Raw genomic sequence first — 144,179 nt, 5'->3', positions numbered from 1 at the left:
AATTTGATAATTAAGTTCATTTCATGGTATCATAACTCAACATTTATCAATATATCATTAACAAAATATGCTCATGTCAAATTTACTCCCAATCACATCTCAAAATTCAGCAAGCTTAGAACTCATTTAATAATTAAATTCGGTAGCTTAACCACTTTGCTAACTACTTATGCATATAATTCAATGATTTTTACATCATCTTACAATCACCATTATTCAAGACTTTGAGATTTCCACAAATGTTCTTCTAATGCCTCTAGGCCGAATGTAATATTGCATCCAAATTCACATAGTTTTTTTTTTTGTTATATCTAATTCTAATGTACATAATCATAATTCAATTCAACATTATAAACCATTATCACCCATTTAGCCGAATATACCACATTAATTTTTTTTTAACATTACCCATGTAATTACCTATAGGTTCTTATACCTTAAATTCACACACTTAACCTTTTAATGCCTATTGATCATTCCCCCATTGTTCCATGCAACATGAAAATAACCCCTAATTCCAACACTTAATCATCGGCATATTGCTCAAATCACCATAAGAAATCTCAACTTTCTTGACATTACCAAGAGTGCATCCACAATTTAACTTAGCATATTATAAAGCCAAATCAACAAATTCAAAGCTTACCTCCTAATAGCTAAAGATGAATGCCGAATTGCTCTAGGTAAGTTTTCCCTTCCTTTTCATCTTTGTTTCGGCTAGAGAGTGGTATGAGAAGAAGATGAACACCATCCTCCTTTTTCTCTTTTCAATTCGGCCAAGGAGAATCGATTCCCTCTTTTTTTTCATCCCACTTTCATTCTTCTTTTTCTTTTTATTATACTTAGTATTTCTTTTATTTTATTTCCTTTCTTTTGCATAAAATAATGGCCATTTCATGGAGATTTACCACATATTCTAATATATGCTCCATCATGGCCGGCCACCATGTATAAAAAGGAGTATTTGACATGCAAAACCATTGTTTTCACTAAATGCTTTAATAGGTCCTTATAGATTAACCTGTCACCTTTCAAAGTGTCACACATAAGTCCTATTAACTAAATTCACATGCAATCAACTAAATCAACGCCTAAAACTTTCACACATTCTTATTCACATACTTTAGACAATAAATATCATATTCAAATACTTCGGTGACTCGGTTTAGCGGTCCCGAAATCGCTTTCCGACTAGGGTCAATTTAGGGGTGTCACATGCCGAATGTGGACATGAATTGGGAGGTTGATAATTGGTTGTTATTGAGTTATAAATATACATTTATATTCGATCATGGAGGACTTGAGATGAAATTAATTATTGTTTTAGTTAAATAATAAGATTGACATGGACAAACTCAATTAGGTAAATTTTAAAGTCTTAGATTTAATTGGGAGAATTGAAATATTCTAGGGAGTATTCGGTTAAGGTATGGAAATGGAATGTGGAGGTAGGTCTGTTTGTGTCATTGCTGAATGCACTTGATATTAAAACATTATTTAGTTAAATGTAATTGACATGAAAGGAAATTGAGTTGCCATGTATGTGATAGTGGTAAGAGAAAGTAAATTTTGCTTTACTAAAATTAGATGAATGTTCCATTGTTAATATGAAAATGTTATGATAAACTAGTTGAATTTAAGAACTAGGTGCAGTCAGTCATGTTATGTGTATAATTCACCAATGATGAAAGTGTCGTATGATATATGTGTTTAAAATAAATAGAATTTGAGTTATGATGAATTGATAAGAAAATTTAAAATAGTTTAATTGTTTAAATTAAGCTCAAAATCAAAGAGGACCAAGTACGGATAAGGAGAAAGCGAAAGTCGTTGAGTAGCCGATCGGAGCTGTTCGTTCGACAATAAGGTAAGTTCTAGGCAATTATGATTTAGATTACTATGATGCCTAGAGTACACATAGCTTATGAAATGAAATTTTTTTTATATGTGAAGAAAGGTTGAATTGATAATGTAGTATTGAGCTGATGGCATTGAATAAATGTACTTTGGGTACGTATATGTACGAATAAAAAAAAGGGGGCACTATGTGTGCGAATGGGGCAGCATTGTATGTGGGTGTGAAAAAGCTAGTATTGTGTGTGAATGAATATATGCACTATGTGTGCGAAATTATTAACCGAACACTATGTGTGCTAGATCGGGTGTAAGGCACTATGTGTGCGAAATTATTAACCGAGCACTATGTGTGTGAGATCGGGTGTAAGGCACTGTGTGTGTTCGAAATTATTTAGGGAATATGATCATAGCATGGTGTGAAATAGAATACTGGTTTCTATCATAGGTAATTAAGAAGATGAAATGTGTATGGAATATATATATATATATGTATGTATATTTGTCTAAAGATTATGATATAAGTCTTAGAAAAAGAAATAAGAGTATGGGGTTATATGGTAATCATGAATGAACAAGGTAGACAAATTAGATTTAAACGAAGTTCGATTGTTAATTATTTATTAAATTGCTTATGTTTTACTGAGTATTATCTCATTTGAAATTGTTGTTCATTTTTATTTAGATTTTGGATCCGTTGTGCGCTCAGAACTACTAGTAAAGTCATCACACTTATCATCATCTTTTTGGTATCTTTAAAGAAGCTTTAAGTTTTAAATGTGGCATGTATAGGATAGACAAAACTAATAAAATGAGTTTTGTATTTTTGAGTAATGTAATTATCTTTTTGATGAGCCATACGAAAATGGCACACAATCTAGTTTTGTGATCTTGTAATGTTAAACATTTTGATAACTAGCATGCGTAATATGAATGAATAATATCTACTTTTTATATAAGCATTGTGTTTAAATTATTGTGTATTTAGATTTGGTTTCATATGACTTATTGACGAGATAGAAGGAAAATTTAGGTATAATTATAATAGTCATGAAATGTTTATGTATTGATGCTTGAAAATGGTTTAAATAGATGCGGTTATATGCGTATACTTTGATATGAGAAAAGATGTTTATTTTTGGCCTTGTTTAATGCATGTTTAGGTGTATATAAATATATATATCTCTATTATGCCGTATGGTTGTTTTAGCTTAGAGTAATATGCATAACATGTAAATTTATCAAATCATGAAATGGTATGTTTTATCACATGCATAAGTTTTTGTTAATTGCTAATACATGTTTGATTATGTCTAAGTTTTAAAAGATAAATTTTGTTATGGGATTGAGTTTATCAAGAATACGCAAGAAAAGCACTTCGAATTATTGATTCATTGCCAGAGATGGCTTAGAACCAATAGTTCATTATCTAATGGATTTTTCCATTCTAATACGAAGTATGAAATGTAAGGAATATTATTTTGAGTTGTGTTATGTTAGGAAATGCCTTGTAACCCCATTCCGGCGACGGATACGGGTTAGGGGTGTTACATTTGATTGGTATCAGAGCTACGGTTTAGTTGATTCTAAGACTACCGTAACGTGTGTGACTCTAGCTATACATGCCCTAATTCTAGTATATGATAGTGTGATGACTTCTGACGGTTGAAATTGTGGTTTGATTTAGTAAATGGAATCCCCTCCGGAGAGAGCATTAGTGGATGACGTTGAGAGTGTAGCGCCTACTCCCGCGCAAGGGACAGCGCCTGTTGAACCTCAATCCTATGCGAGTAATCAAGATAATAGGGCTAAACAAGCCTTCTTTACCATGATGAATGAGTAGGTTGCACAATATGCCTGAACAAATCTGGCTACTCAACCATTTCCGAATTTAAATAATCCTCCTCCGGTGCCTATAATACCAGCAACTACTGATCCCTTGAGGCTGAGTAAACCTCCTGTTGATTTGATAAGGAAGCGCAGGGCCGAGGAATTTCGAGCCACAGTTGTTGATGACGCTGAAAGGGCTGAGTTTTGGCTTGATAATACCATCCGCGTTTTCGATGAGCTGTCTTGCACACCTGATGAGTGTCTAAAGTGTGCAATATCCTTATTACGAGATTCAGCCTACTATTGGTGGAGAACCCTGATTTCGATTGTTCCAAAGGAACGAGTTACTTGGGACTTCTTTCAGACGGAGTTTCGTAAGAAGTATATTAGTCAAAGGTTCATCGATCAAAAGCGCAAAGAATTTTTGGAGCTTAAACAAGGCCAGTTGACGATATCCGAATATGAATGTGAGTTTGTAAGACTCAGTCGTTATGCTCGGGAGTGTGTAGCTAATGAAATTGCTATGTGTAAAAGACTCAGTCGCACCTTGTGCTGGTGCTCTCTGACCCCGATTATCATTCCCATTTTGATTTTGATTACGGCCCCTCTGATCACTCTGATTACCTCTCCCATTTTGAGCCCCAGCTGGGCCTTGATTCTGAGCGAGAGCTTACACCTGATACTGACAACAAGGACAATCCCTAATCTTATGCTCTAACCACATACCAAACAAGCACCCATCCTCCTCCAACACTAGCCCGAATGGCGCCTCTAACAATATTGGCAAACTTGAATCTGCCATTCTCTAAGGTCCATTACTTCCCTATTCTGCAGTGGCCTAGCCTCTTTGGCCCGCTTAATAGGCCACAGATTTGGGCCAGTAGGGCCCATTTCTCTTCTGGGATGATCCCTTTGTTTCCCTTTCCTCTAGCACTCCACGCGTTTAATCTCCTCAATAATTTTGATCTTCTTAACCAAAGCCTCAAACGCACACTCTTAGTGTGGAGCTACCTATATCTTGAGGTCATACCTTAGACCTTCTTGAAAAAGGAAACTCTTTTCTTGCTCAGACGGCACCATACTAAGTGCATAATGGCTCAACCTTAGAAATTCTGCCTCATACTCAGAAACTGTCTTGTCTCCCTATTTAAGTTCAATAAATTCCAACCGTTGGGCCTCCACATAACGATGGCCCACATACTTACCCTGAAAAGCCCCCTGAAAATAAGCCCAATCAATGCGCTCTGGCAGTGTTCCTCTAACGATTGATTGCCATCACTGATATGCCTCATCCTTTATCAGATACACGTCACCCTTAAGTTTCTACTCTAGAGTGCATTCCAAATCCTCCAAAATTCAGTCAGTTGTTTCCATCTAGTACTCAGCCACAGTAGGAATACTTCCAGCAATACCCCTAAACACTTCTGCCCTACTAGAGGGGAGCCTTTCTACATTCATCCCACAACTAACATCTCCTATTGGAGACCCAACAACCCTATTTAAAGCCCTCAATAAAGCCTGAGTTACTGGTTCATTCCCAACATGGTCATCATTCATATTCCCATTTTTCATATTTCCACCTTCAGTGGTGGGTTCACTGTTAACCTCAATCTGTTCATTACCCAATTCTGCCCCTAATAATGTAGCTGACTGAACCGGAGCCCTCAAAGGTCGCCCCCTACGGCCACTCCTACCATAAGTTATCGTGCATTCATTTTGGTGTTTTATGGATCTACAATTTTACAAGTAAGAGCTTTTAGTACCTAGTTTTAGTCTTTTACGCACTTACATTTTATAATTCTTTTATAAAAGTTTTATGCAATAGTCTCTATAGTCTTAATAGATTTTCAGTACTGTTTCTATGGACTTGGCATCGGACCTTCAGACTTCATCGTTTCCTGTATAAAACATTTTTCAAATCCATTATGGTTTGTTTTTCCCCAAAATTTTCCCTTTTCATGTACGCATGCATGTAGACAAACTTAAGTAGATTTAAAATCTCAGTCTAAGGTTTTAAACCTAGGCTCTGATACTACTAAATGTAATTTCCCAAACCTGATTTATATATTTTGGTCAAATCGAGAAGGCCACATTCGACACCTTAGTGTCGAACTTACCATAATGATAGCTAAAAACCTTTAAGTACTTCTTTTTATAAAACCATGGTCTTTATTGTTAGCTTTGGAAAATGTCCATTTCCTTAGTCCAACCATGCTTAGGTCAAATTAGTGAATTAGGTGAGTTTTTGTACAACCTTGACGGCGTTGCCTTTGAAAAATCATTTTGTTATTTTCTTAGCATTAGAAATGTACCATTACTAGTCAAATTATTAACTTAGTCATATATTATGCATAGTCCATTTCAACATATTATAAAAACCATGTATCTATACCAAATATGTGTCATGCATGCATGAAAAATGTAACGCCCCATACCCGAGACCGTTGCCGGAGTCGAACACGAGGTGTTAACGGACTTAATTCGTTTTAAAATTTCCAAACAAGCTGGCGAACTGCATCACAGTCGCTTTAAAAATCATATCTTGAGTTCCAAAACTCGAAATCTAGTTCTGAAAATTTTTCCTGAAACTGGATCATACATCTATCTACTAATTTTTTTCCATAATTTTTGGTTGGGCCAATTAGTACAGTTTATTGGTTAAAGTCTCCCCTGTTTCAGGGTTCGACTACTCGACCTCTGTATTACTTAATTAGATATCTCCTGTCATGAGCTTCAATGACTATGCCATTTGTCTCTAATAAAACTAGACTCAATACTGAATCTGTACATATAAATAATGACTTATAATTATCTTTTTAAAATTTATGGTGAATTTCCAAAGTCATAACAGGGGATCTAGAAATCGCTCTGGCCCTGTTTCACAAAAATTTACACATCTCATAAAATATAGCTCATATACCTATTTTGCTTCTTCCATATGAAAATAGACTCATCAAGCTTCGATTCTATAACTTATTCATTATTTAATTCCATTTCTAATATTTTAGTGATTTTTCAAATTCACGTCACTACTGCTGCCTGAATCTATTTTGTGGTAAATTTTTACCTATTTCATGGTTTCCATGGATTACCTAGCAATTTGACATACATAGCACCAAATATGATCATGATTAGCCATTCCAATGGCTAATCATTACCAAGAATTTCCATACCACTCAATAACCATATCATAAGACCATATATATATAACGATTATAATGCTATACTCAAAATATACAAGCCATTTTCGCATGGCTATACGAATATACATTACTAAAAGATACTTAATTAACAACAAAGGTCAGTCCTATACATGCCATTATCAAAGTTCAACTAAAAGAGTACCAAAAAGGGGCTTAGATAGTGTGGATGACTTCGACTTTGACACTTTCGAGTTCGATAGCTGACGAACAAAATCTATAATACAGAGAATTTAAACAACAGAGTAAGCGTTTCGATGCTTAGTAAGCTTATAAGTAAGGAAATCATTTGAAACAGAAACACAAAAGAAATAGCATTCATAAGGATAAATAAATGTCTATGCACAAGATCACATATTCATTTTAATTTACACTTCTATCAATATGTTTACACATTCGAAGTCAAACTTAACTAAATTTCATTTGAATCAATTTCATGTAACTCGAGTGAGCTATAGACTTCATATAACCCTAAGGAATGGCCGGGAGAGTATTATTCGATTACATAATCACAACTTATACTATACAAAATTTTTCCAATGTATATACGATCCATACCTGGTCATATTAGGGATTATGAGCACATTAATCAGAATTATTACGACAGAATCGCACCTTTCCAAACATAAATACTTTCGGAATTTGGCTCGGATGTAACAACCAGCACAAATGCCTTCGGGACTTAACCCGGTTATAAGAACACACACGAATGCCTTCGGGACATAACCCGGTTATAATAACCCGCACAAATGCCTTCAGGACTTAACCCAGTTATAATAACCCACACGAATGCCTTTGGGGCTTAACCCGGTTATAATAACCTGCACGAATGCCTTCAGGACTTAACCCGGTTATAATAACCCGCACGAATGCTATGCACATATATATATCATAACCCATTAGCATTACTAGAAAACAAGTTCAACATGCTTATCAACCCTTACTCTTACGGCTCAATAGCTACATACACGTAATACAATTTCATTTCGTTATTCCACATGAATTCTTTAACCATTCAGCTCCAAGTCATATAAAATAAAAATCATTTGTTTCACTATGTAATTTATACAGAACCATAAGATCACAACTTATCTACTATGCTTTTATATGATACCTATAAAATCATAAACTAAGTTCCATTACTCAAAGACTTACCTCGGTATATTGGAATGGTTGTGGATTGATTACTCTATTGCTTTCTCTTTTCCCCGATCCAACTTTGATCCCCCTTGCCCTTGAGCTTAATGAATACAAGTAGAAGTATTCAATATTTTTACCAATAATGCTTACTTGTTAATCACATTCGACAATCACATATCAAACTCATTTTATTATAATTTATCATTTCCACAATTTATTTTAAACTTACAAATTTCATAAATAATACAATTTTATACACCATGGCTACTTTTGCCGAATGTTCATATAATTTAAATAACAATTCATCATTCAACTTTCAACCCAAAACGCCATTATATGACCACATCTACATACATCCATATACTTAAGCTCAATAATTATAAAATAACATCAAGTACTCATTTTACTCATGTGGCCGATTATACTTGGTCATACATACACATAATCAAAATAAATTCCAAAATTTTCACATCATTTATGTACTAAGCGAATACGATTTGCCAAGTTCACATACATTCTTCAACAATTCCTTCTTTAAACAAACACATATTCGGCTAAAACAATGAAAATTTTAGCACTTTTAATTTAACAACTAATCAATTATAACACATTTAAGCATTCTTTTCATATTATCAACTCCAACCACATACATTACTCAAGTATAACATTTTCATATTCGCAATAGTATCAAACATAATAGCCGATTCTTCTCACTTTGTATCTATGCATCTATTTGATCATTAGTTTAGTTCAAACACCCATACACCAAGATTCATCCAATTTAACATGAAACAAAAACCTTAATCCTCAATAACTACTATGGCCGAAAGTTCTAGTCATCCCAAAATCAAAATTTCTAACATGGGTTACCTAAAGAACTTGGTAACTAGTTCAAATTTATCTAAAATTTCAAGAATTCACATGAATTTCTCACCTTATTTTTGGCTTAGAATCACCGAATGGTTGCTCCCTTTTCCCCTTAGAATCACCAAGAAGAAACAAGAATAAAGACTTTGTTTCTTTCACCCATTTCCTTCCTTTAACTATTATTATTCTATATTTTAAAGCCATTTAATAATGGAAAATGCTAAAATAAAATTCATAAATTTTATACTAACTTACAACATGGCCGGCCACTAATAACAAAATGGTTAATTTGACATGCAAAACCCTTCCTTTTAATACTTTCATTATATACCATCTTAAAAATTTGCCTACCACTTTTCATTTTTCTCACACAAGTCCTATTTAATAATTTCATATATAATTGACAAAATTAAAGTATGAAATTTTCACATAAGTATGTTCATGCACAATAAACATAGAAAATAATAGTTAATTATTTTTATGACTCGGTTTTGTGGTCCCGAAACCACTTTCCGACTAGGGTCACATTAGGGCTGTCACAAAAAACCCTAAAATCTCGAACAGTCCCAAACCACATTTTAAAGAAACTTTACAATCCAAAACCAAATAATAATAAAATAACCTAAAAATATAATTAAATTAAAATAATATGACGAAATAAAGTCTAAAGTCCGCCATAAGTCTACATGCCAATTCCAATCCTAAGTTCCATCATTACTTGAGAAGTTTAGATAATGGGGTGAGCTTAACAAGCTTAGTGTGAGACTAAATGACTATTAAGCATTCATTTAGGCAATTTTATAGAGGTACCAATAGCACAATCAAACATTAACTATAACAGCCCGATTTAGGGCCTATTCGAAATAATTGTTTCGGGACCATAAATCTGAAGTTGAATAAAGTATTTTATTATTACTATTTTGGAGTCATTGCTTGTTTATATAAGTGTATGAAAAATTTGGTGAGTTAATTTTGACGTTTGCAAATCCAATTGCGAGAAAGGACTAAATCGCATAAAATGCAAAAGTCCTAAATTGATAGCTAAAAGTGTCAAATAGCTAGAGAATAAAAATTGGAGGTATTTAAGGAGAATAATAATGCCCTAAGCCTAGCTATCATCTTTTTCTTTCATTCTTTCTTCTTTACCACCGATTTTTCAGTGATTGTTAGGGGTTTGAGCTTCAAAAATTTCAGCAACTCTGTAACATCCCAAAATAGGGGCTTAATGGAATAGTGGTTGCAAAACCATGAATCTGAGATAGAAAAGTTTATTCCAATTAATTTTTATAATTTACTGACTGATTAGATGCATGTGTTAGAGTATCGATGGAAAATTTTATAGCTAGGATGCTTAATTTGCCTACTAGGGCTTAATTGCAAAAGTTGATAAATATGAGTTTTAGATGCTAAAGGATTAAATTGAAGAGTATAATTGAAGTAGAGGCCCTTAAATGGTAATTATACCATTAGGTTTTCATGGACAAAAATGGACATACATAGATAAAAATAACTTAAGTTTTAATGAAGGGTATTTTAGTCATTTGGTAATTAAACTCATAGACAATTCATATATAAAAAAAATTCCAAATATGCCATATAGTTCATACGGACTTTTAAATGTTGTAACTCAGTCGAATTAAGCTCAAATACATTATTCTCATACTTAATCATTTTCGGCTAACTCTACTTTAAATCCATAAATTCCAAATCATCATATTAAACCATTTTACATTCAAAATAGACGATGTTTAATTGCTTAAAGACTTACCTTGGACAATGAAAAATCGGTTCGGATCGGCTAGTCGACAACTTTAGTTTTCCCCCGATCTAAATTCGATTTTCTCTTTTCTTAATATAATTTAATAGAAATTAAACTTATTAATTTAAATCTTCAACCAAATTCATCCAAAAACACAAAAATGGGTAAATTTCACTTTTACCCCTGATATTTCACATTTTTCATAATTTAGTCCTATTGCATAAAACACAAAATATGAAAAATCTCATAACAACATAATTAGGCCGAATCTTCCTTATACTCATACTAATCCATATATTTCATTTATTTCACATTTTAGTTCCTCAATTTATTATATTTACATTTAGTCTTAATTACTCAAAATCATCAAAACTTCAATACAAAATATGTTAATCTAAAACATATCTTTAATATTTCATCATCAAACATCACAAAAAACAAATTTTCATCAACGATATAACTCAAAACATTCATCAAAATAATAAATTCTAGCATGGGTCAGATAGTATTCGAAGCAACAATCTTAAAAACGTAAAAATTATCAAAAATCGAAACCAAACTAACCTTGAATTTGGATCAACAATGGCTGAATATCATGTGCTTTCGCTTTTTCTTTTCTTTTACTAGTTTCGGTCAAATAATATGAACAATGCATGTTTTCTTTTTATGTTTTATTAAATTATAACTTATAATGTTTTATTAAGTTACCTAAATAACCTTTATAAACAAATATTTTACCACTATAAAACATGGCCACTACCGTCCATCTAATTAAATATGGTCAAATTGCCACTTAAATACTCCATACCAAAAGGACATATTCAATCGGCCATTTTCTATTAAACCAACAAATTTTAATTTTACGCGATTAAGCCCTTTCTTTAAATCGGGCATCCAAATGATAAAATTTTAAAACGAAAATTTAGCACACAAATTCACACATTATAAACACAAAAAAAATTTTTAAAAATATTTTTCTAACTCAAATTCGTGTTCTCGAAACCACCATTCCGATTAGGGTCTAAATCAGACTGTTACAACTCTCCCCCCTTAGAGGTTTTCATCCCCGAAAATCTTACCGGTGAATAGGTTGGGATAACGTTCTTTCATTGCAACTTTTGGCTCCCACGTTGCTTTCTCAACTCCGTCTTTATGCCATAGTACTTTAACCAATGGAATTTTCTTATTTCGTAACTCTTTAATTTCACGAGCTAGAATGCAAATTGGTTCTTCTTTGTACGTCATATTGGGCTTAATCTCAACTTCAGTTGAACTAATCACATGTGAGAGATCAGATTGATATCTACGAAGCATCGAAACATGAAATACATTGTGAATCTTTTGTAGTTCAGGTGGTAACAATAGTCTATAAGCAACCAGCCCCATTCCCTAATAATCTCATTTGGCCTAATGAATCTCAGACTCAATTTGCCTTTACAACTAAATCTGAGTATTTTCTTCCATGGTAAGACTTTCAAAAACACTCTAGCCCCGATCTGAAACTCTATATCTTTAGGTTTCAAGCCTGCATATGATTTCTGACGATCTGATGTTGCTTTTAGATTTTCATGAATTACTTTCACTTTCTTTTCAGTTTCTCTGACCAAATCAACCCCGTGTATCTTGTTTTCACCGAGTTCAGTCCAATGCAATGGTGCACGGCATTTACGGTCGTATAAAACCTCGTAAGGTGCCATTTTGATACTCGATTGAAAGCTATTATTGTATGCAAATTCAATCAGAGGTAGGTATCGTTCCCACGCACCTTCAAACTCGAGAATGCAACATCTCAACATATCCTCAAGTATCTGAATGATTCGCTAGGACTAACCATCTGTATGGGGATGAAAAGCAGTGCTAAAATGCAGTTTAGTACCTAATGCATCTTGCAGTTTCTTCCAAAATCGCGATGTAAACCTCGGATCTCTATCCGACACAATAGAAATAGGTACTTCGTTGTAACACCCCGTACCCGAGTCCGTTACCGGAGTCAAACACAAGGTGCACACAGACTTAACTTAATTGTTTTCACAGTCCAAAAAAAAATTTTCCGGACTAGTCGGTTATCGTGTCACCGTCGCCTTAAAAATCATATCTTGAGTTTTAAAGCTCGAAAATCAGTTTTGTAAATTTTCCTGAAACTAGACTCATAAGTCCATCAAAATAATTTTTCTAGAAAATTAGTACGCTTTATTAGTTAAAGTCTCCCTAATCCGTGTTTTGACTACACCGACCTTCACGCATTACGAATTGGATATCTCCTTGTACAGGGCTTCAATACTGATACCGTTTGTTTCCATAGAAACTAGACTCAGAGATGAATCTATACATATATGGCATGACTCCTAGTTATCTCTGTTTAATTTAAAATGAATTTCCAAAGTCGAACAGGTGATCCAGAAACCGTTCTGGCCCTGCTTCACGAGAACTTTAATATCTCTTAACATATAACTCATATGACCGCTTTCGTTTCTTCCATATGAAAGTAGATTCATCAAGGTTCATTTACATAATTTATTCACTATTTAATACCTTTCCTACTATTTTTAGTGATTTTCACATCCATATCACTCTGCTGTCAAGATTCGCCTTTAAGGTAGGCTTTACCTATTTCATGGTTTCCATGATTCCATTGGCCCTTTTTGCATACATAGCACAAAGTGTGATCATGATTAACCATTCCAATGGCTAATTGTTTCAAAACAATTCCATACCTCATAATGATCAACATACAAACGATTATAGTACTATGCTAGAAACGTATATAAGCCATTTTCGCATGGCTATCCAAGTTTACACAAAACCGAAAGGTACATGACCTACAACAAAAGGGTAGTCCTATACATACCATTTCAAAGTTCAACCAAAATTGTACCAAAATGGGGGCTTTGATAGTGTGGATGACTTCGACTTCGATGATCCCGAATCCGATAGCTAACGAGCAAAATCTATAAAACAGAGAGCCAAAGCAACGGGGTAAGCATTTTAATGCTTAGTAAGTCTCAAGTAATGAAATCAGCTTTGACTAAAGTATTACATTTACATAACTAAATGATTCACTTTATTAATACACATTCTCATAATCATACTTACTTCACATTACCGACCCTTATGTTTATACACAAAAGAACAACTTAGCCAAAGGCCGGTAGCTCGTTTATCAACTGAGCGAATACTTACTTGTAAGGACTCAACTAATTCAAGCACATACGAACATACCTCATTGCTGGAATTTTCACAAGTGTATAAGCTGAAATTCTTACAGCAAGATTGCTCATTGCCGAATCACGTACCTTCGGGATTTAACCGGATATAACCACAAGCACAATTGCCTTCGGGTCTTAACCCGGATTTGGTAACTTGCACAATTGCCTTCGGGTCTTAGCCCGGATATAACAACTCGCACGAATGCCTTCGGGTCTTAGCCCAGATATAATCACTAGCATAAATGCCTTCGGGACTTAGCCCGGGTATCATTCAAATGCTCATGTACACATATATCAATAATCACGACAATCCATATTTCATTTTCGTTACTAAGGCTCAAACACAAAATATTTATCAAACCTTTACAATTTCGGCTCAATAGCCACACACACAAAGAGCATGATTTCAATTGACTTTACAACGTAGTCCCCACGCACATTCGGCTATCCGCCATAATACGACAAATCATTTCAATATAATTGAAGTAGGGTCATTACTCGAAGACTTACCTCGGACGTGGTCGAACGATTTCGACGGCTATTCGACTACTTTTTCCTTCCCTTTATCGGATTTAGCTCCCCTTTGCTCTTTAGCTTAATTTAACAAATAAATTGATTTAATCATTTGAGCATCGAAAGAGGAATTCAAGGTACTCAACCCACATATTTTCATTAGACATTAAAGTCACATATGTACGGAAATCATGAATCAACTCAACACATTAGCTAGTACTCTCCTTAGCCGAATTTTCTAAGCCAAGAATAGGCATCAATATGCTTGCCTCTAACCGAATGCATGCACACCAATTCCCCTCATGTGGCCGAATATGCATGTCCATGTTGAGGCCAATTATACACTTAATACCACACAAAAACAGCATACATTTTACTAACTAACGCATTCCATATTGTAACTTAATACACATCTATCATTTCCTTCATAACCGAAACATCATCATAAGTAAATATATACCTTGAGATAGTATATATGTCATACCAATGCATCATGTGCAAACATATATACATATATATATGCTAGAGCCGAATCTCAAGTTGATTGTAACTAAACATGAACATAAATCCAAAACACAAATCTTACTTTCCATGAAATGAGCATAAATCATACTTATGGATGTACCATGGCTGAATACATCACAACACCATAATTTTTGGTCATCATTAAGCAAAGAACTTAATGTCTTACTCAAAAATACTAAAAAGAAAGTCCAAGAGCCATCAATCGACCATCACATGTATCATTAACAAGCCTCATATTTAACATGCAATGGCATTAACACAAAATCCACCTTGGCCAAATACCATCCCCATGATATAACAAAGATTTGAACCATGGGCTAATAAGAACATCAAGTTAGCAACCAAAAACATGCATGAATCTTATGGCACAACATCAAACATACCTTAATCTAGGCACTAGTATGGCCAAACCTCCTCCTAAACCTCTTCTAAACCAACATGAAACAAGAATTCCTTCCTTCTTCCTTAGAATTTTCAGCCCAAAGGAAATGAAAATGATGAACAAAATTCTTCTTTCTTTCTCCTCAACTCACTAAGAATGGGCATGCATGAGACCATTTTTTTCTCTTTTTTTTTCATTCTTTATTACCCATACTCATTAATTTATTTTTTTCACCCATGATGCACCAACAAAACATGTCTAAGACATGTTTTGCCCATAACTCCTTGTCATGGCAGGCCACTAGCACTTGGGGGGGAAATTTGACATGCAAGTCCTCCCTTTTGACTACATGCACTATTAGGTCCTTATAGATTAGCCTATCACTTTTCAAAAGTGTCACACAAGTCCTACTAACTGAATTCACATGCAATCGGCTAAATCGAAGCTTGAAATTTTCACTCATTCATAATTACATATTCTAGACAATAAATATTACGTTCAAACATTTCGGTGACTCGGTTTAGCGGTCTCGAAACCACTTCCCGACTAGGGTCAATTTTGGGCTGTCACAACTCTCCCCCACTTAAGAAATTTTCATCCCCGAAAATCTTACCGGTAAATAGGTTTGGGTAACGCTCTTTCATAGAGTTCTCGGGTTCCCAAGTAGCTTCTTCCATCCCGTGTTTGAGCCATAACACTTTTACTAATGGAACCCTTTTGTTTCGCAACTCCTTCACTTCACGAGCTAGGATACGAATCGGTTCTTCTTCATAACTCATATCGGCTTGAATTTCAACCTCTGATGGACTAATTACGTGCGACGGATCGATCTATAGCGTCAAGCATTGAAACATGGAAGACGTTGAATCTTTTCGAGTTCGGGGCAAAATCAAACGATACGCAATCGGGCCAACTCGTTCGGAGATTTCAGACGGCCCAATGAATCTGGCTCAACTTGCCCTTACGGCCAAATCGAGTATCTTTTCCAAGGCGAAACTTTAAGAAACACTTTATCTCCCACCGATACTCAATGTCCTTTCGTTTCAAATCACGTGACGATTTACGACGATCGGAGGCTATCTTGATTTTCACGGATTACTTTTACTTTCTGCTCAGCATTTTTAATCAAATCCACTCCAAAATTTTGCTTTCACCGAGCTCGGTCCAAAACAATGGTGTACGGCATTTACGCCGTACAAGACCTCGTAAGGCGCCATCTTAATACTTGATTGAAAACTATTGTTGTGGCGAATTCAATCAAAGGTAAATACCGCTTCCCATGAACCATCGAACTCGAGGATGCAACATCTCAACATATCCTCAAGTATCTCGAATTATCCGCTCAGATTGACCATCGGTTTGGGGTGAAAGCGGTCTTGAAATGCAACTTGGTACCCAAAGCTTCTTGCAATTTCCTCCGAATCGCGGGGTGAACCTCGGATCTCTATCCGACACAATGTAAATCGGTACCCGTAATCTCACAACTGAGAAACGTACAATTCAGCTAGTTTATCCAATGAAAAATCCGACGCACGAGGATAAAGTGAGCCGACTTAGTCGGTCTATCAACAACAACCCAAATCGCATCCTTCTTACTTGCGACAATGGCGGTCCGGATACAAAGTCCATTGTGACTCGATCCCATTTCCACTCGTGTATCGTAATCGGCTGAAGTAATCCTGAAGGCACTTGATGTTCCGCTTTCACTTGTTGACATATTAAACATCTCAAAACAAAGTCGGAGATGTCTCGTTTCATACCATGCCACCAAAACCGACGTTTCAAATCATTGTACATCTTCGTACTCCCCGGGTGGATTGCCATTCGGCTACAATGGGCTTCATTCAGAATTATCAAAATTAGTTCCGAATTCCTTGGAACACACAGACGACTTCTGAACCTCAAACAATCGTCATCATCAATTTGAAACTCCGATTCCTTGTTCGAACACACTCACTTTGCTTTTGCAACCAACTCATCGTCAACTTTCTGAGCTTCACGAATTTGATGAGTCAATAATGGTTTGGCCTTTAATTCGGCTACTAACACATTGTCGGGTAGAATAGACAAGTGTACATTCATCACTCGTAAAGCAAACAGTGATTTCCGGCTTAAGGCGTCCGCAACCACATTAGCCTTTCCCGGGTGATAATCAATGACAAGCTCATAATCTTTTAACAACTCGAGCCAACGTCTTTGTCGCAGATTTAAGTCTCTTTGAGTCATCAAATATTTGAGACTTTTGTGATCCGAATACACATGGCACTTCTCACCAAATAAGTAATGTCACCATATCTTCAAGGCGAATACGATGGCAGCCAATTCGAGATCATGGGTCGGATAATTTTTCTCATGTGGCTTTAATTGTCTCGACGCATAGGCCACAACTCGACCTTCTTGCATCAATACGCAACCTAACCCAAGTAGGGAGGCGTCACTATAGATGACAAACTCTTTGCCAGATTCGGGCTGCACTAATACTGGAGCTTCCGTCAAATGAGTTTTCAATTGATCGAAACTTTTCTGACACTTTTCCGTCCATTCAAACTTGACATATTTCTGAAGCAGTTTCGTCATAGGTGTGGCTATCATTGAGAATCCTTTTACAAACCGTCGGTAGTAACCGCAAGTCCCAAAAAGCTTGAACCTCGAAATATTTCTCGAGGCTTCCAGCTAAGTATGGCTGAAATTTTACTCGCCGACTCGAATACCCGATGCAGATACCACATGACCCAAGAAGCTAACCTCTCTAACCGAATTCACACTTCTTGAACTTAGCGTATAACCGCTTATCCCGTAAAATTTGCAACACTAATCTCGGTGCTCGCATGTTCGGTCTCATCTCTTGAATAGACCAAGATGTCGTCAATGAACACAACTATGAACCGATCCAAATACGGTCCAAGATCCGATTCATCAAATCCATAAATACCGCAGATGGCATTAGTGAGCCCAAACGGCATCAAGAAGAACTCGTAGTGACCATATCTCGCTCAAGGCGCTTTGGGTATATCCGATCTCGGATTCATGAATCGATAATAGCCCAATCTCAAATCTATTTTGAGAACACCGAGGTTCTTCAGCTTGATCGAACAAATCGTCGACTGTGCTGTAACAGATATTTGTTCTTTATTGTCACTTTATTGTCGACGATAGTCGATGCACAATCTCATGGTTCCGTCCTTCTTTTCACAAACAACACCGGTGCCCCCAAGGTGAAAAACTCAAGCGAGCAAAACCTCTATCCACCAACTCTTGCAACTGAGCTTTCAACTCCTTTAATTCCGTTGGTGCCATACGATACGGACCTATCGAAATCGGTGTGGTCCTGGTACAAGCTCAATACCAAACTCTATCTCCGAACAGTGGCAAACCCGGTAATTCTTCGAAAAACATCCGGTATTCACAAACCACCCAAGCAGATTCGGTTTTACTTAACTCCTTATCATCAAGTACATACGCAAGGTATGCTTCGCACCCCTTTCTTACATACTTCTGGGCCAACATTGATGATATTACAGCTGGCAACCCCTTTAAGTCCGTAGATTCAACTCAGATCATCTCATTATTTGCGCACCTCAAATCAATAGTCTTGCTTTTGCAATTCACAACCGCATCATGCACGGTCAACCAATTCAACCCAAGAATAACATCAAATTCATCGAACGGAAAAAGCATCAAGTCCGCCGGAAAACAGGAACCTCGAATTACTAGGGGGCATTTCTTACACACTTTGTCGACAAGCACGTAACGACCCAAGAGATTTGACACCCGAATTACGAACTCAGTAGACTTAATAGGTAAAGTCTTACTGGATGCTAACGTTTCGCATATATAAGAATGAGTAGAACCAGGGTCAATCAAAGCAATCACATTAGTATCAAAGAGAGTGAAAGTACCAGTAATAACATCCGGCGAGGAAGCATCCTCGCGCGCGTGATTGCATAAGCCCTAGCAGGAGCGCGAGCCTCGGATCTGGTCGTAGCGTCTCTAGATCCTCTCTGACCACCACTAGCATTGCCCGTATTTCTTGATGGTCTACCTCGAGCAGTGATAGCACCTGGTTTCCCACTCTGATCTACATTCTGTTCAGACAACCTCGGGAAATCTTTAATGAAGTGGTCGACTGATCCGCACTTGTAACAGGAGCGGTCACGGAATTTACAACTCCTAGAATGCCATTTGCCACAATATTGGCACTCCGTTCTATCTCGACGATCATTGCCAACACTGGCGACCTAAGTGACTCGCGTGCCCATAGAGGGTCGATCACGGTCTCGTTTAGAAAAGCCCGAAGTGTCTCTAGACCGGCCCAAGCCATCTCTAAATTTCTTTGATGACTGTGGGAAGGGCTTCCCCGAAGACCTCTTACGAAACTCCCTTGCTCCCACTTCAGCTTTTCTTTTCTCCATACTGAGCTCCTCGGCTTTGCAAGCTCGCTCGACAAGAGCCACAAACTCTCGGATTTCCAAAATGCCAACATACAGACTTTATATCATCATTCACCCATCTTCGCGTTTACACATCACACCTTCAAGAAATGCATTCTCGTCATGCACTGGCTAAGCCTCACAAATTTTCGCTCATAGTCAGAATCGACATGGAACCTTGTTTGAGTTCAAGAAATTCCTTCCGTTTTTGGTCTATGAGTCTTTGATCGATATACTTCTTCCAAACTCGGTTTGGAAGAACTCCCAAGTCACTTGCTCTCGGGCACAAATGTAAGTCGAGTACTCCACCAATAGTAGGCGTAATCGCGTAGCAAGGAGATAGTACACTTTAGGCATTCATCGTGTACAAGATAGCTCATCGAAAATCGGATAGTGTTGTCCAACCAAAATTCAGCTTGCTCGGCATCGTCACTATCCGTAGCTTTAAATTCAAGAGCCCGTGTTTTCGATTCTCATCAACTGGGGCTTACTTGACCTTATTTTGTCGCCATCGGGCATTGTAGGTGCGGGGTTGTATCGATGGGGAATGGAGGTTGTGCAACAATAGTGTTAGTTCGAATGTATTGGTTGAACCAATCATTCATCACGCTATAAAAGGCTTGCCTAGCCTCATCATTCGGATTGCTAGCAATAGGTTGAGAGTCCGCGCCATTGTCCCTTGTGCGGAGCAGCGCCACACTCTCCACATCATCGCTATCGCTTCGGTTGGGATCGGGATCCATTACTATAAATAAACACAAATTCAAACGTCGAAATCACCACACTATCAATTAATCACATAATGGCATGTATAGCTAGACCCAAACGTATTACGGTAGTCCTAGAATAGACTAAACCGTAGCTCTGATACCAATAAAATTGTAACACCCGCACTCGAGTCCGTTCGGAGTCAAACACAAGGTGCACAGACTTAACTTAATTGTTTTCACAATCAAAAAAAAAATTTTCCGGACTAGTCAAGTTATCGTGTCACTGTCGCCTTAAAAATCATATCTTGAGTTTTAAAGCTCGAAAATCAGTTTTGTAAATTTTCCCTGAAACTAGACTCATAAGTCCATCAAAATAATTTTTTCTAGAAAATTAGTACAGTTTATTAGTTAAAGTCTCCCCTAATCCAGGTTTTGACTACACTGACCTTCACGCATTACGAATTGGATATCTCCTTGTACAGGGCTTCAATACTGATACCGTTTGTTTCCATAGAAACTAGACTCAGAGATGAATCTATACATATATGGCATGACTCCTAATTATCTCTGTTTAATTTAAAATGAATTTCCAAAGTCGGAACAGGTGATCCAGAAACCGTTCTGGCCCTGTTTCACGAGAACTTTAATATCTCTTAACATATAACTCATATGACCGTTTCGTTTCTTCCATATGAAAGTAGATTCATCAAGGTTCATTTACATAATTTATTCACTATTTAATACCTTTTCTACTATTTTTAGTGATTTTTCACATCCACATCACTCTTCTTTGTCAAGATTCCGCCTTTAAGGTAGGCTTTACCTATTTCATGATTTCCATGATTCCATTGGCCCTTTTGCATACATAGCACAAAGTGTGATCATGATTAACCATTCCATTGGCTAATCGTTTCAAAACAATTCCATACCTCATAATGATCAACATACAAACGATTATAGTACTATGCTAGAAACGATATAAGCCATTTTCGCATGGCTATCCAAGTTTACACAAAACCGAAAGGTACATGACCTACAACAAAAGGGTAGTCCTATACATGCCATTTCAAAGTTCAACCAAAATTGTACCAAAATGGGGCTTTGATAGTGTGGATGACTTCGACTTCGATGATCCCGAATCCGATAGCTAACGAGCAAAATCTATAAAACAGAGAGCCAAAGCAACGGGGTAAGCATTTTAATGCTTAGTAAGTCTCAAGTAATGAAATCAGCTTTGACTAAAGTATTACATTTACATAACTAAATGATTCACTTTATTAATACACATTCTCATAATCATACTTACTTCACATTACCGACCCTTATGTTTATACACAAAAGAACAACTTAGCCAAAGGCCGGTAGCTCGTTTATCAACTGAGCGAATACTTACTTGTAAGGACTCAACTAATTCAAGCACATACAAACATACCTCATTGCTGGAATTTTCACAAGTGTATAAGCTGAAATTCTTACAGCGAGATTGCTCATTTCCGAATCACGTACCTTCGGGATTTCACCGGATATAACCACAAGCACAATTGCCTTCGGGTCTTAACCCGGATTTGGTAACTTGCACAATTGCCTTCGGGTCTTAGCCCGGATATAACAACTCGCATACGAATGCCTTGGTCTTAGCCAGAGATATAATCACTAGCATAAATGCCTTCGGACTTAGCCCGGTATCATTCAAATGCTCATGTACACATATATCAATAATCACGACACATCCATATTTCATTTTCGTTACTAAGGCTCAAACACAAAATATTTATCAAACCTTTACAATTTCGGCTCAATAGCCACACACACAAAGAGCATGATTTCAATTGACTTTACAACGTAGTCCCTACGCACATTCGGCTATCCATCATAATACGACAAATCATTTCAATATAATTCAAGTAGGGTCATTACTCGAAGACTTACCTCGGACGTGGTTGAACGATTTCGACGGCTATTCGACTACTTTTTCCTTCCCTTTATCGGATTTAGCTCCCCTTTGCTCTTGAGCTTAATTTAACAAATAAATTGATTTAATCATTTGAGCATCGAAAGAGGAATTCAAGGTACTTAGCCCACATATTTTCATTAGACATTAAAGTCACATATGTACGGAAATCATGAATCAACTCAACACATTAGCTAGTACTCTCCTTAGCCGAATTTTCTAAGCCAAGAATAGGCATCAATATGCTTGCCTCTAACCGAATGCATGCACACCAATTCCCCTCATGTGGCGAATATGCATGTCCATGTTGAGGCCAATTATACACTTAATACCACACAAAACAAGATACATTTTACTAACTAACGATTCCATATTGTAACTTAATACACATCTATCATTTCCTTCATAACCGAAACATCATCATAAGTAAATATATACCTTGAGATAGTATATATGTCATACCAATGCATCATGTGCAAACATATATACATATATATATGCTAGAGCCGAATCTCAAGTTGATTGTAACTAAACATGAGCAAAAATCCAAAACACAAATCTTACTTTCCATGCAATGAGCATAAATCATACTTATGGATGTACCATGGCCGAATACATCACAACACCATAATTTTTGGTCATCATTAAGCAAAGAACTTAATGTCTTACTCAAAAATACTAAAAAGAAAGTCCAAGAGCCATCAATCCACCATCACATGTATCATTAACAAGCCTCATATTTAACATGCAATGGCATTAACACAAAATCCACCTTGGCCAAATACCATCCCCATGATATAACAAAGATTTGAACCATGGGCTAATAAGAACATCAAGTTAGCAACCAAAAACATGCATGAATCTCATGGCACAACATCAAACATACCTTAATCTAGGCACTAGTATGGCCAAACCTCCTCCTAAACCTCTTCCAAACCAACATGAAACAAGAATTCCTTCCTTCTTCCTTAGAATTTTCAGCCCAAAGGAAATGAAAAATGATGAACAAAAATTCTTCTTTCTTTCTCCTCAACTCACGGCAATGGGCATGCATGAGACCATTTTTTTCTCTTTTTTTTTTCATTCTTTATTACCCATACTCATTAATTTATTTTTTTCACCCATGATGCACCAACAAAACATGTCTAGGACATGTTTTGCCCATAACTCCTTGTCATGGCCGGCCACTAGCACTTGGGGGGGAATTTGACATGCAAGTCCTCCCTTTTGACTACATGCACTATTAGGTCCTTATAGATTAGCCTATCACTTTTCAAAAGTGTCACACAAGTCCTACTAACTGAATTCACATGCAATCGGCTAAATCGAAGCTTGAAATTTTCACACATTTATAATTACATATTCTAGACAATAAATATTACGTTCAAACATTTCGGTGACTCAGTTTAGCGGTCTCGAAACCACTTCCCGACTAGGGTCAATTTTGGGCTGTCACATTCGTGTAGTCTCACAATCTGAGAAACATATAACTAAGCAAGTTTATCCAGTGAATAATCTGTATGGACCGGAACAAAGTGAGCTGATTTAGTCAATCTATCCACAATAACCCAGATTGCATCTTTCTTCCTCGGTGTCATCGGTAAATCGAATACAAAATCCATTGTAACTCTGTCCCATTTCCATTCAGGTATCATGATCGGCTGTAGCAATCCAGAAGGTGCCTGATGCTCAGCTTTTACTTGCGACAGACTAAACATTTCGATACAAAGTAAGAAATGTCTCGTTTCATACCTTGCCACCAATAGTGTTGTTTAGATCATTATACATCTTCGTACTACCCGGGCAAATAGATAGCCGACTGTTATGAGCTTTATTCAAAATCATCTGAATCAACTCTGTATTTCTAGGAACGCATATTTGGTTTTTGAACCGCAAACATCCCTCAACATCGATCTAAAATTCTGAATCAACATTCGATTCACATAGAGCCCGTTTTACTATCAAATCATTATCGACCTTCTGAGCTTTACAAATCTGCTGAATAAATAACGGTCTTGCTTTTAACTCGGCTATTATTGCACCATCATCTCACATAACCATATGTGCATTCATTGCACGTAAAGCAAACAAGGATTTTCGACTTAGAGCATCAACAACAATGTTAGCCTTTCCCGAATGATAATCAATTACTAGCTCGTAATCTTTTAACAACTCTAACCATCGACTCTGTCTCAAATTCAGATATTTCTAAGTCATCAAGTACTTTAAACATTTATGATTGGAATAAACATGACCTTTCTCACCAAACAGATAGTGACGCCAAATTTTTAATGCAAACACAGTAGCTGTCAACTCTAAATCATGCGTCGGATAGTTCTTTTCAAGCAATTTTAACTGTCTCGAGGCATAAGCTATAACTTTACCTTCCTGTATCAAAACACAACCCAAACCATTTAAAGATGCATCACTATAGATAACAAATTTTTTACTCGATTCTAGTTGAACTAACACTGGAGCTTCAGTCAAAAGGGCTTTTAACTAATCAAAACTTTTCTGGCACTTTTTTGACTGCTCAAACTTAACATCTTTCTGTAGTAGCTTTGTCATCAGGGTTGCAATCATAGAGAAACCTTTCATGAACCGTCTATAGTAACAAACAAGTCCTAGAAAACTTTGAACAACTTCGAACTTTAGAAACGTTTCTCGGAGGTTTCCAATTAAGTATTGCTGAAATCTTACTCGGATCAACCCGAATACCTAATGCTGAAATAAAATGTCCCAGGAAGCTAACTTTGTGTAACCAGAACTCAGAATTACAAAACTTCATATACAACTATTTTTCTCATAAAGTCTATAACACAAATCTCAAATGATTGGTATGTTCGGTTTCATTACGGGAGTAGATCAATAAATCATTAATAAACACAACCACAAACTAATCCAAATACTGTTTGAAGATCCGATTCATCAAATCCATAAAAATAGCAGGTGCATTTGTAAGTCCAGAAGGCATAACCAAAAACTCATAATGTCTGTATCTCGTTTGAAAAGCAGTTTTTGGCACATCGGAGTCTCTGACTCGCAACTGATAATAACCCGATCTCAAATCTATCTTCGAAAACATTGAAGCCCCTTTAAACTGATCGAACAAGTCATCAATCTGTGGCAACAAATATTTATTCGTTATAGTCACCTTATTTAGCTAGCGATAATCAATACACATTCTCATAGTTCCGTATTTCTTTTTCACAAATAGAATTGGCGCACCCTAGGGAGAGAAACTCGATCGCATGAAACCTCTATTTTTCAACTCTTGCAACTGAGCTTTCAATTCTTTTAATTCAGTAGGTGTCATCCGATATGTAGCTATTGAAATCGGAGTCGTCCCCAGTACTAACTCAATACCAAACTCAACCTATCAGAAGTGGCAAACCCGGCAATTCTTCAAGAAACACATCCAGAAACTCGAACACAACTGGTACATATTCGATCTTCTTTTCAGTCACTTTACTATCAAGCACATAAGCAAAGTAAGCTTCACAACCTTTTCTCACATACTTCTGAACTAACACTGAAGATATTACTGCTGGTAAACCACTCAGATAATTAGATTCAATCTGAATAATCTCGTCATTTTGACATCTCAAATCAATGGTCTTTCTTTTGCAATTAACAATGGCATCGTGCAAAGTCAGCCAATCCATACCCAAAATCATATCGAACTCGTCAAAGGGTAACAACATCAAATCAACAGGAAAGCATGAATCTCAAATCATCAATGGGCAATTTTTACACACTTTATCAACCAGAACACACCGGCCCAGGGGGTTCGATACTCGAATCACAAACTTAGTAGACTCAATAGGCAAAGTCTTACTGGATACTAATGTTTCACACACATAAGAATGAGTCGAAGCAAGATCAATCAATGTAATAACACTAGTATCATAAAGAGTGAAAGTATCGGTAATACTATATAGGGAAGAAGCATCCTCGAGAGTGCGTATAGCATATACTCTGACAGGTGCACGAGCCTGAGATTGAACTATTGTATCTTTCGTCCCTCTCTGACTGCCACTTACATTACTCGAATGCCTGTCCTCGCGCTGACATATTACTCGGTCTTGTGTTCTGAATAGTGTTTTGTTCTGCTAACATTGGGCAATCTCAGATAATGATCCATCAATCCACATTTAAAACAAGACTGATCATGCAATCTGCAATCTCCAGAATGCCATTTACCACAATGCTTGCGCTCAACTCTGTTCTGTTGAACATTACCAACACTAGCTATCGAAGTAGCTCGTGAACTCACAGGGGGTCGGTCTCAGTCTCATTTAGAAAAGCCGCAGTATCTTTAGATCGACTAGAATCATCTCTGAACTTCTTCGATGTTGAGTGAAAATTCTTACCCGATAATCTTTTACGGGAATCTCTGGCTTCAAAATTAGCTTTTTTATATCTTTCCCGAGCTCTTCGGCTTTGCAAGCTCGCTCAACAAGTACCACGAACTCTTTGATTTCAAGTATACCAACCAACAAATTAATGTCTTCATTCAAACCGTCTTCAAATCTTTTACACATGATAGATTCAGTTGAAACACACTCACAGGCATATCGACTAAGTTTCACAAATTTCTGTACATATTCTGTCACAGTCATACTACCCTGTTTTAATTCGAGAAATTCCTTGCGCTTCTGATCAATGAATCTCTAGCTGATATATTTCTTACGGAATTCAGTCTGAAAGAATTTCCAGGTCACTCGCTATTTCGGAACCACCGATACTAGTGTATTCTACCAATGATATGCGATGTCTAATAGCAAGTATATGGCACATTTTAAGCACTCATCCGGGGTACAAGATAACTCATCAAACACGTGGATAGTATTATCAAGCCAGAATTCAGCTTGCTCAGCATCATCCTCATCAGTAGCTCTGAATTCTTTAGCCCCATGTTTTCTAATTTTATCAGCAGGAGGCTTGTTAAATCTCATCGGATCAATCATCAGAGGTGCCACATGTATCAGAGATGGATTATTCGGGGGTGGAGGTTGTTGTGTAGCCTAATTAGTTCGGATATATTAAGTAAACCAATCATTCATCATTTGATAGAAGGCTTGTTTAGCCTCCCCCTCATGGCTACTCGAGATCGGCCGAGATTCAACTAGCGTTGTCCCATGCGCAGGAGCAGGCGCTACACTCTTAACATCATTAGCTACAGCTCTGTCGGAATCCATTTACTATACAAAAACATATTTTTAAATGTCAAAAGTCATCACACTATCGCAGTATATATTATGGCATGTATAGCTAGACTCACACGCGCTACGTTAGTCCTAGAATTGACTAAACCATAGCTCTGATACCAATAAAATGTAACACCTCTAACCCTTATTTGTCGCCGTAATGGGGTTACGAGGCATTACCCATAGACATAGTTTTCTAACATTCACTGATTTATACAAGTCATGTTCACATTACAAAAATCATATGACCAATTAAATATTAAACTTATCTTAACATAGATACACAAAACTCATATCTATTTAACAAATTCATATATAAGCATTTTAATATTAATTAGCAAAAGATACTATTCATTTGGTCAATTCTTATCTCATTTGCCAAATGTACACATGCTTAATACCATTTTCATTCCATTTTCATCCAATTTTACTCCATTACTAAACAAATATACAATCACACATGAAAGCATATATATATATATATATATATATTATAATTTGCATTTTACAACGCATGAATTCATATGTATATATAAATATATCTTTTACCTTAATAAAATAACCAATACAACATGTTTATAAAATAGTCATGAAATCAAGCCAATTCATCTCCTTACATAAATACAAATAATAAATCATATCATATCTATTTCACATATTATAATATCGTTCCTAGAACCTCACATTGTTTGAAGCATATAAACCAAAACCATCATTTATACTTACATCATGTAAACTAAATCTGATCATTTCTTTATTTATAATACCTCAAACATCTTACTTAATTATTCAATTCACAATTCAAGATCACAACATCAAACATAACTCAAACATGTCATATATATATATAATATGCTCATTACTTTCGAAACATGCTTAGACCACAACCAAGTTCACTCAACCATTATCAATTCATATCACACTTAAAAACCATAACCTAAAACATACACTTAGGTAACTTATTTATAATTATTCAAAGCATATAGCATATTGGCCAAAATGAATTTAAACCATATCCAAACCAAAACTAAATTCATGATTGAACACGAATATTCAAAGTACTTACTTACCTTATCTCACATAGGTAACAAGTTAATTCAAACTTGGCCATTTAGCTCGATTTACTTACTCAAATGCCACATCAGCATGAAGTCTTTTAGGCATAAACTTATAATAAATCAAAGGCATAAAGCCTACTAGGCCTAAGCCTTTATCACACACCGGCACAAGGCCTGCTAAACTCAAAGTTTGATTTTTATACACCGGCAATAAGCTAAGCCTAATTTAATTCACCAGCATGAGGCTTGCTAGGCTCAAGGCCCAACTATCACTATTATAAAGTTTTCTTGTAGACAATTCATATATAAAAAATTCCAAATATGCCATATAGTTCATACGAACTTTCAAATGTTATAAGTCAGTCGAATTAAGCTCAAATACATTATTCTCATACTTAATCATATTCGTCTAACTGTACTTTAAATCCAAAAATTGTAAATCATCATATTAAAAAATTTTACATTCAAAATAGACGATGTTTAATTGCTTAAAGACTTACCTTAGACAATGAAAAACCGGTACGGATCGACCAGTCGACAACTTTAGTTTTCCCTTGATCTAAATCTGATTTTCTCTTTTCTTAATCTAATTTAATATAAATTGAACTTATTAATTTAAATATTCAACCAAATTCATCCAAAAACACACAAATGAGCAAATTTCACTTTTATCCCTGATATTTCACATTTTTCATAATTTAGTCCCTATTGCATAAAACACAAAATATGCAAAATCTCACAACAACATAGTTAGGCCAAATCTTCCTTATACTCATACTAATCCATATATTTCATTTATTTCACATTTTAGTCCCTCAATTTATTATTTTTACAATTTAGTCCTAATTACTCAAAATCATCAAAAACTTTAATACAAAACATGCTAATCTAAAACATATCTTTAATATTTCATCATCAAACATCACAAAACACAAATATTCATTAATGGCATAACTCAAAACATTCATCAAAATTAGAAATTCTAGCATGGGTCGGATAGTATTCGAAGCAATGATCTCAAAAACGTAAAAATTATCAAAAATCGAAACCAAACTAACCTTGAATTTGGATCAACAATGGTCGAATATCATGTGCTTTCTCTTTTTCTTTTCTTTTACTAGTTTTGGTCAAATAATATGAACAATGCATGTTTTCTTTTTATGTTTTATTAAATTATAACATATAATGTTTTATTAAATTACCTAAATAACCTTTATAAACAAATATTTAACCATTATAATACATGGCCACTACCGTCCATATAATTATTGCCACTTAAATATTCCATATCAAAAAGACATATTCAATTCGGCCATTTTCTATTAAACCATCAAATTTTCATTTTACGCGATTAAGCCCTTTCTTTAAATTGGGCATCCAAATGATAAAATTTTAAAACAAAAATTTAGCACACACAAATTCACACATTATAAACACCAAAAATAATTTTAAAAATATTTTTCTAACTCGGATTCATGGTCCCAAAACCACCGTTTCGATTAGGGTCTAAATCAGAGTGTTACACCTTTGCCCTATACTTATGAATTTTATCCGCCGGAAGCTTTCCGATTCTAACATGTTCAGTACATTCTGGCATCTCTAGAACCGATTGAGGAGCAGGTGGGGGAGGTTGTTGTACAGCAGGATCTATTCTCAAGTATTCAGTGAACCACTCATTCATCATTTGAAAGAAGGCCTCTTTTGCCTCCTCTCCTCGGCCTTTAGATAGAATCCTTCTACTACTACTAGATACAGCTCGTTGAAAAAAAGCTAGAACAGTGCTCTCAGTTTCCTCAGATTCAACTCTAGCTTGGTTGGATGACATGACTATATGAAAAACACATTTAAAATGGTCAGGAGATATCACACTACCATAATTTATATAATGGCATGTATAGCTAAATTCATGCTCGCTACATTAGTTTAAGAATTGACTAAACCTTAGCTCTGATACCAATAAATGTAACACCCCTAACCCGTATCTGTCGTCGGAATAAGGTTACGAAGCATTACCAAGGTTTACAAAATAATTTCATGTAATTCATATCATTTACTGATCATATTTGAAACTAATCATGTTGCCTCTTGAATAGACCATTGAGGGGCAATTTAAAATTTTGAATCGAGTCGTGATTGAATCGGGAAGTCAGAAAATTTTTCGTAAAATTTCAAAATTTTTCTTTAATACAAACGTCACACACTCGTGTGAGTAGGTCGTGTGTCTCACACGGCCAAGTGACATGCCCATGTCTCAGGCTGTGTAGGCATTCAATGTGAGGCGCAACAGATCTCAGAATAACACCCAAACCCGCCTAGATGTTATGACCGGATCTGATGCACCACATCGAAGCGTTCAAAACATGCCGACATTACTAGTTTGGAAAAACTTAGTTGGTGTTGTAAAAGACACTTTTAAAAGTAGGTTAAAGTGAATGGAAGTCAGGCACCGTAGGAAACCAGAAAGAGAGGAGGTGAGTCCGCTTGACCGTCAAGTACCAAGCTCCCTTCGGATCCAATCCTAGACATGCACACCGCCATTGCCACACTCTAACATCTCGTATAATTTTGAGAAAACCGTTTGGTTATGTCCATCTTAAGAAAAGGTTGAAAACGTTTGCTTAGCGGAAGTCTTACTTGTATTCGTGTTATTTTGAAATCACTTAGTGTTTTTGAAAACGCGTCCTAGAGCTAATCTATTTCGTTAGTTATCATAGATCAGTTTTATCATAATAGAATTAAATAATAAAGAAACAACCCAAACCATAAAAATAATTAAGCGGCCTTATTTCAAAAAAAACCCAAAACCATAAACAAAAATATGGAAAATCTAGTTCACCAGAAGAAAACAAATTTGTAGAAAACGTGTGGCCACTCCGAATCCTGCCCAGCTCCAAGTCCACCAACTAGGGCTCACCTGCAAGGATGGAAGAAAAAGGGGTGAGTTTGGGAAAACTCAGTGTATACAGAAACCCATCCAAAGCCCCAAATTAGCTCGAGCCCATTGGGCCTAAGCCCTATTCAGATAATAAAGGCACAATGGACCAAGCCTTTTTCGTATCACAAGAGCAAGGCCTTAGCCCTTTTTTACATAACAGTGTGGCCCATAGGCCCAGTTCAGTAACATAGGTAACAATAGTAGTAATACATGCAAACCTATCTGGGGAGACTACTCAACCCACCAACTGCTACATCGCACCTGCATTCACCCTACACTCCATGTGGGAATATCTCAACCCACCCACCTTACACTCCACAGCTCTTGAAGAACGCCGCTCAAATATCGATAAGTTGAGGCAAAGCATTCAAGACGTGGATGAACCACTTTCAATACTTCCTCCATCAATACCCCAATCCCATGCAATGAGATATTAATAAAAGCATATCATGTAAAATACAGTATTAATCAATCATGCAGTTTAGCCAATTTAAACCCTAGGGGTATATCGGTAATTTTGCTCTTTAGGGGTAATTTTTGTAACTTAGCAACTACACAAGCTACTTCAGAAATTTTCAACAGTTTTATGCAGTTTGGTTCCACCATCTAACTAACAGGCTAATTTGCCCATCTCTTACCCATATTGGTCCGTAAACCCACTGGGCCCAGTTTTGGCCCATCGAGACCCTTTTTCTGAAGTACGTTAAAACGTCACACGAACTTACTTACCACCTTGCGGTGCTAGATCTAACAATTACTCTATGTCTCGAGAGCATTCACATACTCACAAGCCCATGAAATGCCGAAATTTCAGCTTTTGCCGAATTGAACTAAGAAAGGGTGTTCAGTACACACCTGATTCGCGACGACTGCTACTGAGATCTCTTCCGATGTCCTACAATTGATTAGCACAGTTCTTATTTACAAACCATAATCACTAAAGCCACAACCTACTTATCCATGATCAAACCAGGTCCCTAAAAGCCTTCGAAACCTTACCTTTTTGCCAAAATCGATAGCTAGCTCTGAATCCGATTGCTCCAACAACCCACGCCTTCAATCCAACACTTAAGAAGACACTAATCATTGATGAAAACGCCGCTTAAAAACCCTTAGAGCCACATGCCCAAATCGACAGCCTCCCTAGATTTTAGGGACTTCGGCTTTTCCTAACTTTGTAAAATAGAACCAGATCTGAGATGATGAACACTTACCCCTTACTCCTTTTTGATCTCCACGCAATCTGGTGCAGATTTATCTTTCAAATGACGGTATAACTCGACTCTCGGAGTTTTGAAGTTTCGGCTATAATCCCCCAAATCTATGGTTTTTCGACTTTTGGGTGATGAAGGAGATGACAATATGAAACTATAACTTAGATGTAGAATTGCCGACAGGTCTCTAGAGTTTAGAAAGAATAATCGTTGATTAATGGAAACACAATGTTAAAGGGTTTGGCTTTGAAGAAATCGGTACCAGTAATGTGTGTTCAAGATTTTGGCTTTTATCGATTCGGCAAAAGTATTGATGAACAGCAGAATTGATGAATGGTTTTGAAGAAGAAAAATAGAAAAAGAAGAATAGGAGAAGTGGTAGTTTCGACTAGAAAGGAAAAAGAGAGAAAAGAAAAACCTTGTGATGTCAGAGCAGAAGAGAACGGCACCACCCAATACCCTAGGTGCCGAAATACTAACCTCAAACCCCCTGCCGATTTTTCCCTTTTCAATTCCCAAAATTCGGCCAACTCCTAGCCTCTCTCCCAATCCCTTAAATCTCTCCCCTTATCCCTCCTTAATCCGAGCGTTTGAACTGATTCAAACTCTCCTCTAGCAGAATCCACCTGGACTCCAACACTTACCCCTCCAGCACTTAAAAATAAATGCATCTATTTGTCAACACAGGGAATCGATCCCATGCTTTCCCCAATGCTCCACACGCCACCTTTTAAGGAGCCTAGTGGCGTTGTAACACCCCGAACCCGAGACCATTGTCGGTGTCGGACACGAGGGGTTAACAAGCCAAGTTCACATGGTTTGCCCACCAATTTGACATTTCCAGTCAGGCTGGAAGACTGCATCACCGTCGCCTTAAAAATCATATCTCGAGTTTCAAAACTCGAAAACTGGTTTCGTAAATTTTCCCTGAATTTAGACTCATATATCCATCCATGGATTTATTTCTAGAATTTTTGGATGGGCCAATTGGTACAGTTTATTAGTTAAAGTCACCCATGTTACAGGGATCGACTGCTCTGACCTTCGCGCGGTATAACTTGAATATCTCTCTGTACAGGGCTTTAATGCTGGTGTCGTTTGTTTCTAATGAAACTAGACTCAAAATGGAATCTGTACATATAAGGTATGTTGCCTAATTCTTTCTGGATAATTTATAGTAAATTTTAAAGTTGCGACAGGGAACCCAGAAACCGTTCTGGCCCTGTCTCACAATAGCATTAATATCTCTTAACATGTAACTCCTATGACCATTTCGTTTCTTCCATATGAAAATAGACTCATCAAGGTTAATTTAAATAGCTTATTCACTATTTAATTCCATTTCTACAAATTTTGGTGATTTTTCACATTCATGTCACTGCAGCTGGCAGCATCTGTTTTTAAGGTAGGTCTTACCTATTTGGTAGTCTCCATGAACCAACTAGTCTTTGCCATACATAGGTTCATATATGATCATTTTAACCATGCCAATGGCTGATCATATGACCAACATTCCCATTTCCAAGCCATAGCCACATCATGACACCAAATATATACATACAAACCACAATTATTCTAAGTTCATGTTCCCTTTTCGAGCCATTTTCGCAAGGCCGTACATACTTACATCACCACATATTTAACAAACAAGGGGTAGTCCTATACATGCCATTTCAAGTTCAACCAAGAATTTATACCAAAATGGGGGCTTGATAGTGTGGATGACTTCGACTTCAACGATCCCGAATCCGATTGCTATCGAGCGAAATCTAGAAAACTGAGAGCCAAAGCAATGAGTAAGCATTTTTATGCTTAGTAAGTCTCAAGGAATATAATCAACTCTAATTACAGCAATACATTCACATAGTTAAATGCATCATTTCATTAATGCGCATTCACATAATCATACTTACTTTACCATCCCAACTCTTATGTTCATACACAAATAACGGCTTCATTAAGGCCGATAACTCGCTCCATCATAGGAGCGGATATTCATACGCTCTACTCCTAGCGCAAAAAGCACACACCGCACTTACCTTATCATTGGGAAATTTCACAAGTGCATTAGCTGAAATTTTCCAGCAAGCTCATAATTTTCAAATCACATACCTTCGGAGTTTATCCGGATGTCGGTACTCGCTCAATCGCCGGGACATAGCCCGGTTATGGTAACTGCACCAAGGCCAACGGACTTTACCCGGATATCACGATTTGCACAAATGCCTTGGTCTTAGCCCGGATTTAACAACTTGCACGAATGCCTTCGGTCTTAGCCCGATATAGCTACTAGCACAATTGCCTTCGGTCTTAACCGGATATAAATTTCAGCATAATTGTCTTCGGCTTAGCCCGGATATCATTCAATTTCTCATGCACACATACATCAATAATCATTGGACATACATATTTCATTTTCGTTACTAAGGCTCAAACACAATTATAATCATTAGCATATTCGCCTTCGGGACTTAGCCCGGTGGAATTCAAATACTCATACACACATGATCAATAATCATACACATCCATGTTTCATCTTACATAATTCAAGTAAGATCACTTCTTGAGGACTTACCTCGGATGTTGTCGAACGGCTTTTTCTGCTATTCGATCACCTTTTCCTTCCCTTGTCCAATTGTGGCCCTCTTAGCTCTTGAGCTAATTCAAACAAATTCAATTTATTAAAACCTCATTGTGCTTGCTTATGGCCGAATATGACAAGGATTTTAAATGGTCATATGGCCACTCTTTAGCTTGAATACACAATGGTCATGCACATTTTATACTACATCAAGCAATTCAATACAATTTATTTGAGCATCAAGGAAATGCTAAGGCCTTCAATAGGCTACCCAAGGCCGAATATTCATGTACATGTTGAGGCCAATTATGCACTTAATACCTCACAAAAACAGCATGCATTTTACTAGTTAATGCTTTGCATATTGTGGCTCAAAACTTATAATATAGCATCAAGCACTTATATGTGTGCTAGGCGAATTGTGCTTGAAATTTCACAATTATTCTTCAACATCTTCTTCTTTAAACCAACTTATTCATCACTTACTTCATAGCCAAAACATCATGTGCAAACATATATATACAATATGAGCATGGCCGAATTTTCAAGGTGTCCATAGCCATCCAAAATACAAATTTTAACTAACATGCAAGAAGCATGAACCATGCTCATGAATGGCCGAATATGACAATCATGCTCCTTTTCAACTTCAATCATGATAAATCAAAAGAAGGCTCAAAATCTTGCTCAAGAGTAGACAATCCATCATTGCATGCATCATCATCAAGCTTCACACTTAGCATGCAATGGCTTTATCACCATAACAACTTTGGCCAAATACCATTTCCATGGCTTAACAAAGATTTGAGCCATGGCTAACATGCACATCAAGTTAGCAACCAAAACATGCATGAAACTCCTAACACAACCTCATACATACCTTAATCTTGATGCAAACTTGGCCAAATCTCCTTCTAGATCTCTTCCAAACCAAGCATGAAGCAAAATCCTCCTTCTTCCTTAGTTTTGGCTCAAAGAAAGGATGAACAAAATTTTTTCTTTCCTTCTCTACAACTCACGGCAATGGGGGATTACCACACTCACACACATTTTTTTTTTCATTTTTTATCACCCATACACCTTTGTTTATTATTTCACCCTAATGCACCAACAAAACATGTTTCATGACATGTTTAGCCCATCCTCCTTGTCATGGCCGGCCACCACCTATAAAGGGGGAATTTGACATGCAAGTCCATTATTTTGCATGCATGCTTTAATTAGTCATCACACATTTCCTATCATACTTTCAAAGTTCATTACTAAGTCCTTTCTTGTGGAATTCACCCTTATAACACTAAATCAATCATCATAAAATGTCATACATGAGCACACATATTATAGGCATCAAAATAAATTTTAATTATTTTTATGTTCTCGGTTTTGTGGTCCCGAGACCACCTTCCGACTAGGGTCAATTTTGGGCTGTCACAACTCTCCCCACTTAAGAAATTTTCGTCCCAAAATCTTACCGTAAATAGGTTTGGATATCGCTCTTTCATAGAGTTCTCGGTCTCCCAAGTAGCTTCTTCTATCCCGTGCTTGAGCCATAACACTTTTACTAGCGGAACCCGCTTGTTTCACAACTCTTTCACTTCTCGTGATAGGATATGAATCGGTTCTTCCTCATAACTCATATTAGCTTGAATTTCAATTTCGATGGACTAATCACGTGTGATGGATCGGATCTATAGCGTCAAGCATCGAAACATGAAAGACATCGTGAACCTTTTCGAGTTCGGGGGCAAAGTCAAACGATATGCCACCGGATCGACTCGCCGGATATCTCATATGGCCCAACGAACCTCGGCTCAACTTGCCCTTACGGTACGAATCTGAGTATCTTTTTCCAAGGCGATACCTTGAGGAACACTTTATCACCCACGATACTCGATATCCTTACGCTTCAGATCCGTACGACTTCGACGATCGGAGGTTATCTTCAGACTTTCACGGATTACTTTCACTTCTGCTCAGATCCCTAATCAAATCCACCCGAAAATCTTGCTTTCACCGAGCTCACCAAAACAATGGTGTACGGCATTTACGAATCGCATAAGGCCTCGTAGGGTGCCATTTTAATACTTGATTGAAAGTCGTTGTTGTAAGCGAATTCAATCAACGGCAAATACCGCTCCCATGAACCACTAAACTCGAGGACGCAACATCTTAACATATCCTCAAGTATCTCAATTATCCGCCGGATTGACCATCGGTTTGGGGTGAAAGGCGGTCTGAAATGCAACTTGGTACCCAAAGCTTCTTGCAACTTTTTCCAAAATCGCGAGGTAAATCTCGGATCTCTATCCGACACGATGGAAATAGGCACCCCATGTAATCTCACAATCGAGAAACGTACAATTCCGCTAATTTGTCCATTGAAAATCCGTACGACGGGGACAAAGTGGGCCGACTTAGTCAATCGATCTACCACGACCCAAACCGCATCCTTCTTACTTGTCGACAATGGCGGTCCGGATACAAAGTCCATTGTGACTCGATCCCCTTCCACTCGGGTATCGTGATTGGTCAAGTAATCCTCAAGGCACCGATGTTCCGCTTTCACTTGTTGACATATCAAACATCTTGAAACAAAGTCGAGATGTCTCGCTTCATACCATGCCACCAAAATCGACGCTTCAACTCATTGTACATCTTCGTACTCCCCGGGTGGATTGCCATTCGGCTACAATGGGCTTCCTTCAGAATTATCGAAATGAGTTCTGAATTCTTTGGGACACACCGACGACTTTTGAACCTCAAACAATCGTCATCGTCGATTTGAAACTCCGAGTCCTTGTTCGGAACACACGCAGCCGCTTTTGCAACCAACTCGTCGTCGACTTTCTGAGCTTCTCGAATTTGGTGTGTCAATAATGGTTTGGCTTTCAATTCAGCCACTAACACACTGTCGGATCGGACAGACAAGTGCACATTCATCGCTCGTAAAGTGAATAACGATTTACGACTCAAGGCATCCGCAACCATATTCGCCTTTCCCGGTGATAGTCAATGATCACTCATAATCCTTTAACAGCTCGAGCCAACGTCTTTGTCGCAGATTTAAGTCTCTTTGGGTCATCAAATATTTGAGACTTTTGTGATCCGAGTATACATGGCACCTTTCACCAAATAAGTAATGTCGCCAAATCTTTAAGGCGAATACGATGGCGGCCACTCGAGATCATGAGTCGGATAATTTTTCTCATGTGGCTTTAATTGCCTCGACGCATAGGCCACAACTCGACCTTCTTGCATTAATACGCAACCTAACCCAAGTAGAGAGGCGTCGCTATAGATGACAAACTCCTTGCTTGACTCGGGTTGCACTAGAATTGGGGCTTCATCAAATAAGTTTTCATTGATCGAAACTTTTTGGCATTTCTCCGTCCATTCAACTTAACGTCCTTTTGGAGTAGCCGTCATCGGCGTGGCTATCGTTGAGAAGCCTTTACAAATCGTCGGTAATAACCGGCAAGCCCCAAAAAGCTCGAACCTCAAGAATATTTCTGAGGCTTCCAATTAAGTATGGCTGAAATTTTATTCGGTCGACTCGAATACTCGATGCAGATACCACATGACCCAATAAGCTAACCTCTCTTAACCGTAACTCACACTTGCTGAACTTAGCATATAATTGCTTGTCCCGTAAAATTTGCAAAGACTAACCGCAGTGTTCAAGATGTTCGGTCTCATTTCTTGAATAGACCAAGATGTCATCAATGAACACGACTACAAATCGATCCAAATATGGTCTAAAGATCCGATTCATTAAATCCATAAATACCGTAGGGCATTAGTGAGCCCAAACGGCATCACTAGGAACTCATAGTGACCATATCTCGCTCAAGGCGGTCTTCGCACGTCCAATCTCGGATTCGCAATTGATAGTAGCCCGATCTCAAATCTATTTTCGAGAACACCGAGGCTCCTTTCAGTTGGTCGAACAAGTCGTCAATACGTGGCAACGGATATTTGTTCTTTATCGTCGCTTTATTAAGCTGACGATAGTCGATGCACACCGCATGGTTCCATCCTTCTTTTCACGAACAACACCGGCGCACCCTAAGGCGAAAAACTCAAGCGAGCAAAACCTCTATCCACCAATTCTTGCAATCGAGCTTCCAACTCCTTTAATTCCGTTGGTGCCATACGATACGGAGCTATCGAAATTGGAGTGGTACCAGTACCAATTCGATGCCAAATTCTATTTCCCGAACAGGTGGTAAACCCGGCAATTCTTCAGGGAAAACATCCGGGTATTCGCAAACCACGGGCACAGATTCGGGTTTCTTTTCGATTCCTTGTCATCGAGCACGTCGCGCGAGTGTACGCTTCGCGACTCTTTTCTTACATACTTTCGGGCCAACATTGCCGATATTACGGTGGCAACCCTTTAAGTCCGTAGACTTAACCCGAATTATCTCGTTATTCACAAGACCTCAAATCGATAGTCTTGCTTTTGCAATTTACGACCGCATCGTGCATGGTCAACCCATCCAAACCAAGAATAACGTCGAATTCATCGAACGGCAAAAGCATCAAGTCCGCCGGAAACAAGAACCTCGAACACTAGGAGACTTTTCTTGCACACTTTGTTGACAAGCACGTAATGACCCAAGGGTTTGACACCGGATTACAAACTCATGAGACTCAATAGGCAAAGTCTTCTTCGATGCTAAGGTTTCACATATATAAGATTGAGTAGAACCAGGTCAATCAACGCAATCACTTTAGTATTGAAAAGGGTGAAAGCACCGTAATGACATCCGGAGAGGCAAGATCCTCGCGTGCGGCGTATGGCATAAGTCCTCGCAGAGCACGAGCCTCAGATCCGATGGTAGCATCTCTAGATCCTCTCGACCGCCAACCGACATTGCCCATATTTCTAGGTGGCCTACCTCGAGCAAAGGGTAGCACCCGAGTTTCCACTCGACTCACATTCTGCTCAAGCTTCCTCGGGCAATCCTTCCTAAAGTGGTCGGCCGATCCACACTTATAGCAGGAGTGATCACGAAACCAACAGCTCCCGAATGCCATTTGCCACAATGTTGACACTCGCCCTCTCTACGATCATTTCCACCATCATGCGATCAAGTGACTCGTGTGGTCACAGGGTCGATCGCGTCCTCGCCTAAAAAGCCCAAAGCGCCTCTAGACCGGTTCACATCATCTCGAAATCTCTTCGTTGCTGTTGAAGAGACTTTCCGAGGACCTCTTCGAATTCTCCAGCCCCACATCGCTTTTTGTTTCTCCTTTCTAAGCTCTTCGACTTTACAAGCTCGCTCAACAAGTACTACGATCTCTCGTATTTCGAGAATGCCAACGAACATCCTTATATCATCATTCAGCCCATCCTCAAGCATTTACACATAATAGCTTCGGACGAAATGCATTCTCGCGTGTATCGGCTAAGCCTCACAAATTTTCGTTCATAGTCGGTAACCGACATAGAACCTTGCTTAAGATCAAGAAATTCCCAAGTCACTTGCTCTCTAGGTACCACGAAGTCGAGTACTCCACCAATAGTAGGTGGAATCACGTAGCAAGGAGATGGTACACTTTAAGCATTCATCGGGTGTACAAGATAGCTCATCGAGCACCCGGATAGTGTTGTCCAACCGAAATTCAGCTCGTTCGGCATCATCATCATCCGTAGCTTTAAATTCAGTGGCCCCATGTTTTCGAATCCTATCGACTGGGGGCTTACTTGACCTTATTTGGTCAGATTCGGAGGTATTGTAGGTGCGGGGTTGCATTTGTCGGGAATGGAGGTCGGGACGGTAGTGTTAGTTCGAATGTATTGATTAAACCATTCGCTCATCACACTATAAAAGGCTTGCCTAGCCTCATCATTCGGATTGCTGGCCATAGGTTGAGAGTCCGCCGGCGCTGTCCCTTGTGCGGGAGCAGGCGCCACTCTCTCCACATCATCAGCTATTGCTCGGTTGGGATCGGGACCCATTGCTATAAACAAACTCAAAGTCAAATTGTCAGAAATCACCACACTATCGATTCATCATTTAATGGCATGTATAGCTAGACCCCAAACACCTCACGGTAGTCCTAGAATCGACTAAACCGTGGCTCTGATACCATAAAATTGTAACACCCCGAACCCGAGACCATTGTCGGTGTCGGACACGAGGGGTTAACAAGCCAAGTTCACATGGTTTGCCCACCAATTTGACATTTCCAGTCAGGCTGGAAGACTGCATCACCGTCGCCTTAAAATCATATCTCGAGTTTCAAAACTCGAAAACTGGTTTCGTAAATTTTCCTGAATTTAGACTCATATATCCATCCATGGATTTATTTCTAGAATTTTGGATGGGCCAATTGGTACAGTTTATTAGTTAAAGTCACCCATGTTACAGGGATCGACTGCTCTGACCTTCGCGCGGTATAACTTGAATATCTCTCTGTACAGGGCTTTAATGCTGGTGTCGTTTGTTTCTAATGAAACTAGACTCAAAATGGAATCTGTACATATAAGGTATGTTGCCTAATTCTTTCTGGATAATTTATAGTAAATTTTAAAGTTGCGACAGGGAACCCAGAAACCGTTCTGGCCCTGTCTCACAATAGCATTAATATCTCTTAACATGTAACTCCTATGACCATTTCGTTTCTTCCATATGAAAATAGACTCATCAAGGTTCATTTAAATAGCTTATTCACTATTTAATTCCATTTCTACGAATTTTGGTGATTTTTCACATTCATGTCACTGCAGCTGGCAGCATCTGTTTTTAAGGTAGGTCTTACCTATTTGGTAGTCTCCATGAACCAACTAGTCTTTGCCATACATAGGTTCATATATGATCATTTTAACCATGCCAATGGCTGATCATATGACCAACATTCCCATTTCCAAGCCATAGCCACATCATGACACCAAATATATACATACAAACCACAATTATTCTAAGTTCATGTTCCTTTTCGAGCCATTTTCGCAAGGCCGTATATACTTACATCACCACATATTTAACAAACAAGGGTAGTCCTATACATGCCATTTCAAGTTCAACCAAGAATTTATACCAAAATGGGGGCTTGATAGTGTGGATGACTTCGACTTCAACGATCCCGAATCCGATTGCTATCGAGCGAAATCTAGAAAACGAGAGCCAAAGCAATGAGTAAGCATTTTTATGCTTAGTAAGTCTCAAGGAATATAATCAACTCTAATTACAGCAATACATTCACATAGTTAAATGCATCATTTCATTAATGCGCATTCACATAATCATACTTACTTTACCATCCCAACTCTTATGTTCATACACAAATAACGGCTTCATTAAGGCCGATAACTCGCTCCATCATAGGAGCGGATATTCATACGCTCTACTCCTAGCGCAGCAAAGCACACACCGCACTTACCTTATCATTGGGAAATTTCACAAGTGCATTAGCTGAAATTTTCCAGCAAGCTCATAATTTTCAAATCACATACCTTCGAGTTTATCCGGATGTCGGTACTGCTCAATCGCCTTCGGGACATAGCCCGTTATGGTAACTGCACCAAGGCCAACGGACTTTACCCGGATATCACGATTTGCACAAATGCCTTCGGGTCTTAGCCCGGATTTAACAACTTGCACGAATGCCTTCGGGTCTTAGCCCGGATATAGCTACTAGCACAATTGCCTTCGGGTCTTAACCCGGATATAAATTTCAGCATAATTGTCTTCGGGGCTTAGCCCGGATATCATTCAATTTCTCATGCACACATACATCAATAATCATTGGACATACATATTTCATTTTCGTTACTAAGGCTCAAACACAATTATAATCATTAGCATATTCGCCTTCGGACTTAGCCCGGTGGAATTCAAATACTCATACACACATGATCAATAATCATACACATCCATGTTTCATCTTACATAATTCAAGTAAGATCACTTCTTGAGGACTTACCTCGGATGTTGTCGAACGGCTTTTTCGGCTATTCGATCACCTTTTCCTTCCCCTTGTCCAATTGTGGCCCTCTTAGCTCTTGAGCTAATTCAAACAAATTCAATTTATTAAAACCTCATTGTGCTTGCTTATGGCGAATATGACAAGGATTTTAAATGGTCATATGGCCACTCTTTAGCTTGAATACACAATGGTCATGCACATTTTATACTACATCAAGCAATTCAATACAATTTATTTGAGCATCAAGGAAATGCTAAGGCCTTCAATAGGCTACCCAAGGCCGAATATTCATGTACATGTTGAGGCCAATTATGCACTTAATACCTCACAAAAACAGCATGCATTTTACTAGTTAATGCTTTGCATATTGTGGCTCAAAACTTATAATATAGCATCAAGCACTTATATGTGTGCTAGGCCAATTGTGCTTGAAATTTCACAATTATTCTTCAACATCTTCTTCTTTAAACCAACTTATTCATCACTTACTTCATAGCCAAAACATCATGTGCAAACATATATATACAATATGAGCATGGCGAATTTTCAAGGTGTCCATAGCCATCCAAAATACAAATTTTAACTAACATGCAAGAAGCATGAACCATGCTCATGAATGGTCGAATATGACAATCATGCTCCTTTTCAACTTCAATCATGATAAATCAAAAGAAGGCTCAAAATCTTGCTCAAGAGTAGACAATCCATCATTGCATGCATCATCATCAAGCTTCACACTTAGCATGCAATGGCTTTATCACCATAACAACTTTGGCCAAATACCATTTCCATGGCTTAACAAAGATTTGAGCCATGGCTAACATGCACATCAAGTTAGCAACCAAAACATGCATGAAACTCCTAACACAACCTCATACATACCTTAATCTTGATGCAAACTTGGCCAAATCTCCTTCTAGATCTCTTCCAAACCAAGCATGAAGCCAAAATCCTCCTTCTTCCTTAGTTTTGGCTCAAAGAAAGGATGAACAAAATTTTTTCTTTCCTTCTCTACAACTCACGGCAATGGGGGATTACCACACTCACACACATTTTTTTTTTTCATTTTTTATCACCCATACACCTTTGTTTATTATTTCACCCTAATGCACCAACAAAACATGTTTCATGACATGTTTAGCCCATCCTCCTTGTCATGGCCGCCACCACCTATAAAGGGGGAATTTGACATGCAAGTCCATTATTTTGCATGCATGCTTTAATTAGTCATCACACATTTCCCTATCATACTTTCAAAGTTCATTACTAAGTCCTTTCTTGTGGAATTCACCCTTATAACACTAAATCAATCATCATAAAATGTCATACATGAGCACACACATATTATAGGCATCAAAATAAATTTTTAATTATTTTTATGCCTCGGTTTTGTGGTCCCGAGACCACCTTCCGACTAGGGTCAATTTTGGGCTGTCACAGGCGTCACCCTTGCCACTTTACTAAGGCTCTTTTTGTGACACAATTTACCCATAACTCTATACAAGGGCCACCTAGCCAGAACCCCTAACTCCTAAGTCCAAAATTCAAAAATTCAACCGGGTTTTGGCCAACACATGGGCCTTCTATAAGCCCATTTACCTACTCAAAATATTAATTTCACATCCAAATACAAAATTTTTAAAATCTTTACAAAATATTGAAAACCGCGAATAAATCCGAAAATCAAGATGTTACAGTATCCCAGCCCATATCCTTACCCACGTAACTCCCTAACTTGTGCCACATGGCCAGCCACACGGTCGTTGTAATAACCAATTTTTTAGTGTAATCAGAATGGTGGTTTTGAGACCACAAATATGACCCAAAATATAATTTATTTTTATTTTATTATATGGTCCGTAATATGATAGACGTGACATGTGAAAATTTTGACATGAAAATTTTATCAATTTAGTGCCTAAGTATGAGAAGGACTAAATCGCATAAAATGCGAAAGTTGAATTCTAGTAGCTATAAGGATCAAATAGCTATGGTATTCAAAAATACAGGTCCTTATATGGTAATTAGGCCATTAAAAAAAGTATGTAGATTTTTCATGGTGACTCATCCATGGAAATATAGAAAAAGGTCAAAGACTAAATTGAAATTTGAAATAATTAAATGAATTAAAAGATGATAAAAGAAAATATCATCTTATTATTGTCATCTTCAACCTTAAAAATACATGGAAAGCTTAGGTGAGAGAAAAGAAACTGTCAAGGCCTAATTGGATCCGAAAAACACAAACTCAAGGCTAGATCGCGGAAAAGAAAATATTTCAGATTAGTAGATTATTACGCGAACAAGTGTCGAGGTAAGTTCGTGTAACTTAATCGAACATGTACTTAGGTTAGTTGAATGATGTGTTTATATGTAATGTGACTTATGTTAATGTCTTTTACTTGTATGCATTGATGGAAAATTGCTACATGATTGAAACAGTCAAATTGGGGTTAACAATGAAAAAGGGGTTAAGTCTTGATTGAATATTGAATTTTGATGATTGTACGCACTTTCCTGAAACAAATATGTCCTGCATTTGTTGTGGACGAGATTTAGCTTGGACGAGTAATCCCAATGAGTAACACCCTAGCCTGTATCTGTTGCCAGACTAGGGTTAAGAGGCATTATCGGACATGACAAAACATTTAACATTCATTTCACAATCATCATAGCATCATAGGTCATACATTAATACAAAGTCCCTTACATAGGTCAACGAGACCTTAAACATGCTTTAAAAAGGGTCGGGACTAAATCGAACACATACAAAATTTTTCAAAACTTAAACATTTTTAAAAGTTATAAAGGTCACATGCCTGTGTGAACAGGCCATGTGCCTCACACGGTAATAGACACGCCCGTGTGTCTAAGTCGAGGCAAAACAGGGCATACATACTGACTTACCCACACGACCACAAGACATGTACGTGTGCCTTGTCCGTGGTCGATACTGACTTGGGTCACACGGCCGACCACACGCCCATGTGTCTAGCTTGTGTACCCTTCAAAATGGCCACACATGCCTATGTGCCAAGGCTGTGTGCCTCACATGGCTACCAGGCACGCCCATGTGTCTAGGCCCTGCTCAAGACTAACTTGTAAAATGAAGTTACAACAGGCAAATGGTCGAGACATACACCCGTGTGCTCAACCGTGTGGGGTGAAATTGGGATTGGTTTAAGCCACATTTCCCACCTATCTCAAGCATACCAAAACTACAACATTTTTTCATCATTTATAGACAACCAAATCAACCATTTCATACATATTCCATAACATCCAAATACCATCTAATTCACTACTCAATTCCACAACCTAAATACACCAAAATCATTAAAACTCACATAAGTTTCAAAAGTATAATCTCATCATCTTATCACCTATTTCATACCACAAAATTTACCATTACAACATTTCACGATTAGACCATTACATAAGCAATATATACATCATATAACTTACTTAGCAACACACTATTTAAGCCAACTTAAGAAACCATACATATCAACATCTACAAGCCAAAACTCATGGCTAATATTCACAACACAAAACATACAAAAATGACACTAGTTTATGCATGCCATATACTATATATACAACTCTGAAAAATGGTACCAAAATAGATGTTCGATAGTGTGAATGAGTCACTGACGATCCCCAGATCTGAGCTAGCTTTATAACACTATAAAATAAAGAATATTTCACATAGTAAGCTTTGAAGCTTAGTAAGTTCGTACTAAATATAATCAACAATTTATATAATACAAAACATCAACTAATAAACACTTAGTAGTTCTCAAATCATCTATCAATTCTATTCCGTCACAATTAATATGTTCATACTAATTCATCAAGCTTTATACACATAGTATCATCTACCACATAGATTTCGTACATACTTGAACTTTCTCGTATTTATTCATTTTCATTCTAACCTCTCGTTCGAATACATTAATTCATTCAAAAGTCTTTCCATGCTTTAAGAATTCACACACTTAGTGCTTCAATGGTTAGTCGAAGTTGGAACGATCCCGTACACTTAGTGCCATCTCAAATAAACAAAGCTATCTTGGTATCGCACACTTAGTGCCTCATATAGCCGAAGCTATTCCATTTCGTACACTTAGTGTTATTTATAACTGAAGCTATTTCAAATCGCACACTTAGTGCCGAACATAGTCGATTTATCATCTTACTCAAACCATAGTCAAATATATATACAATTTATGCATTATCAAAGCATTAAAACATACTTGTACCATCATTTATCACGTACGAACTTACCTCATAAACGTAATTAACTATTCAGATCGTTTACTTTATAACCTTCAATTTCCCCCGATCTAAATTTGAATTCCTCTTTTCTTGATCTATATGTATTCGAAATTAACCCTTTTATTCAAAAAATCATTCAATTCAATCCATATACACATATTTAGGGCATTTTACAAATTAGCCCTCACATTTTCACATTTTAAAACATTAGTCCCTATTTCATAAAAACTTAAATTAGACCAAATTTCCATACACACTTGCTTAGCCGAATATACATGGTGTTCATGTACGCCCAAACATTTCATTTAATTTCACATTTTAGTCCCTTAAAATCTCATTTTTACAATTTAGCCCAAATTACTCAAATTCATCAAAAATTTCAAAACAAAACATGTTAACGCAACATCAAACTCCCATATACTATCATCAAACTTCATAAAACTTATAATATCAACAGTGGCACAACTCAAAATCATCAACAAAGTTAAAAATTGAGACATGGGCTCGATAGGTTACTAAGAAACAGTCATAAAAACGTAGAAATTATCAAAAACTGAGCAAAACTCATACCTTAATCAAAATGAACAAGGGCCGAATATAAAAACCTAGCTTTGGCTTCTTCTTCTTTTAAATTTTCGGCATGGATGAACACCAAAGTGACTAATTTCATGCTTCTGTTTCATTAAAACCATAATAATTCATCATTTACTAATTTGACCTTTATTGATTAACATACAATTCATGTTAATTAAGGCTATTAATGTCCATTAACCATTGTAAATAGCATATTAACCACATAAGGACCTTTCAATTAAAGAGACATAGTAATTAAGAACTTTAACAAATAGCAGACAACTTTCACATTTTACGTGATTAGGTCTTTTTTATCAAATTAATCACACAATTGATAAAATTAACACACGAAGCTTTCACACATACTTAAACACATACTGTAAACACAAAAAATAATATTAAAATATTTTTTTGACTCAAATTTGTAGTCTTGAAACCGCTATTTTGACTATGTTTTAAACCAAACTGTTACAACTCTCCCCCTTGCAGATTTTCCTCCCCGAAATCCAGTGAATAGGTTTGGATATTATTTTCTCATAGCATCTTCGGGTTCCCTCGTGGCTTCTTCAACCCCGTGCTGATGCCACAACACTTTCACTAATGTAATTTTCTTATTTCTCAACTCTTTGATCTCACGAGCTAAAATCTGTATCGATTGTTCATCATAAGACATATCAAAATAAATTTCAACCTTAGTCGGAGAAATGACATGCGAAGGATCTGATCTATATCTTCGCAACATCGATACATGAAATACATTATGTTTCTTTTCTAACTCAGATGGCAATGCTAGCCGGTAAGCTACAGGTCCAATTCACTCGATAATCTCATGCGGTTGATGAACCTTGGACTCAAATTTCCTTTTCTGCCGAATCGAAGTACTTTCTTCCATGGGGATAGTTTCAGAAGAACTTTTTCTCTGATCTGAAACTCAATATCTTTTCTTTTTAAATCTGCATACGATTTCTGACGATCCGCAGTTGTAGCACCCCTTACCCGAGTTTGAGGCCGGGACTAAATATGAGGCATTACTAAACTGAAACACATGCATTCCAACATTTACAAATCATAGAAAGCTTGATCAAATTTAAAACTTTTCAAACCTTGTCTAGAATTCCTTATTATGGGCCTACAAGCCCAAAACAAGCTTTAAGGACGATTCAGAACCAAACTGGGTCTCTAGAAAATGACTCTTGGAATAGGGGCACACGTCTATATGGAAGGGGCGACACTCCCGTATGGCCTTCTTGACATGGCCGTGTTGAAGGCTCGTATAGTTCACACGGCCTAAACACATCGGGACACGCTTGTGTCCCTAACCCGTGTGGAATTAATTCCTAATTAGAACCTACAGAGGTTTTCACACGGCCATGACATGCTCGTGTCTCAGCTCGTGTCCAAAAACCTTAACATTCTGTTTCTGACGTTAGCAACCATTTAGGGGCACACAGCCAAGGGGCACTCCCATGTGTTAGGCCGTGTGGTAAATTTAATTCTACATTTAATTTGAAAACTTCACACAGCCGTGTCTCTGCCCGTGTGTTTAGTACCACGCATACTGACTTGAAATTTTAAGGTGTAGGGGACACAGGGCCGAACAACACACTCATGGGGCTGACCGTGTGTCTACCCGTGTGTACAAAACAAGGCTATCTACCAAGCCTTTTTACCACATTTACTTGCACCAACCTGCACAACAACAAATAACCTAATTCACATAGCAATATAAGGTTAAATCAACCACAACATGACATTTAAAGGCAAACCTCATAACACTCTAACAACCAAACATGCATTTGATCATTCATACATTTTGTTCATCTAGGGAAGCATCATCATTTGAAATTATCAATAATGAATATTAACCATTAACCATGGCCTTATACAAAAAAAAAAAAAAAGAAGAAGGTTTTCGTCCTAAGCCAACACAATTGGTTAGCTTAACAATATGACACATAACAAAAAGACTCAATCCCTATACATGCCATACTCAAGATAATAAAATTAACTATACCAAAAGCTTCGAGTGATAGTGTGAGCGATGCCTTCGACGTCCTTTGATCCACGGGCTAATTTTGGCGGCACTACAAGAAAATGAAAAGGAAAAAGGTAAGCACAAAGCTTAGTAAGTTGCATGTAAATATCGAAATAACAACCATGTTACCACATGTAATCATACTCCCAATATATCAAAACTCACACAAAGAGTAAATGTTCATAACACAACTTACTCATGTTCATTCCTCGCTATTCATACAACAAGAATAGAGTTCACATATCACCAATTTCATATAGGTGCCTCTACCACTCACAACATGGTCATAAGTACTATCATTTTGACATAAATTATAAACTTCCCATTGAACCATTTGGAATACTACAGGATAATCACTAAGTCTCAAACATAGGGTATGACGCTGATTCCATGTTCTAAACATGGTCTTACACTGGCTCTCACATCTAAGTCGATGCCATGTCCTAGACAGGTCTTACACTGACTTTCATACATCGAGGATAGTGCCATGTCCCAGACAGCTCTTACACTAGCTCTCACTTATCTATGTCGATGCCATGTCCCAGATAGGTCTTACACTGGCACACCTCAAGCCGATGCCATGTCCCAGATAGGCCTTACACTGGCACACACATTACCTAGATATCATGACATGATATCCAACTTATTCCTGAGGTTCAACCGGAAGTCTCTACAGCATCAATTCACATCATGCACATTCACAACAATAGTCCACAATTTATGTCATATTAATTATACGATACATTAATACAGATAAGTTACATTATTTACGTACAACTTACCTTGGTACACAAAATGTAGCCGTCTAATTTTATTTAATCCGCTTGCTTGGCTTTTCCCCGGTCTAGGTCCAAATTGCGTATTTCTTGATCTATAATAATAAAATTTCACTCATTTAATCATCACATTAACAAAAACATACTACAATTCACAATTCGGAAAAATAACTGTTTTTCCCTTAGACTTTACAAAAACTACGATTTTGACGTTACACTTGTAAATCAATTTTTATTGAGTTTCCTCATTAACCAAGCCTAGCCGAATTCTTTTTATACTTATAGCAACTCATAATTTCATACATTTCACACAATTAGCACCTATTTTACAAACTTTACAAAATAGCCCATTTAGGTGTTTTCATGAAACCCCTTTCACAAAGGTTGTTTATTTAACAACCAAGATTCATTTTCTTCCATAAAATTTCAACTAGCCACTTAAATGCTTTCATGGCAAAACCCTAGGCTTTCATTTAATTTGGAAAATAGTCCCCTCATTAGAAAGCTCGACCAGCAGTAAATACCTTTCCCAACTACCTTGAAACTCAAGAATACAACACCGTCACATGTCTTCTAGAATCTGAATTACTCTTTCTGACTGACTGTCGATTTGTGGGTGAAATGCAGTGCTAAAATTTAATTTCGTCCCTAACGCCTCTTGTAACTGCTTCCAGAATCGTGAGGTAAATCTTGGATCTCTATCCGAGAGAATCGACAAGGGCACTCCGTGAAGTCTCATGATCTCAGAAACACACATATCAGCAAATTTCTCAAGGGAGTAGTCGGTACGCACCGGTATAAAATGTACCGACTTTGTAAGCCTATCAACAACAACCTAAATGGCATAATTTTTCTTTGGCGTCAAAGGCAACCTTGACACGAAATCTATGGTTACTTGGTCCCATTTCTACTTGGGAACCATTACGGGTTGAAGCAAAGCCGAAGGTACTAGGACTTTAGCCTTCACTTGCTGACAAACTAGACACTTAGAAACGAACTCTGAGATGTTTCTTTTCATTCCCGACCACCAATACATTTTCTTTAGGTCATTATACATTGCAACCACTATGTTCCTCACGCAAAATCCTTAGAATAAGCTGATCGTATTTAGGTACACATACCCTATCTCGAAACATTAAACAGGCGTCGGTACCAATCTGAAAGTCTGATTCATTGTTCACCTTACCCTGAGTCATTTTAGCTTGTAAATCCTAATCACCCTTCCGAGCTTCAAAAATCTCTTGTAGGGACGTTGGTTTAGCTCTTAATTCTTCCAAAACTGAACCATCATCAGCCACACACAACTGAGTGTTCATGGCCCTCAGGGCAAATAATGACTTTCTACACAGAGCGTCGGCAACTACATTCGCCTTTCCCAAGTGGTAGTTGATTATCAACTCATAGTCTTTTATCAACTCTAACTATCGCCGTTGTCGTAAGTTCAACTCTTTTTGAGTCACAAATACTTGAGACTTTTATCGTCGGTGAACACTTGACATTTTTCACCATAAAAATGGTGTCTCCATATTTTCAATGCAAACACGATGGCGGCCAACTCTAAATCATGTGTCAGGTAGTTTTTCTCTTGTGGCTTCAACTGTCTCGAGGTGTAGGCTACAATCTTGCATGAGAATGCACCCCAATCCATTCAAGCAGGCGTCGCTATATACCACAAATTCCTTTCCCGATTTTGGTTGCACTAAAACTGGGGCTTCGATCAATAAAGCTTTTAATGTCTAAAAACATTGTCAGCATTTATCTATCCATTCAAACTTGACCTATTTTTGTAGCAACCTCATCACCAGAGTAGCTATAATAGAAAACCCTTTAACGAATCGTCGGTAGTACCCCGCTAAGCTTAGGAAGCTTTTAATCTCTGATACATTCCTCGGCAGTTTCCACTCAACAATAGCCGAGATCGTACTCGGATCAACTCTAATTCCATCACCCGATACGATGTGTCCTAGGAATCTGACCTCTTAGAGCCAAAACTCACTTTTACTAAACTTGGCATACAATTGCTTATCCCTTAAGGTTTGTAAAACAGTTCTCAAATGCTCAGCGTGCTCTCTTTCATCACGAGAATAAATTACAATATTATTGATAAAGACCACAATGAACTTATCTTAATATGGTCAGAAAATGCGGTTCATTAAGTCCTTGAACACTGCAGGGCATTTGTTAAGCCAAAAGGCATGAAAAGAAACTCATAATGACCATACCTTGTCTGAAAAGTAGTTTTCTGCACATCTTGCTCCTTTACTCTGAGCTGGTAATAACCAGACCTCAGGTCAATCTTTGAAAACATAGTGGCTCTTTTCAATTAGTCAAATAGATCATCGAATCTTGGCAAAGGATACTTGTTCTTCACAGTCACATTGTTGAGCTGTCTGTAGTCTATACATAACCTCATCGACCCGTTTTTCTTTTACACAAAAAGTACTGGAGCACCCCACAGAGAATAGCTCAGTCTCGCAAAACCCTTATCCACTAACTCTTGCAGCTGCACTTTCAAATCCTTTAACTCTGTCAGGGCCAATCTATATGGAGCAATCGAGATAGGTGCCACACCGGGGACTAACTCAATATCAAACTCAACTTCCCTAGTTGGAGGCAATCTGGGAAATTCTTCCAGAAACACATCTGGGTACTCACATACCACTAGTACTGACTCGATCTTCACTTCAGATACTTGAGGATTCAATACAAAAGTGAGATAAGCTTCATACCTTTTTCTCAAATATCTTTCCGCAGTCAAAGACGAGAGTACTATAGGCAAGCTATCCGCTTCACCTGATTCAACCCGAAGAACATCCTGGCTTTCACATATCAACTCGATAACTTTTCATCCACAATCCACTAAAACACCATGAGAAGTCAACTAGTCCATACCCAATATTACATCGAATTCATCAAACGAAAATAACATAGGGTTAGCCGAAAAACAATGACCTTTAATTGTCAAGGGACAGTTTCTGCATACTTGGTCTATTAACTCATGTTTGCCTCACAGGTTAGACACTTTTACCCCAATTTCAGTGGACTCGACTAGTATGTTCATACTAGGTTTCAACTTCACATAAATATAGGAATGGGTAGACCCCGGATCAATCAAAGCAACAACAGGTATATCACGGACAGTAAAGGTACCTGTAATTACATCGAGAGATGCAGCTTCTTCACGGGCATGAATAACGTAAGTCTTTGTAGGTAGTTTGCCCTTGGACCTTACTGTAGCAACCCTAGGCACACCTCTACTACTAGCCCCACTTTCCGGGTTCTTATGTGGTCTACCCCTTGAAGGAGCATTACCCGATCTCACACCTTGATCTTTATCTTTCTTGACCATCTTGGGACAGCTACGAATAAAATGGTCTAGCGAGCCACATTAGAAATAGCCTCTTTCACTACCTTGGTACACACCGAAATGACGTCTACCGCACTATGAACATTCCAGTCTATTTGGTCGAGCACTACCAACACTTGTGATAGAACTGGTTTGAGCTTTAGACACTGCACGCTGCTTGTTGTTGTTTCTGCTTGAGAATCCTACTGACGCATTTGATCAAGCAGGAAACTCTCTTGATCTTTTGGATGAGGTCTGGTGTGATTTCCCCATCTGCCTTTTCATTAAGTCACGAGACTCGATGTCAGCTCTTCTCTTCTCTTTGGCTAATTCTTTGGCCTTGCAAGCTCTCTCAACAAGTAACACAAACTCCCTCAACTATAAGTTTCCAACTAATAGACGGATGTCTTCATTCAGATCATCTTCAAACCTCTTACACATGGTAGCTTCTATAGATACGCACTCCCGTGCATATTTACTGAGCCTCACAAACTCGCGCTCGTACTCCGTCACTATCATACGGCCTTGCTTCAGTTCAAGGAATTCTTTCCTCTTTTGATCAATAAACCTTTGGCTAATATACTTTTTACAAAACTCTTCCTAGAAGAATTCCCAAGTCACTTTCTCTCTCGGTACCATTGAAACTAGAGTATTCCACCATTGCTAGGCCGAGTCTTGTAGGAGTGACACTATACACTTCATGCACTCCTCCGGCATGCACGATAGCTCATCAAATACTCTGATCATATTTTTTAACCAAAACTCTTCTCTCTCCGGTTCATCATCAACACTAGCCCAAAATTCGTCAGCCCCATGCTTTCAGATTCTGTCCGCTAGAGGTTTCTCTCTCCTAACCATTTCTACTCCATGAGGAGCTATAGGGGTAGGTTGTGGAATCAGAGGAGGTGGGGGAGGTGGAGTGTTCAGATTCGCACAAACAAACTCCGAGTACCAAGCATCCATCATACAGAGGTAGGCTTCTCTAGCCCCTCCACCTTGACTCATCGTCACGGGCTCACTTTCAACTGGCACAGTGCCTTCAACGAGAGCTGGCGCATTACTTTCCACATCATCCGCCATAGCTTCATCGAGATCCATTTACTCTATAAAAACATCATTTATATTCGTCAAGAGTTGTCATACTATCAATATACAACTATGGCATGTATAGCTAGACTCGTACTCACACTAGGTTAGTCCTAGAATCGACTAAATCATAGCTCTAATACCACTAAATGTAACACCCTTACCCGAGTCCAACGCTGGGACAGAGTACGAGGTATTACTAAATTGAAACACATTCATTCCAAAATTTACAAATCATAGAAAGCTTGATCAAATTTAAAACTTTTCAAACCTTGTCTAGAATTCCTTATTATGGGCTTACGAAGCCCAAAACAAGCTTTAAGGACGATTCGGAACCAAACTGGGTCTCTGGAAAATGACTCTTGAAACAGGGGAACATTCTTGTGTGGAAAGGGCAACATGCCCATGTGGCCTTTTTGACATGGCCGTGTTGAAGGCCCGTACAGTTTACACGGCCTAAACACATCGGGACACGCTTGTGTCCCTAACTGATGTGGAATTAATTCCTAATTCGAACCTACAGAGGTTTTCACATGGCCTGGCACACGCCCGTGTCCATAGCTCATGTCCCTCACACGGCTATGACATGCCTGTGTCTCAGCTCGTGTCTAAAAACCTTAACATTCTGTTTCTGATGTCAACAACCATTTAAGGGCACACGGCCAAGGCACACTCCCGTGTGTTAGGCCGTGTGGTGAATTTAATTCTACATTTAAGGTGCAAACTTCACACGGCCGTGTCTCTACCTATGTGTTTACTACCATGCATACTGACTTGAAATTTTAAGGTGTAGGGGACACATGGCTGAACAACACGCTCATGGGGCTGATCGTGTGTCTACCCGTCTGGACAAAACAAGGCTATCTACCAAGCCTTTTTGCCACCTTTACTTGTACCAACCTACACAAAAATAAATATCTCCTATTCATATAGCAATATAAGGCTAAATCAACCACAATATAACATTCAAAGGCAAACCTCATAACACTCTAACAACCAAACATGCACTTGATCATTCATACATTTTGTTCATCCATGGAAGCATCATCATTTGCAATTAACAATAATGAATATTAACCATTAACCATGGCCTTATACAAAAAAAAAAGAAGGGTTTCATCCTAAGCCAACACAATTGGTTAGCTTAACAATATGACACATAACAAAAAGACTCAATCCCTATACATGCCATACTCAAGATAATAAAACTAACTATACCAAAAGCTTCGAGTGATAGTGTGAGCAATGCATCCGGTGTTCCTTGATCCACGGGCTAATTTGGTGGCACTACAAGAAATTGAAAAGGAAAAGGGTAAGCACAAAGCTTAGTAAGATGCATGTAAATATCGAAATAACAACCATGTTACCACATGTGATAATACTCCCAATATATCATAACTCGCACAAAGAGTAAATATTCATAACACAACTTACTCATGTTCATTCGTCACTATTCATACAACAAGAATAGAGTTCACATATCATCAATTTCATATAAGTACTTGTACCACTCACAACATGGTCATAAGCAGTATCCTTTTGACATAAACTGTAAATTTCTAGTTTAACCATTTGGAATACTATAGGATAATCACTAAGTCTCAAACATAGGGTACAATGCCGATGCCATGTTCCAAACATGGTCTTACACTGGCTCTCACATCTAAGTCAATGCCATGTCCCAGACAGGTCTTACACTAGCTCTCACTTATCTGTTTTGATGTCCCAGACAGGTCTTACACTAGCACATACATCACCCAAATATCAAGACATGGATATCCAAATTATTCCTAAGGTTCAACCGGGAGTCTCTACTACATCAATTCTCATTATGCACATTCAAAGCAATAGTCCACAATTTATGACATATTAATTATACGATACATAAATACAGATAAGTTACATTATTTATGTACATCTTACCTCGATACACAAAATGTAGGCAACTAATTGTATTTAATCTACTTGCTTGGTTTTTTCCCGGTCTAGGTCCAGATTGCGTATTTCTTGATCTATAATAATAAAATTTCACTCATTTAATCATCACATTAACAAAAACATACTACAATTCACAATTCGGTAAAATGAATGTTTTGCCCTTAGACTTCACAAAAATTACAATTTTTCCCTTAGGCTCGTAAATCAATTTTTATCGAGTTTCCTCATTAATAAGCCTAGTTGATATTTTTATACTTATAGCAACTCATAATTTCAAACATTTCACACAATTACCACCTATTTTACAAACTTTACAAAATAGCCCATTTATGTGTTTTCATGAAACCCCTTTCACAAAAGTTGTTTATTTAACAACCAAGATTCATTTTCTTCCATAAAATTTCAGCTAACCACATAAATGCTTTCATGGAAAACCCTATACTTTCATTCATTTTGCGAAATAGTCCCCTCATTAGAAAGCTCATGCTACTAGGGGTCCAAAAATACAAAAATCATCAATAATAACTTTCTAAATGACTTACTTGCAGGAGATACAAATGGCTAATATTTTGAGCTCTCTAAACCCCTGAGTTGCTGAAAAATATTGGTGGAGAAGATGACACTATAGTGTTTCTTTTCTTTATTTTTATTTTAGTCCAATAAGTCACCAAATGTCTACCTAACCTAGTTAACATGACTCTGTTTGTCCCTATGGCCAGCCACTTCTCTTAAAAAGTGTCTAATTGCACTTTAACCCCAAATTATGGTTATATAGCTATTTAACACATCTAGCTAGTAAAACAAAACTTCTTCCCTTTATACGATTTAGTCCTTTTTTGTAATTGAGCTTACAATTGCTAAAATTAATTCACCAAAATTTTCATGCACTCATATAATCATGCTATAACACCAAAATAATAATAAAAAGACTTCTCCAAATCTGAATTTGTGGTCCCGAAACCACTATTTCGACTAGGCCCAAAATCAGGCTGTTATAGCTGCTGCTTTCAGACTATCTCATATTACTTCCAGTTTTTCTTCTGTTTCTCTGATCAAATGAACCTTGTGTATCTTATTCTCACTAAGCTTTGACAAATACAATGGTGTGCAACATTTTCGACCATATAAGGCTTCGTACAGTGCCATTTTAATGCTCGATTGAAAACTATTATTATACGCAAATTTAATCAATGGCAATTACTATTCCCACGTACCCTCAAACTCAAGTATACAACATCTTAACATATCCTCGAGTATCCGAATAATCTGCTTGGATTGTCTATCCGCCTGTGGATGAAAAGAAGTGCTAAAGTGTAGTTTCGTATTTAACGCCCCTTACCCATGTTCAACATCGAAACAGGGTACGAGCCATTACCAGAACATAACACATACCATTAAACAAAATCGAGATAGAAATATGTCATCCAATTAGATAATGTATCATTATAACATATGTCTTGAACAATATTAGCCAACTTCAATGGCTTTGTACAAAATAATTGGTCAAATACTGTAACCAATATTTTAAACCTAGGCAATTATGACACCTATCAAAATAACGAAGCCTACTATACATGCCATAATTCAAAATGTCTAGTTCAAATACCCAAAAGTATTGATACTGCGGGCAGATCTTCAATGATCCTTAACTCCTATGCAAGCTGGACGACACTATAAAACAAAAGAGAGAAAAGAAAGTAAACTTATAGCTTAGTAAGTAAGTATATAAATAATAATTAAAGAATCTAATATGTTTACACAATAACTCAAGTGTATCTACTTTAATTTCACTATTTACTCCACTTTGATCAAGCTGTCTCTCCTATGTCATGTTCACTAAATAAATCATAACTCGAGTTACAAAACTCGAAATTCAAATCTGTAAAATTTTCCTGAAACTAGACTCATATTACTTCTTACTAAAAAGATTTCAGAATTTTTGGTCTAGCCAATTAGTACATATTATTAGTTAAAATTTCCCCTATTATACATCCTTATGGATCTGACCTCTATTTACTACGAATTGATTTTCTCCTAGTAAAAAAGTAAAATAGCCATGAAATTTGTTTCATTTACAACTAGACTCAATAAGGAATCTAGGAATATAAACTATATTTCTTAATTATTTTTGTACAATGTTTAATGATTTCTCAAATTCAGAACAGGGGATCACATAGTCATTCTCGACAAGTCACACACATATGTAAATATCTCAAAATATAGAGTTCTTTTACTCGTTCTGTTCCTCTTACATGAGAATAGACTCATTACGCTTTAATTTAATATCTCATTTAGCCTCTAATTAAATTCCTACTATTTTTGGTGATTTTTCAAATTCACGTCATCGCTGATGTTGTCCAAAACAAAGATTATTGTAAATTCACTCTTTCACACTTTCTTTGTATTAGCCTCATTTAGCATACATATCACAATTCATTTTTACCACATTTCATACATCACAAGTATAGGTCCATGACTACAATGTCACCATAAAATCATCTCGTTGAACACTTCAGATCAATTCTTGATACTTGGTGGTTTCAGCACAAAGCTCCACCGATCATATTTCATATAATTCGGCTCTCTTATACACATGGTGGACACTTAGTACCACCCATGTGACCTAGCCAATTTATCTCGTAGCTCTCTTGTCTACATGGTGTCCTTCACTTGGGATCACACATAAGACCTAGCTACATTTATCTCTCCCGTTGCTCTCTTGTCTACATGGGATACATCTCGTATCACACATGTGACCTAGCTACTACATAGTATCTCGTAGCTCTCTTGTACACATGATGTGCACTCATCGCCATACATGTGACCTAGCTACATTCCATTTATATTATTTAATCTTTCCGAATGTTCAACCGGGATTTCTCTCTCTATTACTTATTTCCATTCTTTCAATAGTCGATTTATGCTCCAAAATCAGCTAAAATATATATAATAGGCTGAAATATAAAAATTTAAATGAAATTAATGTATTATTTACATACAAACTTACCTTGGTGCAAAATATGGAAATTTTGCAATTTAGTCCAAAATCTTTTCTTTCCCCCGTTCGAGGTCGATTCCACGCCTTTCTTGATTATTGAGCTTGAAAGCTTGGAAAAACCCTAGCTATGGAGAACATGTAACTTTCGGCCAAGCTTAAATGAAGATGAACACATTTTTGTGTTATTTTTCCCATTTTATTTCATTTAATATACAAATAACCAAAATGCCCTTACTACTAAACTCTCTAAAAATTCCATCCATGTCCAAATTTTTGTCCATATAAAGTTTAATGGTCTAATTGCCATTTAAGGACCTCTACTTAAAACCCCCATTTCAATCAAGTACTTTATGAACTAGAACACACACATTTTTCACCTATTTCAATTTAGTCCTAAACGTTAAATTAAACACCCAATCAATAAAATTTCGCAACGAAAGTTTCACACAACTATGCAATCATAATATAAACACTAAAACTAAATCAAAATAATTTTTTTTCAACCTCAGATTCGTGGTTTCGAAACCACTTTCTATTTTGGCCCTAAATCGGGCTGTTACAACTCTCCCCCCTTTAGGGATTTCGTCCCTGAAAATCTTACCGGTAAAGAGATTTGGGTACTGTTTTCTCATGGCTTCCTCCGGTTCCCATGTAGCTTCGTCTGCTCTATGTCTTTGACATAACACTTTCACTAAAGCTATGCTTTTCTTTCTCAATTGTTTTACTTCTCAAGCCAAAATCTTAATCGGTTCCTCATCATAGGTCAAGTCCGATCGAATCTCAATTTCTGTTGGAGAAATCACATGTGAAGGATCAAAACGATAACGTCGCAACATTGATATATGAAACATGTTATGAATTCTTTCAAATTCTGCTGGTAATGCCAACCGATATGCCACTGGTCCAATCCTCTCAATAATCTCGTACGGCCTAATAAAACGCGGACTCAACTTGCCTTTTCGGCTAAATCTCAGAATCTTTTTCCATGGTGACACCTTCAAGAACACTCTATCACCCATCTAAAATTCAATCTTTTTTCTTTTTAAATCCGCATATGACTTTTGTCGATCTGAAGCAGCTTTCAAGCAATCACAAATTATTTTTACTTTCTCTTCGGTTTCTTTAACTAAATCAACTCCGTGAATCTGTTTCTCACTAAGTTCGGTCCAAGATAAAGGATTCTGACACTTGCGACCATATAAGGCTTCGTACGGTGCCATCTGTATACTTGACTGAAAATTATTATTGTAGGCAAATTCAACCAAAGATAGATATTTCTCCCAACTGCCTTCAAATTCTAAAACACAGCATCTAGGCATATCTTTGAGTACCTGGATTACTCCTTCTGACTGACCATCTGTTTGTGGATGAAATACGATACTAAAATTCAATTTTGTACCCAAAGCTTCTTGTAACTTTTTCCAGAATCTCAAGGTAAACCTCGGATCAATATCTGATATTATAGACATAGGTACCCTGTGCAACCTCACAATTTCAGCAATATATGATTCAGCTAATTTATCAAGTGAGTAATCGGTACGTACCGGTATAAAGTGAGCCGACTTTGTTAACCTATCAACCACTACCCAGACAACATCCTTCTTTTTAGGAGTCAGAGGCAAACCGGTTACAAAATCCATGGTAATCCTATCCTATTTACACTCAGGTACCATTACCAGTTGGAGTAATCCTGAAGGCACTTGATGCTCAGCTTTTACTTGTTGACAGATCAAACACTTGGTTACAAATTTAGAAATGTCCCTTTTCATACCTCGCCACCAATACAACTTCTTTAAATCATTATACATTTTGGTGCTACCCGGTGAATCGACAAATGACCATTTATGCGCCTCATGTAATATTTTCTGAATCAATTCATCATTTTTTGGTACACATATCCTGTCTCGAAACATCAAACAGTCATCCGGTCCAACTCGAAAATCTGAGTCGCAACTCGATTCGCACTGAGTTCTCTTGGCTCGCAACTCACTATTGTTCTTTTGAGCATCACAAATTAGCTGGAGAAATAATGGTTTAACCCTCATCTCTGCCAAGATTGACCCATCATCAGACAATGCTAACCTCGTATTCATGGCTCTCAAAGTAAAAAGGGATTTCCTGCTCAAGGTGTCAGCAACTACATTCGCTTTTCCCAGATGATAATCAATCACTAGCTCATAATCTTCAATAATTCAAGCCATCTCCGCTGTTGCAGATTCAAATCCTTTTAATTCATCAAATACTTCAAACTTTTGTGATTAGTAAAAATTCGGCATTTTTCACCATATAAATAATGTCGCCAGATCTTCAAGGCAAAGACAATAGCGGCCAATTCCAAATCATGTGTAGGATAGTTCTTCTCATGCGGTTTTAACTGTCTCGAGGCATAAGCTACCACTTTACCCTATTGTATTAGCACACATCCAAGGCCTGTTAATGATGCATCACTATAAATTATGAACTCTTTCCCTGGCTCGGCCTGTACTAAAATTGGTGCTTTAGTCAATCGTGCTTTCAGCTTTTCAAAACTCTGCTAACATTTATCAGTCCATTCAAACTTAACATTCTTTTGCAGCAACATAGTCATAGGAGAGGCAATCATCGAAAATCCCTCGAAAAAATGTCTATAATACCCGGCCAAGCCTAAAATGCTTTTAACCTCGGATACATTCTTTAGCGGTTTCCAATCAATGATCGTGGAAATTTTGCTCGAATCCACCCGAATACCATCACCAGAGACTATATGTCCCAAAAATTCGAATTCACAAAGCCAGAACTCACTTTTACTAAACTTAGCAAACAGTTTCTTTTCTCTCAAGATCTACAATATGGTTCTCAAGTGTTCGGCGTGCTCAGACTTATCCTGAGAATAAATTAGAATGTCATCTATGAACATTACTACAAACTTATCCAAATATGGCCGAAAGATTCGGTTCATCAAGTCCATAAATATAGCTGGAGCATTTGTTAAGCCGAAAGGCATCACAAGGAACTCATAATGTCCATACCTTGTCCTAAAGGCGGTTTTCGGCACATCCGAATTCTTAACTCTCAATTGGTAGTAACCGGACCTCAAATTGATCTTTGATAACACTGTTGCCTCTTTTAACTGATCGAATAAATCATCAATCCTCGGTAACAGATACTTGTTATTTATAGTCACCTTATTGAGCTGACGATAATCAATGCAAAGCCTTATTGAGCCATCCTTCTTCTTTACGAACAATATAGGAGCACCCTAGGGAGAGAAACTCGGTCTCACAAATCCCTTGTCTGTTAACTCTTGCAACTGAGCCTTCAAATCTTTTAATTCAGTCAGAGCCATTCGATATAGAGCAATCAAGATCGGTACAGTCCCCGGCAACAAATCAATGGCAAACTCTATCTCTCTGTTCGGAGGCAATCCAGGGAATTCCTTTGAAAATACATCTGGAAATTCACACACTATCAGTACTAATTCAAGCTTCAATTCAGATAGCTCAGTATTCATTACATAGGCTAGATAAGCTTCACACCCTTTCCTCATGTATTTCTGTGCAGACATGTGCGAAATCGCCATAGGCAATTTATTTAATTCATCTATTTCAACCCACAGAATTTCCCCATTTTCACATTTCAACTCTAGTGTTTTCTATTTACAATCTACCTTGGCATCATACAATGTCAACCAGTCCATTCCCAAAATAACGTCAAACTCATCAAATGGTAACAGCATCAGATTAGCCGGAAAATAGTGACCTTGAATCATTAATGGGCAATTCTTGTAAACCTTATCAACTAACACATATTGGCCTAAAGGGTTCGACACTTTAATTGTAAACTCAGTAAACTCAATAGGCAACTTCTTATTAGATACTAAATTCATACAAATATAGGAATGAGTAGACACAGGATCAATCAATGCAATAACAATAGTATCATAGAGAGAAAATGTACCAGTAATCACATCAAGAGATGATGCATCCTCTCGGGCACATATAACGTAAGCTCTAGCAGGTGCTCCAGCTTCTGATCTTGCCATTGAGTCTTTCATTATAGTTTTACTACTAGCTCCACTTTCAGTATTTCTCGTTGGTCTACCTCTGCTAACGGTAATACTCTGTCTAGTACTCTGAAATTTTTCTTCTTTAACTTTCTCCGGACAGTCTCTAATAAAATGCTTGCGAGAACCACACCTGAAACAAGCTCGCTCGTTTCCCCAACACTCACCAAAATGTTGCCTACCACATTGCTGACATTCGGGCTTTCTAGACCGTACATTACCCACACTTGCCACTGAAGTAGCTTGAGCTTTAGACCCCAAATATGCTTTACCACAATCTCTGTGTGAATCCCCAGCTGAAACTTTCATTCGAGGGTTTGTCTCTTCGGACCTCTTTGATTGAGATTGAAATGACTTGCTTATCGGCCTCTTTCTAGCATATCGGGCCTCAATGGCAGCTTTTCTTCTTTCTTTGTTTAATTCTTCGGCTTTAAGAGCTCGATCAACCAATACTACAAATTCTTTCAGCTCCAGAATTCCCACAAGCACTTTAATGTCCTCATTAAGTCCATCCTCAAATCTTTTGCACATAATAGCGTCGGTGGACACACATTCCTGGGCATACTTGCTGAGTCTTACAATTTTGCATTCATACTCTGCCACAGACATGTTGCCCTGCTTCATTCAAGGAACTCCTTTCATTTTTGATCAATAAATCGCTGACTTATGTATTTCTTTCTAAATTCTTCCTGGAAGAAATCCCAAGTAACCCTTTCTTTTGGCACCACTGCTACTAAAGTCTTCCACCAATGGTAGGCCAAATCTCTCAAAAGTGATACAGCACACTTTAAGCACTCCTCGGGTGTACATGAGAGCTCATTAAATCACTTAAAACAAGTGATTTAAGTCTGCAAACCCCTCGTGTCCGACTCCGGCAACGGTCTCGGGTACGGGGTGTCACAATTTTATTGGTATCAAAGCTACGGTTTAGTCAATTCTAGGACTACCGTAATACGTGTGGGTCTAGCTATACATGCCATTTTGTGATTATTTGATAGTGTGGTGATTTCTGACATTTGCAAATGTGTTTATTTATAGTAATGGATCCCGATCCCGACCGAGCGGTAGTTGATGATCTTGAGAGTGTAGCGCTGCTCCCAAGACAAGGGACAATGGCCGGACTCTCAACCTAATGCTAGTAATCCGAATGATGAGGCTAGGCAAGCTTTTTATAGCATGATGAATGATTGGTTCAACCAATACATTCGAACGAATACGGCTGTTCCACAACCTCCATTCCCGACAAATACCACCCCCGCACCTACAATACCTCTGGTAACTGACCAAATAAGGTCAAATAAGCCCCAGCTGATGTAATCCGAAAATACGGGCTATCAATTTAAGGCTACGGATAGCGATGATGCCGAGCAAGCTGAATTTTGGTTGGACAACACTATCCGGGTACTAGATGAACTATCTTGCACACCGATGAGTGCCTAAAGTGTGCCATCTCCTTGCTACGTGATTCGCCTACTATTGGTGGAATATGTTGACTTCACAGTGCCTAGAGAGCAAGTAACTTGGGAGTTTTTCCAAACCGAGTTTGGAAAAAGTATATCATCGAGATTTATGGATCAAAAAGAAGGAATTTTTGAACTTAAACAAGGTTCCATGTCGGTTACTGACTATGAACGAAAGTTTGTAAGGCTTAGCCAGACGCACGAGAATGCATTTCTCGAAGTCGTAATGTGTAAATGTTTCGAGGATGGATTGAATGATGATATAAAGTCAGTATGTTGGCATTTTGGAATCGAGAATTTGTGGCACTTGTCGAGCGAGCTTGCAAAGCCGAGGAGCTCAAGATGGAGAATGTAAAAGTCGAGGGAGAGCAAGGAGTTTCATAAGAGGTCTTCGGGAAGCCCTTCCCACATCATCGAAGAAATTTAGAGATGGCTTAGGCCGATCTAGAGACACTTCGGCTTTTCTAGACGAGATCGCGATCGACCCCTACGAGTGCACGAGTCACTTGATCGCCGATGTTAGAAATGATCGTCGAGATGTAACGGAGTGCCAATATTGTGGCAAATGGCATTCGGGAGTTGTAGATTCCATGACCGCTCTCATATAAGTGTGGGTCATTGACCACTTTATTAAGGATTGCCCGAGGTTGTCCGAATGTAATGTAAATCGAGTGGGAAACCGGTGCTACCACCGCCGAGGTAGACCATCTAGAAATACGGCAATGCTAGTGGTGGTCGAGAGGATCTAGAGATGCTACGACCAGATCTCGAGGCTCGTGCTCCTGCTAGGGCTTATGCTATACGTGCACGCGAGGATGCTTCCTCGCCAGATGTTATTACCGGTACTTTTACTCTCTTTGATACTAATGTGATTGCTTTGATTGACCCTGGTTCTACTCATTCATATATATGCGAAATCTTAGCATCTAGTAAGACTTTACCTATTGAGTCTCCTGAGTTCATAATTCGGGTGTCAAATCCCTTGGGTCATTACGTGCTTGTCGACAAAGTGTGTAAGAAATGCCCCTAGTAATTCAAGGTTCTGCTTTTCCGTGGACTTGATGCTTTTTCCGCTTGATGAATTTGATGTTATTCTGGTTTGGATTGGTTGACCGTGCATGATGCAGCTTGTGAATTACAAAAGCAAGACTATTGATTTAAGGTGCAAATAACGAGATAATCCGAGTTGAGTCTACGGACTTAAAGGGTTGCCACCGTAATATCGATAATGTTGGCCTAGAAATATGTAAGAAAGGGTGCGAAGCATACCTTACGATGTACTTGATGACAAAGAATTGGAAAAGAAACCCGAATCTGCGCGGGTGGTTTGTGAATACCGGATGTTTTTCCCAAGAATTACCGAAGTTTACCATCCGTTCGGAAGTAGAGTTTGGTATTGAGCTTGTACCGGACTACGCCAATTTTGATAGCTCCGATCGTATGGTACCAACCGAGTTAAAAGAATTGAAAGCTCGGTTGCAAGAGTTGACGGATAGAGGTTTCGCCGACCAAGTTTCTCACCTTGGGGTGCACCAAGATTGTTTGTGAAAAGAAGGACGGAACCATGAGGTTGTGCATTGACTATCGTTAGTGAATAAAGTGACGATAAAGAATAAATATCCGTTATCACAGATTGATGATTTGTTTGAACAACTAAAGGGAGCCTCGGTGTTTTCAAAGATAGATTTGAGATCGGGTATTACGATTCATGTAATTCGAGATTCGAATATACCCAAAACCGCTTTAAATGAGATACGGCCACTACGAGTTCTTAGTGATGCCGTTTGGGCTCACTAATGCCCTGCGGTATTTATGGATTTGATGAATCGGATCTTCAGACAGTATTTGGACCGGTTCGTAGTTGTGTTCATTGATGACATCTTGGTCTATTCAAGAGATGAGACCGAACATGCTGAGCACCTGAGATTAGTGTTGCAAATTTTACGGGATAAGCGGTTATATGCTAAGCTCGAGAAGTGTGAGTTCTGGTTAAGAGAGGTTAGCTTCTTGGGTCACGTGGTATCCGCATCGGGTATTCGAGTTGACCCGAGCAAAATTTCAGCCATACTTAACTGGAAGCCTCCGAGAAATATTACTGAGGTTTGGAGCTTTTTGGGACTTGCTTACATTACTTGACGGTTTGTAAAGGTTTCTCGATGATAGCCACACCCATGAAGCTACTTCAAAAGATGTTAAGTTCGAATGGACGGAAAAATGTCGAAAAGTTCGATCAACTCGAAAACTTATTTGATCGAAGCTCCAATTTTAGTGCGGCCGAATCGGGCAAAGAGTTTGTCATCTATAGTGACGCCTCCTACTTGGGTTAGGTTGCATATTGATGCAAGAAGGTCGAGTTGTGGCCTATGCGTCGAGACAATTAAAGCCACATGAGAAAAATTATCCGACCCATGATCTCGAATTAGCTGCCATCGTATTCGCTTTGAAAATATGGCGACATTATTTATTTGGTGAGAAGTGCCATGTATTTTTGGATCACAAAAGTCTCAAATATTTGATGACTCAAAGAGACTTGAATCTGCGACAAAGACGCTGGCTTGAGTTGTTGAAAGATTATGAGCTGGTCATTGATTATCACCCGGGAAAGGGCTAATGTGGTTGCGGACGCCTTAAGCCAGAAATCACTGTTTGCTTTGCGAGCAATGAATGTACACTTGTCTGTTCTACCCGACAATGTGTTAGTAGCTGAATTAAAGGCCAAACCATTATTGATTCATCAAATTCGTGAAGCTCAGAAAGTCGATGATGAATTGGTTGCAAACGGGCTGAATGTGTTCAATATGGAATCCAAATTTCAAATTGATGATGACGATTGTTTGAGGTTCGAAGTCGATTGTGTGTTCCAAGAAATTCGAACTCATTTCGACGATTCTGGAACGAAGCTCATTGTAGCCGAATGTCAATTCACCCGGGAGTACGAAAATGTACAACGATCCGAGACGCCAGTTTTTGGTGGCATGGTATGAAGCGAGACATTTTCGATTTTGTTTCGAAGTGTTTAATATGTCAGCAAGTAAAGGCGGAACATCAAGTGCCTACGGGTTTACTCCAGCCAATCATGATACCTGAATGGAAATGGGATCGAGTCACGATGGATTTCGTATCTGGGTTGCCAGTATTGGCAAGTAAGAAAGATGCGATTTGGGTTGTTGTGGATAGATTGACTAAGTCGGCTCACTTTATCCCCGTACGTACGGATTTTTCATTGGATAAACTAGCTGAATTGTATATTTCTCAGATTGTGAGATTACAGAGGGAACCTATTTCTATCGTGTCGGATAGAGATCCGAGATTCACCTCGCGAGTTTGGAAGAAATTGCAAGAAGCTTTGGGTACCAAGCTGCATTTTAGCACCGCTTTTCATCCACAAACCGATGGTCAATCCGAGCGAATAATTCAGATACTTGAGGACATGTTGAGATGTTGCATCCTCGAGTTTAGTGGTTCATGGGAGCAGTATTTACCTTTGATTGAATTCGCTTACAACAATAGTTTTCAATCAAGTATTAAGATGGCACCTTACGAGGCTTTGTACGGGCGTAAATGCCGTACGCCATTATTTTGGACCGAGCTCGGTGAGAGTAAAATTTTCGGAGTGGATTTGATTAAAGATGTCAATGTAGTAAGTAAATAATTCGTGAAAGTCCAAGGCAAGATCGATTGTCGAAGTCGTATGCGGATTTAAAACGAAGAGATATTGAGTATCAAGTGGGAGACAAAGTGTTTCTTAAGGTCTCACCTTGGAAAAAGATACTCAGATTTGGCCGTAAGGGCAAACTGAGTCCAAGGTTCATCGGGCCATATGAGATATCCGAACGAGTCGGTCCAGTTGCGTATAGATTGATTTTTCCCCCTGAACTTGAAAAGATTCATGACGTCTTTCATGTTTCGATGCTTCGATGTTATAGATCTGATCCATCATACGTAATTAGTCCATCAGACGTTGAAATTCAACCCGATATGAGTTATGAAGAAGAACCGATTCGCATCCTAGCTCGTGAAGTGAAAGAGTTGCGAAACAAAAGGGTTCCGTTAGTAAAAGTGTTATGGCTCAAACATGGAATCGAAGAAGCTACTTGGGAACCCGAGAACTCTATGAAAGAGCGATACCCAAACCTATTTACCGATAAGATTTTCGGGGACGAAAATTTCTTAAGTGGGGGAGAGTTGTGACAGCCCTAAATTGACCCTAGTCGGAAAGTGGTTTTGGGACCACTAAACCGAGTCATAAAAAAATAATTAACCGTCCTAGTTGATGCTCATTATATGTACTTATGCATGTGTGAAAATTTCATGTTTGAATTTTGTTAATTGTAAGTGAATTTTAGTAAATAGGACTTATGTGAGAAAATTTAGAAATGTGCTAGGCAAATGTAAAGTGGCCTATTAATGCATGTTATAGAAATGGTGGGTTTGCATGTCAAATTGCCCAATATTTGAGCTAGTGGCCGGCCATGCTATGAGTGGAAACATGTCACAAACATGTTATGTTAGTGATGTATGTTAGGAACAATAAAATAAGGAGTATGGGTAATAAAGAAATGGAAAAAGGAAAGAAGGTGTGTGATTGTTTCTCCCTCTCCCCATTGCCGTGAATGTAAGAAAGAAAACAAAAAAAAAAGTGTCCATCTTTCTTCATTTCTCTTGGCCGAATGTTCTAAGGAAGAAAGATAAACAAGTTGTGTTCTTTGGTTCTTCTTGGCCGAATTGAAAGGAAGAAGAAGGGAGTGAAGCAATCGGTCATCTTAGGTCACTATTAAGGTAAGGAAGTTTGTACTAGCTCTTGAAATTTTAGTTGATATTGAGTGAGATATCAAGTGATTTTTGTAAACCATGTTGAAATTTTGATTTTTGGGGTGAGTATGGTTTTCGGCTATAAAAGATTAATAAGGGTGATGGTTGTGTTTCATGCTAAACTTAGATGAGTAAAGGTAGTTTGCTTACATCTTGATATCTATGAGTTCCTTTCTTGGTTCTACCATAGACCCATGAAGTATATGTTTATTTGGTATTGAGTAAGGTTTTTGACTATGGTAGTTAATAATGGTGAGTTTTGTTGTTTCATGTTAAAGTTAGGTGAATGATGATGATGGATGAGTGTTTGAACCATAAAAGAATTCGCTACCTTGTTATGAACTAGGGCGAATGTGAGTTGGTTGTGGTTGAATATTGCATGCTTGGTAGAATGGTGGATGAAAGTGCCGAATGTGGTCTTTGGTTTGGCATGAAGTGATAAATAAAGGTTTAAAAGATAGCTTAAGTTAATTGATACTCACTAATGAGTTCGAATGGAAGCTTTGTTAAGTGTGAAATGGGTGGCCGAGAGAGAGAATTATGGACTATTGCCGAATGTATGTTGGATTGATAGAGTCTCCAAATTGATTTTATGTGTGTATGCATGACCGAATATAATCGGCCACATGAGTAAAGAAATGGGTTATTTGAAATGTGGTAAAAGTTAAGTGTTAAACGAAATGGAAATGAAATCATATTGGAATATGTATACTCGACCACATGAATGAGTACATAGGTTGATGTGTATGTTCGGCCATAGGTAAACATATTGATGGCTTTATCTTGACTTAGAGAATTCGGCTAAGGTGAATATTGGCTAATGTGTTGAGTTGATTCATGATTTCATATGCATGTGACTTTAGTGTCTAATGTATATATATGGGCTAAGTACCTTGAGTTCCTCTTTTGATGCTCAAATGATTAAATCAATTTATTTGTTAAATTAAGCTCAAGAGCAAAGGGGAACTAAATCTGATAAAGGGAAGGAAAAAGTGGTCGAATAGCCATCGAAATCGTTCGACAACATCCGAGGTAAGTTTTTGAGCAATGAGACTTAGTTTATGATTTGATTAAGTCATAATGTATGAGCATAACAAATATACAAATGATATGATGACTTTTACTTGAATTATATGTTGAGTTAATTAGTCTATACGTATGACGGTAGCCGTATGTGCATAGAGATCGTGTTATAAAGCAAACTAAACCATGTTGTTTGTATGTGGCTAGTGAGCCGAAATGGGAATGCTTAATACGTGACTTGTGTTTGAATTCTAATTATGAAAATGAAATTAGATGTGTCATGACTTATTGATATGTGCATGAATGTTCGGATGATAACCGGCTAAGTCCCGAGAGCATTTGAGCTAGTGGCTAATTCGGGCTAAGTCCCAAGGCATTCGTGTGAGCTACTATATCCGGCTAAGTCCCAAGGCGTTTGTCGAAGTTATTACATCGGGCTAAGTCCCAAGGCATTTGTGCAAGTTACTATAACCGGGCTATGTCCCAAGGCATTTGAACGAGTAGCTATATCCGGTTAAATTCAAGGTACGTGATTTGGGAATGAGCAATCTTGCTGTAAAATTTCAGTTAATACGCTCGTAAAATCCCAAAGAATGAGGTATGTTCGTTTATGCTTTGAATTAGTTGATCCCTTACAAATAAGTATTCGCCAGTTGATAAATGAGCTACCGCCTTTGGCTAAGTTGATCTTTGTGTATGAATATAAGTGGTGGTAATGTGAAGTAAGTATGACATTGAGAATTTGTGCATATGAAATTATCTGTTTAGCTACATGAATGCTATACTTTGGTTGTATCTAAATTCGTGGCTCAAACTTACGAAGCATTAAATGCTTACTCCGTTTCTTTGATTTTCTATTTTATAGATTTTGGTTCTTCACTATCGGACTCGGATTTTGAAGTCGAAGTCGCCCACACTATCAAAGCTCCTTTTGGTATACTTTTGGTTGAACTTTGAAATGGCATGTATAGGACTACCCTTTTGTTGTGGGTCATGGACCCTTTGGATTTGTATAATTTTGGATAGCCATGCGAAAATAGCTTATGTATGTTTTGAGCATAATGTTATAATCATATGGTATGGATATGGTTATTGAGAGGCGTGGATATGCTTGGCAAGGATTGGCCATTGGAATGGTTAATCACTATCATAATTTGTGCTATTTATGCAAAAAGGCTAGTTGAATCATGGAAACTACGAAATAGGTAAAGTCTACCTTAAAGGCAGATGCTGACAGCAGCAGTGATGTCGATTTGAAAAATCACTGAAAATAGTAGGAATGGAATTAAATAGTGAATAAATTATGTAAACGAACCTTGATGAAGCTATTTTCATAGGAAAGTAATGAAACGATCATATGAACAGTATGTTAAGAGATATTTAAGTTTTCATGAGACAGGGCTAGAACGGTTTCTGGATTCCCTGTTCCGACTTTGGAAATTCATTGTAAATTAACCAGAGATAATTAGAAGTCATGCCACATATGCATAGATCCATTTTTGAGTCTAGTTTATATAGAGACAAACGGCATCAGTATTGAAGCCCTGTACAGGGAGATATCCAAGCCGTAATGCATGAAGGTCAGTGTAGTTGCACCCTGTAAAAGGGGAGAATTTAACTAATAAACTGTACTAATTGGCCCGACCAAAAATTCTAGAAAAAATCTGTAGATGGACATATGAGTATAGTTTCAGGGAAAAATTACGAAACTAATTTTTGAGTTTTGGAACTCAAGATATGATTTTAAGGTGATAAAGTGACGCAGCTTAGCCAACCGCCTCGAAATTTTAAAATGGATCGTGAAAGCAAGTGATTTAAGTCTCAAACCCTCGTGTCCGACTCCAAAACGGTCTCTGCACGGGGTGTCACAACCTAGCTACATTCCATCTATATTATTCAATCTTTCTGAATGTTCAACTGAGATTTCTCTCTCTATTACTTATTTCCATTCTTTCAATAGTCAATTTATGCTTCAAAATCAGCTAAAATATATATAATAAACTGAAATATAAGAATGTAAATGAAGTTAATGTATTATTTGCATACAAACTTTCCTTGGTGCAGAATATGAGAATTTTGCAATTTAGTCCAAAATCTTTTCTTTCCCCCGTTCGAGGTCGATTCCATGCCTTTCTTGATTATTTAGCTTGAAAGCTTGGAAAAACCCTAGCTATGGAGAACATGTAACTTTCGGCCAAGATTAAATGAAGATGAACACATTTTTGTGTTATTTTTTCAATTTTATTTCATTTAATATACAAATGATCAAAATGCCCTTACTACTAAACTTTCTAAAAATTCCATCCATGTCCAAATTTTTGTCCATATAAAGTTTAATGGTCTAATTGCCATTTAAGGACCTCTACTTAAAACCCCCATTTCAATCAAGTACTTTATGAACTTGAATACATACATTTTTCACCTATTTCAATTTAGTCCTAAATGTCAAATTAAACACCCAATCGATAAACTTTCGCAACAAAATTTTCACACAATTATGCAATCATAATATAAACACTAAAACTAAATCAAAATAATTTTTTTCAGCCTCGAATTCGTGACTTCGAAATCACTGTTCTGTTTTGGCCCTAAATTAGGTTGTTACATCGTACCTAAAGCATCTTGCAGTTTCTTCCAAAACCGTGATGTGAACCTCGGATCTCTATCCGATACAATAGAAATAGGTACTCTGTGCAATCTCACAATCTGAGAAATGTACAACTCAGCAAGCTTATAAAGTGAATAGTCTATACAAACCAGAATGGAATGAGCTGATTTAGTCAATCTATCAAAAACTACCCAGATTCCATCTTTCTTACTCAGTGTCAAAGGTAAACCCGATACAAAATCCATCTTGATTCTATTCCATTTCTACTCCGAAATCATAATCAGTTGTAACAAACCAAGTGGCACCTGATGTTCAACTTGTTGATAGATCAAACATTTTGAAACAAAGTATGAAATATCTCGTTTCATACCATGCCACCAATAAAGCTGTTTCAGATCATTATACATTTTAGTACTGCCCGAATGAACAGATAACCGACTACTATGAGCTTCATTTAAAATTGTCTGAATCAACTCTGAATTTCTTAGAACACATACTTGGCCTCTGAATCTCAAACAACCCTTAGCATCAACTTGGAATTCTGAATCAGTACTCAAATCACATTGAGCCAGTTTTGCTAACAATTCATTATCAATCTTCTAAGCCTCATAAATCTACTGAATAAATAACAGCCTTGCTTTCAATTCAGCTAAAACCGAACCATCATCAGAAAAAATTTAACTGAGTATTCATCGCACGCGATGCAAACAATGATTTTCGACTTAGAGCATCAGCAACAACATTTACCTTTCCCGGATGGTAGTCAATTACAAGCTCATAATCTTTTAACAACTCTAACCATCTTTGCTATCGTAGATTCAGATCTTTCTGAGTCATCAAATATTTTAAGCTTTTGTGATCGGAATAAATGTGATATTTCTCACCAAACAGATAGTGGCGCCAAATCTTCCAACATGAACACAATAGCTGCCAGTTTCAGATCATGTGTCAGATAGTTCTTTTCATGCGACTTTAATTGTCTCAAGGCATAAGCTATGACTTTTCCTTCTTGCATTAAAACACAGCCTAAACCATTCAATGATGCATCACTATAGATCACAAATTCTTTACCTGATTCTGGTTGAACTAACATCGGAGCTTCAGTTAATAGAGCTTTCTACTAATCAAAACTTTTCTGACACTTTTCAGACCATTCAAATTTCATATCTTTCTGAAGTAATTTTGTCAATGGAGTCGCAATCATTGAGAAGCCTTTTATGAATCGTCGATAATAACTAGCAAGTCCCAGAAAACTGTACACTTAAGAAATATTTCTCGGAGGCTTCCAATCTAAAATAGCTTGAATCTTGCTCAAATCAACTCAAATGCCAGATATTGACATAACATGTCCCAGAAAACCAACTTCTCGTAACCAGAATTCAAATTTGCTTTGTTCACATATAACTACTTATCTCGTAAAGTCTATAGCACTATTCTCAAATGTTTAGTGCGCTCAGTGTCATCACACAAACAAATCAAAATGTCATCAATGAATACGACAACAAATCGATCTAAATACAGTCTAAAAATTCTATTCATCAAATCCATAAAAACAACAGGTGCATTCGTTAATCCAAAAGGCATAACTAGAAACTCATAGTGTCCGTACCTTGTTTTGAATGCAATTTTTAGAATGTCTGAATCTTTTACTCGCAACTGATAGTAACCTAATCTCAAATCTATCTTTGAAAACACGGTAGCTCCTTTCAGCTGATCAAACAAATCGTTAATTTGGGGTAAAAGATATTTGTTCTTGATAGTCTATTTTTTCAACTGACGATAATCAATGCACATTCTCATTGTGCCATCTTTCTTTTTCAGAAGCAAAATTGGTGCACCCCAGGGAGAATAACCTGGTCGTGCGAATCCTCTATCTGTCAATTCTTGCAACTAAGCTTTCAACTCTTTTAATTCAGTCGGCGCTATTCTGTATGGAGCTATCAATATCGGAGTTGTTCCTGGCACTAACTCAATACCAAATTCAACCTCTCGGATCTGTGTTAAACCTGGTAACTCTTCAGGAAACACATCTGGATAATCACATACAACTGGTACTCATTCAATCTTCTTTTCAGCCACTTTCGTGTAAAGTACATAAGCTAAATAAGCTTCGCAACCCTTTCTCACAAATTTTTGAGCTAACATCATTAAAATCACTACTGCCAATCTGTTCAAAGCATCTGATTGGAGCTATCAATATCGGAGTTGTTCCTGGCACTAACTCAATACCAAATTCAACCTCTCGGATCTGTGTTAAACCTGGTAACTCTTCAGGAAACACATCTGGGTAATCACATACAACTGGTACTGATTCAATTTTCTTTTCAGACACTTTCGTGTAAAGTACATAAGCTAAATAAGCTTCGCAACCCTTTCTCACAATTTTTTAGCTAACATCATTAAAATCACTACTCCCAATCCGTTCAAAGCATCTGATTCAATTCAAATAACCTCATTACTCTGACATCTCAAATTAATCATCTTTCGTTTGCAATTCACAACAGCATCATGCAATGTTAACTAATCCATGCCCAAAATTATGTCAAACTCGTCAAATGGTAACAACACCAAATTGGTCAGAAAGCAATTATCCCAAATCATCAATGGACAATTCTTGCACACTTTATCAACCAATACACACTTGTCTAAGGGGTTTGATACTCTAATTACAAATTCTGTAGACTCTACAGGCAAAGTCTTACTAGATACGAAATTCACACATATATACAAATGAGTAAACCCTGGATTTATCAATGTAATAACTTTTGTATCATAGAGAGTAAAAGTACCGGTAATAACATCTGGAGATGACGCTTCTTCTTGTGCTCGAATAGCATTGGCTTGTGCAGGTGCTCTAGCATCAGATCTTGCTGTAGTGTCTCACGTCACACCTATACCACTACTCACATTTCCCGTGTTTCTCGGTGGTCTACCTCTAGCTGCAGTATTACTCAGCCTCATGTTCTGAGCATTATCTTTTTCAGCTAACTGTGGGCAATCTTTTATAAAATAATCTCGTGAACCATAACTATAACAAGCTCTGTTATTACTTTTCCCCCAGCAATCTCCAAAATGCCGCCTGCCACATTGTTTACACTTAGGCTTTACATCCTTTGCGTTACCAACACTCAATACTGAGGAAATTTGAGCTTTAGGATTGGTGTATTGCTTTCCATGATCTTTATTCTGATATCTCGTTGAAGCTATCGATCGATCAATAAAATCTCTAGATTTGTTTGACGACGATTGACAAGGTTTCTACATTGATCTTTTTCTCGAATCTCTAGCCTCTGAATCTGCTTTTCTCTTTTCTTTGCTGAGATCCTCGATTTTAGAAGCACTCTCAACCAATACTACAAATTCTTTTAGTTCAAGTATCTCAACTAATAGTTTTATGTCTTCGTTCAATCCATCAATAAATCTTTTACACATGATCTCTTCAGTAGACACATATTCCCAGGCATGTTTGCTGAAATGTACGAATTCTCTTTCATGCTCAGTCATAGTCATCCGACCTTATTTCAATTCCAAAAACTCTTTATTTTTCTGATCGAGGAATCTCTGGTTTATGTACTTTTTTCAGAACTCGATCTGAAAGAATTCCCAGGTAACTCCTTCTTTAGGAACCACCGATGTCAACGTTTTCCACCAGTGATATGCATTATCTCTAAGCAAAGATACTACGCATTTAATACATTCTTCTGGAGTACAGGACAATTCATCAAATACTCAGATAGTGTTCTCAAGGCAGAACTCAGCCCTCTCGGCATTATCATCAACTGTTGCCCGAAATTCTTCGTCCCTGTGTTTACGAATCTTATCAACAGGTGGCTTACTTAATCGAATTAGATCTATTACTTGTGGCACAATCGGGATTGCTGAGGAGCAACTGGGGGTGGAGGTTGTTGAGTAGTCGGATTCATTCGTATGAATTCTGTGAACCACTAAGTCATCATTGGAAGAAGGCTTGCATAGTGTCTCCTCCCTAACTACTAGATATCAGCCTAGATTCGACAGGCACTACCCCTTAAGCGGGAGTGGGCACATTGCTTTCAACTTCATCATCTATCACTCGTGCAGGATCCATTGGCTATATGAAAAACACACTTAAACTGTCAAAAATCATCACACTATCACAGTTCATATATATGGCATGTATAGCTAGACTCTTACACACTACGTTAATCCTAGAATCGACTAAACCGTAGCTCTAATATCAACCAAATGTAACACCCCTAACCCGTATCTGTTGCCAAACTAGGGTTAAGAGGCATTACCAGACATATCAAAACATTTAACATTCATTTCACAATCATCATAGAATCATAGGTCATACATCAATACAGAGTCCCTTACATAGGTCAACAAGACCTTAAACATGCTTTAGAAAGGGTCAAGACTAAATTAAACACATACAAAATTTTTTGAAACTTAAACATTTTTCAAAGTTATAAAGGTCACATGACCTTGTGAAGAGGCCCTGTACCTCACACAATAATAGAAACACCCGTGTGTCTAAACTGTGGAAAAACAGGGCATACATACTGACTTAACCACACGGCCACAAGACACACTCTGTGCCTTGGCCGTGGTCGAAACTGACTTGGGTCACACGGTTGACTACACACCCGTGTGTTCGACCTGTATACACTTCAAAATGGCCACACACACCCATGTGCCAAGGCTGTGTGCCTCACATGGCTACCAGACACATTTATGTGTTTAGGCCGTGCTCAAGACTGACTTGTAAAACTAAGTTACAGCAAGCACACGGTCGAGACACATGCCCATGTGCTCAACCGTGTGGAGTGAAATTGGGCTTGGTTTAAGCCACATTTCCCACCTATCTCAAGCATACCAAAACTAAAACATTTTTGCATCATTTATAGACAACCAAATCAACCATTTCATACATATTCCATAACATCCAAATACCATCTAATTCACTACTCAATTCCACAACCTAAATACACCAAAATCATTAAAGCTCCCATAAGTTTCAAAAGTATAATCTCATCATCTTATCACCTATTTCATACCACAAAATTTACCATTACAACATTTCACAATTAGACTATCACATAAGCAATATATACATCATATAACTTACTTAGCAACACACCATTTAAGCCAACTTAAGAAACAATACATATCAACATCTACAAGCCAAAACTCATGGCTAATATTCACAACACAACACATACCAAAATGACACTAGTCTATGCATGCCATATACCACATATACAACTCTCAAAATGGTACCAAAATAGATCTCCGATAGTGTGAATGAGTCACTGATGATCCCCGTATCTGAGCTAGCTTCATAACACTTTAAAACCGAGAACATTTCACATAGTAAGCTTTGAAGCTTAGTAAGTTCGTACTAAATATAATCAATAATTTATATAACACAAAACTTCAACTAATAAACACTTAGTAGTTCTCAAATCATCCGTCAATTCTATTCCATTACAATTAATATGTTCATACTAATTCATCAAGCTTTATACACATAGTATCATCTACCACATAGATTTCGTACATACCTGAACTTTCCTGTATTTATTCATTTTCATTCTCATCTCTCATTCGAATACATTAATTCATTCAGAAGTGTAATGCCCCAAATCTTTGTTAATTTATTTGCATGTTATGTGGCATGTTGGCTTGCTTGATGTGTTGGTTAAAGGTCTTGAGAATGTCTGAGAAGTCTTGAGTTCAAACCTGGACTTTAGCAAAATCTTTGCTTCTTTTAGAATAACCCTTTTTTGTTGATAATAGGCTTTTAAATTATTGAGTGTGTTGCTTGACATAAAGGGCTTGCTAGTTAGGTGCCTAGGGGCATGTCAGCACAAAGGGTATTTTGGTTTTGTTTTGCTCCTAACGTGGGGAAGGTGTTGTAGTAGGATTGAAATTGGAGTGTTAAAGGAGTAAGAGGTGTTGGGGTCGAATCTTAGGGAGTGGTTGGAAGGATTTTCGGTTGTTAGGGAGTTGGGTAAGTAGGATAAGGATTGAGTGATTTTAGGAGTGATATAGGGAGTAAAAATAGGGATTTGAGGAGAGTAGTAGTGGGTGTGCCGTTTGTGGACTCTCATACTTGTCATTTTTGGCTTTTGGGAAAAAATTGAACATTTGGTCATTATTTTGTTTCGGTTCTTTCTTTCTTAGTGAATTTCAACCTCTCTATATTGGTTTTCGCTTTTTGTCTTTTTGGGTATTTTCGGTTTGTTGTTGACTACCGATCTCTTTTGTTCCTCTTCTTCCTAGCATCTATATTCATTAGCCAAATATTCATTTCAGCCCTCTTCCCTTTTTCTTTCGGTTTTGACCTGTTGAAACCGATTCATTCATTTTTCCTTTCTTTCTTCTTTCTCTTTCTCTCTGGTACAATCTAATCATTGCTGGCTGAATAGTGCTCTACATTGACCCTCGGTGAATCGATCCTTCTTTTGTTATGCTCTGGCAACTTTGGGGGGGTAAGTGCTATTTTGTTGGATTCTATTTCTACTCATCCCTTTCTTCTCCTACCAAATTTATGGTTCGCGTTTAACACCTTCTTTTTAATCATCAATTAGGGGAGTGGTAGCGCTAGTTGTTGGAGCGGCTATCCTTTAGGGGTTTTCAAATCGATTGTTCTCATTCTCTAGTAGGGTTTTTAAATCGATTGCTCTCATTCTCTAGTAGTGGTTTACACTACGGTAAGTGGTTGTACGGCTAGTTCATTTTATGGTCATGTATTATATTGGTTATATAATCATTTTGGAATGCAAGTAATCGTTAAAGGAAGTGGTAGTCAGTCAGGTGTGGGTCAGTGTAAAAGAAGAATCTCTAATAGTTCTTCAAGGCAAGTATTGGTGGAATTATGGTGTTAAGTTTAAGAGTAAATGCTATTCATTTTTCCTTGGTTGATGGTGTATCTTGGTTGAATGTAGGCTTCGAGCTTTTGGCTTGTGGAGTAACCGTAGTCCCCGTTTAAGGTGTGTAATCACATTTTCGTTAAGCATAAAGTGGCAAAAGCTGAAAATGTATGGCTGTTGACACTACACGAGCGTACGCTCGCTTGTGTGGTAAGCCGAATGCTCAAAATGTAGGCATTCATTCGAAAAGGCCACCATAAACGTTTTCATGGGCTTAGGCTGATATTTGGCCACGTTAAGCCAATATGGGCCGTGTGGGCCCCACGACCCATGGGTCAGTGCGGGCAAACTGCACAGATGTGAGGAGACTATTGGGCCGGCTGTGTTGTTTACATGGCCAAGGCCATTACTTGGGCTTCTTGGGTCGCACGAGCATATGGGCCCACATGAGCCGTCCAATGGGCTTAGGCCCACTAATACTGTTTTAATATTAAGGTTGTATGGGTCACACGAGACGACTGTGGACCTACTGTTGGGTCGGTAAGTGTTCCTAAAACCTTAGTTATAAATTGATTGGTATGCCTTATGAGGTAAATGACGAAAATACCCTTATGTGATGCATGACTGTTTGAGCATGGGATTCTTATCGTATGTACATTTGTACTATATTGCATTGCATGGGGTGGGATATATATATATTTTTGGAGGAAGTGCACTATTCTGGAGTATAGGGATAGGTGGGTCGATTTATTCCCCACATGGAGTGTAGGGCTGGACAGAGTGGGGTGTAGAGGATGGTTGGGTAGGATCTTTTTGTGCATTTCTGGTACTGTACTAAATTAGGCTAAGGCCACACTGTTACTACTACTATATTGGGCCAAGGCCCATACTGGTATTACTGTTGATATGGACTTAAGCCCAGACTGTTCGACACTGTATGTTGGACTGTTTATTAATTAGGGTTTACACACTGAGTTCTATAACTCACCTTTTCCTGCTCAACTGTGCAGGAAATCCTTAGGCGGGTTGGTGCAGCGAGGGACTCAGAGGCAGCCACACCACTGTTTTTAAGTTTGTTTTGACTTTAGTAAAAGTAGGTTTTTTTCTAGGGTATTTTATGTAATAAGGTCGTTTAAGTTTTACTTTTATTTGGGGATTTTATTAACTTGATTTATATCTGCTAGCCATAGGATTCGGGTTTTCAAAAAGTAAATGGTTTTCAACTATCACGCTACATAACCTGATATAACAGCTTCCGCAACGACAATGTTTAAAGTATACTAAGAACCTAGTATGAAACTTGTTTTACTAAATGAACTTGTAATTTGGCAAACGGAACAAACAAGTTAGATTTTCGAAAGAGATACAAACAAAGCCTTAACAAAAATGAGCTTTTCTTTTAATTCTGAAAATTTCAAAACTCACTCCAATGTGACATCATAGATATGGCCCTAACGTCTAGGCTGGGTTTGGGGTGTTACAAGAAGTCTTTCCATGTCTCAAGAATTTGCACACTTAGTGCTTTAATGGTTAGCCGAAGCTGAAACAATCTCACACATTTAGTGCCATCTCAAATAATCGAAGCTATCTCGGTATCGCATACTTAGTGCCTCATATAGCCTAAGCTATTCCATTTCGCACACTTAGTGCTATTTATAGCTGAAGCTATTTCAAATCGCACACTTAGTGCCGAACATAGTCGATTTATCATCTTACTCAAACCATAGTCAAATATATATATAATTTATACATTATCAAAGCATTAAAACATACTTCTAACATTATTTATCACGTACGAACTTACCTCGTAAACAAAATTGACGATTCGGATCGTTTACTCTATAACCTTCGATTTCCCCCGATCTAAATTTGAATTCCTCTTTTCTTGATCTATATGTATTCAAAATTAACCCTTTTATTCAAAAAATCATTCAATTCAATCCATATACACATATTTAGGGCATTTTTCAATTTAACCCTTACATTTTCACATTTTAACACTGTAGTCCCTATCTCACAAAAACACAAATTACTCCAAATTTCCATACACACTTTCTTATCCGAATATACATAGTGTTCATGTAAGCCCACACATTTCATTTATTTCATATTTTAGTCCCTAAAAATCTCATTTTTACTATTTAGCCTAAACTACTCAAATTCATCAAAAATTCAAAGACAAAACATGTTAACCCAACATCAAACTTCATAAAACTTATAATATCAACAATGACACAATTCAAAATCATCAACAAAATCAAAAAATGAGACATGGGCTTGGTAGATTACTAAGCAACTATCACAAAAATGTAGAAATTATAAAAAACCGAGCAAAACTCATACCTTAATCAAATGAACAAGGGCCAAATATCAAAACCTAGCTTTGGATTCTTCTTCTTTTAATTTTTGGCATGGATGAACACCAAAATGACTAATTTCATGCTTTTGGTTTATTAAAAACATAATAATTCATCATTTACTAATTTTCCCTTTATTAATTAACATACAATTCATGTTAATTAAGGCTATTAATGTCCATTAACCATGTAAATGGCATATAACCACATAAGGACCTCTCAAATAAAGAGACATAGCAATTAAGCACTCTAGCAAATAGCAGGCAACTTTTACATTTTACGCGATTAGGTCCTTTTATCAAATTAATCACACAATTGATAAAGTTAACACATGAAACTTTCACACATGCTTAAACACATACTTTAAACATGAAAAATAATATTAAAATATTTTTTTGACTCAGATTTGTGGTCTTGAAACCACTATTTTGACTAGGGTTTAAATGAGGCTGTTACACAATTACCTTGTTATATAAAGGATTTAGCTCGGATGAGTAATCCCGATATAATACCTCTCAAGCATACGATATGATTAGGGTTTAACCTAGAATGGTAATCCTAATCAAGCTCCTCTGAGCTTACGTTGTATAAAGGATTTAGTCTGGACTAGTAATCCTGTTATACGATATGTGGCTTGAGAGAGTGTTTCTTGGTTAAGTGCCCCAAGGGGTACCCTTGAATAAGAAATTGACAGATTATTGAATCGTACACTTTGAGTGTACTATTTGAGTATCCATCGAGATTCAATGATTCAATAGACATATAACTCTTGGCTTGGCATAAAAAGCATTAGACGAAATGATAATGTTTTGAAAGAATATTGCTTGATGAGCTCATCTATTTTTACTTGACTTGTTTGTAAGTCTTATGACTAACATGTTTGATTGAAGGCATGTGCTTAGGAAATTTTGCTAATGGATGGAAAACATGATGTTGTATGCTTAAATTTAATAAATAGGATTGGTAAGTTTCGTTTCCGTTATACGAACTTACTAAGCATGTAATGCTTACTCTATTTATTTTCCCCTTGTTTTATAGTGCTCGAAAGCTTATGAAAGTTGGAAAATCATTAGAGCATTGTCACCCTAGCAACTAGCTATTTTGGGTATATATAGTAAAACCGTTTTGGTATAATGGGAAGTTTAGGACAACTTGGCCAATAGTGGCTTGCAAATGATGTTTTGTAACCTACCCATTGGGATGGCTAGTAATGGTTTATTTTGGTATGATTAAGTAGATTATGATGTTATATTCATATGTGATATGTTATGTATATGTGATCTAATGATGCTAATGCCTAAGTTATTCCAAGGTAAGCTTACAAACACATATGCATTAGTGATATGCCTTGTTGAATGATGAGGATTACCCATTTTAAATGCTTGAATTGGTTGGTTTTGATGTGTGCTTCAAGTGCAAGTCTTGGGTGAAAATTTTGGTGAGAAATAGAGCTAGAAATGGCTTCATTTTGTCCACACAGGTATGTGTCCAGACCGTGTGTTAACACGGGTATCTGGTTAGGCCGTGTGTCCCCTGCACTTTAATTTTGAGAAACAGAATGCTTAAAATTGGGCACATGGGCAGAGACACGGGCGTGTGTCTCAGCCATGTGTGGCACATGGCCTAGAATACAGGCGTATGTCTTGGTTGTGTGAAACCTGCACCTAATTTTGAATTAATTAATTAACCATACGGCCTAGCACACAAGTGTGTGCCATCGCCGTATGCGCAAGTCAGAGAGTTACATTGGGTCGAACATGGCCTCTAACACGGGCATGTCCCATGGTCTTACGGGTGTGTCCCTTGGACCATACGGGCGTGTGAGCCCTGTACATTGGAAAAATCTTGTAAATTTATGAAAAATTCCCATAGGTCCCGATTAAGTCCCGATTTGATTCTAATGCTCTTATTGGGCCTCGAAGGCCCGATCAAGGGATGTTATGGATGATCTCGATAAATGAATAGTAATTTACAAAATTTAATGAAAAAATATTTTGAATGTTTTGGTAATGCTCTGAAACCCTATTGTGGTAACAGGTACGGGTTAAGAGTGTTACATTTAGTGAGATCAGAGCTATGGTTTAGTCGATTCTTGGATTTGATGTAGAGAAAATAGGTTTAGCTATACATGCCATTATATAAATTGTGATAGTGTGATGACTCTTGATCATTTTGAATGTGTTTTTCATATAGCAATGTCATCTAACCGAGCTAGAGCTAAATCCGAGGACGCTGGGAGCAATGCTTTAGCTTTAGTTCAAAAATTTATGTCTGTGTCTAGTAGTGAAAGGCCCGTGTTTGAGGGCCGAAGCAAGGAGGCAAAACAAGCCTTCTTTCAAATGGTGAATGAATGATTTACACAATACCTGATAACAAACCCTGTTGTACAACAACCTTCCCCACCTGCTCCCCAACAGATTCTTGAGGTACCACAGGGTGTTGAACCTGTTAGAATTGGTAAGCCTCTGGTAGATAAAATCTTCAAGCATGGAGTGGAATAATTTAGAGCTACCGTAGATGATGATCCAAAAAGGGCTGAGTTTTGGTTAGAAAATACTATCTGGGTTTTTGACGAACTATCCTACACATCTACTGAATGTTTGAAATGTACGATATCTCTATTGAAAGATATAGCTTACCATTGGTGGAATACCATAACTCTAGTAGTACCAAGGGAGAATGTCACATGGGAATTCTTTCAAGTTGAATTTAGAAAGAAGTATGCGAGTCAGAGGTTCATGGATCATAAAAAGAAAGAATTTCTAGAGTTCAAACAAGGAAACATTATGTATATGAATATGAATGGGAATTTGTTCGACTGAGTAAGTATGCCAGAGAATGGGTTTTAACTGAGGCTGAAATATGTAAACATTTTGAAGAGGGCCTAAATGAAGATATCAAATTATTGATTGGGATTCTTGAAATAAGGGAATTTACGGCGCTAGCCGCCCGAGCACACAAAGTTGAGGAACTGAGTAAAGAAATGAAATAAGTCAAAAGAGAGGCTCGAGTTTCTAGAAAAGGAACTATGAGTAAGTTACAATCATTTCCTTCTAAGATATTTAAGAGGTATTCTGATCTTGTTACTACCTCTACGGGGTATTTTAGAAGAGAACGGGGCTCTCAACATTCTAACTCAAGGTCTTCATCTCTGTTAGCGACCAGTGTGGGTAGTGTTGGTAATCCCAAACCAAAATGTAAACATTGTAACAAATTTCATCATGGGGAATGTCATTCTAGAAGTGGAGCTTGTTTTGAATGTGGTTCTCTTGAGCATTTTCTCAGTAATTGTCCAAAAAGAGTTGAAAAAGAGATAGAACTAGCTCCAAAGCTGAGTAACCCTGTCTCAAGGGGTAGAGCACCCCGTCATCCCGGTAATGTTAGTGGAAACCAAGGTACTACCAGGGATACAACAGTTAGATCTGAGGCACGAGCACCTGCAAGGACATATGCTATTAATGCTAGAGAAGATGCCTCTGCTCCTAACTTTATTACTGGTACATTTTCTCTACTTGATACTGATATTACTGCATTGATTTATCCTAGTTCCACACATTCATATATATGTACGAATCTAGTGTCTGCTTAAAATTTACTTGTTGAATTCACTAAATTTGTGGTTAAAGTTTCAAACCCCCTGGGCCAATGTGTTATGATGGATAAAGTTTGTAAGAATTATCAATTGATGGTAAAAGGTTATTGATTTTTAGCTGACTTGATGTTTTTGCCATTTGATGAATTTGATGTGATCTTGGGAATGGATTGGTTAACCCGATATGATGTAGTGGTAAACTGTAAACAGAAATATATTGTATTGAAATGTGAAAATGGTGAATTACTTCATGTTGAATTTGATAAACTGGATGGATTACCTAATGTGATTTCAGCAATATCAACACAAAAATATGTTAGAAAGGGGTATGATGCCTATCTTGCATATGTGATGGATACCAAAGTATCTAAGTCAAAGATTCAGCCAGTATCTGTTGTATGTGAATTTCCTGATGTATTCACAGAGGAATTACCTAGTTTACCACAGGATATAGAAGTGGAATTCTCTATAGATCTTGTTCTGGGTACAACATTTATATCCATAGCACCTTACAGAATAGCTTCTACTGAATTAAAAGAGCTGAAAGTATAATTACATAAGTTGATTGATAGAGGTTTTGCTCAACCTAGTTTCTCACCATGGGGTGCATTGATTTTGTTCATAAAGAAGAAAGTGGATCGTTGAGGCTATGCATTGATTATAGACAGCTCAACAAAGTTATAATAAACAACAAGTATCCATTACCTCACATTGATGACTTGTTTGACCAATTAAAATGTGTCACTGTATTTTCAAAGATTGATCTTCGTTCTGGTTATTAGCAACTATGGGTAAAAGAATTGGATGAACCAAAGACAACTTTTAGAACCAGGTTTGGACACTATGAGTTTCTTGTGATGCCATTCGACTTGACAAATGCACTTGCAGTGTTTATGGATTTGATGAACAGAATTTTTAGCCCGTATTTAACAGGTTTGTGGTGGTATTTATAGATGATATTTTGGTTTACTCTCGAAATGAAAATGAGAATGCTGAGTATTTGAGAATAGTGTTGCAAACTTTGTGAGAACAACTACTATATGCTAAATTCAGTAAATGTGAATTTTGGCTATGGGAAGTTAGTTTCCTTAGGCATACAGTATTTGCTGAAGGTGTCAGAGTATACCCAAATAAAATTTCAGCCATTGTTAATTGGAAGCCATCGAAGAACGTGTCTAAAGTCGAAAGTTTTCTGGGACTAGCTGGTTATTATCAGAGATATGTAAAAAGTTTTTCAATGATAGCTTCTTCGGTGACTCGTTTGCTATAGGAACATGTGAAATTTGAGTGGACTGATAAATGTCAGAAGAGTTTTGACAGATTAAAAGCTTTACTGATAGAAGCAACTATGTTAGTCCAGCCTAAATCGGGTAAGGAATTTACAGTTTAAAGTGATGTGCCATTCAATGGTTTAGGCTGTGTTTTGATGCACGATGGTAAGGTAGTAGCCTATGCTTCATGAAGATAAAGCCACATGAAAAGAACTACCTGACACATGATCTTGAATTGGCAGCCATAGTGTTTGCACTGAAAATCTGGCAGCATTACTTATTTGGTGAAAAATGTCACATATTCACTAATCATAAAAGTCTAAAATATTTGATGTCACAAAAAGATTTGAATTTGAGACAGCGTAGATGGCTTGAACTACTAAAAGATTATGATCTTGTCATTGACTATCATCCGGGAAAGGCCAATGTAATGGCAGATGCTTTGAGTAGAAAATCCCTGTATGCTTTGCGAGCAATGAACACTCGATTGTCATTGTTTGATAATGGTTCAATCATAGCTGAGTTAAAAGCTAGACCAATGTTTTTACGACAAATCTCTAAAGCTCAGAAAAATGATAATAAGTTGCAAGCAGGATGGGTACAAAGTGAATCGACTCCTGACTCAAAATTTCAAATCAGGACTGATGGTTGTTTGTTATTCAGAGGCAGAGTATGTGTACCGAAAAATTTAGAACTGGTACAGAAGATCATAAATAAAGCTCACAATGGTAACATATCTGTACATCCCGGTAGTAATAAAATGTACAATGATTTGAAAAAGATGTACTAGTGGCCGGGAATGAAACGAGATATTTCTGAGCTTGTATCTAAGTGTTTGATATGTCAGTAGATAAAAGTTGAACATTAGTTTTCTTCTGGACTATTACAATCAGTTACGATACCGAAATGGAAATGGGAGAGAATTACTATAGACTTTGTAACGGGATTGGTCTTGTCTCCAAAGAATAAAGACTCTATTTGGGTAATTGTTGATCGGTTGACAAAATCTGCATACTTTACTCCAATACGTATGGATTTCTCCTTGGATAGATTGGCTAAGTTATATGTTTCTAAGATTTTCAGATTGCATGGAGTGCCTGTCTCTATTATTTCAGATAGAGATCCTCAATTTACATCTCGATTCTGGAGCAAATTGCAAGTCAGTTACACTTTAGCACTGTATTCCATCCCCAAACAAATGGTCAATCTGAATGGGCAATACAGATCTTGGAATATATGCTTCAATGTTGTGTACTTGAGTTTTAATATAGCTGGGAAAAGTATTTGGCTCTGGTTGAATTTGCTTATAATAACAATTATCAGTCTAGTATTAAAATGGCACCGTATGAAACCTTATATGGACACAAATGTAGAATTCCATTTTACTGGACAGAACTCAATGAGAAAAAGTTATACAGAGTTGACTTGTTCAAAAGACTGAGGAAAAAGTGAAGGTAATTCGAGATAGCTTGAAAGCAGCCTCGAATCGAAAAAAGTCTTATGCTGATTTGAAAAGAAAAGAGATAGAATTTCAGGTTGGTGACAAGGTATTCTTGAAAGTGTTGCCTTGGAAGAAAGTACTCCGGTTTGGTCGTAAAGGAAAATTGAGTCCACGGTTCATTAGATCATATGAGATTACTGAAAGAATTGGACTGGTTGCATATCAATTAGCTTTACCACCAGAGCTTGACCGAGTTCATAGTGTTTTTCATGTGTCTATGTTATAGCGATATAAATCTGATCCTTCACATGTTATCTCTCTTACAGAGATAGAGGTCCAACCTGATATGACATATGGTGAGGAACCAATCAAAATCATAGCTTGGGAAACAAAAGAGTTAAGAAATAACAAGGTAGCTTTGGTAAAAGTTCTTTGGCAATGACATGGTATAAAAGAGGCTACCTGGGAGCCAGAGGAAACAATACCCAAATCTTTTTACTGGTAAGATTTTCGAGGATGAAAATCCCTAAAGGGGGGAGAGTTGTAACAGCCCATTTTTCAGTGAAATCGAAATAATGGTTTCGAAACCACAAATCTGACCCAAAATATAATTTATTTTTATTTTATTATATGGTCTGTAATATGGTAGACGTGACATGTGAAAATTTTGACATGAAAATTTTATCGATTTAGTGCCTAAGTACGAGAAGGACTAAATTGCATAAAATGCGAAAGTTGAATTCTAGTAGCTATAAAGATCAAATAGCTATGGAATTCAAAACTAGAGGTCCTTATATGGTAATTAGACCATTAAGACAGGTATGTAGATTTTTCATGGTCACTCATCCATGGAAATATAGAAAAAGGTCAAGGGCTAAATTGAAATTTGAAATAATTAAATTAATTAAAAGATTATAAAAGAAAATATTATTGTCATCTTCAACCTTAAAAATACATGGAAACCCTAGGTGAGAGAAAAGAAACTTTCAAGGCCTAATTGGATCCAGAAAACACAAACTCGAGGCTAGATCGAGGAAAAGAAAATATTTCGGATTAGTATATTATTACGCGAACAAGTGTCGAGGTAAGTTCGTGTAACTTAATCGGACATGTACTTATGTTAATTGAATGTTGTATTTATATCTAATGTGATTTATGTTAATGTGTTTTACTTGTATGCATTGATGGAAAATTGCTACATGCTTGAAATAGTGAAAAAGGGGTTAAGTCCTGATTAAATATTGAATTCCGATGATTGTATGCGCTTTCACAAAACAAATAGGGTCCTGCATTTATTGCGAACGGGATTTAGCTCAGACGAGTAATCCCAATGACCTTATTTTATAAAGGATTTAGCTCAGATGGGTAATCCCAATATAATACCTCTCGAACATACGATATGATTAGGGTTTAGCCTGGACTGGTAATCCTAATCGAGCTCCTTCGAGCTTACGTTGTATAAAGGGTTTATCCTGGACTAGTAATCTTGTTATACGATATGTGGCTTGAGAGAGTGTTTCTTGGTTAAGTGCCTTAAGGGGTACCCTTAACTAAAAAATTGACAGATTATTGAATCGTACACTTCGAGTGTACTAATTGAGCATCTATAGGGATTTAATTATTCAATGGACATATAACTCTTAGCTTGGCATGAAAAGCATGAGATGAAATGATAATGACTTGAAAGAATATTGCTTGATGAGCTCATCTATTTTTACTTGGCATGTTTGTAAATGTTGTGACAAACATGTTTGATTGAAGGCATTTTCTTAGGAAATTTTGCTAATGGATGGAAAACATGATGTTGTGTGCTTAAATTTAATAAATAGGATTGGTAAGTTTAGTTTCCGTTATACGAAGTTACTAAGCATGTAATGCTTACTCCATTTATTTTCCCTCTGTTTTATAGTTCTTAGAAGCTCGTGAAGGTTGGAAAATCATTGGAGCATCGTCACACTATCAACTAGCTATTTTGGGTATATATAGTGAAGTCATTTTGGTATAATGGCATGTATAGGACAACTTGGCCAATAGTGGCTTGAAAATGATGCTTTGTAACCTAGCCATTGGAATGGCTAGTAAAGGTTTATTTTGGTATGATTACACAGATTATGATGTTATATTCATATGTGATATGTTATGTATATGTGATCTAATGATGCTAATGCCTAAGTTATTCCAAGGTAAGTTTACAAACACATATGCAAGTAGTGATATACCTTGTTGAATGATAAGGATTGCCTATTTTGAATGCTTGAATTGGTTGGTTTTGGATGTGTACTTCAAGTGCAGGTTTTGGGTGAAAATTTGGGTGAGAAATGGAGCTAGAAATGGCTTCATTTTGTCCACATGGGCAAACACACAGGCGTGTGACTATACCGTGTGTGACACATGGCCTGGTAACACGGGCATGTGGTTAGGTCGTGTGTCCCCTCCATATTAATTTTGAGAAATAGAATGCTCAGAATTGGGCACATGAGTAGAGACATGGACATGGGTTTGAGCTGTGTGTGCCACAAGGCCTAGAATACAGGTGTGTGTATTGGCCGTGTGAAACCTGCACCTAATTTTGAATTGAATTAATTAACCACACAGCCTAGCACATGGGCGTGTGGCATAACCGTGTGCGCAAGTCAGAGAGTAACGCAGGGTCAAACACGGCCTCCAACACAGGCATGTGGCATGGCCGTGTGTGCAAGTAAAAGAGTTACACGGGGTCAAACACGGCCTCCAACACGGGAGTGTCCTAGGGTGACACGGGCATGTCCCTTGGACCACACGAGCGTGTGAGCCCTGCACCTTGGAAAAATTTTGTAATTTTACGAAAATTCTTAAATGTCCCGATTAAGTCCCAATTTGATTCTAATGCTCGTATTGGGCCTCGAGGGCCCGATCAAAGGACATTATGAATGATCTCGGTAAATGAATAGTAATTTACAAAGTTTAATGGAAAAATGTTTTGAATGTTCTGGTAATGCTTTGAAACCCTATTCTGGCGATAGGTATGAGTTAGTTGTGTTACACCCGTGTCCTAGGCCGTTTATCACACACGACTGAGACACACACCCGTGTCTCTGTCCATGTGTCCAATTCTGAGCATTCTGTTTCTTAATATTAAGATGCAGAGAGCACACGACCAAACCACATGCCCATGTACCAGACCGTGTGTCACACACGGTCAAGACACACACTCGTGTGGACAAAATAAGACCATTTCTTAGCCTTATTTCTCATCCAACTTTAACCTTCAACCTACAATAACATTTGCATACATTTTCCAACCAATTCATGTCATTAAATTAAGCAAACAACACTAATATGTATGACATAACATCAACTATATTTATATAGCCAACTTACCATTTTGTTAAGACATATAGTTTACCTGAATTTCATCTAACCATACCATACACATATTAACATGATATAATTTTGTAGTAATATACCAAATCAAACATCACTAGCCATACTAATGGCTAGATTACAAGTATCCATTTACAAACCATCATTTGGTCAAGTTAACCTATACATGTCATTATACCAAAATAAGATTACTATTTATACCAAAACAATGCTAGTGGATAGTGTGATGATGCTCCGACTGATCTCCAGCCTTTGCAAGCTCTCGTGCACTATAAAATAGAGAAAATAAAACCTAGTATGTAATTAATCTTACTAAGTTCGTATAACAAGAATTAAACTTACCAATCACATTTACTACAATAAGCATACAATAACATGCTTTCTAACAAATTGGCAATTTGCCTATTCACATATACTCAAATAAGCAAGTTAGTCACATAATTCACATGTACATGAAATAAACATGGATGAGCTCATCATGCTACACTTATTTCAGGTATTTCAAAAGTATTGAGAAAATAACTCTTTTAATATCATAATTTCTTATTTCAGGAATTTATCTGTTGAATTATTGAAATTTCGATGGATACTCAGGTAGTACTGTAACACCCCTAACCAGTGTTCATTGCCGAACTAGGGTTAAAGGCATTACCGGACAAAATCAAAACATTAACATCTATTTCATAAACATCAAAGCATTAAAGATCAATCATCAATATAGAGTCCCTTACATAGATTATTGAGACCTAAAACATGCATTAGAAAGGATTCGAGACTAAACCAAACACATACAAAATTTCCCAAAGTTTAAACATTTTTCAAACAAATAGGGTCACATGCCCGTGTGATAGGCCATTAGACACGCCCATGTGTCTAGGCCATGTCAAAATAGGGCATACATACTAACTTGCTCACATGACCAGAAGACACACCTGTGTGCTCTGGACGTGGTTGAATCTGACTTGGGCCACACGGCTAGCCATACGCCCATGTGCCTTGGCCGTGCTTGAGCCTGACTTACAATTGTAGGGTACCTCAGGGGACACACGACCGTGCAACATAGTTGTGTGTCTCACACGGCTGAGACACACACCCGTGTCCCTACACGTGTGGACAAAAATAAGCCATTTGAATAGCCAACTTGCCACCCCAATTTGGTCGAACCTGTAAGCACCAAACCAAGCATATTTGCACAATATTTTATGACCAATTCAAAATCAAAACATAAGCCATTCATGACATATCATTGCCAACTAGATTTCCATCTCAATACATCAACCAAATCATAACAAATCTAAAATAAAATCATACCAAACATAAGTTTCAATTTTATGACCAAACCTATCTGTAACACCCCTCGCCTGTATCTGACACCGGGACAGGGTTCAAGGTGCTACCTGACTTTTACTAACACTTCCATACTAAACAGGGCCATGAAATCTCAAATAATTAAAAACTCAATCAATTACACAAAAATCAGGCCATAAAATTTTGTTCAATTTAAAAACTTTTCTTTTCACATGCAATCTGTCCCATATACGGGCTTACGACGCCCAAAACACACATCCGGGTGGTTCAAGACCCAACCGAGAACTCATGAAAAACTTAGAAAAATCTCTTGCGTTAAGGCTTCACACGCCTATATGCTCAGGCTGTGTGGCCAGAAATAGGCTATTTACCTAGCCTTTTGTCACTCTCACACCACATGCATAGATACATACTTATCCAATAACATACAACATGGCATAAATGAGCTCTTAAACATCTACAAACATGTTATGCTCAAGTCATTTTCTTATGCAATAAATATTATAGAATTTGCCCACATCATTACCACATACTAGTCATAACTATCATTACATCACGAACCTCATGTCCATCACTAAGCATACATAATCATTTCCACAAACCATTCATGAGGCATTATTAACTATTTACCAATCACCAAATCTTGCACCAGTTACTAACTCATCAATGAATCTCATTTCAATCTCTAGGCATACATACTATAAGCCACATCACAAGATATAGTATCATACATATATATGAATAAACATTTAGGCCCACAACATCATTAGCCAACATAGGCCAAATCACATGGCTACAACACTTTATCAATACAAGTCAACACCTTTGGCTATATCATAATATCACATACTCAACATTAAAACCCTATACATGCCATAGACTCGAAACACTAGGATTTACTTACACCAATAGCGTTAACTCGACAGTGTGATAATATCTCTGATAGCCTCCAACCCGAGCTAACCTGGCAACCCAAGGGAATATAGGAAAGAAAAGGGGAGTAAGCTTTATGCTTAGTAAGTTCATAAGAAAACAATAAGCAACTCATTAACAAGTTTTATCAATGTTTACAACATAATCACAAATTCACTACAAGTTGTCTTCCTGAACAATAGTCACTAAATTATTTATAACTGGAACTAAGAAACTCCAAATCAATTGTAGTTAATTTTACCTGAAAATAGACTCATATATCTTTCATCCATAAAATTTTCAGAATTTTTGGTTTAGCCAATGAATACCAGATTTTTCTTAAAGTTTCCCCTATTTCACTTCTTGACTGATCTGACCACTCTTCACTACGAATCAAATTTCTTATTGTACAGAATTCAAAATATGTTCTCCTTGATTTAATTTGAAACTAGACTCATTAAGGAGTCTAAGCATATAAATTTTATCTTCTAGACATTTTTTTACAAATTATAATGATTTTCTAAAAATAGAACAAGGGACCCCGAAGTCATTTGACTCTATCCCACGCCACTTCAAATATCTCATTATCAGAAATTCTTTTGCTTACAAGGTTTCTTTTATAAGAAACTAGACTCATTAAGCTTTAATTAAATAATTTATTCAGCTTCTAAATCAACTCTCACAATTTATGGTGATTTTTCAAAATCACGTTACTGCTGCTGTCCCAAACAAATTTATTACAAATTTACTCTTTCACACATTCTTTACATTCACATTATTTAAACATGTATATCACCAATCAATTTCATCACAATTCTATAATTTCACTTAAGCATAATCTCAATACAATACATCATGCTCAATGATTCGCACACAACCGTTCAAATTAGCAATTATAAGATGGTTTCGCACATAGCCCACCCTTATCGATAATTTACGATGGTTTTACCCTTACTCACATATATAACATAGGCATTTTCACCTATGCTTCTCTTTTCACATTCATGATTCAATTCCAATCGATCTAACATGCATAAGTATATATCACATACCTGGCCAACTTAATGTAATGAATGAATTCAATTGTCGATTTAACACAAGGTCTCATAGTCTTAGACTTTTATCAAATCACCGGCATTTAGCCTGCTAGGTTTTAAACCCGAATTCATCACCGGCACGAAGCCTGCTAGACTTTAAGTCTGAACTCATTCACTGGAATTTTGCCTGCTAGGCTTGAAGCCCGATATCATTTCACTGGCATTTTAGCCTGCTAGGCCCGAAGCCCGATAATATTATTCACCAGCTTAAAGCTTGCTAGGCTCAAAGCCCGAATATCACCATTATAAAGTCGTCTCATAAACAATTCATATAATATAGCATGTATACCTGTTCACTTTGCTCTATTTAATCATTCAATCACAATTTATAATTGCCCTTTGAATCATTTGATATTTTGCACACTAAGTGTCATTCTCAATATCTCGCACACTAAGTGCCATTCTCAATATTTCGTACACTGAGTACCATATTTGATTGCCCTGCACACTAAGTGTCACATTTTGTCGATATGTCGTCAGACATTAAAATATTCATGTATATACAATTTATGCGATATTAAAGCATTAGAAACATAAATTTAACAATGCTTATTGCATACGAACTTACCTCATTCGCGGTAACGACAAATTAGATCGACGAATCCGATACTTCGTTTTTCCCTCGATATAGACTCGTACGAGGCTTAACTTGATCTAATCAATCAAATTCAACTATTACAATTCATATTCTATTCATTTTAACTCAATTTCATATTTTGGTAAAATTACTATTTTACCCCTAAAGTTTCACTTTTATTCAATTTAGTCCCTGAGCTAAAAAATGCAAATTAACCATTTTAACCATAATTAAGCTTAACCGAATATTCATGGTATTAAAACAACCCATAAATTATTTTATGGAAAAATTACATTTTTGCCCCTAATATTTCAACTTATTTACAATTTAGTCCCTAAGCTCGAAAAATTAAATTCATTCAATTTTGGCCAAACCCATGCCTAGCCAAATTTACTACAACTTCATAACAGCCGATATTTTCATTTATTCACACTTTCAACCATATAATTTCAATAATTCACAATTTAATCCAAAATTGACATTTTTACCAAAATTCACTTTACAAAACATGTATATCCAACAACAATAATTTATTTTCCATCATCAACTATCAAAATACTCATGCATTCAACAATGGCAACATTCAAATACTTTAACAGTTTTGAAATCAGAGATATAGGGTAGGTAGAATACGAAGCAACGATATCAAAAACATAAAATTATCAAAAATCGAACACAAAACATACCTAAATCACTTCATGCAAGTGCCGAAAATAAGGAAGCTTCAATGGCTTTCTTTTTCTCCTCCATATTCGGCCAAGAAATAAAATTTGCATGGCCATTATATGTTTTATTTTTATCTAATACATTTTAATATTCCATTTACCTTTTTGTCCTTTATAATAATACATAATTTCTTATATGCCAAACTACCAATCTCCACTATCATAAAGTAATGGTTTAATTGATAAATAGGGACTTCTACTTTAGTAAAACATGGAAAATAAACACTTAAACAATTAGAATGCAACTTTTGCATTTTACGCGATTTAGTCTTTTTTGCTTAATTAACTATCGAAATGATAAAATTTTTCAACGAAACTTTAATACCATCTTTTTGCCACTCCGTAAATATTTATAAAAATATTTACAACTCGGTTTATAGAAATGAGGTCCCGATACCTCATTTCCTAAACCCACTTGACCTTAAGGTCATACCACTTGAACTTAATAAATCACTTATAAAACAAATATCACAATATCAAAAATAATTTTTTAAAATCACAATTAACTCGTAAATATTAAATATAATATTTACAAACCTACTCGTCGGATTTGGTGGCCTCGAAACCACTGTTTCGGTTAATCCTAAAAACGGGCTATTACAACTCTCCCCCTTAGGGATTTCGTCCCCGAAAATCTTATTAGAGAATAAATTAGTGACTTACTTTCACAAGTCTTAACAATGTCTCACATAGCCTTAGATCTCTCAACTTTTCAATCTCATGAGCTAAGATTAGGATTTGCTCTTTGCTATACATTATAACAAGCTGAGTTTCTACTTCTGTAAGAGATACTATAGATAAAGGATCTTATCTGTATCATCACATCATATATATAAGAAACACATTACGGTTCTTCTCAAGTTCTGATAATAATCTCATTCAGTCCGATGAATTGCGAACTCAACTTCTCTTTATAGCTAAATCGAGAAATTCTATTCCCACTATAATACTTTCACAAATACTCAATTTTCTAATTGAAAATTCAATGTTTTTACGCATCAAGCCCACATATATTTTCTGTGACAGCCCAAAATTGACCCTAGTCGGGATGTGGTTTCGGGACCACAAAACTGAGGCATAAAAATAATTTAAAATTTATTTTGATGCCTATGATATGTGTTAATTTTTGTGTGACATTTTTGATGTTTCGATTCAGTGTTATAAATGTGAATTTCACTAGAAAGGACCTAGTAGTGAACTTTGAAAGTATGATGGGGAAATGTGTGATGACTAGTTGATCATGCATGCAAAAATAAGGATTTGCATGTCAAATTTCCCCAACATGAAGTGGCCGGCCATGGCAAGAGAGGATGGGCAAAACATGTCATGAAACATGTTTTGTTGGTGCATTAGGGAGAAATAATAAACAAAGGTGTATGGGTAAGAAAATAATGAAAAAAAATGTGTGAGTGTGGTATTCCTCCCATTGCCGTGAGTTGTAGAGAAAGAAAGAAAAAAATTTGTTCATCCTTTCTTTGAGCCAAAACTAAGGAAGAAGGAGGATTTTGCTCCATTTTTTGGTTTGGAAGAGATCTAGAAGGAGATTTTGGCTATACTTGCATCAAGATTAAGGTATGTATGAGGTTGTGTCATGAGATTCATGCATGTTTTAGTTACTAACTTGGTGTTCATGTTGGCCATGGTTCAAATCCTTGTTATGCCATGGAAATGGTATTTGGCCAAGGTTGTTATTGTGTTAAAGCCATTGCATGCTAAATGTGAAGCTTGCTAATGATGCATGCAATGATGGATTGACTACTCTTGAAATTTCTTTGTAGCAATCTTGAGTAAGACATTGAGTTCTTTGTTTAACCATGACCAAAGTTCAATGGGGTATGATTGTGATGTATTCGGCCATGATGCATTCATGAGCATGATTTATGCTTGTTACTTGATTGGTAAAAATTTGTGTTTTAGATGGTTATGAACACCTTGAGATTCGGCCATGCACCTATAGGTATATATATGTTTGCACATGATGTGTTGGTATGACATATATACTATCTCAAAGTATGTATTTTCTTGTGATTATGTTTTGGTTATGAGGTAAATGATAGATGTGTATTGAGCCACAATATGTAAAGCATTAGCTAGTAAAATGTGTGCCATTCATGTGTGGTATTAAACATGTAATTGGCCTCAACATCAACATGCATAATCGGCCCATGAATGAGTACTTAAGAGGTTGTGTTGTTCGGCCATGAGTAAGCATGTTGAAGGCTTTGTGTGTTGAGTTTGATTCATGAATTCCGTACGCATGTGACTATAATGTCTAGTGAATATATGTGGGCTAAGTGCCATGAGTTCCTCTTTTCGATATTCAAAACGATTAAATCAATTTATTTGTTAACATTAAGCTCAAGAGCAAAGGGGAACCAAATCCGATAAAGGGAAGGAAAAAGTAGTCGAATAGCCATCGGAATCGTTCGACAACATTCGAGGTAAGTTTTCGAGTATCGAAACTTAGATTTTGATTCGATTGAATGAAGTAATAAGCAATCGAAATTGTGCCCTTGTATGTGGCCATTGAGCCGAAATGATATTCTTGATTAAGTAAATTGTGCATAAACGTTTGTTATGAAATTGAAACAAAGATGTGTATGAATGTGCGACCAGATATCGGGCTAAGCCCAAGGCAATTGTGCGAGTTGTGATATCGGGCTAAGCCCAAGGCAATTGTGCGAGTTGTGATATCCGAGCTAAGCCCAAGGCAATTGTGCGAGTTGTGATATCCGGTTAAGTCCCAAGGCATTTGTGCGGGTTACCATAACCGGCTATGTCCCAAGGCATTTGAACGAGTAGCTATATCCGGTTAAACTCAAGGTATGTGATTTGAAAATTTTAAGCTTGCTGGAAAATTTTCAGTTAATGCACTTGTGAAATTCCCAACAACAAGGTATGTTTTGTGTGTGCTTCGCACACTATGAGTAAGTGCGTATGAATATTCGCTCTAATGATAAATGAGCTATCGGCATTAACTAGGCCGTTATTTGTGTATGAATATAAGAGTTGGGATTGTGAAGTAAGCATGTCTTTGAGAAATTGTGCATATGAATTATTGTTTAGCTACTTGAATGCTATGCTTTGGTTGTGTGTATATTATGGCTCGAAACTTACTAAGCATAAATTGCTTACTCCGTTTCTTTGTTTTTCTGTTTATAGATTTTGCTCGTTAGCGATCGGATTCGGGATCATAGAAGTTGAAGTCAACCACACTATCGAAGCCCTTTTTGGTACTCCTTTAGTTGAGTTTTGGATATGGCATGTATAGGACTACCCTCGATTGTTTTTAAGTACTTTGTGATGTATATGTGTGCGGCCACGCGAAAATGGTTCGTAAAAGTGGAGTATGGAATTTGACCATATGTGGTTTGTAATTATATTTGGTTTCATGATGTGATTATGGTTTGGAATGAGAGAGTTGGACACATGATCAGCCATTGGAATGGCTAAATATGATCATATGTTGGACCTAAGTATGACTAGACTATAGTTGGTCCATGGAAACTACAAAATAGGTAAGGCCTACCTTAAAAACAGATGCTGCCAGTTGCAGTGACGTGGATGTGAAAAATCACCAAAATTTGTAGGAATGGTATTAAATAGTGAATAAGTTATGTAAATGAACCTTGATGAGTCTACTTTCATATGGAGGAAACGAAACGGTCATAGGAGTTACATGTTAAGAGATAGTAAAGCTATTGTGAGACAGGGCCAGAACGGTTTCTGGGTCCCCTGTCGTGACTTTAAAAATTTACTATAAATTATCCAAAAAGAATTAGAAGTCATGCCTTATATTTGAAGATTCCATTTTGAGTCTAGTTTCATTAGAAACAAACGGCACCAGTATTAAAGCCCTGTACAGAGAGATATTCAAGTTGTAACGCGTGAAGGTCAGAGCAGTCGATCCCTGTAACATGGGTGACTTTTACTAATAAACTGTACCAATTGGCCCGACCAAAAATTCTAAAAATAAATCCATAGATGGATATATGAGTCTAAATTCAGGGAAAATTTACGGAATCAGTTTCTGAGTTTTGAAACTCAAGATATGATTTTTAAGGCGACAGTGATGCAGATTTCCAGCCTGTCTGGAAATGTCAAATTGGTAGGTGCAATAAGTGGATTTGGCTTGTTAACCCCTCGTGTCCGACACCGGCGATGGTCTCGGGTTCGGGGTGTTACAATTTTATTGGTATCAGAGCTACGGTTTAGTCGATTCTAGGACTACCGTGATATGTTTGGGGTCTAGCTATACATGCCATATAGTGATAAATTGATAGTGTGGTGATTTCTGACAATTTGAATTTGTGTTTGTTTATAGCAATGGATCCCGATCCCAACCGAGCAATAGCTGATGATGTGGAGAGTGTGGCGCCTGCTCCCGCGCAAGGGACAGCGCCGGCGGACTCTCAACCTATGGCCAGCAATCCGAATGATGAGGCTAGGCAAGCCTTTTATAGTGTGATGAATGATTGGTTCAACCAATACATTCGAACTAACACTACTGTTCCGCAACCTCCATTCCCGACTAATGTAACCCCGCACCTACAATACCTCCGAGAATCGACCAAATAAGGTCAAGTAAGCCCCAATCGATGAATTCGTAAACATGGGGCCACTGAATTCAAGGCTACGGATAGTGACGATGCCGAGCAAGCTGAATTTTGGTTGGACAACACTATCCGGTGCTCGATGAGCTATCTTGTACACCGATGAGTGCTTAAAGTGTACCATCTCCTTGCTACGCGATTCCGCCTACTATTGGTGGAGTACTCATCGCTGTGGTGCCTAGAGAGCAAGTGACTTGGGAATTCTTTCAAACCGAAGTTTCAAAAAAGTATATCATCGAGATTCATCGACCAAAAGCGAAGGAATTTCTTGATCTTAAGCAAGGCTCTATGTCGCCATCGACCACGAACGAAAATTTGTGAGGCTTAGCCAGACACGCGAGAATGCATTTCGTCCAAGCTATTATGTGTAAATGCTTAGAGGATGGGCTGAATGATGATATAAGGATGTTCGTTGGCATTCTCGAAATACGAGAGTTCGTAGTACTTGTTGAGCGAGCTTGTAAAGTCAAGAGCTTAGAAAGGAGAAACAAAAGTTGATGTGGGAACCGGAGAATTCCAAAAGGTCCTCGGAAAGTCTCTTCAACAGCATCAAGAGATTTCGAGATGATGTGAGCCGGTCTAGAGGCGCTTGGGCTTTTCTAGACGAGATCGCGATCGACCCCTGTGACCACACGAGTCACTTCGATCGCCATGGTGGAAATGATCGCCGAGAGAGCGGAGTGTCTGCATTGTGGCAAATGGCATTCGGGAGCTATAGGTTCCGTGATCGCCTCGCTATAAGTGTGGATCGGCCGACCACTTTATCAAGGATTGCCCGAGGTTGCTCGAACAAAATGTAAGTCAAAGTGGAAACCGGTGCTACCATCGTCAAGTAGGCCACCTAGAAATATGGGCAATGTTAGTGGCGGTCGAGAGGATCTAGAGATGCTACCATCGATCGAGGCTCGTGCTCTGCTAGGACTTATGCCATACGCCAAGACGCCGAGGATGTCTTTGCCTCACCGGATGTTATTACCGTACTTTCACTCTTTTCGATACTAATGTGATTGCTTTGATTGACCTGGTTCTACTCATTCTTATATATGTGAAACCTTAGCATCTAGTAAGACTTTGCCTATTGAGTCTACTGAGTTTGTAATTCGGGTGTCAAACCCCTTGGGTCATTATGTGCTTGTCAACAAAGTGTGCAAGAAAAGTCCCCTAGTATTCCGAGGTTCTTGTTTTCCGGCGGACTTGATGCTTTTGCCGTTCGATGAATTCGACGTTATTCTTGGTTTGGATTGGTTGACCATGCACGATGCGGTTGTAAATTGCAAAAGCAAGACTATCGATTTGAGGTGCGCGAATAACGAGATAATTCGGGTTGAGTCTACGGACTTAAAGGGTTGCCACCTGTAATATCAGCAATGTTGGCCCGAAATATGTAAGAAAAGGGTGCAAAGCGTACCTTGCGTATGTGCTCGATGACAAGGAGTCAGAAAAGAAACCCGAATCAATGCCAGTGGTTTGTGAATACTCGGATGTTTTCCCTGAAGAATTGCCGGGTTTACCACCTGTTCGGGAAATAGAGTTTGGCATCGAATTGGTACCTGTTACCACTCCAATTTCGATAGCTCCGTATCGTATGGCACCAACGGAATTAAAGGAGTTGAAAGCTCAGTTGCAAGAATTGGTGGATAGAGGTTTTGCTCGCCCGAGTTTTTCGCCTTGGGGTGCGCCAGTGTTGTTTGTGAAAAAGAAGGATGGAACCATGAGGCTGTGCATCGACTATCGTCAGCTTAATAAAGCGATGATAAAGAACAAATATCCGTTACCGCGTATCGACAATTTGTTCGATCAACTGAAGGGAGCCTCAGTGTTCTCGAAAATAGATTCGAGATCGGGCTATTATCAATTGCGAATTCGAGGTTCGGACGTACCCAAGACTGCCTTCAGAACGAGATATGGTCACTACGAGTTCCTAGTGATGCCGTTTGGGCTTACTAATGCCCCTGCGGTATTTATGGATTTGATGAATCGGATCTTCAGACCATATTTGGATCGGTTCGTAGTCGTATTCATTGATGACATCTTGGTCTATTCAAGAAATGAGACCGAACATGCTGGACACCTGAGGTTAGTGGTGCAAATTTTACGGGATAAGCAGTTATATGCTAAGTTCAGCAAGTGTGAGTTCTGGATAAGAGAGGTTAGCTTCTTGGGGCATGTGGTATCTGCATCGGGTATTCGAGTCGACCCGAACAAAATTTCAGCCATACTTAACTGGAAGCCTCCGAGAAATATTACCGAGGTTCGGAGCTTTTTGGGGCTGGCCGGTTATTACCGATGATTTGTAAAAGGTTTCTCAATGATAGCCACGCCAATGACGAAGCTACTCCAAAAGGACGTAAGGCTCGAATGGTCGGAGAAATGTCACAAAAGTTTCGATCAACTGAAAACTTATTTGACTGAAGCCCCAATTCTAGTGCAACCCGAATCTGGGAAAGAGTTTGTCATCTATAGTGACGCCTCCCTACTTGGGTTAGGTTGTGTATTGATGCAAGAAGGTCGAGTTGTGGCCTATGCGTCGAGGCAATTAAAGCCACATGAGAAAAATTATCCGACCCATGATCTCGAATTGGCTACCATCGTATTCGCCTTAAAGATTTGGCGACATTACTTATTTGGTGAGAGGTGCCATGTGTATTCGGATCACAAAAGTCTCAAATATTTGATGACTCAAAGAGACTTAAATCTGCGACAAAGACGTTGGCTTGAGCTGTTAAAGGATTATGAGCTGGTCATTGACTATCACCCGGGAAAGGCGAATGTGGTTGCGGATGCCTTGAGTCGTAAATCATTATTCACTTTACGAGCGATGAATGTGCACATGTCCGTTCGATCCGACAACATATTAGTAGCTGAATTGAAAGCCAAACCATTATTGATGCATCAAATTTGTGAAGCTCAGAAGGTCGACGATGAGTTGGTTGCAAAACGGGCCGAGTGTGTTCCGAACAAGGAATCGGAGTTTCAGATCGATGATGACGATTGTTTGAGGTTCAGGAGTCGTCTGTGTGTTCCAAAGAATTCGGAACTTATTTCGATAATACTGAACGAAGCCCATTGTAGCCGAATGGCGATCCACCCGGGGAGTACGAAGATGTACAACGATTTGAAATGTCGGTTTTGGTGGCATGGTATGAAACGAGACATCTCCGACTTTGTTTCGAGGTGTTTAATATGTCAACAAGTGAAAGAGGAACATCAAGTGCCTTCAGGATTACTTCAGCCGATCACGATACCCGAGTGGAAATGGGATCGAGTCACAATGGACTTCGATCCGGACCGCCATTGTCGGTGAGTAAGAAGGATGCGATTTGGGTCGTTGTAGATAGATTGACTAAGTCGGCTCACTTTGTCCCGTGACGCACGGACTTTTCAATGGACAAACTAGCCGAATCAGACGCTTCTCAGATTGTGAGATTGCACGGGTGCCTATTTCCATCATGTCGGATAGAGATCCGAGATTTACCTCGCGATTTTGGAAAAAGTTGCAAGAAGCTTTGGGTACCAAGTTGCATTTCAGACCGCTTTCACCCCCAAACCGATGGTCAATCCGAGCGGATAATTCGGATACTTGAGGATATGTTGAGATGTTGCATCCTCGAGTTCGTGGTTCATGGGAACGGTATTTGCCGTTGATTGAATTCGCTTTCAACAACACTTTCAATCAAGTATTAAGATGGCACCTAAGAGGCTTTGTACGGTCGTAAATGCCGTACACCATTGTTTTGGACCGAGCTCGGTGAAAGCAAAATTTTCGGTAGATTTGATTAGAGATGCTGAATGTAAAGTGAAAGTAATCCGTGAAAGTCGAAGATAGCCTCCGATCGTCGAAGTCGACGCGGATCTGAAGCGTAAAGACATCGAGCATCGTGGGAGATAAAGTGTTTCTCAAGGTTTCACCTTGGAAAAGATACTCGATTCGCCGTAAGGGCAAGTTGAGCCCGAGGTTCATTGGGCCATATGAGATATCCGAGCGAGTCGGTCCAGTTGCATATCATTTGATTTTGCCCCCTAAACTCGAAAAGATTCACGATGTCTTTCATGTTTCGATGCTTCGACGCTATAGATCTGATCCATCGCACGTGATTAGTCCATCAGAGGTTGAAATTCAAGCCAATATGAGTTATGAGGAAGAACCGATTCGTATCCTATCACGTGAAGTGAAAGAGTTATGAAACAAGCGGGTTCCGCTAGTGAAAGTGTTATGGCTCAAACACGGGATAGAAGAAGCTACTTGGGAAACCGAGAACTCTATGAAAGAGCGATACCCAACCCTATTTACGGTAAGATTTTAAGGACGAAAATTTCTTAAGTGGGGAGAGTTGTGACACCCAAAATTGACCCTAGTCGGGATGTGGTTTCGGGACCACAAATCGAGGCATAAAAATAATTTAAAATTTATTTTCATGCATATGATATGTGTTAATTTGTGTGTGACATTTTGATGTTTCGATTTAGTGTTATAAATGTGAATTTCACTAGAAAGGACCTAGTAGTGAACTTTGAAAGTATGATGGGGAAATGTGTGATGACTAGTTGATCATGCATGCAAAAATAAGGATTTGCATGTCAAATTTCCCCCAACATGAAGTGGCCGGCCATGGCAAGAGAGGATGGGCAAAACATGTCATGAAACATGTTTTGTTGGTGCATTAGGGAGAAATAATAAACAAAGGTGTATGGGTAAGAAAAGAATGAAAAAAAATGTGTGTGAGTGTGGTATTCCCCCCTATTGCCGTGAGTTGTAGAGAAAGAAAGAAAAAAATTTGTTCATCCTTTCTTTGAGCCAAAACTAAGGAAGAAGGAGGGATTTTTGCTCCATTTTTTGGTTTGGAAGAGATCTAGAAGGAGATTTTGGCTATACTTGCATCAAGATTAAGGTATGTATGAGGTTGTGTCATGAGATTCATGCATGTTTTAGTTGCTAACTTGATGTTCATGTTAGCCATGGTTCAAATCCTTGTTATGCCATGGAAATGGTATTTGGCCAAGGTTGTTATTGTGTTAAAGCCATTGCATGCTAAATGTGAAGCTTGCTAATGATGCATGCAATGATGGATTGACTACTCTTGAAATTTCTTTGTAGCAATCTTGAGTAAGACATTGAGTTCTTTGTTTAACCATGACCGAAGTTCAATGGGGTATGATTGTGATGTATTCGGCCATGATGCATTCATGAGCATGATTTATGCTTGTTACTTGATTGGTAAAATTTGTGTTTTAGATGGTTATGAACACCTTGAGATTCGCCATGCACCTATAGGTATATATATGTTTGCACATGATGTGTTGGTATGACATATATACTATCTCAAAGTATGTATTTTCTTGTGATTATGTTTTGGTTATGAGGTAAATGATAGATGTGTATTGAGCCACAATATGTAAAGCATTAGCTAGTAAAATGTGTGCCATTCATGTGTGGTATTAAACATGTAATTGGCCTCAACATCAACATGCATAATCGGCCCATGAATGAGTACCTAAGAGGTTGTGTTGTTCGGCCATGAGTAAGCATGTTGAAGGCTTTGTGTGTTGAGTTTGATTCATGAATTCCGTACGCATGTGACTATAATGTCTAGTGAATATATGTGGGCTAAGTGCCATGAGTTCCTCTTTTCGATATTCAAAACGATTAAATCAATTTATTTGTTAACATTAAGCTCAAGAGCAAAGGGGAACCAAATCCGATAAAGGGAAGGAAAAAGTAGTCGAATAGCCATCGGAATCGTTAGACAACATTCGAGGTAAGTTTTCGAGTATCGAAACTTAGATTTTGATTCGATTGAATGAAGTAATAAGCAATCGAAATTGTGCCCTTGTATGTGGCCATTGAGCCGAAATGATATTCTTGATTAAGTAAATTGTGCATAAACGTTTGTTATGAAATTGAAACAAAGATGTGTATGAATGTGCGACCAGTGATATCCGGCTAAGCCCAAGGCAATTGTGCAAGTTGTGATATCGGGCTAAGCCAAGGCAATTGTGTGAGTTGTGATATCCGGCTAAGCCCAAGGCAATTGTGCGAGTTGTGATATCCGGTTAAGTCCCAAGGCATTTGTGCGGGTTACCATAACGGGCTATGTCCCAAGGCATTTGAACGAGTAGCTATATCCGGTTAAACTCCGAAGGTATGTGATTTGAAAATTTTAAGCTTGCTGGAAAATTTTCAGTTAATGCACTTGTGAAATTCCCAACAACATGGTATGTTTTGTGTGCTTCGCACACTATGAGTAAGTCGTATGAATATTCGCTCTAATGATAAATGAGCTATCGGCATTAACTAGGCCGTTATTTGTGTATGAATATAAGAGTTGGGATTGTAAAGTAAGCATGTCTTTGAGAAATTGTGCATATGAATTATTGTTTAGCTACTTGAATGCTATGCTTTGGTTGTGTGTATATTATGGCTCGAAACTTACTAAGCATAAATTGCTTACTCCGTTTCTTTGTTTCTCTGTTTATAGATTTTGCTCGTTAGCGATCGGATTTGGGATCATAGAAGTTGAAGTCAACCACACTATCAAAGCCCTTTTTGGTACTCCTTTAGTTGAGTTTTGGATATGGCATGTATAGGACTACCCTCGATTGTTTTTAAGTACTTTGTGATGTATATGTGTGCGGCCACGCGAAAATGGTTTGTAAAAGTGGAGTATGGAATTTGACCATATGTGGTTTGTAATTATATTTGGTTTCATGATGTGATTATGGTTTGGAATGAGAGTGTTGGTCACATGATCAGCCATTGGAATGGCTAAATATGATCATATGTGGACCTAAGTATGACTAGACTATAGTTGGTCCATGGAAACTACAAAATAGGTAAGGCCTGCCTTAAAAACAGATGCTGCCAGTTGCAGTGACGTGGATGTGAAAAATCACCAAAATTTGTAGGAATGGTATTAAATAGTGAATAAGTTATGTAAATGAACCTTGATTAGTCTACTTTCATATGGAGGGAACTAAACGGTCATAGGAGTTACATGTTAAGAGATAGTAAAGCTATTGTGAGACAGGGCCAGAACGGTTTCTGGGTCCCCTGTCGTGAATTTAAAAATTTACTATAAATTATCCAAAAAGAATTAGAAGTCATGCATTATATTTTCAGATTCCATTTTGAGTCTAGTTTCATTAGAAACAAACGGCACCAGTATTAAAGCCCTGTACAGAGAGATATTCAAGTTGTAACACGCGAAGGTCAGAGCAGTCGATCCCTGTAACATGGGTGACTTTTACTAATAAACTGTACTAATTGGCCCTACCAAAAATTCTAAAAATAAATCCATGGATGGATATATGAGTCTAAATTCAGGGAAAATTTACGGAATCAGTTTCCGAGTTTTGAAACTCGAGATATGATTTTTAAGACGACAGTGACGCAGATTTCCAGCCTGTCTGGAAATGTCAAATTGGTAGGTGCAATAAGTGGATTTGGCTTGTTAACCCCTCGTGTCCGACACCGGCGATGGTCTCGGGTTCGGGGTGTTACATTTTCTGCCAATCTAAAATTCTTTTAGACGGTCACGAATTACTTTCATTTCTCCTCTCCAATCACATCGACCCCGAAATTCTTTTTATCGAAATTCGATTGGATATAATGAAGTTCAGTAATTGCAACCATACTGCACTCATACAATGCTATCTTAATATTCATCTCATAACCATTATTATTATACGGAAACTTAACCAACAATAAATGTCTTTCTCAGTTTCTTTCAAGTTCTAGAACACAGTGTGACAAAGTAACTCCATACCCAAAGCTCACAGTAGTTTATTTTAGTAACACGATATAATCCTCGTGTCTCCATTTGAACAATGAAAACTGGCACTCTTTTAGTACTCCCTGTACGGACAGATAATTACCACTGTGCTAGATGTCACAATTGTTGTAAAATCTCTGGATTTCTTAATACACGAACTCTATCTCGACACAATGAATGATTGTCGGTTCCAATCTGAAATTCTAAATTAGAAATCAATTTACGTTGTACCCTTTTTAACTTGTAATTCACTGACAAACCTCTTAGCCTCACAAATTTGCTGATTAAACATCAATTTAGTTTCTAGCTCAGCCAATAACTACTCATCATTTGATAAGATTAATCACATTATTGTCGGCCGTAAAACACATAAAGATTCTCGCTCAGAACCCCAAAAACTATAATCATTTGCCCAGATTGATAATCAATCGCTGACTCATAATCTTTCAACAGTTCAAACCATCTTTAATTCTTGTGTCGAATAACTCTTTACCTGAGAACTGACGCTTCAATTAACAATTTCTTCAACTGTTTACCACTTTATTGATATATATCACATCATTCAGACTTCCCAATCGTGATCTATAAGAATATTTCTCAATAAAATCGTTCTGATGGATATAATTCTGTATCATATTTTCTAGAATATGAATCCTGCATTCAAAATAGTCATCTATTTATCCGTGAACATTCAAACTTTATTTCCACCCTATGGATAGATTCAGATACAAGTAACTCGATTAGTCCTTCAAGAAATTAATCTAATCAAACTAGACAACTGAATCGATCTCGACTATCAAGTAATAACTTTTCAATTATTAATCAATGAAGCTTTGAACCATACTGAAGCCACAACCATCAGATAAATTAAAACCATAGTGCCATAATAAGGCTGACATCTCAACCGTATAGATATATAATGTCCCAATTATCAATAATGCATTTTGAACATAAGAGAAATTGAAATATAATTACAGTCATTCAATAGATATTTTTCATAGATAACCATATAGAATCATATGAAAGCAAAGATACTGTAATTCTCTAATATATCACTATACTGATCTTTTTAAGAAAGCACCCATATCAGATGATAGATATCTCAATGATGTCTCGAGGAAATCCGAGTAAAGCATCACTCATATGCACCGAATCAACAAGATATGTAAACAATATAATCTTCATGTATACTAAGCAGATCAACAACTAGTAGGAGCAGAATACCAGCATCACACAGATTTAATCGTCGATCTTTTCTTTCAATGAAATGAAATAGAATACCAGAGAAAGATATAATAATGCTGATTGTAACCCGAACAACCCAACAATGCTTTCATATATCAATATATATAGATAACGTTCTCATATGATAAGAATTTCATCTGAAAATATACAGCTTCACATACCTCTGAGGATAATTGAACACATAGAGTACCCAGAAGAGTTCTCGTAAACCATTCGACTACTCAAATATCTTTATAATTCAAATATGATTCTACTATCTATCTCTGACATCACTAATTTCTCATTATCCCAACACTAACAGAGGCCAATTCGGAAGAACTTCCAGTTAATATATTCTTTAGATATCATACTGAATATTTGGTTTCATCTAATTCAACTTTTCTTTTAACAGTGACTTTGCATATTACAAATGGCCTTCAACACGATCCAATATCTTTTTTGTTACTGTCTTCACTTGCAGACTCATTCTCTTATCTGATCACAGTACTAATCCTTCAGTCACGAGACTCTGTCATTCCACACTTGTAAGCTTATTTAAGCCATATAGTACGGATCTCATTACAATGCTTTACCAATGGGGGGTGATGGTTGTAAAGCCAACAATTTTAACTCTTACGTAAGCATGCACATCACACATACTATTATGAACGAATAGTTCATTACTAATTCCGCATTTTCAAACATCTAGCAATCATTTACTTATGATCACTTGGTACTTAACACATAGCTCATACGCTAAATCAAATCATAAATTCCAAATCAAAATATTCACACAACAATCATATACCCAACATCACAACTCATATACTCATATAATTATAAAATTTATCAATAGTAGAATATCAAGCATTCTGATTTATACCTTTTATGAGTTTCAACTCATCACCAACACATTTTCACTCAAACGTTTGAGTATAACATTCTGTACTATCAGAATTAGCTCGGTTGGAAAGCATATCTGTCTTACAAAATAATATCATTAGAGTTAGGAGATGTCACACTATCACAAGTAGTAATATGGCATGTATAGCTAGACTCACAAACGCTAGGTTAGTCCGAGAATCGACTAAACCATAGCTCTGATACCACTAAATGTAACACCCCTCGCCTGTATCCGACATCGGGACAGGGTTCAAGGTGCTACCTGACTTTTACTAACACTTCTATACTAAACAGGGCCATGAAATCTCAAATAATTAAAAACTCAATCAATCACACAAAAATCAGGCCATAAACTTTTGTTCAATTTAAAAACTTTTCTTTTCACATGCAATTTGTCCCATATACGGGCTTACGACACCCAAAACATACATCCGGGGTGGTTCAGGACCCAACCGAGAACTCATGAAAAACTTAGAAAAATCTCTTGCGTTAAGGCTTCACATCATCAGATGCTCAGTGTGTGGCCAGAAATAGGCTATTTACCAAGCCTTTTGTCACTCTCACACCACATGCATAGATACATACTTATCCAATAACATACAACATGGCATAAATGAGCTCTTAAACATCTACAAACATGTTATGCTCAAGTCATTTTCTTATGCAATAAATATTATAGAATTTGCCCACATCATTACCACATACTAGTCATAACTATCATTACATCACGAACCTCATGTCCATCACTAAGCATACATAATCATTTCCACAAACCATTCATGAGGCATTATTAACTATTTACCAATCACCAAATCTTGCACCAGTTACTAACTCATCAATGAATCTCATTTCAATCTCTAGGCATACATACTATAAGCCACATCACAAGATATAGTATCATACATATATATGAATAAAAATTTAGGCCCACAACATCATTAGCCAACATAGGCCAAATCACATGGCTACAACACTTTATCAATACAAGCCAACACCTTTGGCTATATCATAATATCACATACTCAACATTAAAACCCTATACATGCCGTAGACTCGAAACACTAGGATTTACTTACACCAATAGCCTGGCAACCCTAGGGAATATGGGAAAGAAAAGGGGAGTAAGCTTTATGCTTATTAAGTTCATAAGAAAACAATAAGCAACTCATTAACAAGTTTTATCAATGTTTACAACATAATCACAAATTCACTACAAGTTGTCTTCCTGAGCAACAGTCTCTAAATTATTTATAACTGGAACTACGAAACTCCAAATCAATTTTTGTTAATTTTACCTGAAAATATACTCATATGTCTTTCATCCATAAAATTTTCAGAATTTTTGGTTTAGCCAATCAATACCAGATTTTTCTTAAAGTTTCCCCTGTTTCACTACTTGACTAATCTGACTACTCTTCACTACGAATCAAATTTCTCATTGTACAGAATTCAAAATATGTTCTAGTTGATTTAATTTGAAACTAGACTCATTAAGGAGTCTAAGCATATAAATTTTATCTTATAGATATTTTTGTACAAATTATAATGATTTTCTAAAAACAGAACAAGGGACCCAGAAGTCATTTGACTCGATCCCACACCACTTCAAATATCTCATTATCAGAAATTCTTTTGCTTACACGATTTCTTTTATAAGAAACTAGACTCATTAAGCTTTAATTAAATAATTTATTCAGCTTCTAAATCAACTCTCAATATTTATGGTGATTTTCCAAAATCACGTTACTGCTGCTGTCCCAAACAGATTTATTACAAATTTACTCTTTCACACATTCTTTGCATTCACATTATTTAAACATGTATATCACCAATCAATTTCATCACAATTATATAATTTCACTTAAGCATAATCTCAATACAATACATCATGCTCAATGATTCGCACACAACCGTTCAAATTAGCAATTATAAGATGGTTCCGCACATAGCCCACCCTTATCGATAATTTACGATGGTTTTACCCTTACTCACATATGACATAGGCATTTTCACTTATGCTTCTCATTTCACATTCATGATTCAATTCCAATCGATCTAACATGCATAAGTATATATCACATACCTGGCCAACTTAATGTATTGAATGAATTCAATTGTCGATTTAACACAAGGTCTCATAGTCTTAGACTTTTATCAAATCACCGGCATTTAGCCTGCTAGGTGTTAAACCCGAATTCATCACCGGCACGAAGCCTGCTAGACTTTAAGTCTGAACTCATTCATCGGCATTTAGCACTAGGCTTGAAGCCGATATCATTTCACGGCATTTTAGCACTGCTAGGCCCGGCCCGATAATATTATTCACCAGCTTAAAGCTTGCTAGGCTCAAAGCCCGAATATCACCATTATAAAGTCGTCTCATAAACAATTCATATAATATAGCATGTATACCTGTTAACTTTACTCTATTTAATCATTCAATCACAATTTATAATTGCCCTTTGAATCATTTGATATTTTGCACACTAAGTGTCCTTCTCAATATCTCTTACACTAAGTGCCATTCTCAATATTTCGTACACTGAGTACCATATTTGATTGCCCCGCACACTAAGTGCCATATTTTGTCGATATGTCGTCAGACATTAAAATATTCACGTATATACAATTTATGCGATATTAAAGCTTTAGAAACATAAATTTAACAATGCTTATTGCATACGAACTTACCTCATTCGCGGTAACGACAAATTAGATCGACGAATCCGATACTTCGTTTTTCCCTCGATATAGACTCGTACGAGGCTTAACTTGATCTAATCAATCAAATTCAACTATTACAATTCATATTCTATTCATTTTAACTCAACTTCATATTTTGGTAAAATTACTATTTTACCCTAAAGTTTCACTTTTATTCAATTTAGTCCCTGAGCTAAAAAATGCAAATTAACCATTTTTAACCATAATTAAGCTTAACCGAATATTCATGGTATTAAAACAGCCCATAAATTATTTTATGGAAAAATTACATTTTTGCCCCTAATATTTCAACTTCTTTACAATTTAGTCCCTAAGCTCGAAAAATTAAATTCATTCAATTTTGGCCAAACCCATGCCTAGCCAAATTTACTACAACTTCATAACAACCGATATTTTCATTTATTCACACTTTCAACCATATAATTTCAATAATTCACAATTTAATCCAAAATTGACATTTTTACCAGAATTCACTTTACAAAACATGTATATCCAACAACAATAATTTATTTTCCATCATCAACTATCAAAATACTCATGTATTCAACAATGGCAACATTCAAATACTTTAACAGTTTTGAAATCAGAGATATAGGGTAGGTAGAATACGAAACAACGATATCAAAAACATAAAATTATCAAAACCAACACAAAACATACCTAAATCACTTCATGCAAGTGCCGAAAATAAGGAAGCTTCAATGGCTTTCTTTTTCTCCTCCATATTCGCCAAGAAATAAAATTTGCATGGCCATTTTATGTTTTATTTTATTTAATACATTTTAATATTTCATTTACCTTTTGTCCTTTATAATAATACATAATTTCTTATATGCCAAACCACCAATCTCCACTATCATAAAGTAATGGTTTAATTGATAAATAGGGACTTCTACTTTAGTAAAACATGGAAAATAAACACTTAAACAATTAGAATGCAACTTTTGCATTTTACGCGATTTAGTCTTTTTTGCTTAATTAACTATCGAAATGATAAAATTTTTCAACGAAACTTTAATACCATCTTTTTGCCACTCCGTAAATATTTATAAAAATATTTACGACTCGGTTTATAGAAATGAGGTCCCGATACCTCATTTCCTAAACCCACTTGACCTTAAGGTCATACCACTTGAACTTAATAAATCACTTATAAAACAAATATCACAATATCAAAAACATTTTTTTAAAATCACAATTAACTCGTAAATATTAAATATAATATTTACAAACCTACTCGTCGAATTTGGTGGCCCCGAAACCACTGTTTCGGTTAATCCTAAAAACGGGCTGTTACATTATCAATTACCATAGCTAACACATGCCAAAAGCTTACATATCTTTCCATTTCTTATATTCATACACAAACACACTAAATATATCATATGCCTCATAATTCATATACCAAAACCATATCCTAATCACATCCATACCAAGCCATATCACATGGCTAAAATATACAATCACAAAACATAATCTAAACACTTCTAGCCTATACATACCATACTTTTATATATACATTTTCAAAGTACCAAAATGAGGTTCAATAGTGTGGTGATGATCCTTGACGATCCCCGAACTCACAATAGCTTTGATATCTATAAAACAATACAAACACACACAAAGTAAGCTTTCAAAAGTTTAGTAAGTTCTTACTAAAATCAACAACAGTATATAAAATATGAAACAACAACGCATAAGAACTTATAAATTCTCTACTCATCTATCAATTTCATGCCAACATCATCCAAATATTTACACCAATTCAATAAACTTTATATGCATAATACCATCTACCACATAGGTATTAAACTTACCTAAACATTCCCGTATTCATTCATTTTTATTCTCAACTCATGTTCAGATATTTCAAGACTTTCCAAAAATTACCAATGCTTTAAAGATTAGCTGAAGCTATAATAATTCTGCACATTTAGTGCTTTCCCAATTAACCAAAGCTATCTCGGTATTGCACACTTAGTGCCTCATATAGTCGAAGCTATTTTGAATTGCACACTTAGTGCCAAATACACTTGATTTATCATTGTATTCAATCATAATCAATTATATATACAATCTACGTATAATTCAAGCATCAAAAATATATTTGTAACATCATGTTTTACGTACGAACTTACCTCATACTCAGAATTGTAGACTCGGATTGTTTACTTAATAACCTTCAACTTCCTCGGTCTAGATCTGAATTCCTCTTTTCTTGATCTTTATGTATTCAAAATTAACCCTTTTATTCACTAAACCATTCAAACCAATCCCTATACACAAAATTAAGGCATATTTCAAACTAGCCTTCACATTTTCACATTTTGGCACTTTAGTCCCTAATTCAAAAAATGACAAAATACACAAAGTTTGCTTGTACACAAGCTTAGCCAAATTTTCATAGCTTTCATACAAGTCCACACATTTCATTTATTTCACATTTTAGTCCTTGAATTTATAAATTTCACAATTTAGCTTGTTTTATACATTTTTACTCAAAATCACTTTACAAAACATGTATATCAAGCACTAAGCTTTCATAATTCATCATTTAAGATCACAAAACTCATGAATTCATCAATGGAATCTTATCAAATCATCAACAATTTCATGAATTTAAGCATGGGCTAGCTAGAACACTTAACAACGATCACAAAAACATAGAAATCATCAAAAACTGAGTAGAACTCATACCTTAATAAAGTTCTTCAATGGTTGAATGTTAAAACACAAAACCTACCTTTTCTTTCTTCAATTTCAGCATGAATAAGATGATAATGGCCACTTTCATGCTTTTGTTTTAATTAGACAAACATTAATTAGCCATTTACAATTTTAACCTTTTTATTTTCATTAGAATTCCACTAACTCATGATTAAATATATCCATGCATTAATCCAATGGTTTAATTGCATCGTAAGGACTTCATACTTAAAAACCCAAGTCAATTCAACACTTTAACAAATAGCATGCAACTTTTACATTTTACGCGATTAAGTCCTTTCTATCAAATTGGCACACAAACATTCAAATTTTCATACGAGACTTTCACACATGCTAATTTACACATCATAGACACAAAAAATAATATTTAAACATTTCTCTGACTCAGATCTGTGGTCCCAAAACCACTGTTCTGACTAGGGTCAAAACAGGATTGTTACTGTAAAACCCTTAACTCGTAACCATTGCCGGAATAGGTTAGGATGCATTATCGGACTCATAACACAGATCAGAACCATCAATTATCAAATATCCTTTCATTTCAATGAACATAGATCATTCATATTCAACGTGAACTAAGTAAATGGCATAATAACCATATAAGGACCTTTCAATTATAAAGCCAAGTCAAATAAGCACTTTTAACATCTAGCACACAGCTTTTACATTTTATGCGATTAGGTCCTTTTTGCAAATTAAGCACACAAACAGTAAAATTTTCACACGAGACTTTCACACATGTCAATTCACTTATAATAGGAACAAAATATAATATTAAAATATTTTTCTAACTCGATTTTGTGGTCCCGAAACCACTATTTTGACTACGGTCAAAATCAAACTGTTACAATTCTCCCCCCTTTAGGGATTTTCGTCCCTGAAAATCTTACCATTAAACAGATTCGAATATTGCTACCTCATAACATCTTCAGGCTCCCACATGGCCTCTTCAATACCATGTCGATGCCACATCACTTTTACTAATGAAATTTTCTTATTTCATAGTTCTTTAACTTCGCAAGCTAATATACGAATCGGCTTTTCTTCGTAAGTCATATCAGACTGAATCTCTATCTTAGACGGAGGAATCACATGTGAAGGATCGGATCTATATCGTCGAAGCATTGACACGTGAAACACATTATGAACCTTTTCTAACTCTGGTGGCAATAACAATTTATAAGCTACCAGCCCAATACGCTCGATAATCTCGTATGGCCCGATGAATCTCGAACTGAATTTGCCTTTTCTACCAAACCGAAGCACTTTCTTCCACAAAGACATTTTTAAAAACACTTTATCGCTGATCTCAAACTCAATGTCTTTTCTTTTCAAATCCGCATATGATTTCTGAAGATTAGAAGCTACTCTCAAACTATCTTGGATCATTTTCACTTTCTGTTTAGTTTCTTTTATCAAATCAATTCCGTGTATCTTATTTTCGCTGAGCTCAGTCCAATACAAAGGTGTATGACATTTACGACCATATAAAGCTTCGTAGGGTGCCATTTTAATGCTCGACTAAAAACTTTTATTATAAGCGAATTCAATCAAGGGCAGATCTTGTTCCCACATATCTTCGAACTCAAGAACGCATCATCTCAACATATCCTCAAGAATCTGAATAATCCGTTCAGATTGACCTATCGTTTGCAGATGAAAAGCAGTAATGAATTGCAATTTAGTACCCAGAGCATATTGTAACTTCTTCCAGAATCGTCATATGAATCTCGGATCTCTGTCTAACACTATAGACAATGGAACACCATGAAATCTCACAATATCATAAATATATAACTCAGCTAATTTATCAAGTGAGTAATCAGATCGAACCAGAATAAGATGAGCTGATTTCGTCAAATGATCAACTATAACCCAAATTGCATCTTTCTTTCTCGGAGACAGGGGCAAACCCAAAACAAAATCCATGGTCACTAAATTCCATTTCCATTCTAGAATCATAATAGTTGTAACAATCCCGATGGCCCTTGATGTTCCGCTTTAAGTTGTTGACAGATCAAACATTTAGAAATAAATTCAGAGATATCTCTTTTCATTCCGAACCACTAATAATGTTGTTTCAGGATTCACAAATAAATGACTACTGTGAGCTTCACTTAGAACCATTTGAATTAATTTTGGATTTTTCGAACACAAATTCGATCTCGAAATCTCAAACAATCATCATTTTCAACTCTGAATTCTGAATCAAACTTTACCTTGCACTGAGCTTGTTTAGCTAAAATCTCATTATCAATCTTCTGAGATTCGATAATATGCTGTAAGAACAAAGGTCTTTCTTTTAATTCAGCTAAAACTAAACCATCATCTGATAAAACCAAACGATTATTCATCGCACACAAAGCAAATGACAATTTTTGACTCAAGGCATGAGCAACAACATATGCTTTTCCCGGATGATAATCAATCACAAGTTCATAATCTTTTAGCAGTTCTAACCATCTTCTCTGTCATCAAATACTTCAAATTCTTATGATCAGAGTATACGTGACACTTCTCATCGAACAAGTAATGGCGCCAAATCTTTAAAGCAAACACAATCGCAGCTAATTCAAGATCATGCGTCAGATAGTTCTTTTCGTACGGCTTCAACTATCTCGAAGCATAAGCAATGACTTTTCCTTCTTGCATCAAAACACATCCCAAACCAATCAATGAAGCATCACTGTAGATCACAAATTTGTTACCCGATTCAGGTTGTACCAATACCAGAGCTTTAGTCAACAAGGTTTTCAATTGATCAAAGCTGTTCTGACACTTTTGACCACTCAAACTTGACATCTTTCTGTAGTAGTTTTGTTAACGGAGTCGCAATCATCGAAAAACCTTTCATGAATCTTCTATAATAACCAGTAAGTCCTAGAAAACTATAGACTTCAGAGACATTTCTCGAAGGTTTCCAATCCAGAATAGCTGAAATTTTGCTCGGATCAACTCGGATACCAGATGCTGATACAATATGACCCAGGAAACCAACTTCTCATAACCAGAACTCACATTTACTGAATTTCACATACAACTACTTATCTCAAAAAATCTGTAGCACTAATCTCAAATGCTCGGCATGTTCAGATTCATCAGGTGAACAAATTAATATGTCATCAATAAAGACAACAACAAATTGATCTAAATATGGTCTGAAAATTCTATTCATCAAATCCATAAAGATAGCAGGTGCATTAGTCAATTCGAAAGGCATAACTAAGAATTCATAGTGGTCTTACCTCGTTTTGAAAGTAGTTTTCGAAATATCTAAGTCTTTCACTCACAACTGATAATAGCCTGATCTCAAATCTATTTTCCAAAACACAGCAGCTCCTTTCAACTGATCAAACAAATCATCAATTTGGGTAGAAGATATTTATTCTTGATAGTCACTTTATTCAACTGACGATAATCGATACACATTCTCATCGTACCATCTTTCTTTTTCACAAATAGAACCGAAGCACCCCAAGGTGAGAAACTCGGTTTGGCAAATCCTCTATCAGCCAACTCTTGCAACTAAGACTTTAATTTTTTTAACTCGGTTGGAGCCATTCTTTACGGAGCTATTGAAATCAAAGTAGTATCAGGTACCAATTCAATACCAAATTCTACCTCTCTAATCAGAAGTAATCTCGGAAGTTCCTTAGGAAATACATTAGGGAACTCACACACAACAGGCACTGATTCAACTTTCTTTTCTGACACTCTCGAATCAATCACATATGCAAAATAAGCTTCACAACTCATTCTCACAATACTTAAAGCTTCCATCGAAGATATTACAACAGGCAATATATTCAAATCACTAGATTCAATTATGACTATTTCATTATTCTTGCATCTTAAATCAATAATTTTCCGTTTACAGTTCACCACAGCATCATGCAAAGTTAACCAATCCATACCCAGAATTACATTAAATTCATCAAAAGGTAACAACATCAGATTAGCTGGAAAATAAGTGTCTCGAAACATTAATGGACAATTCCTGCATACTTTATCAACCAGAACACATCTGGCTAGAGGGTTTGAAACTCTAATTACAAACTCAGTAGACTCTACAGGCAAAGTCTTACTGTTCACTAAGTTCATACATATATAAGAATGTGTCAATCCAGGATCTATCAAAGCAATCACATAAGTATCATAGAGAGTAAATGTACCTGTAATCACATCTGGCAATGAAGCTTCCTCACGAGCTCGGATAGCATAGGCTCTGACAGGTGCACGAGCCTCAGATCTAACAGCTGTGTCTTTTGTTGCTCTTTGACTACTTATTATATTTCCTGAATTTCTGGGAGGTCTACTATGAGAAGCATTACCACTCTGCCTCTGATTCTGAACATTATCTTTTTCAACTAAATCTGGGCAGTCTTTTATAAAATGATTTCTTGAACCACAACTATAACAAGCTCGGTTATTACTTTTTCCCCAGCATTCTCTAAAATGTTGTCTTCCACATTGATCACACTCAGGCTTTTCACTCTTTGCATTATCAACACTGGCAACAGACGTAGCTAAAGATTTGAAATTTGATTGCGATCTAACACGATCTCCGTTCGAATGTCCTACACTAGTCTTTGATCGAATACTATCATCTCTAAACTTCTGTGATCCAGATTGAAATAATTTGCTCGATGATCTCTTTCATACCTCTCTAGCTTCAAAATCAACCTTTCTTTTCTCTTTCCCAAGATCTTCAGCTTTACATGCTCGTTTCACAAGTACAACGAATTCTTTGATGTCCAGAATCCCGACTAACAAACAAATATCCTTATTCAAACCATCTTCAAATATTTTACACATTATTGCTTCTGAAGATACACATTCTCGGGCATACTGACTCAACCTTACAAATTCCCACTCGTATTCTGTGACAGACATACAGCCTTGTTTAAGCTCGAAAACTCTTTGCATTTCTGATCAATAAATCTCTAAGTGATATATTTCTTTCAGAATTCAGTTTGAAAGAAATCTCAAGTAACCTATTCACTCGGAACCACAGATGTCAAAGTCTTCCATCAATGGTACGCTGTATCTCTCAAAAGGGAAACGACACATTTTATGCTTTCTTCTGGACTCAAAGATAATTCATCAAACACTCTTATCATATTTTCTAACCAAAACTCGGCTTTTTCAGCATCATCGCTTGTTGTAGCCTGGAACTCTTTAGCACCATATTTTCTAATCTTATCGACTGATGGTCTTCTTAACTAATCCTAATTCACTGGTCGCATGACAGGAGCTTGAGGAGGATTAACTGGGGGTGGAGTGTAACACCCCGATCCCAAGACCATCACCGGTGTCGGACACGAGGGGTTAACAAGTCAAGTCCACATATTTTGCCCACCAATTTGACATTTCCAGTCGGGCTGGAAAACTGCGTCACTGTCGCCTTAAAAATCATATCTCGAGTTTCAAAACTCGGAAACTGGTTTCGTAAATTTTCCCTGAATTTATACTCATATATCCATCCATGGATTTATTTCTAGAATTTTTGGTCGGGCCAATTGGTACAGTTTATTAGTTAAAGTCACCCCTGTTACAGGGATCGACTGCTCTGACCTTCGCGCGTTACAACTTGAATATCTCTCTGTACAGGGCTTTAATACTGGTGCCGTTTATTTCTAATGAAACTAGACTCAAAATGGAATCTGAAAATATAAGGCATGACTCCTAATTCTTTCTGGATAATTTATAGTAAATTTTTAAAGTTGCGACAGGGGACCCAGAAACCATTCTGGCCCTGTCTCACAATAGCTTTAATATCTCTTAACAAGTAACTCCTATGACCATTTCGTTTCTTCCATATGAAAATAGACTCATCAAGGTTCATTTACATAGCTGATTCACTATTTAATACCATTCCTACAAATTTTGGTGATTTTTCACATTCACGTTACTGCAGCTGGCAGCATCTGTTTTAAGGTAGGTCTTACCTATTTTGTAGTCTCCATGAACCAACTAGTCTTGCCATACATAGGTCCACATATGATCATTTTAACCATGCCAATGGCTGATCATGTGACCAACATTCCCATTTCCAATTCATAGTCACATCATGACACCATATATATATATACAAACCGCAAATAGTCTAAGTTCATTCTTCACTTTTACGAGCCGCTTTTTGCATGGCCGCATACATATACATCACCACATTTTTAAACCAACAAGGGTAGTCCTATACATGCCATTTCAAAGTTCAACCAAAATTTATACCAAAATAGAGGCGTTGATAGTGTGGATGACTTGACTTTAATGATCCCGAATCCGATTGCTATCGAGCAAAATCTATAAGACAGAGAGCCAAAGCAACGGGTAAGCATTTTTATGCTTAGTAAGTCTCAAGGAATAAAATCAGCTTTAATTAAAGCATTACATTCTCATAACCAAATACATCATTTCACTAATACACATTCACATAATCATACTTACTTCACCATCCCAACTCTTAGGTTCATACACAAATAACGGCTTCGTTAAGGCCGATAATTGTTCCATCATAGGAGCGGATATGCATACGCTCTTACTCCTAGCGCATAAGCACACACCACACTTACCTTGTTATTGGGAAATTTCACAAGTGTATTAGCTGAAATTTTCCAGCAAGCTTATAATTTTCAAATCACATACCTTGAGCTTAACCGGATATAGCTACTCGTTCAAACGCCTTCGGGACATAGCCGGATATGGTAACCCGCACCAAGGCCTCAGGACTTAACCCGGATATCACGATTGCACAAATGCCTTGGTCTTAGCCGGATAGAATGACTCGCATACGAATGCCTTCGGTCTTAGCCCGGATATAGCCACTAGCACCATTGCCTTGGTCTTAACCCGGTTATAATTTCCAGCATAATTGTCTTGAGGCTTAGCCCGGATATCATTCAATTTCTCATGCACACATATATCAATAATCATTGGACATACATATTTCATTTTCGTTACTAAGGCTCAAACACAATTATAATCATTAGCATAATTGCCTTCGGGACTTAGCCCGGGTATCATTCGAATACTCATACACACATAAATCAATAATCAATACATCCATATTTCATTCCACATAATTCAATTAAGGTCACTTCTTGAGGACTTACCTCGGATGTTGTCGAACGGCTTTTACGGCTATTCGATCACTTTTTTCCTTCCCCTTGTCCAATTGTGGCCCTCTAAGCTCTTGAGCTAATTCAAACAAATTCAATTTATTAAAACCTCATTGTGCTAGCTTATGGCCGAATATGACAAGGAGTTTAAATGGTCATATGGCCACCCTTTAGCTTGAATACACAATGGTCATGCACATTTTATACTACATCAAGCAATTCAATACAATTCATTCGAGCATCAAGGAAAAGCTAAGGCCTTCAATAGGCTACCCAAGGCCGAATATTCATGTCCATGTTGAGGCCAATTATGCACTTAATACCTCACAAAAACAGCATGCATTTTACTAGTTAATGCTTTGCATATTGTAGCTCAAAACTTATATTATAGCATCAAGCACTCATATGTGTGCTAGGCCGAATGTGCTTGCAATTTCACAATCATGCCCCTTTTCAACTTCAATCATGGTTAAACAAAAAGAAAACTCAAAATCTTACTCATGAGTAGACAATCCATCATTGCATGCATCATCATCAAGCTTCACACTTAGCATGCAATGGCTTTATCACCATAACAACTTTGGCCAAATACCATTTCCATGGCATAACAAAGATTTGAGCCATGGCTAACATGCACATCAAGTTAGCAACCAAAACATGCATGAAACTCCTAACACAACCTCATACATACCTTAATCTTGATGCCAATTTAGCCAAATCGCCTTCTAGATCTCTTCTAAACCAAGCATGAAGCAAAAATCCTCTTTCTTCCTCCTTATGATTTTCGGCCAAAAGATGAGAAAGGATGAACACAACAAATTTTTTCTTCCTTCTTTCTCAACTCACGGCAAGGGGGATTACCACACTCACACACATTTTTTTCATTCTTTTCTTACCCATGCTTATTTGTTTATTATTTCTCCCTAATGCCCAACAAAACATGTTTCATGACATGTTTAGCCCATATCTCTTTGTCATGGCCGGCCATCACTTGTACAAAGGGAATTTGACATGCAAGTCCATTATTTTGCATGCATGCTTTAATTAGTCATCACACATTTCCCCATCATACTTTCAAAGTTCACTACTAGGTCCTTTCTAGTGAAATTCACCTTTATAACACTAAATCAATCATCAAAAAATGTCATACATGAATACACACATATTATAGGCATCGAAATAAATTTTAAATTATTTTTATGCCTCGGTTTTGTGGTCCCGAGACCACCTTCCGACTAAGGTCAATTTTGGGCTGTCACATGGAGGTTGTTGTACAGCCGGATTGGTTCTAATATATTTGGTGAACCAATCATTCATCATCTGATAGAAGGCTTGTTTAGCCTTACCATCACGGCTACTCGTAGCCAGTCGAGAATCAGCTTGTATCGTCCCTTGCGCGGGAGCAGGCGCATTGCTTTCAACATCGTCTACTATGGCTCTTTTGGGATCCATTTGCTATATAAAAGCAGATTTCAATGTCAGGATTCATCACACTATCGCAATTTATAAATATGGCATGTATAGCTAGACTCACAAACACTATGGTAGTCCTAGAACTGACTAAACCATAGCTTGATAACAATTAAATGTAACACCCCTAACCCGTAACCGTCACTGAAATAGGTTAAGAGCCATTACCGAACTCATAACACAGATCAGAACCATCAATTATCAAATATCCTTTCATTTAAATAAACATAGATCATTCATATTCAACGTAAACTTAAAATGATTATACGAAGTCTAAAACATGCTTTTTAGGATCAATTGGATAACATATGAAAGTTTCAGAACTTATAAAAAAATTTCAACTTTTAAAAAGTCACATGCCCGTGTGAACAGGCCTGTGCCTCACACGGTTTTAGACATGCCCGTGTGTCTAAGCTGTGGTAAAACAAGGCATAGCTACTGACTTGCCCACACGGCTACAAGACACGCCCGTGTGCCTTGGCCTCAGTCAAGTCTGACTTTGGCCACATGGCTAGCCACATGCCCGTGTGCTTTGGCCGTGTTCGGGCCTGACTTACAATTGTATTGTACCCCAGGGGACACACGACCGTGCAACATAGCCGTGTGTCATACACAGCTGAGAAATACGCCCGTGCCTTTGCCCGTGTGGACAAAAGTCGGCTATTTGAATAACCAATTTGCCACCCCAAAATGGGTCAACCTGCAAACAAAGAAATAAGCATATTTACTCAACCTTTTCAGCCAGTATCTATACCAAACCATACATAATTTATGCTAAAACATTACCAATCATTTCCATTCTCAATTTTTTACTCAATTCGAACCAAAACTTAACCTAACATCATACCTAACCAAAAGATCGATACATCATTCAAACATATGCTATAAACTTACCAAACTTGCCATTTTACCATCTTTTTTAAACCAACCAACACATACTCAGATTGTACTTTGGCATCACATGTTATATACCATTATCAAACTATAAGTTCAAACATAAACTAGCCAAATCACATGGCTAAATATAAACATCACAAAAGATAATCCCACAACTACTAGCCTATACATGCCATACTTCAAAATGTACAATTTCAAAATACCAAAATGAGGTTCAATAGTGTGGTGATGATCTTTGATGATCCCTGAGCTTGCAGTAGCACTGATTTCTATAAAACAATTCAAACATACACACAGTAAGCTTTCAAAAGCTTAGTAAACTCGTACCAAAAACATCAACAATATATAACATATGAAACATCAACACTTAAGTACTTATATATATATATATTTTCAACTCATTCATCAAGTCCATGCTAACATCATCCATAAGTTTGTACCAAATTCAATAAACTTTTTAGGTATTATACTATCTACCACATAGGTATTATACTTACCGAATATTCCCGTATTCATTCATTTTCATTCTCACCTCTTGTTTGGATATTTTAAGATTTCCCAAACATCGCCAATGCTTTAAACATCCGCACACTTAGTGCTTTAAAGATTAGCCAAAGCTATAATAATTTCGCACACTTAGTGCCATCTCAATTAACCGAAGCTATTTCAGTATCGTACACTTAATGCCTCATATAGCCGAAGCTAAATTAACTCGCACACTTAGTGCAAAATACCATTGGTTTATCATCGAATTAGTCCAAATCAATTATACATACATCTATGTATAATCAAAATAGCAATATATACTTACAACATCATGTTCTATGTACGAACTTACCTTGTACTTGGAATTGTCAACATGGACTGTTTTAGTCCAACGAAAAAATTTTTGTCCAACTAAAAATTTTTGACTTCCAAAAATTTATATGTTGAAAATCACAAAAGGATGCCCAATTATTTAGTCCAACGAAAAAATTGAAACCCAGCACGGTATGGCATGATTCCTCGAATTTCCAAACATTGAACATTGTCTTGCTTTAGAATTTATAAAACACGAGTAAAATACCAAAGGAATATTCAATTATTTGGAACAAACCGGAAATCGAAACCCAGTGCGATAGGGCACGATTCCTCGCATTTCCAAACATTGAACATTGACTTGTTTTAGAACTTAGAAAGTACGGATGAAATTTCAAAGGAATATTTGATTATTTGGTCAAACGGAAAATCGAAACCCAGCACGGTAGGGCACGATTCCTCGAGTTCCCAAACATCAATTATTACCTTTGTTTTAGTGAATTGTCAAATAAACAATTGTAGAACTAGCTCAAAACCCATTAATTTTACTTGAAATAAAATGGAATAATTAATTTTAAAGAGTTGGACCTTATAAAGCGATATTTATAAACCAAAGGGAAAAATAAGAACATGGAATAATATGCATGCATAAAATACGATGATGGATGAATGAAGATAATATAACTTATTTAATCAACTAACAAAATAAACAATTAAATATAATTAATCTAAGAAAAACATGATCAATTTACCAAGCATGGATGAAGAACAATTGATATAACAATATAACGAATATACATGAAATAATATATAAAAAAACAACTAACCCATGAGATACCAAACAACATAAAACTAATATGATCCAAACAATTTCTAAAAAAAATGATGCAATGGTGAGCAAATAACACATGCTAGAAAAAAACAAAGAATATATATATAATATTTTTTTAAATAAATGTTGCAAAAGAAGACATTTGAATCAAATAATATGCAAAGTGTTAAAACATTTGTTTAAAATTGACAATATACACAATAACTTAAATAATAAATAAAATATGAAAGAATAGTAAAATACATGATATGATATAATACACATAATAGATTTACAAAACATATATATAAATAGATTTTGGAATAATTATTTGTGAAAAATAGCATGAAATCAATAATGCACACAAAATTAAGTTGGTCTATGAATTATATACGTACCATTATACATAAAAGACATTTAAAAGAATCATTCCAAACTAATAATTTTATAAACAAAAAATGAAGTTCCTAAAATAGTTTCATATATACATAAAAATATTAGGTGGATCACAAAGCAAGGAGTATTTTAAATAGAAAACTCTATTAAAGTAATACATGTATCAATATAGAAAAAATATATTTAAAAATACGTTATAATAAAGTGTTAAAATAATTTAATGTAAAAAGAATTTTAAAACGATGATTTTAAAACAAATTGAGGCTATTAAGATGGCTCAACATGTACATAAGAATATGTGAACTTCCAAACAATAAGTATTATAAATTGAAAACTCAATAAGAAGAATATATGTACAAATATGCATAAAATATTTAAAGAAATGTGGTGCAAAAAAAAAGGCAAAAGAAACTCAAAATAATTGTACAGATGAAAACAAACAAAATCATTAGAATGGATTAACACATACAAAAATATCAAACGCATTTTGTAATAGCAAATTATGCAAATGAGAGACCAAATTAAAATTAAACGCCAAAATAAAAGGGATAATTTACAAATAAACAATCGTAAATAGGATCGATGTGTAATGCGCGCAAATGTATGAGGACTAGAATTGGGAATATCCCCGAGTCCAAAACGCAGTGCTACACCGTGGACTAAAATGAAAATATGCGCGAATTAAAGAGCCAAATTTAAAAAACAAAGTAAAACAAAAAAAGCGCAATTGAACGCCCGTGCAAAAGAGGACTTAGCGCGAAATTATCCCTCCCTGCAGAAACAAGCAGATCCCAGGGGTAAAAGGGACGGATCGGGTGGGGTTTAATTAATACAACGCCATTTTTGGAGCCACTGAATCAGGCTCAAAACAACGCCGTATTCAGTCCTTTAAAAGGGCTAAAATTTGGCTATTCAGCCACACTAACCCTAGTTCCCCCTTCCTTCACCCGAACCCTAAGTTTTCTCCCTCAAAAACACTAGCCCGCCACTAGAAACGGCGACCGGCGCTCACAGGCTTCGAAATATTACTTTTTTAGCCTCAAATTTCCCTTTAAACTCTGATTTCGGCGAAGCGAAAGAGAATCGATGGCTTAATCGTAAGGTATGACTTCGCCTTTTCTTATTCTGTTTTATTTTTGAATGCAACAATGAAAAATCGAAAGAGTAAAATGAGTTGATTCAAGAAAAATTAAAGAAACTGGAAAAACAGAAAATCACCTTAAGGAAAAAATTGCGTTTGGAAATGCCTTTTTCTGATATTAAGTATACGTAGTTTCGTAACCTTTACAAAGATCAAATCTCTTGGCTTTATAGCCGAAAAGAAAGAATCAAAATTAAAAAAATACAATTTTTTCTATTATTTTGTATTTGCTGCTGTGTTTGTCTCTTCTTGCAGGTACGTTGTATGCGTGGCGCGTGCACGGAGGCTGTGCGCTGGCGTATGGAGGCGTGGGCATGGCTGTGGTGCCAGGAGTGTAACACCACTTACCCGTATCTGTCGCTGGAACAGGGTACGAGGTATTAACAAATTATAGTATATACTATTAAATAAAACCCAACAAAAATATGGCGTGCAATTTGATCATGGATCAATATAACATATGCCATTAACAATACAAACCAACTTCAAAGGCTTCGTACAAAATGATTAGTTTGATACTATAAGTAGTAATTTAAACCTAGACAATTATGACACATAACAAAATAACTAAGTCTGCTATACATGCCATATTTCAAAATGTTGAGTTCAGATACCAAGAGTATTGATAGTGCGGGCGGGATCTTCTACGATCTATGACTCTGTGCTAGCTGGACGACACTATAAGACAAAGGAGAGAAAAGAAAGTAAGCTTATAGCTTAGTAAGTAAGTATATAAATAACAAATAAGGAATCTAATATGTTTACAACATAACTCAATTATATCATATTTTTTTATTTTATTGTTTACTCCAATTTGATCAAGCAGTCCCTCCTACATCATGATCACAAAATAAATCATAACTCGAGTTACAAAACTCAAAATTCAAATCCGTAAAATTTCCCTGAATCTACACTCATAAAACTTCTTACTAATTTTTTTCTAGAATTTTTGGTTAGCCAATTAGTACAGTTTATTAGTTAAAGTTTCCCCTGTTACACAGCTCAACTGATCTGACCTCTGTTCATTACGAATTGAATTTATCTCAGTACACAATTCAAATAACCATGAAACCTGTTTCATTTAAAACTGAACTCAATAAGGAATTTAGGCATATAAACTATATTTCTTAATTTATTTTGGACAATTTTTAATTATTTTTCAAAGTTGAAACAGGGGATCACATAGTCATCCTGAGCAAGTCTCACACAATTGTAAATATCTCATAATATAGAATTCCTTTGCTTTCCCTGTTTCTTTTATATGAAAATAGACTCATTAAGCTTTAATTTCACATCTCATTCAACCTCTAATTAAATTCCTTCTATTTTTGGTGAATTTTAAAATTCACGTCACTTTTACTGTCCAAAATAGTTTTAATGCTAATTTCACTCTTTCACACATTCTTTATACTAACCTCATTTTAACTTACATATATATATATAAACCACAAATCATTTTCACCACATTTCATACATCACAAGTGTAGGTCCATGACTACAATGTCACCACAAAACCATCCCGTTGAACAATTCGGATTAATCCTCGATACTTGATAGTTTCAACACACAGCCCCACCATCATATTTCATTTAATTCGGCTCTCTTTTACACATGGTGAACACTTAGTACCACTCATGCGACCTAGCCGATTTGTCTCGTAGCTCTCTTGTCTACATGGTGTCCTTCACTTGGAATCACGCATGTGACCTAGCTACATTTATCTCTCACGTAGCTCTCTTGTCTACATGGGATACATTCCGTATCACACATGTGACCTAGCTACCATATAGTATCTCGTAGCCTTCTTGTACACATGATGTGCACTCGGCACCATACATGTGACCTAGCTACGCTCCCTCTATTTTATTCGATTTTTTCGAATGTTCAACCGGGATCTCTCTCTATTACTTATTTCCATTCTTCCAATAGTCGATTTATACTTCGACATCAGCTAATATATATATAATAGGCTGAAATATAAAAATATAAATGAAATTAATGTACTATTTACATACAAACTTACCTCGGTGCAAAATATGGGAATTTTGCAATTTAGTCCAAAACTTTCTCCTTCCCCCGTTCGAGGTCAATTCCACGCCTTTCTTGATTATGAAGCTTGAAAGTTGAAGAACCCTAGCTATGGGGGAGAGCAATTTTCGGCAGCAACTAATGAAGATGATAACCAATTTTGTGTTATTTTTCCCATTTTATTTCATTTAATATACAAATGACCAAAATGCCTTTGCTACTAAACTTTCAAAAAAATTCCCTTCATGTCCAACTTTTGTCTATAACTTAAGAATGGGTCAAATTGCTATTTAAGACCTTCTAGTTAATATCCCAAAGCAATTTCATACTAAAAACTTCTAAAACACGAGTTTTACAATTTATTCGATTTAGTCCCTAATCTCAACTTAAGCGCGAAATGCACAGAATTTCGTCACGAAATTTTCACGAAACCATGAAATCATATCATAAACCCTAAAATAATTATAAAACAATTATTTCTATCTCGGATTTATGGTCACGAAACCACTATTCCGTCCGGGTTGTCACAAGGAGGCTGTATGGCGCTGTGGGTTGGGGGCTGCGGTGCTCTCTGCTGCTAGGGTTTCTAAAACTATTTTGATTTTAGGCCACTTGGGCCTTGTATTACTTGGCTAGGTTTTAGGTTTGGGTCGCATTTGTTGTTGGGCTATGAACCATTGTAATTTAGGTTATAATTTTGGGCCCTAGACTGTTTAAAATTGGACTTTATAATACTTTTATTATAATTTATTCTCTCTCCTTTTTTGTTTTGTGCTTGTACGGGCTCGGGCCAAAATTGGACCCTACAGCTGCCCCTCTTTGCTCATTGTTGTGTAACGAGAATAGAGTAAATACTTCAAAGAAGACCAAAAATGGTCCGATCTTACCGAATCATGACTTCTTTGATGCTCTTCTTCTTCGAGGTAGCCTTGTTCCAATCCTCTACAACTTTAGGGGTATAGGAATTGTCGCTTCAATCTACTCCACTGTAACTCTAGAGAGACTAGCCTTGTAGCTTTTAATCTGCTCTACTACAACTGCTCCACTGCAACTTCAGAGAGATACGGTTCGTGTATTTTTATCCTGCTCTACTGCAACTTCAGAGAGATAAGGATTGTTACTTTGTTCTGCTCCACTGCAACTTCAGGGAGATAAGATCTACTAACTTCGTTCTGCTCCATTGCAACTTCAGGGAGATAAGATCTACTAACTTCAGTCTGCTCCACTGCAACTTCAGGAAGATGAGACTTGGGTAATTTTATCCTGCTCTACTGCAACTTCAGAGAGATAAGGATTGTTACTTTGATCTGCTTCACTACAACTTCAGGGAGATAAGATCTGCTAACTTCAGTCTGCTCTACTGCAACTTCAGGGAGATGAGACTTGGGTAATTTTATCCTACTCTACTGGAACTTCAGAGAGATAAGGATTGTTACTTCGATATGCTCTACTGCAACTCCAGGGAGATAAGATCTGCTAACTTTAGTCCGCTCCACTGCAACTTCAGGGAGATGAGACTTGGGTAATTTTATCCTGCTCTACTACAACTTCAAAGAGATAAGGATTGTGGCTTTGATCTGCTCTACTGCAACTTCAGGGGGACAAGATCTGCTATCTTCCATCTGCTCCACTGTAACTTTAGGGAGATGAGACTTGCTATTTCAACCTACTCTACTGCAACTTTAGAGAGATAAGATTTGCTATGATGAATTAATCTGACCTACTGCAATTTTAGCGGTATAGGATTTATGGTTTCATCGGTCTGTTACGCCGCTCTCTGGGGAACATGACCTTTAGAATTGATTTTATGGGACTATGTTTATGCCGAATGATTAGGATGCTTTGGTCAGAATGAATCAAATGCTCCTAACTAGGTGTTTATGATATTTGCATGAATGCAGAATGTTGTGAGAATGATCCTTTTTTAATATTTGGGTTGTCATTGCTCATTGTTCATTAAGATTCTGCCACTGATGTGTTATCCTGTCTTCTTTGCTGGCTGGTATCTTTGGCAGAAGATCACTGTTTGTTCAACTGGTTTTCTCTACTGCATCTTTAGGGAGATCGAACCTGCAGTCTCTTCTATCCGCCCCACTACAAATCACTGGTGTAGGATCTGAATTTTCCCCTATCAATTTGGTCTGTTACACCATTCCTCGGGTGTCATGGCCAGACGTGTGTGCCTGATATTTTTATGAATGTAAAATATCATTTTTCTTTTCTCGAGAATGACCTTCTTTTATACTGATCATTTCTCATCGAGATCATATCATTGATGCAATATCTCGTCTTTTGTTCAATCACCATTTTGGACCAAAAATCCAAAGAGATGGTTCCAGCTTAAACCATTCCCACTCAGATATTTCCTTAAGCTTGGTAAGTTCTAAATAACGGTTCTGTTTTAGACTCTTGTATTATTTAGAAGCTTTTTAAAGTAATATGTGAAACTCCATTTGTGAAAGTATTATTAATCCATTAATCATTATTTCAATACAACATGCTTGCAACAAATCATAGCAATGGATAAGAATGGAATTTAATTAGGGTATAACTTGAAATGAATAAATTATCGAAGATAAAAATGAAAGTCTATTGGGGATGCATATCTTGAAAAGAAAAATATTTCAAAGATAGCTAATTTACTATGAACAAGGTGAAGAATAGGTGCTCTTGATATCGCAGTCTGAGCTTCTTCGTAAGAACTTCCTCAAGACCAACTTAAACTTGACATGTCTTTAGGAGACTAGAAGCACTTTGTCAATACGGCAAGATGTGTCATACCCTCTCCCTTGTCAATTCAGGTATAGCAAGATCATCGCCTTTCCCATTTTTGATCAACATCTAAGCCGCCCTTTTCGGGTTTTCAACTCAAATCCCCTTTGGCCTCAAGGCGCCCTTTGCGGGTTTTCGCCTTGGCCTCACCTTTTTCTCTCTCTTTTTTATTTTATTTTTTTTTAGAAAGGTCTCAAAGCGCCTTTTGTGGGCTTTCTCTTTAGCCTCTTTCCCTTTTTAAGTGTAGTACTTCTTGACAGAATCCGAATTCACAAGATTGAGCAGGTTTTTCCCATCCATTTCAGCCGGAATTAATGCTCCTCCGGAGAAAGCTTTCTTCACCACATAAGGCCCCTCCCAATTGGGCATCCATTTTTCTCTAAAATCATTTTGTATAGGTAGGATCTTTTTCAGAACTAGATCTCCCTCATGAAACTCTCTTGGGCGAACCTTTTTGTCATAAGCTCGCATCATTCTTTTTTGATACATCTAACCACACTGAATAGCTTTTAGCCTCTTTTCCTCAATCAAATTCAACTGATCATATCGAGACTGTATCCATTCTGCTTCATCTAACTTCAACTCTAACAAAACTCAGAGAGAAAGTATCTCTACCTCAATGGGTAGAACTGCTTCCATTCCATAGACCAACGAGAAAGACATTGCCCCAGTAGAAGTTCTGACAGATGTTCGATAAGCGTAAAGAGCGAATGGCAACTTTTCATGCCAATCTCTGTAAGTTTCAGTCATTTTCCCCACAATCTTCTTAATATTTTTATTGGCTGCTTCCACTGCCCCATTCATTTTTGGGTGATATGGTGATGAATTATGGTGTCTGATCTTAAACTAACTGCAGACCTCTACTATTGTGCTATTGTTCAAATTCAAAGCATTGTCAGATATGATCCTTTCAAGCATCCCATATCGACATATGATCCCCTTTTTCAGGAATTTACTCACAACCGATTTTGTAACATTGGCATATGAGGCTGCCTCTACCCACTTGGTGAAATAGTCAATGACCACAAAGATGAACCGATACCCATTTGAAGCCTTCGGTGAGATTGACCCTATGACATCCATGCCCCACATCAAAAACGGCCATGGGGAAGTCATAACATGCAAAGGCGAAGGAGGTACATGAATTTTATCACCATAAATTTGACATTTGTGACATTTCTTAGCATAATTAATGCAGTCTCCTTACATGGTTGACCAATAATATCTAAACCTCATAATTTGTCTAGCCATTGTAAATCCATTAGCGTGAGTTCCACAAACACCTTCGTGAACCTCTTCCAAGATTTTCTTGGCTTCCACAGCATCTACACATCTTAATAGCACTTGATCCTTTCTTCTTTTATACAGTATTTCCACATCTAAGACATAATCATAGGCTAGCTTTCTCAATGTCCTTTTATCATTCTCAGTTGCCTGATCAGGGTACTCCCAATTTCTCATGTATCACAATATATCTTGATACCAAAGATGGTCATCTCTTTCCTCTTCCTCCATGTTGTAACAATAAGATAGAGCTTCACAAATACTCATCTGAATGAGTTTTACATCTTCTTGTTTACTCATATTGATCATAGAAGCCAAAGTAGCCAAAGCATCAGCCATCTGGTTCTCATATCGTGGGAGATAATTGAAAGTAATATCATCAAACTCCTCGATTAACCCCAGCACTATACCTCGATAATTAACCAATTTGGAGTCTCTTGTCTCCCATACACCTTTAAGCTGGTAGATCACTAGCGCAGAATCTCCATATACTTCCAACACCTTGATCTTGCGTTCTATGGCTGCACGGAGTCCCATGATGCATGCTTCAAATTCTACCATATTATTTGTGCAATCGAAATCCAATTTACATGTGAATGGATAATGATATCCATTTGGGGATACCAAAACTGTCCCAATTCCATTACCCACGGCATTTGAGGATCCATAAAAGTTCAATTTCTAGGGGTGACCTTTTGTAACATCCTCTTCCGTAGCTGCCACATACATTAATTCTTCATTAGGGAAATCAAAATTCAAGGGCTCATAATCTTCTAGAGCTCTACTGGCAAAAAATTCTGCTATTGCGCTCCCTTTCATGGCCTTTTGACTCACGTAGACTATGTCAAATTCAGAAAGCAAAATTTGCCACCTAGCCATCTTCGGTTCAAGGCGTTTGACTTCATCATATACTTTAGGGGGTCTAACTTCGAGATTAACCAGGTCATATGGTACAACATGTATTGCCTCAACCTCCGAGCTCTCCAGATCAAGGTGCAACACAATTTCTCGATTGGTGGATATCTCAACTCACATTCCGTGAATTTCTTACTGAGGTAATATATTACGTTTTCTTTTCTTCCTGATTCATTGTGCTGACCAAGCACACATCCCATAGAGTTATCAAACACTGCTAAGTATAGTATTAGCGGCCTATCTGAGCTTGGAGGTGACAGTACTGGAGGACTTGACAAGTACTTTTTAATCTTATCAAAACCTCTCTGGCATTCATCATCCCATTCTCCTGGGTTGTGCTTTTTAAGAAGACAAAATATGGGTCGTATTTCTCAGTTAATTATGAAATGAACCGAGAAATGTAATTTAGTCTTCCAAAGAAGCCTAACTTCTTTTTGAGTACGTGGTGGAGACAATTCTTATATAGCCCGAACTTTGTCTGAGTCAATCTCAATTCCCCTTTTACTGACTACAAAGCCTAGTAGCTTTTCTGATCTAGCTCCAAAAGTACATTTAGCTGGATTAAGCTTTAGCTAAAATTTTCTCAATCTCAAGAATAACTTTCTCAAAACTTTAATGTGCTCCTCTTCAATTCAGGATTTGGCAATCATATCGTCTACATAAACTTCAATCTCTTTATTAATCATATCATGAAATAATTTCACCATGGCTCTTTGATATGTTGCTCCAACATTCTTCAGCCCAAACGACATCACCTTATAACAGAACGTGCCCCATAAGGTTATGAAGGTAGTCTTCCCCATATCTTCAGGATGTATCTTTATCTGATTATATCCGGAGAAGCCATCCATGAAGGAGAACAATGAGTAGCCTGCCGTGTTATCCACTAGAGTATCAATGTGAGGCAAGGGGAAGTTGTCTTTTAGGCTAGCCTTATTTAAGTCTCTGTAATAAACACACATTTGTACTTTTCCATCTTTTTTAGGAACAGGTACAATGTTGGCTACCCATTCCGAGTATTTGACCACCCGCAGGAATCCAGCATCAAATTGTTTTATGACTTGCTCTTTTATTTTTAGCACAATCTCTGGCCTTATCCTTTGAAGTTTCTACTGAATCAGCTTGCAATCTTATTTTATGGGAAGGATATGTACTACAATATCAGTGCTCAACCCAAAAATATCTTGGTAGGACCATGCGAAGACATCTTTAAATTCTTGAAGCAACCCAACAAGGTCTCGCTTTGTTTCTTCGGTTATGCACATTCTGATTCTTACAGCCTTTCCCTCTTCCAAAGTCACCACCTCCACTGTCTCTTTATGCAATAGAATTTGCTTTTCCTCTTATTCTACCATCCGTAACAAGTCCAAAGATAAGTCACAATCTCAGTCATCTTCAAAGTCCTTAGATCCCTCTAAACACATGTCTTACTCAAAAGGTGATTCTGAGTCAGTAGCAGCGTCACTCATGACATTGATATCCAGGGACTCTGAGTAAGCTCTAAATACTATAGGAATGTCTTTTACAGTCTAGTTGCCTAGAACACTCTCGGGTTCATAAGGACGAATATCTGACAAGGTCCCCACTTCAGTCGTTTCTTCCAATATGGCATTGATGTGAATATCTTTCAACATTTCTTCAATGTCTTTTTCCTTCGACGTCCTCTTTTTGGGATGAATAATCCCTCTTGATACAAAAGTCTTCGATATGTGAGGGATTATCATGGGTTCCCACTTGACTTCGTCACCACTTACACGTGCCCTTCTTCTTTCCTGCCTTTTCTCTAATTCCTTCTTTCTTTGTCTGGCATCTGGCCTGAACCCCAAACCAAAGTGGTCATATTTGTCTTTCAGCATAGGCACCTCAACTCTTCCCTGAAGACTCCTCCCAAGTCCCCTTTCTGGTAAAGCTTCTCTTCCAACCATCAACTGTAGACTCATCCTTGTAGTGATGGATAATTTTGGCGTTGGAATCTTACTCTCATCAGTAATGAATGTCGCATTAACAAATTCCAAAGACCAAAATGAACATTCGATTTCTTCTTCATCTGTCTCCAAATATGATGCATCACTGCTTACAGCTGCAATGATATCCTCTTTAGCATTTATCGTTATCAACCGACTCTTTGATACTAACTTCAACTTCTAATGCAACGATGAAGGCACTGGCCCTGCTGAATGTATCCAAGGCCTTCCTAATAGGAAGTTGTACGAGGGTTTGATATCCATCACCAAAAATTCCACCTCATATGTAGTTGGACCAATCAACAAAGGTATTTCTATTCTCCCCATTACTTTTATTTTTGTGCTATCGAATGCCCGCACTATATTCTGACACCCCTTCATGTACGAGCTATCCACCGGTAATCTATTTAATGTAGACAAGGGCAATACATTCAATGCTGACCTATTGTCTATCAAGGCTTTCGGTAGTGTGTATCCTTTGTATCTGGTAGTGATGTGCAGAGCTTTAGTGGACCCCCTACCTCCTGGTGGTATTTCGTCATTGTTGAAGAAGATGAAATTATCAGCACTTATGCTATTAACCAGTCGATCCAACTTATTGACCGAGATATCATTAGTCGCATACGTCTCATTTAGCACTTTCATCAATGCATTTCAGTGGAGCTCTAAACTTAGGAGCAAAGCTAGTATAGATATGCGAGCTGGTTGTTTATGCAACTTTTCCACCACACTATATTCACTATGTTTCAAAAATTTCAGGAATTCCTTAGCTTCCTCCTCTTTTACTGGTTCATTAATAGGCAACTCAAACTCAACAGCTTTTCCTTTCTTTTGTTCCGCTATCGGAGCTTTTCCTTTTACAGGTTCTATTCGGGCGTTCACCAAATCATAGCGTCTTCCACTACGTGTGTAAGAACCTATATCTTAATCCTCCTTAGCTGAACTCTCCTTCCAAGGGATTGTCACATTACAATCATAATTCCATAGGACTCTTTTATTATCCTCATAAGAGAAAACTACTGGTTTTTGAATTATAACGTTTGGTTCCATTTGAATTCCCACCTCATTTTTCGGACGTGAAATGATGACCACGGATAATTGACCTTCGGGCCCTTCGACGTTGATTCTGGCGTGCATATACACCCCTCTCTTTGACTTCTTCATAAAATTCTATCTCTTTTTTGTCAATCAGGCTCTGAATCAAAGCTCTAAACTCTTCACATTCCTGAATTTCGTGCCCTTCTTCATGATGGAATTCATAGTAGCTCTCTATCCCTTTGTCACTCCTTTTGGATCCGAAATAAAAAATCCCCTTTTTGCCATCTCCTTCCAGACCCATTTCAAAGGAGTTTTACTTCTTTAATGTCTACCTTGATTTTTCTCCTCATATTTTCACTTATCGCGTTTACCCCACCATCGGCGTGATTAGGTAAAGGATTTTCTGCTCTGGGTGCATTATCAAACTTCATAGCGCCTACTTTAATAAGTCTTTCAACTACTTTCTTAGAGGCAGTGCAGTTTTCTATTGAATGCCCCGGGATTCCTGTATGGTAGTCACATTGAGCATTGGCATCGTACCATTTGGGGTATGGGGATTGTAATGGCTTTAAGTAAAAAGGGGCCACCATATGTGCATCGAATAAACTTTGATACAACTCCTTAGATGACGTTGGGATAGGCATAAATTGAAGCTTCTCAGTGTTTTGCTTTATTCTAGACTTTTTTCTTAACGAACCTTAACTCAGTAGTCACTGCTCTCGGCTGATTAACAGTAAACGATTTTGAGTATCCTATGTTTGTATTGTTCACCTTGTTTTCCTTTCTCCGCGAGGCTGACCTTTTGGTATTTTCCCCTGCCTCTATCCTTTCACTTCTTATTGCATTTTCGATAATTTCTCCAGTCATTACCACATTTGAGAAGCTTTTTATGGCACTTCCCAACATGTGTGTAATGAACGGGGCCTTCAAAGTGTTGATAAAGAGCATCGTGGTTTCTTTTTCTAAAAGCGGCGGTTGAACTTGTATGGCAACTTCTCTCCATCTTTGTGCATATTGTCTGAAACTTTCATTTGGTTTCTTCTCCATATTTTGTATAGTAATCCTGTCAGGAGTCATATCCGTCACATGGCTGTACTGCTTCATGAACGCTTGAGTCAAATCTTTCCACGAACTAATCTTGGTACGACTCAGCTGATTGTACCACTTAGATGCTGCCCCCACTAAACTGTCTTGGAAGCAATGAATTATTAGTTGGTCATTGTTAACATGCCCAGTCATTCTTCTACAAAACATGGTAATATGAGCTTCAGGGCAGCTCATTCCATTGTACTTCTCAAATTCTGGCATTTTGAACTTGGGAGGAAGGACTAAGTCTAGGACCAAAATCAGATCCTTAGCGTCAATTCCATGATGACTATCAGCGCTTTCCATTGCCCTGAATTTTTCCTCCAGCCATTTACACCTTTTGTAATTCCATCCTTGCCTTTTCTTCTTTTTCAACTTAATCCAAATCAGAAACAAGTGGATAATTCGGGTTATTAACAGGGTTAGAGCCTGAGCCAGCTTGGAAATTCATTGGTACCGAAGCTCCAGCCTGAATCTGTTGAGGCTTGATCGTAACAGATGGTCTCTGTAGATTAATCTCATGTTGTGTCGGTACATGTGTTGAAGTGAAGCCAGGGGGATATTGAGGGTCTTCATTATTTTCCCCAACATTATCCATAAGACCCTTTCCCTTATCCATCCTTCCCATCAGCAATTGGGACAACTGACTCATCATCTCTCTTTGGGATTCCATCATTTGATCTTTCATCTCTTGCTGAATCATGGCTTGCTGCTCTTGCATCTGTGACTGCATTTTTTCCTGCATGTCCTTTTGCATTTGCTCCAATTTTTCAAGTCTTTTGTCTATTGATTTGGTCTTTTTCCTTGTACCGTAAGGGTGCATACTTGGTTGATTTTCGTTGGTTTCCAGATTACTGAAATAATTTTTAATTAATTAGAATCTTTTTATGACCTTTAATGCATGTGATGTAATGTAATACAAATGCATGAATGCGAAGGAGGCATCAATTTTGATTCGATTCCATTTAGAAAACTTTACTAGAAAATAAAATTCTTTACATAAAACTGAGTTACAAATAAGAATTTGCCCTAATGCTCAGAGTCTTAATTTTCCTAAACAACCAGGCTAGCTCTTGCCCCCGATATGACTGCAACTTCACGCTCAGTATGTCTGCTTGTACTGCTAAAGCTTGCAAGTAATTGGCTACCTCCCGAATCTGGGTTATGCCTTCTCTCATAATGTAATCCCTGTTTCTGACTTGGTCTTGCGCATGGTTAAGTTGTTCCTTCCAACGCTCCTCACTTGCTTTGAAAAACTTAATCCGCACCTCACAGCTTTGTAATGACGCTTTTAATTCTTCTACTTGTCCTTTCATTTCTTCTACCTTACTCAAACTTGCTCTCAACTCCATTGCGGTATTACGGCTTCGGTATAGATGAAGAGACTTCTCGAGATCTGCCACTCTAGCCCTTAATTCACTTCATTCATTTCTGCTTTCTGATAGACCCTTCTCTAAATCCTCCTTTCGAGCCCGAACCTTTTGGAATTTCCTTTCCCATTGGTCGGCTTTGGTCTTTTCCTCTCAAATTTCCTAGAGCCATTGTTTTGAAGTTTTACCTAACCCAGCAGTCCTCATAGACAGGCATAATTTCTTATAATCCATCTTCAAACTGTCTAGATCCTCTTCGGCCTTACTTTTCCCTTTTTTCAACTTCTCAACTTCTGACCTCTGAACATCTACGTCTAATCTTAGATGCATTTTTTCTTCTTCTAACTGCTCGATCCTTTTCCCAAGCTCAGAACTCTTCTTCTCAAAGTCTTGCTTTATAATTTCCAACTCTGACGGGACGATTGTAATTGCTCCTCCATTGGTTGGGTGCTTTCTACACTTGGTCTAGGAATATTGTCATTGACCCTTTTTCTAAACTATCCATTATATTCAGGTGTCACCATGGAACCAACAGCCAACCTCTTCATCCAGCGAGTTTGCTTCCAAGCATCAGATAGTTCCCGAACTTTCTTCTTATAGTGGTCAACTGTATATGGGATTCACACTAAGCCACCCCGTAAGTCGTGTGTACAAACTGCCTCGATTTACACTACCTTAATGCCAGTAAAGGAGTATACCCAGTGGCTCCCTAAATTCCTGACAAAGGTACCCAATCAAAGTTTGCACATTGATACAGGATCTCATCAGGAACCATCCAAAATGCTCTCCACTCTATATCCCCCTCCTTGAGGTTTTGAAGAATTTCCATCTACTTCTCCTCTGAGATATCCTCTTTTATTCACATGGCTGCCTCCTCCTTTAACGGGGAGTAACCTTCAGAAAATACCCGGTAAGAAACCTTGTCTACTTTCCAAAAATGCCCATGAAACCACACCATGAACAGCTATGTACACCCAATAAACCACCCCTCGCCTGTCTTCTGACACATGCTCAAGGATCTGAACGTCTCAGCCAATATTGCAGGTACAGGTGTGATTCCCTTCTTAAGACGGTAGAATAAATCAGTGACTGCCTCATCCACATGCCTTAATGCCTTAGGAAAAATTACCAATCTATAGATGCTTAAGGCAAATATATCGACCCTCTTTCTTTCATCCGGATGTGTTAAAACCAAATCTCTTAAATTCTCCCAAGGAATACATTTACTATCCCCCTTTTGTTGAATCCGAGCAGTGACCCAAGGCTCGCTCATCCCTGAAATATTCATCAATTTCTTTGCGAAAGTTTGACCATTAAAAACATTGGCATAAGCTCTTCTAACTTGAACTTTTGGAC

Source organism: Gossypium arboreum, chromosome 5 (assembly GCF_025698485.1).
Source record: "Gossypium arboreum isolate Shixiya-1 chromosome 5, ASM2569848v2, whole genome shotgun sequence".
NCBI lineage: Eukaryota > Viridiplantae > Streptophyta > Magnoliopsida > Malvales > Malvaceae > Gossypium > Gossypium arboreum.
The sequence above is the reverse complement of the archived record's forward strand: the minus strand, read 5'-3'. Positions refer to the sequence as shown.